At 39.3% G+C, this 144,179-nt stretch overlaps 2 protein-coding genes across 3 annotated transcripts; both read right to left on the minus strand.

The window, feature by feature from the left end:
• Positions 1-35,035: 35,035 nt before the first annotated feature.
• VAMP7 (vesicle associated membrane protein 7) lies at positions 35,036-78,329 on the minus strand. Of its 2 annotated transcripts, none has more exons than XM_081041941.1 (8): positions 78,161-78,329; positions 70,454-70,608; positions 64,810-64,867; positions 62,716-62,853; positions 60,406-60,496; positions 47,905-47,972; positions 40,703-40,795; positions 35,036-36,902 (listed from the first exon to the last, which is right to left on the minus strand). In XM_081041941.1, exons 2-8 carry the CDS (start codon positions 70,597-70,599, stop codon positions 36,834-36,836), a joined length of 663 nt encoding a protein of 220 aa, XP_080898067.1. In that variant the 5' UTR covers positions 70,600-70,608; positions 78,161-78,329; the 3' UTR covers positions 35,036-36,833. The 2 variants fall into 2 exon arrangements, with proteins under 2 accessions (XP_080898067.1, XP_080898068.1); XM_081041942.1 differs by having other exon boundaries at positions 70,454-70,570; positions 78,161-78,292.
• A 49,986-nt stretch (positions 78,330-128,315) lies between these two features.
• On the minus strand, positions 128,316-138,141 carry SPRY3 (sprouty RTK signaling antagonist 3). The gene is made up of 2 exons (XM_081043508.1): positions 137,822-138,141; positions 128,316-132,384 (listed from the first exon to the last, which is right to left on the minus strand). Exon 2 carries the CDS (start codon positions 132,279-132,281, stop codon positions 131,415-131,417), a length of 867 nt encoding a protein of 288 aa, XP_080899634.1. The 5' UTR covers positions 132,282-132,384; positions 137,822-138,141; the 3' UTR covers positions 128,316-131,414.
• Positions 138,142-144,179: the final 6,038 nt, after the last annotated feature.

Genomic DNA, 144,179 nt, shown 5'->3' on the forward strand with positions numbered 1-144,179 from the left:
TTGGGGTGACAATTGTTGGTGAAATTACATAGATTTCAGGTGTACAATTCTGTATTACATCATCTATAAATCCCATTGTGTGTTCACCACCCAGAGTCAGTTCTCCTTCCATCACCATATATATGATCCCCCTTACCCTCATCTCCTTCCCCCCACACCTCTTACCCTGTGGTAACCACTAAACTATTGTCTGTGTCTATGAGTTTCTGTTTCTCATTTGTTTGTCGGGTTCTTTTGTTGTTTTTGGTTTATATACCACATATCAGTGAAATCATAGGGTTCTCTGCTTTGTCTGTGTGACTTATTTCACTTAGCATTATACTCTCACGATCCATCCATGTTGTCACAAGTGATCCTATATCATCTTTTCTTACCGCCGAATAGTATTCCATTGTGTATATATACCACAACTTCTTTATCCATTCATCTATCGAAGGACATTTTGGTTGTTTCTATGTGTTGGCCACCGTAAACAAAGCTGCAATGAACATTGGAGCACACTTGTCTTTATGGATAAATGGTTTCAAATTTTTGGGGTATATACCCAGGAGAGCGATTGCTGGGTCATATGGTAATTCTATTCGTAATTTTTTGAGGAACCTCCACACTGCCTTCCATAGCGGCTGCACCAGTCTGCATTCCCACCAACATTGTATGAGGGTTCCTTTTTCGCCACAGCCTCTCCAACACTTGTTGCTATCTGTCTTGTTGATGATAGCCATTCTGACTGGGGTGAGGTGATATCTCATTGTGGTTTTTATTTGCATTTCTCTGATGATTAGTGATGTTGAGCATTTTTTCATATGTCTTATTTGCCATTTGTATGTCCTCTGGAGAAATGACTGTTCAGGTCCTCTGCCCATTTTTCAATTGGGTTGTTTGTTTTTTTGTTGTTGAACTTCATGAGTTCCTTGTATATTTTGGATATTAGCCCCTTATAGGAGGCACTGTTTGCAAAAATCTTCTCCCATTGAGTTGGTTGCCTCTTTATTTTGTCGATGGTTTCTTTTGCCGTGCAGAAGCTTTTAAGGTTCATATAGTTTCATTTGTTTACTTTAGCTTTTACTTCCATTGCCTTTGGAGTCAAATTCATAAAATGCTCTTTGAACCCAAGTTCCATAAGTTTAGTACCTATGCTTTCTTCTATGCAGTCTATTGTGTCAGGTCTTATGCTTAAGTCTGTGATCCATTTTGAATTAATTTTGGTACATGGTGACAGATAGCAGTCCAGATTCATTCTTTTGCAGGTGGCTATCCAATTCTCCCAGCACCGTTTATTGAAGAGGCTGTCTTTCCTCCATTGTATGTTTTTAGCTTCTTTGTCAAAAATTATCTGTCCATAATTATGTGGTTTTATGTCTGGGTCCTCAATTCTATTCCATTGGTCTATGAGTCTGTTTTTCTGCCAATACCATGCTGTTTTGATTATTGTAGCCCTGTAGTACAAGCTAAAGTCAGCGAGTGCGATACCTCCAGTACTGTTCTTTTTTCTTAAGATTGCTTTGGCTGTTCGGAGTCTTTTGTGGTTCCAAACAAATCTGATGATTTTTTTTCTATTTCTTTAAAAAATGCCACTGGGATTTTGATGGGGATTGCATTAAATCTGTATATTGCTTTAGGTAATATGGCCATTTTAACTATGTTGATTCTTCCAATCCATGAGCACTGAATGCCTTTCCATTTCTTTGTGTCTTCTTCAATTTCTTTCAAAAATGTCTTATAGTTTTCAGCATATAAATCCTTCACATCCTTGGTTAAGTTTCTTCCTAGGTATTTTATTCTTTTTGCTGCAATTGCAAAGGGAATTGTTTTTTGTATTTCTTTTTCTGAGATTTCATTGTTAGTATATAGGAATGCAATGGACTTTTGTGCGTTGATTTTGTAGCCAGCAACTTTACTGTATTTGTTGATTGTTTCTAGTAGCTCTTTGGTGGAGTCTTTAGGGTTTTCTATATATAGCATCATGTCATCTGCAAAGAGTGATAATTTAACTGCTTTATTCCCAAATTGGATGCCTTTTATTTCTTTCTCTTTCCTGTCTGCTGTGCAGGGAGTCCTTTGTGGAGCTATTATTGGTCGATTAGTTGTAAATTGTAGGGGAGCTTTACAGAGGCTCACCTCACGCCGCCATTTTTTTGAAAACAAATGTTTAAAGTAAATGTGTATATGGATATTTATAGCAGCAATATTTTACAATAGTTAAAATTGGAAAAAGCCCAAATGTCCATCATCTGATGAGTGAAAAAAATGTGTGATACATCCATACAATGGAATATTTGGGGCAAAAAAAGGAATGAATTGCTGATAGATGTTACAACATGAATAAATCTTGAAGACAATACATACTAAACGATGGAAGCAAAGTACTAACACCCACATACAGTAAGATTTCATATTAATGGAATAGTCAGAATGAACAAGTCCATAGTAACAGAAAGCAGTTTTGATTTCTAGGGGCTTGAGGAATCCAAAAATGGGAAATTACTACTTAATTGTTATGGGGTTCCATTTTAGGATGTTGAAAATATTAAAGAATCAGATCCTGGTACCAGTTGCACATATTTTTGAACACACTAAATTCCCTGAGTTGTACATTTTAAAATGGTTTAAAAGGTGTTTTGTACATTTTACCACAATAAAATATTTTAGTTAACATACCAATTATTAAAGATTTAAAATTAAAGCCTGAATGATGAGTGTGACCTGCACTTCTAGTTTTAAATAGAGAAAGCAACAGAGAAGACATAAAAGGTATCACTATAAGACAAAGAAAGTACTCTCAAATTACTATTACGCATTCATGATTTTAGTTAATGTACATCATGAAGGAACTTATGCAACTGATGGTAACTTTGAGGCTATAATTGGATTCCCACTTTCCAAGGATTCAGTTGGCACTTCTTAAGGACAATCTTACAAATTCTAATTTTAGTAAAAATTTAATAAATTACCAATTAAATGTACTATCTCAGCGTTATTTCAATTTATCACTTTCCTCCCCTCCATTCCTATAGCTATTATAAAATAATCTTACATGTAGATCTAGTGACTTCAGGCTTAAGTCAGCAAATACATTTCCAAGTTGTTTTTGGGTGTGTACCATGTAGAAGAGATGGTGGGAAAGCATCTGAGCCAGTCTTAGAATATTTTCGTACTTTTTCTTGTTATCTTTTAATATATCAATCTGGCAATCAAGTTCAAGGTCGACTGTTCTTGAGCCCTGTCCCAGCTTCTCTGACATAAGTTGTCGAGTGTACTAAAAGTGCAAAAGTACAATTTTTTAGTAAAAACATAAAATACATAACATAGCAACCCACAAGTACAAAAGCTGGAGCATATAACATACATATAACAAGACTAATAGGGGGTTCACTTCATAAATTATACAAAAGTCTAACCACTACGCTGTACATCTGAAACTAACATAAAATAATATTGAATGTCAAAAATAAAAAATAAAAGAAAATGGGGTTAGGGGGCATATGAGAACTCTCTTTTAATTTTATGCTCAATTTTGTTGTGAACCTAAAACTGCCAAAAGAATAAACGATATTTTCAGAAGCAAATTAAAGCAGCACACTGGAAAACAAAATATTTCCAAAACACATATCTGATAAAGGACTTGTACCAAGAATATACAAAGAACTCTTTCACCTCAATGATAAGACAAACAACTGCGCAAACAATATGAATAGATATTTCTGGAAAAAAACAGGTATAGCTAATGAGCACGTGAAAACATGCTCGACATTATTAGACATTAAGGAAACTCAAATTAAACCACAATGAGATATCATTTTAAACCTTCTATAATAGAGATACAAAAGGTACACATCAACAAATATTGGCAAGTATGTGGAGAAACAGAAACTCGTATACATTGCTGGTGGGAATACAAAATGTTACAGCTACTTTGGAATACACTTTGGCTTTTTTTGAAATACTGAAAAATAAATTCATTATTTGGCCTATCAATTCCCACTTAGGTATCTGCCCAAGAGAAATAAAAAAAATACATATCCGTACTAAGTCTTGCACATTAATGTTTTCAGCAGAATTATTAATAATAATTAAAAAAATGAAAGGAGACTTTCCATCCTAGAACCACGGCCCAGTTTGTCCATAACCTCGCAGAGAAGGCCCGGCACTGTTAAACACTGCTGTGAGTTACTGGAAGCCTCGATTGACCACATTTTGGCACAATGCCAAGGTTGGGCTGGTTCCTCCAACCCCTGATGAGATGCCTACAGCTATTCAGAGCTTGAAACAAATAGTCAATAGTGCTGAAACTAGGGGCTTCAAATGGCTGACAGCTAAGGAAGGTCTGCTGAATGGTTTGGTCACCACTGATGCTGGTGAGGTCATAGGCAAGCGGGGCATCATTGGCTATAATGTTCGAAGACCAATGGTTAACATGTTTCTTTTGGGTTTTTTATTCGAATGTTCTTGGACCCTGTGTGATCAGACTGGTAGTTGAATAAAATATGTCAAAATCAGTATTTTCGATATATATAAAGAAAAAAAAAACAAAGAAAAGAAGCCAAATGTCTATGAGCTGGTGATTTCTCTCAGTGTTTTTACCTAAAAATCCTAAGCAGTTGAAACAGTTAGCAATTCCTCACCCAGCACTTCCATAGTTTGTTATATCTGAGTTTAAGAGGAAGTAGAAATTATTTATAGAGGTCATGCAATTGAGGAAAAATCTTGTTCTCATGGGACAATAATAGATTTATAATCAGTGATTTACAGAATGGAAAAAAAAAATGAGTTAAAAAGTTAAACTGGAGCCGGCCTGGTGGCTCAGGTGGTTGGAGCTCCCGGCTCCTAACTCCGAAGGCTGCAGGTTGGATTCCCACATGGGCCAGTGGGTTCTCATCCACAAGGTTGCCAGTTCGATTCCTCCACTCCTGCAAGGGATGGTGGGCAGCGCCTCCTGCAACTGAGATTGAACATGGCACCTTGAGCTGAACTGCCACTGAGCCCAGATGGCTCAGTTGGTTGGAGCGTGTCCTCTCAACCAACCACAAGGTTGCCGGTTCGACTCCCGAAAGGGCTGGTGGACTGCGCCCACTGCAACTAGCAATGACAACTGGACCTGGAGCTGAGCTGTGTCCTCCACAACTAAGACTGAAAGGACAATCACTTGAAGCTGAATGGCACCCTCCACATCTAAGATTGAAGGGACAACAACTTGACCTGGAAAAAAAACACTGTTCCCAAATAAAGTCTTGTTCCCAGTCCCCAATAAAATCTTTAAAAAAAATTAAACTGGATCCTTTACAGCAATACGTCTTAGAGCCTTTACTTTCCACTAAATATTTATTGTGAGTGATAAAGAGGAGATGCAAAGTTTGGACTTCCCATATTTATTATGTTTTTATCACCAAAATTCATTTCTAACTAGTAGTTAGAGAAACACCCTTTAGGAAAACCTTGGGTGAAACAAGATAATACAGAAAGAATCTAATTCCTATTAATTGGGTTAGGATAATTGTAGAGCACTAGAAAAAAATATCCTCCTAATCTGACAACTTTGAGTTGTCTTGGAAATGGAGCCAACCACTTCAGCAAGACTTAACAAGGACTTGATCATTGTGGTTTTGTTTTGGCATTTCTATGAGAGTTTGTGTCTTTTATCAACAGATATATATCCTTACAATAAAACACACACGAAAGGATACAATTCGTTATTGGTAATTCAGCACCTCTAATAAGTGCAGAAAGCACCTTACTCCAGGGAACTACTCTACCCTCCATTCCAAGTATATGATTCTTGAAGGTTTGCCAGTCACAGTATCCCATCTAGTTCATAAAAGTAGCTAAGGGGTACCAGGTCTGGCAAAACAGTTTCCTATCTCCTGAGTATAGGGTCTGATCTGTGAGATTGACACGGTGAAAGTCAGAAGAGAGAATAGAAAAATATTATATTACTGAGTCTCTGTGGAATTTTAGTATACAGACGCTTGGAGAAAGGGGTATCTCTTTCTTCTGTTGTCCATGGTGAAGTCTCCATGAAGAATGCCTGACTGCAATAAAAGAGAATAAGGCCAAGTAGAGATGAGAGACAGATAAGGGAAGTCTTTTGGCTAGAGCCCCCAGTTCTTGTCTATGAAGTCATCAGAACTGCTCGGATTCCAGGAATTCTTACTTTGATTTATTAACTACCCTACTATCTTCCCAACAAAACTATGTATTATTATTACTCAAGCTAGTTTGAGTTGAGCTTCTAAAATCTAAAATATGGGGGGAGAGGCAATGTTACTAAAGCTTGCTAAATGAATCTTTTTTTCTGCAGATTAATCAATATAAGAATAACAATGAAATAAAGTAGGAGGTTAAAAATTTCAATGACAACAACCCCGATTCCAAAAAAGTCATTTTTTTTCTTCAAAGGATCACATTTTATAGTAATTATTTTCCTCAAGACTTCTTCAAATTCCAAAGCAATGAAAAAGGATTTTGTAAAAAAATTTTAAATCCCCCACTACATCTGTTTATTTATACTTTCCTAAAACAATAAAGTAATATCCAGGTGTTCAGAGAAATTAACATAAAAAGAGTATGGAATAACCATAAACATATGAACACTTGAGATAGCTTCTTGATATACATTTTTCATTTTTACCTAAGCAGTATGGAAATCAAACTCAGCATTTACTGCACTAAAGTACAGGTGATTTGGGACAGCCAAAATGAAACATAGTAGAGGTGTTTTGAATAGCATGCACTAAAAAAGTGGGAAAAGCTTAATGGCTTAAAAGGGTAAAATAATCCCAGAGAAACAGAGATATTTGGGAAATAAAAATAAAAGCACATTGATTTCCTCATTAAAAATTATTAAATCAGTCCTTTTAGTAGAACAACTCATGCATAATCCTATCCATTAACGGTTTATAAAACAAGGAAGAAGTAGTCCTATGCTAAAGATTTTTTATAGAACAAGATGAAAATATATGTTCTTCAGAAACTAAGCCATGTGAAAAAATAATACATTCAAAATACATTAATGTATAGGGAACATAAAAAATATTTCTCTGTAGTTGAATGTCAGATTAAGTTAATCAAACCTTAATTATAGAACCAAAAAGTTTCCAACATCTGTGAATTCTTTAAAAAACCTGTGTTTTTTCTTTAAAATAAAAAAAAAGAATGGCACTTTTAAGTTCTGATTTTAAGATAAAAAAACCCTATGTCATGAAGAAAGTCAGATAATCAATAAAAGCAAAACTAGTCCACATTGAAAGTCCAACTCTCTCTGCAGGTAGCAGGAAAAAAGAGGAAGAATTTATCCTTTACGGGACCCTTACATATTGTAGCAAGTGAAAAAATTAGCTTTTTTTCCGTTCAATAGTGATTAACACTGTGATTACAATAGTGATTACTTAATAAACATTGAAAAATGAAGTTAAAATCAATTATTATTAATCTTAGAAATACTTTATAAACAAAGGAAAAGCTTGGGAAGCTTCTGTGGAGCTTCTCTGTGAATAGAAGAACACAAGCTCCATGAAGACACAGATCTTTTTTCATTTCATTCACTGCCATATTCTAAACTCTATATCCAGAACAGCATATCATATAACAACTGTTTAATATCTGTTGAGTGAGTGAATAATAAAGATACATAAATTAAGCATGAGGTAAAAAGAGAGAAAAAGTTCTCTTACCTTTTAACAAATGGTAGTAAATGTACAGTTTATTTGCTATCATGAAGACATTAATTTATATCCATGTTTTAAAAGTATTAACCAAAATACTTGTCTTTTTTGTATTTTTTCACAATAAGTCACATGAAAGGGACCTGTCTTTTTAAAAATACAATTCCCTGATGTACAAAACACTAGACTCACAACTAACATATGAATATAAAGAGTTGGTTGCTCTAGCCTGTAGCTTATTCCACCATCTTTCCTCCTCAAAACACAAAAGTACTTAGGTGGATTCAGTGATTGACTAATTATAACTATATAAGCCATATTTGGGATTAAAAAATGTTTTGGGAAAGGCAGAAGAAAAAAATTAATTATCATGAGGCACTATAACAAACAACTTTAAAAACACACCCTGCTTATACACTAGTAATGCCTATAGTGTTAATGTCCAATTATTTAAAGAAGTACTTACATCAGATGACTTTAAATTTGTGGGAGCTAGTATACTTCTCCTCACTTTCCATTTCCATAAAGTACCCAAAGGAGAACAATATATTACCAAACCACCAACTAAATTGAATGTATTCCAAGGCAATGCATTTATTCAATCATCCGTATTATCTCCATTTCAGTAGTTTGAGAAATCTGAAATTCACTGGTTTGTTAATGATTCTCTTTACTAGGATTTTTTGGATATCAACAATAATATGAAATACTTTATGCCTTATTTGTGCTTTTCTGTTTATATGACATCAATTTTCCCTTTATGTACACATAGCTTAACAAAATAATTTGAATAAGAAATGAGTCTCTAGACCCACTTAGAGGGAAGAAAACTTATAATAATTATTTCAAAATCTACAAACCTTGTATTTGTTTAGGCTCCACTTTCTTATTAGTTCGAATTTCTCTATCACTGGGTTTTTCGTTTCATTCTCAATAGTAATTAACCCACGTTTGGGTGGGGTCATCAGGCAATCTGCATCATTGTAAACAAAACAGAAGTAAAAATCAAGTAAATATGAATATAGAAAGGAAATTATGTTTAAACTACTTGAGACTTTTAAAAAGTAGTTTCCATAAATAAAAGGACTAAAGCTTGCTGGAATCTTTGAAGATAATTTTGCAATTACCAAGAAATAATTTCTGTCAGTTAATAGCAAATGACATATGGTTGGCTTTCTTCCTTTCTTTCATTCAAATTTCTGTTCTAATCAGTTTTCTTTATATATTAGCTCCTATTAACGTTAAGTAAATTTTCACATATTATCTCATAACCTAATGACCCTAAAATAAACTTTGTTAATCCGGGTCTAGTATTCCTCATAGTAATTTCTGTTTCACTGCACACTGTAGACCACAGCCAAAATAGGTATTTGATATACTTGAAGAGGATTTGGAAATGGAATTCTAATTTTACAAAGCCATTAAAAATAATTCACAATTAATCTGAAATTTTGGGTTGAAAAAGACTTACATTTTACTTCCTTCTTATTGAGCGACAAAGAAAATGACATTAAGCAAGGGTAATGATAAAATACTAACAGTGAATAATCATGCACAGATCCAAAAATAGTAAGGTATGACAATTTCAGAACTGCAATTAAATGAATCCTATAAAGTATTTCTTATAGCATAAAAATATTTACTAAATATCTGTGACACTCGTCTCTTTACGTAGAAATATTCTAACATTTCAAGAAGTATAGTGAAATAATGAAGAGAGTAAATGTTATAAAAAGGTTAAAATATGGGGTCAGCAGTAAAACTTTCTTTCCCCGAACACTACTATTGCTGGAGCAGTCTTTAGTGCTGCTGCTTTGTATGTGCTACAGTTTATGATCAAAAAGTGTGTAAAGCCAATCACTTTTTGAAATTTACAAAAGACCAATAAAAATAAAATATGAAATATTAACATTTCACATATAAATAAATGCAGAATTTATCTTTTTTAATTCTTTAAACACACACCTACCTTTCTTTGAAATACCCTCAATCAAGAGGTGGGATCTATTTTGCCTGTCCCTGAATCTTGGCAAGTTTGCAACTGCTTTGATCAACAGTGTATAGCAGATGATATGATATGTGCCTTCAAAGGCAGGGTCATAAAAGGCCATTCAGCCTTCACATGGTTCTCTCAAGTTGATCACTTTGGGGAATGTCAGCCGTTAAGTGACAAGTTCAGTGACCCTGAGATCACTGTAGAAAAGTCACTGTGGAAGCATTTTGACCCAGCTAAATGAATATCCAAATTGTGCTATATCCACATAATGGTTACTACTTAGTACTATAAAGGAACAAAATACTAATACATGAAAGAATGTGCATAAATTTAAAATGTGCTATATGAAGTGAAATAAATTATACACCCAGGAGAGCATACTATATGACTTTATTTATATGCCATTCATGAAAAGACAAAATTATAGTCACCAAAAAGAGATCAGTGGTGGCTAAGGGCTTTGGTGGGATGGTGAGGTTAACTACAAAGTTATACCAGGAAACTATTTGGGATTATGAATCTGTTTCCTATGTGGATTGTTACATGATCGAGGTTACATGATAGTATGCATTTTCAGCCCTCATACAATGGTACACATAATGGTACACTTTGTGTAAATTATACCATAATAAACCTGATTTAAAATAATAATCAAGGAAACTCTGTTGCAAATATTGATGCAAAAATACTATTGAAAGAATTCTTTACTTTATTGAAGAGAAAAATAATGACTTTCAAAATTGATTACTAATCATAAACAATGAAGCTCTAACTCTTGTGATTCGTTAACAAAGGTAGTATTTTTGGTAGACCTAACCCCTGTTTACAGTAAATACACTCTTTTTTTCTTTAAAAAAGATTTCTATTTAAAATAGTTAACATACAATATTATATAGGTTTCAGATATACACCAGTTATTCAAGTGATCGCCATGATAAGTACAGTAACCATCTGACACTGTACAAGTTTATTACCATATTATCGACTATCTTCCCTATGCTGTATATTATATCCTCATGACTTATTTATTTTATAACTGGAAATTTTAACCTCTTATTCCCTTTCAACTCTCTCCCCTTAAAAAAAATTCCATTACAGTTGACTCAAGTCAGTAAATACACTTTTACCTTGACAATTTTCTGCTTCATAAACTACATCTTTGGTGGTTTCAAAGGCAGGAAGAAAGGAATTGTTCCACTCCTTAACATTTGAATAAACTGGAAAATCCATGTGAAATTTCAAGTCACATAACACTTAGGGATAACTGACTCCTACAAATCAGTCTTGAAGTGTTATCTCTGTTGCCTAGCAATTCTTTATGCTGTCACAGGATTCTGTTGCTATGTACCAGAACCAAACTTGGCATCGTGTCCTATCAGGTGGTGCCATGTGTTTCAAATACAAAGTATTTTTCTTTAGGAACTAAACAGAAAGAAGACATCAAACATTCAATTTTAAAATTCCCAACCTACTGATTCATCAGGAATATGACTTAAATGTAAAAATTAAGATGGCTGCAAGACCATGTTGTCCATCTAGTGTAAAACAGATGAATTATACAGGATATCATGCTAAGAAACCTTTCTAATGATCAATAAAACAAAGTAAACACTCTCAAAGTTAATTCCCTTTTATTTTGTTGACCTTAAACAAATAGCCAGAATTTTCTTTAGCAAAATGGGTTTATTCTGGAACAAAAAAGAATTGCATTCTGGGACATGTGGTCTAATGGCAAACCATACACACGTCCAGAAAACAAAGGATAAAAATGTTTTTATTTATAGAGGAAAGAGGAAGTTCAGAGAGACTACTGTAAACAGAATCCATTAGAGGAAACGGGGAGGTGGAATTGTAGTGGATTTTCATTGGCTGAGTTGTAACAGTCTTCATTGGCTGAGTGGTTGCTGGGTGATTGTCCTCCTTCTTGCTGGGATGGTAGAGTAGAAAAGCACTTTCCTGTTGTAGATTGAAAGCATGTCTCTTCTTGTTTGGAGTAATTGATGATGAATGGTCAGGCATGAGAGCTCCCCCATTGGCCCTCCCAATTCCAATTTAAATGTGGTTTCTGTTTATTAATGTTCACATTTCTCCCTTTGATCAATGTCTTTCTCCAAAAGCGTTGCTGATTAAGAGTCAGGTTTTTTTTTTGTTTTTTTTAAGAGTCAGGTTTTTTGAGATTCAGTGGCCTTTTGTCCCTTGATGCCAGGAAAGACCTTCCTGGGTATTGTGTCTCATGTTGTAGGAAAATTACTAGACTGGAAACCTATTGTGGTCACATCTGAGTAACAAAGAGGGGTAGGAGAGAGGTCTCTTAGGCATTTCCCATCAAAGTCTGTACCTTAAAATAGTGAATATGACCAATGTACACTCAGAACTGAAAGAATTAAATGAGCACTTTGGGAAGACACAATGCAAGAATAAAACATTAAGCAGTTAAACAGTATTGTTATCTCAAAATAAACTGGTACAAAATGTTTTATCAATAATACCACTGGTCGGTTGCAAATTCAGAGACTTATGAATTGGTAGCAATCCAGAGTCAGTTAATAGTCTAGATGAAAGAGGTTTCTGTGAATTTTAAACAACTGGTCTTGTCTAAACATCTTGGGGAAGCTGTCTCATCAGGAGTCATCTGCCTCAATTTTGGGGAATATTTACTTTCAGGTCACCAGATGATATGCATGTCCAGTCAGCCTTAGGTCTTTATATGTGTCACATAAATTCAGGAGTTTATTCCCTGGTGTTTGGTTGTACAAGGGTTGCTTAGCAGTACCTCAGAGGGGCTTTTCCAGAGAGGTTAAAGAGAGTATTTCTGGAGGTGTATTTTCCAGTAGACAAACTGTCCACACAGCAAAGGATATTTATTAAGGTTTTTGTCTCCATAGAGTGCAATATGAGCTCTACCAGAACATGGTTATTTTTTTATTTTTTTATTTTTATTGGGGAAGGGGAACAGGAACAGGACTTTATTGGTGAACACTATGTACTTCCAGGCCTTTTTTCCAAGTTAAGTTGTTGTCCTTTCAATCTTAATTGTGGACGGTGGCGTTCAGCTTCAAGTTATTGTCTTTTCAGTCTTAGTTGTGGAGGGCACAGCTCAGCTCCAGGTCCAGTTGCCATTTCTAGTTGCAGGGGGCGTAGCCCACCATCCCTTGTGGGAGTCGAACCAGCAACCTTGTGGTTGAGAGGATGCGCTCCAACCAACTAAGCCATCTGGGAGCTCAGTGGCAGCTCAGCTCAAGGTGCCATGTTCAATCTTAGTTGCAGGGGACAGAGCCCACCATCCCTTTCAGTACTCGAGGAATTGAACTGGCAACCTTGTGGTTGAGAACCCACTGGCCCATGTGGGAATCGAACCGGCAACCTTCGGAGTTAGGAGCATGGAGCTCTAAGCGCCTGAGCTACCGGGTTGGCCCAAACACGGTTAATTTTGATAGAAGCAACTGGGTCTTTACGATATTGAAACATATGTCCTTTAATCAGTTATGGATCATACAAAGTAAGGCCAGGTGCTAGGTGCCCTGTGACCATCTAGAAGGGTAAGAGTTTATGAGGTCCAAAGGGGTAGATGTGAGATATAGAAAGACCAACAACAAGGCTTTTAGCCAAGGTATTTGGAGGGTATCCTCGAATTTTGCCAATTGAGTCTTAATAATGCCACTTATGTGCTTGACTACACCTGAGGATTGAGAGTGGTAAATGCAGTGGAAGTGCTGTAACACTGGTCAAACAGTACAGACTTGTTGAAGTATCTGACCGTTAAAATGGGTTCTCTGATCACTATGGAGTACAAGTATGGTTCCTCAGGTGGGAATATTTTTTTTTTCCAAAAAAGACTTTAGTCACAGAGAGGCAATAGCTTGTGTGCAAGGGAAAGCTTCCGTCCACTTATAAAACATACAGACCATGATGAAAACATATTTATATCCATGTGATGCAGCAAGCTATATGGAATCCATTTGCCCAAACTCAAATGTTCCATTAAACAATTTAAGTGTTCAGGAGCAGTGCAAACAAGGTTCCCTGGGTTGCACATTGGACAAGTGGGACAAATTAGATAGAAATTTATTTCAGCCTTATTACTATTTCCCCACCATTACTGATACATGAATGCTATCATTTTATCAGTGGACCAATGGTTTAATGCATGCGCAGTAGTTAGCAGTGGGAATTTTTGAGTCTCCAGTAGGACTGAGTTGTTATCTAGCTTGAATCAGAGTTTTCTCTTTTCATCAAACCAACAAGTTTTTGACTTCCAGTCTTGTTTCTTCTTCCCTGAGGCCAGTCATTGGGCTGCTCTATCCAGTCTAAGTTACCATTTGGGGAAATATCCCTCTGAACCCTGATAGAGGCTTGACTGCTGCTGGTTTCTTTAAGGGTAGCATTTGCGTGGCAGGGTCAGCAAAGTGATTTCCCTTAGCTTCCAGTCAAGTTTAGAACACCATGGCATCTTAATAGTTAAAGTTAAAGCAGCAGGTAAAAGTACAACATCCAATACCTCCTGAACATAAAGGCCATTTGAAAATTTTGTTCTGTTGGAATCAAGGGAGTCACATTACTTCCATAAAATCCCAAAATCATGAGCTACTCCAGAAGCATATCTATTATTCGTATAATTGTTGGCAGTTTTGCCCTTGGCTACGGGGTAGACCCATGTAAGCATGTATAATTTGGCTTTTTGGGGCTGTAGTAGGTGCTTCAGTTACATCAAAGGCTGATAATATGCACTATCCACCACAGTATTTGCCATTGTCACCTTTTAAATAAAAGCAGTGAACCACGGGGAAGTTAGTGTTACAAGACTTTCCCGCAGGTCATTCCTAGGGGTCAGCAGGTGAACCTGTGTTAAAGAGCCATGAGAAGCTTCATTGATAACAGCTGATAACAGTGGGGAGAAGAGTAAAAGGGTTAATATTATTACAATGTAAAAGAGTTATGTGAGAACAGTTAACAAAAGAATTTCATAGGAGATGAGGCAGCTGAGTGAAAAATGTCATGTGATGAGAATTCAGGAGGCCTTTGATTGCATGGGGAATGAAGATCGTTAAAAGGGATCCCACAAAAATTTCCTTGATGGTTTTATGAGGTACATCCACTCTAGAAAAGACTTTGGCAGTTTCTTATAAAAGTAAACATTCAGTTCCCATACGACCCAGAAATTACACTGTTGGATATTTATTCTAGAGACGTGAAAACTCATTTTTAAACAAAAAATCCATAAACAAATGTTCATAGCAGCTTTATTAATAAAACACAAAAACTGAGCAGAATAAAAACTATAGACTCCACAACTTGGATAAATCTCAAGGAATTTATGTCAGTGAAGAAGTCAACCTCAAAGGCTATCATAGTGTATGATTCCATTTATATTATATTCCTGAAACGTGAAATGTATAATAATGGAGAACAGATGGAAAACAAATTAGTGGTGACCAGATTTTAATGATGATGTGCAAAGCAGGGGAGAAAGGAGAGGCTGTTTGTAGCAATGCGATATAAGTGAACATTGGTGCTGGGACTATTCTACATCTTGAGTATGGTGGTAGACATATAAACTGTACATATGTGATATAATTGCACAGAACTAAAAATATATGCACAAATATGAGTACATGTAAAACTGGAAGAATCTGTATGATTTGTTGATTATAATTATCAATGGCAATTTCCAGGTTGTGGTAGTATAGTATAGTTATGCAAGATGTTAATTTGCAGGAGACTGACTTAAGGGTATACAGGATGTTTGAACTGTATGCTAATCAACAGTTGTCTCAAAATTTAAAAAAAATAACTAAATACAAAAAAAGAAGCAAAACTCACTTTCAAATGCCCAAGCAATATAAGAACCTCATGTAATTGATATCTATGTTAATTCTTCTCACCACTTTAAATTGTAGATATTTGAAAATGAGTTCTGTTTTATAACTTTTGTTGATATTACCAGAGCCATTGAGTCAGGCATTTATCATAGTATGTATCAGTTTGAAATTGGTAAATAGTTATCTTAATACATTTGGGACCTAACTAGCTGCAAACTTACTAGTTTTTATTTTAATATGATTTTCTGCATAGTTCTGAAAAGGAATGGCTTCTCTAGAACACAGAGAATCACTTTTCACCAAATAAGGTAGGATTATCCACATATAGCAGAAGTCTCAAGCAATTAACACTCAATATTTCATGGAATTCTGCTTTTGTAGATTAAATTAATAATACATCAGAAAAAAATATTTGGCATGATACTCAGATTTCAATTTTAAAGTGTACTTGTAGAACAGAAGAGATTAAGAATACAATATCACCACAGCAAACTAAATTCAGGGCTGAGGGCTGATGTGATGCAACAGAAGAAAAGATAGCCAGAACTACTGTGTTATTTTTCAATGTTACTTTAGAGTCCAAAGATCAAGAGAAACACATTTTCTAAAGGCAAAAGAACTAATTATTTTTTTCATTAAAATAATTGTACATCTGAAATCTATGTAATTTTACTAACAAATGTCACCCCAATAAATTTAAAAAAAAGAAAAGAGAAAATAAAATCTGGCATAACATCAACCTTAAAAGTTAATATTAATAACTTAATCATCCAGAGAGATCCAAGATGCCTGAGTAGATAAACACTGTGCCTGCTTCCTTCCATGAACACATTAAAATTACAATTAAAGTATAAAACAATCAATCTGGAGAACCATCTGAAGTGTAGCTGAACAGAAGTTTCATAAATAAGGATTTAAAGAAGCCATGTTGAGACTGGTAGGAGGGGCAGAGATGCAGAATGGGCCCCAAAACTCTGTGTAGTGGTTGAAAATCAGGAGGGATATCTCGGCCATGGAGGTTTCCCCCAGAGGAGAAAGGAACCCCAACCCTACACCAAGCTGCCCAGCCCAGAGTAGTGGTGCGAGGAAGAGGAGCCCCCACAACATCTGCCTGTGAAAAACAGTGGGGATTACTATGATCCAGGTGGGATGGGAGGCTGCAGGAAACCCAGATGTCCTTTTAAAGGGCCCGCACACAGACTCACTCACTCGCAGGCACACACCCTGGGCTCCAGAGGAAGGTCGGTGACCTGGGAAGTGTAGGAATCATAGGGGTGGTGGTGGCAGACTGAGGTGTATGGCTGCAGGATGGAGGCTGGACAGTCACCATTTTCTCTGTGCGGAGTCCTTCTCTTGTGCAGCCGGCAAGTGGGCACCATCTTTCCTGTGCTGAGCTCTCCCCCACATGGTCAAATCTGAATCTGATTGGTCTGGTGAGCTCCATTGGGATGCCACCCCACTCAACTCCCCCAACACTGGAGGCACTTTCTCCTGGAGTAGCCAGCCCCGCCCATATTGGAAAACTGTCCTTGGAAAACTGTCAGAATCCCTGGACCCCATGCAGATGGTGACTGGCCTTGGTGTACTCTGAGACTTGCTGAGTAGCTACAAGCTCAGCACTGGCACCAAAACAAAATCTACATTAAACTGGTGAGCACAACTCTTCCCACTCTAGTGACTCCATGAGACCGTGCCTCACCCAACTTGCATACCGCATGAGGCTTTATCAGCAGCTGTACCTTAAGGGAGCCAGAAGGTGGCAGCAGGCCTCGGGGTGTTTCGACCTTTTGCAGAGCTGCCCCAGGCCCGGTACTGGTGCCGAACGTCCTCAGTTCACAGCATGGCCTCTCCCAAGCGCCTCCGGATTTAGCACAGGAAGGGAACAAAAACGGATCATTTTGTAGCTCCTATCAGGTAGTCCCAGCCAGTCGTAGGCAATGGATGACCTGGGGCTGCACCGGAATCTCTCCCAAGAGGATCCAGAACCAACATACTTGGAGGTTGGCTCCAAACAACAGCAGAGCACTGCCCAATTAGCCCAATAAGCAGCATACACTAAGGGTGGCCTCAACAGGCACCAGAGCCTGGTGGGGCAAATCTCACTTTGTGGGGTAAGCCCCCCACGCAAGAGCCTGTAAGCTGTGAATGTGGCCAAATGCCACAGCCAATCGGGCTGAGGGTCAATTCCACCCACTGGTGTGCCAATAGCAACTAAGGTTCAACTATAACAGGAGGCCACACACAATCCACACAAGGGACAGTCCTGAAGCACCCAGAGCAGGTGACCAGGGAGATTGTGCCAGGGCCCCACAGGGCACCTACGACAGAAGGCCACCTGGCCAAGACGGGGGGACATAGCAGATCTACCTAATACATAGAAGCAGATACAGAGAGGTAGCCAAAATGAGGAAACAAAGAAATGCATCCTAAATGAAAGAGCAGAAGAAAACTCCAGAGAAAGAACTAAACAAAATGGAGGCAAGCAACCTACCAGATACAGAGTTCAAAACAGTGGTTATAAGGATGTTCAACGACCTCAGGGAGAACTTCAACAAAGAGACAGAAAGCAGTAAAAAGGACATAGAAACTATAAAAAAGAATCAGTCAGAAGTCAACAATACAATAACTGAAATGAAGAATGCACTAGAAGGAATCATCAGCAGACTAAATGAAGCAAAGGATCAAATCAGTGATTTGAAAGACAAGGTAGCAGAAAACACCCAATGAGAACAGCAAAAGGAGAAAAGAATCCAAATAAGTGAGGATAGTTTAAATCGACCTCTGGGACAGCATCAAGTGTATCAACATTCGCATCATAGGGGTTACCACAAGGCAAAGAGAGAAAGCAAGGGATTGAGAATGTATTTGGAGAAATAATGACCCAAAACTCCCCTAACCTGGTAAAGCCCAGGAAGCTCAGAGAGTTCCAAACAAGATGAACCCAATAGGCCCACACCCAGACACATTATAATTAAAATGGCAAAGGTAAAAGACAAAGAGAGAATCCTAAAAGCAGCAAGAGAAAGGCAACTAGTAATTTATAAGGGAGCTCCAATAAAATTGTCAGCTGATTTCTCAACAAAAACTTTGTAGGCCAGAAGGGATTGGCACAAAATATTCAACGTGATGAAAAGCAAGGACCTCCAACCAGGGGTGATCTACCCTATAAGGCTGTCATTTAAAATCAAAGGACAGACAAAGAGCTTCCCAGGCAAGAAAAAACTAAAGGGGTTCATCACCACTAAACCAGTACAAGGAATGTTAGAGGGATTTCTTTAAGATGGAAAAAAAAAAGATCAAAATTATGAATAATAAAATGGCAATAGCTATATATCTATCAACAATTACTTTCAATGGAAATGGATTAAATACTCCAATCAAAAGACACAGGAGGGCTGAATGGATAAGAAAACAAAACCCTTACATAAACTGCCTACAAGAGACTCACTTCAGATTGAAAGACACACACAGATGGAAAGTAAAGGGACAGAAAAATATATTTCACACAAAAAAGCTGGGGTAGAAAAATTTACACCAGACAAAACAGACATTCAAACAAAGGCTATAACAAGAGATAAAGAAGGGCCCAATAATCCCACTTCTGGGTATTTATGTGAAGAAAATTGAAACGCTACTTTAAGGGGATGAATACATCTATATATTAATTGTTTACAATGGGCAAGATGTGGAGGCAGCCTGGGTGCCCATTGATAGAAGAATGGATAAAGAGGAAGTGGTAAATATATACAGTGGAATATTGCTTGGCCATGGAAGGGAATGTCTTCTTGTCATCTGCGGCAGCATAGATGGACCTGGAGGGAATTGTGCTGAGTGGAATGTCAGACAGAGAAAGACAGATGCTATGTGATTTCACTCATATGTGGAATCTAAATAACAAAATAAACAGTCAAACAAATCAGAAACAAACTCATAGATACAGAGAACATTTTGATAGTTGTCAGATGGGAGGGGGTTTGGGGTGGTGGGTGAAAAAGAGGAAGGGATTAAAAGTACAAATTTGTTGTTACACAGTTGGTTGGGGGGCAGGATGAAGGGATTAAGGGACATAAACTCGTAGTTACAAAATAGTCATGGGGATATAAAGTATGGCATAGGGAATATGGTTATTGATATGGTAACAACTATGTACAACGTAGTCGTTAGACGTTTATATAATTTATGAAGTGATCCCCGGTAAGTCTAGTACCCACCTTGCAAAATACGTAGTTATTACAATATTATTGACTACATTCCTTATACTGTACTTCACATCCTGTGACTATTTTGTAAGTAGCAATTTGTATTTCTTAATCTTTTCACCTTTTTTCATTTTGTATTTTTAATGAAGAAAAAAATTAACCTTCAAATATTTTGAAGAGTCCACATGTATATTACTGCTGAAAATCAGCAGTTCCTTAAGAAGTATGCATTATTTGCTAATATAATAATTGAAACATTAAAAACTTTACATAACTAGTGGATTTATCAATGTTTCTGGGTGCTTAAAAGAAGAAAAGATTGGTTCTATCAGGATAAGGAAATGTCTTGTAGTAGAGAAGTTGCTGGGATCAGAATCAGGAGTAAATTTAGAGACTAGGGCAGAAGAGCATTTTAGGAGGAAGAGATATAGCTTGGACAAAGACAATGAAACACCAAGCTCCAACTGCTCACTCCACATAGAGTTTAATTGCGTCACTAACACAAAGCATTCATTTTTTCCCCACTCTCATGATGGTACAGCTTAAGCTCCAGGCATATAGGCTACATGATTTATAATCTGAGGGCTTTAGACTATATAGGGGGCAGTGGAGGTCATGGTGTAGACTTGTGCTCACTTCAGGAGACGCAGGGACAACCATTTGTGTTAAGAGATGGTGAATCTAGGGGCAGCCGGTTAGCTCAGTTGGTTAGAGCGCGGTGCTCTTAACAACAAGGTTGCTGGTTCGATCTCCACAGGGGCCACTGTGAGCTGCGCCCTCCACAACTAGATTGAAACAACGACTTGACTTGGAGCTGATGGGTCCTGGAAAAACACACTAAACAAATAAAAGTTAAAAAAAAGAAGAGATGGCGAACCTCAAACTGGAGACAAAATGAATGTGAAAGAGTGGATAAATTGGTCCAGTGCAAGTATATACCATTTGAGGCAGTAAACTGTGACACTGAGAAGCTAACTATGAAAACTTCCTACTTTGTAGTAGCAACTCTTCATAGCACAACTTTCCAATGCACACCACTGAATCCTGCAATACACTTTACTCCCACAGAGTGAGTCCTTGACTGTGTCACTCGACCTCTTTTCCTTTTCCTTGAAACCATACCAATAGCATTCCTCCATTCCTGATGGTGTTTTCCAAAGAGACCCAGAGAGTCATCTAATTGTAGGCTAGGCTGACACCATTGCTGACACCCTTCTGTCAATTCTCTAGGGGTAGCCCTCACCCATGTATAATACCTAGATTCAGGTGTTAATATATATGGTTCTTGGTACGCCTTTGGCTGTGCCTAAGACTTTGGTATGGGTCAGCAATAATGGATTTAATTCATTTTGACTTTAATTCCTATCAGGAAAGGTCCGTATGTCACATTATTTGAGGCTAATAGTTGCCTTTTAAGCTTGCTTTTGTTAACTGTGAGACTCACAGAGCTATTGTTGTAGGCCTTAAGAGAAATGTGTCGACTGATCCTGTATTCTATCCTCTCTTCAGGTAGAGTCTAAATGAGTTCTCAATCCCAAATTTTAAAAACTTGGAGCTTTTACGAAATGAAGATCCTAAACTTGAAAGAGAACAGCAGGGAAAAGTAGAATTGTACATGGTATCTCAATAATCTCCCCCAAAGGCTGCCTATTTGTTTAATAGATATTAATGCCATATCTTCCTCACGTATCTACTTGTTACATATGAGCAAAGGAGTAATGGCAGCAATAGAAAAATATGATTGGCATAATTCATATTTTTCCAAAACAATTCAGGATCATTGTTTTGCATACACTGCCAAATCCAAAACATGAGAGAAAAACTGTAAATAACCTAGGTCAGATCTTAACCCTCTTGGTCTCTACCTAAGCCTTCAACTGGCACTTATTCAGTTCCCTATAGTTAACCCGTAATTAGGGTTCCATTTCTCATTAGTTGTTTTCTGGATAGATGAACTCTTTCCATGCCAAAAGTTAAACATCAACATCAGGAGATATCAATTAAAAGATGTACTCATTTCCCTAGATTGTAAAGTATATCTCAAAACTTTACAGATTCCATACTGTTAACCCTAACCCTTAATCTCCAGAGAATAGGAATAGTAATAAAAAAAGAAAGATGGAAAAAGAAGACAAATTAGATGTTTGTTAAAACAAACTTTAAGTGGTCAAATAAGGTTGAGGGGCCGGCCCGGTGACTCAGGCGGTTGGAGCTCCATGCTCCTAACTCCGAAGGTTGCCAGTTCGATTCCCACATGGGCCAGTGGGCTCTCAACCACAAGGGTGCCAGTTCAAAACCTCGAGTACTGCAAGGGATGGTGGGCAGCGCCCCCTGCAACTAAGATTAAACACGGCAACTTAGACTGAGCTGCCGCTGAGCTCCGGGATGGCTCAGTTGGTTGGAGTGCGTCCTCTGAACCACAAGGTTGCGGGTTCGACTCCCACAAGAGATGGGGGGCTGCGCCCCCTGAAACTACCAACGGGCAACTGGCCCTGAGCTGAGCTGCACCCTCCACAACTAAGACGGCAAGGACAACAACTTGAAGCTGAACAGCACCCTCCACAACTAAGATTGAAAGGACAACAACTTCACTTGGAAAAAAGTCCAGGAAGTACACACTGTTCCCCAATAAAGTCCCGTTTCCCTTCCCCAATAAAATCTTTTTTAAAAAATACAGTTGGCTACAGACCTTAGAACTAATAAATAAAACACTTGAGAGTACAATGTTGATGGTTCATCAAATGATTTATTTGGACACAGTCCAGTGAGTGGACCATTTGAATATAGTGTCGAACCCATAATAGACTTGTGTGTTAAATCATCCTTTTGGGGCTACTCTGAAGCAATCTTTGTGTAGGTGAAAAGAGAATCAGGTCATCTCTCAGGCCATTTCCCCGGTAACATTGCAAAGCATCTGGGGCCAACCCAGGTCTTGGGGAAAAAAAAAATAGAAGCGAAAACATTCAGATTTGTCCGTGAAATAACCGCAAGTAGAGCTTCAGAGGGAATTTATTAATGATCAGATCTTGTAATTTACCCTCAAAATGTGCTGGGGGGAGGTAAAGTCAGAGTGTTCATTGGGTTCAGACTATGAGTAAATATGCTCTATGGCTCCTACAGGGCTCCCATGTCCGTTGAGGGCATCCATCCACCCGGGGTACGGTTTCTGCAGCCCCAGGCTGAGTACCCTGGAGGGAGCCGGGCTGTTACTGGGCGAGAGCGGTTGTGGGGTCGTCATTGCTGGTGCTGGGCTTTTCCCTGGGACGAGCATCGGTGTCTGCAGGCCCCGTTTCCTTCTCGCCCTCCCTCCGCTGGGGGTTGTGGACCTGGGCTTCGGGGGGCGGCGCCTGTGGGCGGCAGTGCAGTTCCTTGGGGGCAGTCACTAGGTAGCGCTGCAGGGGCCTATTGTGTGCGGTGCCAGCATCACAGAGGCCCTCCACGTCCTGAGCTCCAGGCTTCTCAGAGGAGCTGTGTGAGAATCTTGCTCTTGAAACGGTGCTGCGGGCCCTTGGGCGACTCAGCAGGTCGTAGCAGGGGCCTGGCTCCCTGCGCGGCGCGCTTTCCGGGCCTATGGTCAGGGTGCAGCCAGGCAGGTGAGCCGCACGCGGGCCGCTGCTGGGCAAAGGGCGGCAGGCTATGGCTGGGGCCCTTTGCAAGGGCGGGAGGCGCCGCAGTTGTGGCTCTCTGCGGTTGTAAGGCAGCCGGCGACAAGGGCCCTGGGCTGTGGCGAAGCCGTCCTCCTGCTCCTCGTGCGTTTCTTTCTTCTGAGCCTGGGCGAGCGTGGGCCCGTGGGGGGGCATGGGGTGGCGGATGGAGGATCCCCGATGGAAGTAGGGGCGCTCAGCGGCGGCATCTTTGGCCCGTTTCTGGTCCTCGGAGCACCGGAGGCCAGGCGCGGGGGCGCGGAGGCGCACGGACGTGTTGCTGCGGAATTCGGAGCGGGCAGAGCCCAGGGCGCCGTCCCTCCCCGGCTCGTGACCCTGGGGACTCTCGGGATGGCGCAAGGGCAAAAGGTACCTGAAGCAGAAGCCCCGGCGGTGGTCAGTGGTGTCCTGGTCCTCAGAGCTGCGAGGGCCATACGCGGGTGCTCGGCGCCGAATGGACAAGCCACGGGCGGTGCTGGGACGGTCAGCGGTGGTGGCGGGGCCGCCGTCCACCCCTCGCTCCCCCACTGCCCAGCGGCCGGGAGACTGTGTGCCTGGGGACATGAAGAGCCTGCTCTGGTGGCGTTGGTGGCCATCGGTGCTGTCCCTGTCCCCCTCTTCCTGGTGGGAGCCCCGGTGGCCTCGTGAGGGCACCTGACAGCACAGGTACAAGCTCCTGCGGACCCCGTGGCGTTTGGTGGCATGACAGCTGCCCTGGACTGGGGTGCCCCCCGGCCCGGTCACGTCGGCTGCCTCGGTACCCTGAAGGCTCTGCACCACGTCGAGTTCGACCATCTCACCGTCCCCCGCGCTTTGCTCGTACTCATACGGGTTGTTCTGGGTGATGGCCGATTGATAAAAGAACACGTGTTCCTGTGTGTCCTGTCTCCTGATGAGACCATAGCCGTTCTTCACGTTAAACCACGTAACGCTGCTTATCATCTGCTGCGCGATGGCCTTCTTGCCCTCCTTTCCCTTGGTGCCTTTGGCCCCAGTGGCCTCGCGGGTCACTTCCTGGTTGACCTCGCCCTGGACTAGAGCCTGGGGGGAGTCTCCACTTGTCAAGGAGTCCTCCTCGGGCGTTGGCGTGTCTTCCGAGGAGGGTGAGTCAGAAACCTCCGAGGGGGCGTCCTCTTCCCTTTCACTCATTAGGCTGACTTTTGTCAACCACTAGGGACAAAGTGAACGAAATTTGGCCTCTGAGAGTGAGGGCTGCGGCTGGGGGGGGGTGGTGCAGAGGGAGAGCGTCGGAAAGAGGTCTGGAGGCAGGGGCCTCGCATGGGGAGGGTTAGAGCTGGGGAACCGAGGACTCTGGACACTGGCAGAAGGCTTATGTGGTCACCCGGGGCAACAGGACAGAGAACAGGTGGATGCGTCAGTGACGTCTCAGTGATGTCCTCGCTCTGGCTGGGGGGTGGGGAAGGGTGAGTTCCCTGAGCTCGTGGCTCTGCCTCACAACAGATCTTTGTGCCGCGTGGACAATGGGCACACTTGAAGCTACGGGGAGTGGTCAGTGTGAAGACCCTCGGTTTGGGTTGATGAGAAGACGAGACTCACCCCCCATCCCCCTCCCTAGGTGGAGGGGTGCTCATCGTCCTCACAGGTCACACTGTCAAAATCCCCTCTTGCAAAGCCCTCCTGGTCTGGTAAGCCCGCCTGGAGCTTCCGTGTGGGTGAAGTACTCTCTGTAGAGTTGACACAGACTGACCTCCACATGGAACTAAGACTCCAACAGGGCAGCCCACTCTTTCTCAGAGGGACAGAGGCGAGCTGCCAGAGCAAGAATGCCACGAAGAAGACACTAAACTCAAACAGGCTTATCCAGACTGTGGTTAATCTCCTAATGGAGTACAGCTTAGTAGGAGTACTTTTGTGACTCAGATGTTCTGAACACTGTCTTCTTGCACACAGAAAGCGTTATGCAGGCACAGTAAGATTGAACTGAGGGAATTGGCCCTTACGGTTAATGGCAGATCAAAACATTGGTTCAAATAGCTTGTGACTCTGTGGTCCTCATCCCAAATTGGGCTTCCACGTTAATTATATACGCACCCTAAGAATGTACAAGTTGTTATTAGTGTGCTTACGCACAGCTGCTGATGTTAATATAAACTTTCTGAGGTGATAGATGACGTTACTAGACATGTTAGAGATATAAATTAATAGGCATTCGTTGGTCAGAGCATTTAGTTTCCCTTGTCGATGAGAAAAAGAAAGACACGCTGTGTTGTCCTAGCACTTGAGACTTTCAACAACCTTTCACATTTCATGTGCTTGGTCCTTGCAATAACCCTGTACCGTAGGACACTGGGCAGATGCTCTTTCAGCTTCCGTTTAGCAGATGGGGGCACTGGTGTCCAGAGCGAGGAACTGGCTAGCCTGACTTCACCTGTTAATGATGACCCAGATAGATTTCCCCCGAGATCCAGGTCTCTTCCCGTCACCCTGCTCTAGCCTTCAGGAGCAGAGTCCTGTCTTGTGTTTCATCTGATGTCAGAAGCCAAAAACTTCTCAGAGATGTCACTGTTTGGCACATCACAGCACGGAACCCAAGAAACACTTCTGTCTCCCTGTCTCCCTTGCTCAAACTCCCCACGGGGGTAAAAGTGGTCTTCTCATTCCCTAATCACGTACCACACCCCCTCCATGGCGGTAATCTTCCTCCTGCAGCACACAAGAAGTCAAACCGCGCTGTGGACCTTGGAGCACTTTCCTCGGCATGCTGATGCAGTACAAGGTTGAAGAAGGGGGTCTTGATTTTGAATTTATTGTTGAACATACATCTCTTCACGCATCAGCTTTCCTAGTTGTATAAGAAACATGAAAGAACAGCAGGCTCTTATCAGCATCCTCCTGTGAAAGTGACTAAAGCCAGGACTCTAAGTGACTGAATGACTTCATGAAGGCACTCACCTAGTAAGGGCAGAACCTGAATAATTCCTGAATACTTCTGGTCCTCCTAGTTGCAGTCCACTGTGCTCTCCATGAACCTACAAGGCAGCTCCTATGATGTCTCCCACAGACTTTTCTTTCCCTGTCTAGGTAGCTCTCTTTGCTGTTTCCCACATATGCCATGCTCATTCCCATCCCTACGTCTTTGTTCACATTTCCCTCATTTTCCTTTTATCCTCTCCTCTGTCTGTGTCAAACCTGCCTGCCTTTCTAGGCGTGTTACAACCCCTTCCTACCACCTTTCCAAACGCTGCAGTCCATGTTGACCTCTTTCCTCTCAGAAAACCGGTTTATGATTTCTGGTCAAGAACGAGGAGTAGGTAAACACTGTGCTCACCTGTTCCCCTGACCACACGCAAACTACTAAACTACACTACAAACAACCATCATTGAGAATTGCCTCAAGCCTACCTGAACCGAAGCCCTACAATTAAGGACATGCAGAGAAAGTTACCTAGAGACTGGTAGGAGGAGCAGAGTAGCAGAACGGGCTGGTCCCACACCCATGCATGACCTTTAAACATGGGGAGAGATATTTCAGCTGGGGACGTTCCCTGCCCTCCCAGGAGTGAGGGTCCCGGCCCCACACCAACCTTCCTAGCACAGAGTTCCAGTCCTGGGAGAGAGGTCCCCAAAACCTCTGGCTGTCAAAAGCAGCAGAGATGTGGTTGAATGAGACTGAGTCGGCTGCAGTCTCAGATGCTCTACTTGAAGGGTCGGCACACGGACTTACCCACTGAGGGACTCACTCACCCTGAGCTCCGACCCTGGGGCAAGGGCTCAAAAAGCACCAGAGACATATGGGGAGGAACTGAGTTCTCTAGCTGCAGGGCGAGGGCTGGAGGGGCAGCTTTCTCAGGATCGGGGGAGGTGGCGAAAGCCATTGTTCGTTTGCTGAGCCCTGCGCCTTTCTGGTATGCAGACCCAGGTCGCCCTGATATCTGAGTCTCCATCAACCTGGCTAACAACAATCATTGGTCCCGCCCTGGTGATTCTGAGACTCCGCCCTACCCTATTTTGAGGCACACCCAAGCTGTTTCCATTGGCTTTTCAGTACAAACGGCCTGCCTTGACTCATGTTGCATGCAGACTCTCCTAAAATCTCTCAAAGGTTCACAAAATGCAAACAAGAGCATCTGTCTTCGGTGGGTCCTATACCACTGGCAGAGCAGCCCTAACCCGGCACTAGCAACCAGTGACCTGTGTTTGCGGCATGGCTTCGTGAATTACCTGTAAGCCCAGCCCAGCTGGCGACCATTTACAGAATGCTTTGTGGCTCATGCCTGGTGGCCTCTGGCAGGACACAGGCTGCTGCTGAACTTGGCCTGTGGCTGGTCCCCTACCAGGTGGCCCTTGGTCTGGCACAGCCGGTGGCAACTTCAGACCGAGCCAGGGCAACACCTGGCCGACTATAAGGATGAGCCGCCCAAAGGGCAGACTGGGCAGGCATCAGATCCCCACTAAAGCAAATGCTGCTCTGTAGTGTTAGCCCCTGCATAGCAGCTTCTCCACTGTAGTCCCAACCAGTCCTCACAACCAAGTAGCCTCAGGGTCAATCCCTCCCATTGATATGCAAACAGCAACCTAGGCTCAACTATGATAGGAGGACACACACATCCCACAGGAGGGGCACAAGTGGAGCATCTGGCTCAGGTAACCAGGGAGACTGGAGCACTGTACCCCACAGGACACCTACTACATAACGCTACTCTCATAAAAAAGGGAGCCATAGTAGCCCTTCCTAATACACAGAAACAAACAGGGAGGCAGCCAAAATAGGGAGAGAAAAACATGCCCCAAGTAAAAGATCAGAAGAAAGCTTCAGAAAAAGCAATAAACAGAATGGAGACAAGCAATCTACCAGAAGCAAAATTCAAAACACAGGTTATAAAAAATGCTTCATGATCAGGGAGAACTTCAACAAAGAGATGGGAAATACAAAAATGAAATAGTAAACATGAAAAAAGATCCTGTCAGAAATAAAGAATACAATAACTGAAATGAAGAATATATTAGAGGGAATCAACAGTAGATTAGATGAAGCAGAGGGTCTAATCAGCCTTTTAGAAGATAATAATCAGAACAGAAAAAAAAAGATGGTTAAACAATGAGGGGAATTTAAAGGGCCTCTGTGACAACATCAAGCACACCAACATTGACCCTCATAAGGGTACTGGACGGAGAAGAGAGGGAGCAAGGAATTGAAAACCTATTTGAAGAAATAATGATGGAACACCTCCGTAATCTGGTGAAAGAAATAGACATACAAGCCAGGAAATGGAGAGTGTCCCAAAGAAGATGAACCCAAACAGGCCCACACCAAGACACATCATCATTTAAATGCCAAAGGTTAAAGACAAGGAGAGAATCAACAGCAGCAAGAGAAAAGCTGTTAGTTACTTACAAAGGAGCTCCCATAAGACTGTCAAGTGATTTCTCATCAGAAACTTTGCAGGCACAAAGGGATTGGTATGAAATAGTCGAAGTGATGAAAAGTAAGGACCTACAACCAAGATTACACTACCCAGCAAGGCTATTATTTAGTATCGAAGGACAGATAAAGAGTTTCCCAGACAAGAAAAAGGTAAAGGAGTTCATCACCGCCAAACCAGTATTAAAAGGAATCTTAAAGGGTCTGCTTTAAGAGAAAAAAAAGATAAAAAAAAAAGAATAATAAAATGGCATTAACTGCATAATCTCTCTTCTGGGTATTTATCTGAAGAAACCCAAAACCCTATTTTCAGTGGATATCTACATCCATATGTTCATTGCAGCATTGTACATGGTTGATGGGTGTACATTGATGGATGAATGGATAAAGAGTAGGTGGTACATATGTACAGTGGAATGTTGCTCGGCCCTGGAAGGGAATGGGTTCTCGCCATCAGTGGTGGCATGGATAGACTGGGAGGGTGTTGTGCTGAATGGAATGTCAGACAGAGAAAGGCAGATGCTATGTGATTTCACTCATGTGGAATCTAAACAAAATAAACAGTCAAACAAATCAGAAACAAACTCATAGATAGAGAGAACATTGTGATGGTTATGGGAGGGGAGTTGAAAGGCTGGATGAAAAACATGAAGGGATTAAGTACAAATTGGTTGTTTCACAGTTGTCATGGGGATGTAAAGTGCAGCATAGGGAATACACTCAATAATATTATAAATATGTGTGGTGCCAGGTGGGTACCAGACTTATTGGGGTGATCACTTTGTAGGTTATATAAATATCTAATCACTATGTTGTACACCTGAAACGAATATAATATTGTATGTTAATTGTAATTGAAAAATAAAAAATATTTTTTAAAATAAAAATTTTCTCATTCTAAATGCAACAAAAAAATGTTGCCTGTGTTTCTTAGTATGCATAAATTTATAGTGCAGGAATACACAGTGCTGACTGGCCCCAAAGCACTACCTGGTTTAGCCTGAGCCCTTTCGAGTTGCCACTTGGAGGCTGGCTCATGGTAATGGATTCCCCTGCAGCTCAAACCCATTCTCTCCAGTTACTAGAGGCCACCTCTCCAGGTACTTGGCTCCACCTCCAAAGGAGCTCAGGCCCCCCCGGAAGACCCTAGTGGCCAGAAAGAAGAGCAGAGGGTGAGGAGAACCAACTAAGAGTGGAAACTACATCACAGTGACAGGGGAGCTTCCAGGGCAGTGGTAGAAATGACAGAAAGAGCAGGGCAAGGCCAAAGGGCCGGTGATCACAGACACCGAGGAGCTGGGTCAGCTGATGGGTGGTGGCAATGGACCACAGTGGCAAGAGCTTAAGAAATCGTCAGAGGTTGACACAGAGGAAGGTGACCAGTGAGATGAAGAGCCCAGTCTAATCAGAGACTGATGGAGAGACAGAGATTAAGGAAGGGTAAAGAGGGGCAACAAAAAGTGCCTGAAGCTGGTGATGGAGAAGAGGGGGGCTAAAACAGGTATCTGTATACTGGCCTGGAAGGAGAATGTCATAATGAAGAAGTGATAGGGAGGGAGAAGAGTAAGGGAGGGGGCATTGACCAGGATCAGGAGTTCAGCCTTTGCAGAGTGAGGATGAGGGGTGAAAAGAGTGAAACTTGAACCTAGTCAGATGAAGATGGACATTAACAGAGAATACAGGAGTTGGCTGGACGATGATGAAAGGAGACAGCAAATGTACGGTGTGGATGCTGAGCTGCTGTTAGCCCACGGTTGCTGATTGTGAGTAGCGTATGGGTTTGGGATCTCTTTGGGGAGTCTTGACTGACTCTTCACTGTTTTCCAGGTCTTCCATATATGCCTTTCATTCTTCCAGAACTTGAAGTTCCCACACCAGCCCAGCCCTCTGGACCTGAGAGTGGCCCCACATTTGGACAAGATACCTTATGCCAGAGCAAAGCTGACAGACTCTATCTGAACCCTCCAGATAGGTCCAGCTACCCGAGCTGTGCAGGGGGAGGCTGTTCCAGCAAGGCTGCCTGAGGAGCCTGGTGTTCAGCTCCCCCTGCAAATACTGTACCTGGACTTGAATCCCCAAGGACCCCTCAGCCCCAGGCCACAGGGCAGAGCCCAGAATCCCTCACAGCCTGCCTACCCAGCTCTCCCTGGGGGCTGCAGTCTGGCTCCTGTAGGCCTCCCTGTGGTCTTTTCATATCTAAGCTTTCTGCTCTCAGACCTGGGTTTCTTTTGATCAGGTCCTCCTGGGTTGCCTCTTTTACATGTAAAGTAAATCTTTGGCTTGCACCCCACTGCCCTTGGGCGTGATGACTTACAGAGCCTCTCTAAGCACACTGTTAGTTCATAAACGGCTCCAGGAAATGTAGGGAGCCAAGAGGAAAGGGGGGCATAAGGCATACATACGTAAGAGGCAGGTGAGAAGGCAGTTGACTCAGGGTGTGCCAAGTTTCACCTTGAGGACTCCATATTAACTGTGTTCAGCTTCCAAGGCACAGGTGACCATATCTGGTGCACAGCACATTCTTCGTTGGCTTAAAAGTCTGTGAAGAGAGAAAAAAATCTTTTCCTGGTGATCTCCCCTCAGGCGTTATTCCCAAGATGCACACTAGATGGCAGCAGAAAAGAGCTTTTCCTGGTGACCTCCATTCATTTGTTATTCCCAAGATGCACACTAGATGGCAGCAGAGAACAACATTTCCCTTTCTTAGGGTCTCTGCCCACTTGGCATTAAAATGAGAATGCAGATCCCTGGTATTGAGCTCACTTTGAGATGAATCCTGTTTTAGGCCCTGCAACGTCCTATCTTATCTACTACTCCCATTCCCCAGATGAGACAGGGACAATATCTTCTCCATTTTACAGGTATTTAATCTGAAGACTGATTCTAACACAATTCTGAGTTCAAAATCCAGGCCTAAATGGGTCAAGATGGGCCAGAAGAGCGTACACACACACAGAAGCCTGGACAGAGTAATCCAAATAGTCCTTGAAGCTTTGGGATGAATCTTGGTCATTGTACTTGAAGAAAATCTACACAAAGCTTAATGGCCCAGTTTGCCATGCACTCACCCAGGCTAGTTTTGGGGTGGGACTTGGGCAGGCAGCTGGGGATGGGGACAGGTGTGGAGGGAGGAGGTGCCCTGTTCCTTCACATGCTACAATCAGCACCAGATCCCTGACAACGACTCCCCCACTTCTATGCCCTGACTGTGCTCAGGCCTTTTAAAATGTTCTTCTTCTGTCCAGAGCACAGGTCTGCTTCTGTCCATGTTCCTTTCCTCTGTCTCAACTTACAAGAGCTTCCTGGCTACTCAGAATGGAGTCTGGGGTGACAGTGTCTTCATGGGGAAGTGCCTGAGCCCCAGACAGGTGCAGACCTGACTTGTGGCCAACCACCTACTACTTGTGTGACTTCAGGCAAAGAAATGGAAACAGTCTCCTCACCTATCAGATGGGGATAACCACGCCCTCTCACGGTGGCTGTGAAGGGTCAGTGAGGTGGTGTGTCAGCTCCTGCCCAACATGTGATCGGCATTCTCCCTCCCTCTTTTCTTTTTTAATTTTTATTATTTATTTCTTTCAGTTACAGTTAACATTCAACATTATTTTCATTTCAAGAGTACCGTAGACTGGATTCACATGTATGAGTTAGGCACTGATCCCCCCATTAGTCCAGTACTCACCTGGCACTATGCATAGCTGCGGCAACATCACTGACTCTTCTTGTTCTGGGGTTCCAGGACCTCTTCCCTCTGCTGCTCCCTCACTCTTTGTTCTGGGGTTCCTTCTCTTGGGACACGGAATGATCAGGGACAGAGCTGTTCAGCAGGTGCCTTAAGATCTGACCCCACACAGTGTCCTCATGTCCCCCAGCTATGCCATGCCCGGTGATGACACTGTGCTGGAGAGAGTCTCAGGGATTATTGATTCTGATGTGTCAGCCAGGACTAAATGATAGAAATAAATTAATACTTGCAAGAGGCAAGTTTAAGAGTGGGTTTGGACCTATCCGGTCCCGGTTCTCATACTCGTGCAATGTGACTTGTTTTCTGTCCAACCCTCCATCCTGCTAAGTGCCTTTGGGCAGCCCCATTCACAGGCACAATCTCCCTGCATCCAGGGCATCCAACAACCCCAGGTTGACACCCACTCACCGTCCACTCTACAGGGGGAGGGGGTTCTCCTTCCCTTGGGTCCCATGCAAGGTCACGACTTAAAAAACCTTTGGCTTGGCTTGGGTTACAATCTCATGCTCAAACCCATCACAGTACCCAGAGGATGGATCGGGGACTGGCCAGATGTGAGGTCAGCCCCTTGGAACTGTTTGGACCGGAAGCAGGTGAGATGAATTCTCAAAGGAAGCTGAGGTGCTGGACTTGGGCCTGGAAAGCAGCACTTTCCACGTCACTGATGCCCCAATTGCGGGACCTGAAGCCCACGGAAGGAGGGCTTCACAATGACAGTGGCTGCAGTCACCTGTCCAGTGCTCTTGCTGTCCCCCACAATGGCAAGAAACAATTCCACTTGCTGAAAAAGCAACACTGCTAGTGGTAAACTCAGGGCTTCTGCCTTGGGCATCGGGTCCTCGCATCTCCCTCTTTGGAAAAGAGACGCAGAAAATCACAATGTATTTCAGATTTAGATAATGTTTTTGTTTTATAAACAGCATGAATCCAACATGATTTTGTACAATGTACCTTGACCAAAAGAATGCTTTAACTTACCCCAATGGCTTTTCTCCATAAGATAAAGCAGTTGAACTGATCTCATGACTACCGTGTTTCCCCGAAAATAAGACCTAGCTGGACAATCAGCTCCAATGTATCTTTTGGAGCAAAAATTAATGTAAGACCCGATCTTATTTTACTATAAGACCCGGTATAATATAATACAGGATCTTATATTAATTTTTGCTCCAAAAGACGCATTAGAGCTGATTGTCTGGCTAGACCTTATTTTCTGGGAAACAGGGTAAACCTGGGAACAACCACAGCACTTGCCAGAAGCTGGGAATTTCATCAAGTCTTTCCCTATGTTTGGACAGCGAAGTGAACTCGTTGAGACTTGGAAAGCAGAGGGGAAGTGCATGGCAATACTCTCTGAAGGTCAGGGCAGTGAGACACGAAGACGCTCAGGTGCCTGGTGTCATACCCCTCCACTCTACACCCAGCTCTTCCTCCTATTGGCCCTGCCTGCCAATTTGGGCACAAGTTATATACTTGGTATCACGTCTACTGGGGCTGTGGCTTCCACAAACCTTTCCACACCGTCACTCTTCACACACCCACTTTGGCAAACAGATACGTAGGCATTCTCAGGTTTTTCAGCAAGGTCCAGCCTGTGCTTCAAGTGCAAATACTTAGGACTGTTCTTCTGATCCCCTGGGGCCTCCCTTCCAGGCCTTCCCTTCCTTGTCGGTCACACGCCCGCGTAAGCTTGACTCCTGTATTAAACCCCTTGTTTCCATAACACTTGTTTTGGCTCTGTTTTCCTCACTGAATTCAAACTGAATCATATGTCAACTACCACCACTCCACAACATTTATTATTCTTGAAAAAAAATGGAGCGGTCAGAAAGAGACCTGCTTCTAACGTGGACCGTTGATGCGGGGGCAGAGGGGTGTCTAGGGCTGCTATTATTATTGTTACATCCATTTCCATCAAGATACCCTGGAAAGCAACCCAATTTCTTCGTCTAAAGAGATGCCAGCTGAACTAAGCAAGGAGAAACCATTATCTGATGCAAGCCGTATCCATCCATTCAGAAGGAAAACTTATAGATTGTTGCACTATTTGATCTTGTGGCCAAGGGTTTGAGGTGAAGAGAAATAGAATCCCTGGAGGTTTTTGCTGTTGTTGTTCTGTCTCAGCTTGTTATCAGGATGATAATTGTGGAGGCTGTGTGGTCATTTCAGGATCTTTCATTGGTTTCAGTATAACCTACAAGTATTTTTAAGTCCTTTTGTGTCTTTTGGATTTCAAGACATTTTATAAACCTGAGCCAATGCTCTTGCTGAAAGGCTACAAGTCACACTTCTTTTTTTTCTAGCATTGTTTCTAGCATTGTCCAGCTTCTGTATTCTTATGTTTTTGGTCTGCCTGTTCTATCATTTTTTTCTTTTTTTAAAAAAAAGTAATTGTTTTGCTTGTCAATTGCAGTTGACATCCAATATTATATTAGTTTCAGGTATACAACATAGTGATTTAAAATGTCTTGTATACAAGTCACACTTCTTAATGTATTTCCAGCATAAGTAAAATACATTTGATCTGTAAACTATGGCAAAATGTCATCAGAAGTTAGAGTCCAGAAATAAATTCTAAAACAAGCAACTCATTGTATTACTCTTAAATTTTATTAATGCCTTCAGTTTGTGCATCATTTAAAACAATATATGTGCTTTAAAAAGCATTCTTATACATAAACAGATCAAGGGACAGTTAAGTAATTTACCCCTAAAACATGCACATCATTTTTACTCAGTTGTGTATAAGAAAGGGGAATAAACTTTAAGTCTTTTTCTTTGGATTAAAGACATTTGGAACTTATGATTCAGGAATGCCATGTTTTCCTGGAACAAATGCGTTTTCCAATAGGAAATGCTCATGTAATAAAAAGGCATTAGTGTTGATAAAAAGAACTGGAAAAACTTTGGAGCGCTGCACGATCACCAGGAAAAGAGTTCCAGTGGGGCCTAAAATACATGTCAAATAAATGCATCGGAAGGTGTAGAAGGAAGAACAGGTAGCATGAGCCAGATTCTGTCACACATATGTATTCAAGGCACATGACTAGGCTACACAGGTGGCTAGGCTTATAGACTAATTTGTTCTTTCATTGGGAAAATGTCAAATGTAATGTGACTTCCATTTACTGGCACTTATTGATAAATGAATGCAATTAGGTCTAGAGCAGCAGATGTCCTTTTAGATACACACCAAAAGTACATAGCGGCTCGCAGACGCCAGAGTAGACGAAGCAGTGTGATGGCATTCCAGTTTTCTTACAGTGCACTTAAATGAATGTTACACTGTCTTGGATTGTTTCTATACATCATACTGCCTACTCTCGTTTCTCAAGAGTTCTTCAGGACTAGGCAGATTAAAGGACTTACTAAACCACACGGGATGCGCCGAGTACTGAACAGCAGTCAAAGCCAAACCCTGCAGTTGACCGTGGACTATATTATATTGTTTGGGCTTTTCCCAGACTGGAAAAAATTGCCCGCACTATCTGCCTTCACACAGCGAAAATGCTAGCACATCCACTGTGGTTCTCTTCTTTTTCTTTGGTGAGCCGGAGGAATTTGCCTCCCCACTCCCTCCACTATGTGGTCTATTAACTATAAAATTGCCCTAAAATCAAGTAAAGAAAAAGAAACATACAAGACCATAACCTTCAACAATATTTAAACTATCATCTTCTCAAATCAACTGCAATGGCAAAACAGGATATCAAGCTCTGCAAGGTTTGCGAACGGTCAACCTTTTTCCTAAAAGTGAATACTAGGCGGTCAAAGATAATTAATCCCATGTGCTTCTAACAGGCTAGCAAAATGATCTCCCTCTGACTGAGATGCAATGTCTAATACTTTACCTGCTTGGGCTCCTAGAAGCAAGCAGCACGAACAATTCAATTACAGTTCCCCAAATAACAATGAATCTCCATTTATATTGTTCTCAAGTACCTAAAACTCTTCAATTACAAAAGACATAAAGATGAGACGTGAGCAATGCTCTGTCCCTTGAACACCTCTGTGCACACACACAACGTTCATCTGCAGTGTTCACAGACAGGCCATCAGACTGGTGCGTTGCACCCTGGTCATAAGCTGTGTGCACTCACAAACAAAAACGTTTCTCTACGGAGGCAACACTAGTTAACAAACCAAAGAAACAAAGGGCCTTTTTAAGGCGACTGCTGCGATAAATGGCTCAATTTGAAGTGGTCTGGAATAAACTGGTTAACAGGACAAAGAAAAATCTGGATGCATAAAACAAGATTAAAAACAGAAAAAGAAACAAGAGGGTTGAAGAGACTGGCAGACACCATCTGTCGCTATTAAAAGGCTTCAATCACAGGGAGCCTTTGACTCCTTGTTCTCTCGTACCCTTTGGTTGATGGTAACTTTTCCTTATTTCTTCACACAGCTTGGCCATGTAAATCCACCACAGAGAGGTGACACGATGATATAGATGAAGACCTGGATGGAGGAGGGAGATAATTTTATTTTCTTGAATCCATTACAGGCTTCTAACCTGTTAACAAATACTGTTCCCATCAGAGTGTGGCTGTGTAATAATACACTACACTAATCAAGTATTTTCAAAGATGGAAGCTCAATTAAATTACCCTTTCTGAAGAAGTCTCATCCACTTGAATTCTGTTGTGCTTTCTTCAGCAGGACAGAGAGCAGGGTGTGTTTGTCTTTATGGTAATTGAGAAGAATGGAGGTACGCGAGTCTCTCCTACAGAGACGCCATTGTCATAAGGATCCCAAATTGCTGTAGTTCCCTTGAAGTATGATTTTATTAAGTACAATCTTAGGCTTTATACATGGATTACGATCATAAAAAATTAAAAAGTGCGAGTAGAGACTCTACCTCTCTACCACTTGTGAGCAAGAATGTCATTACTAACCTTTCGGTGAGTAAGGACACAATAATTAGAATCACCAAATCAAAGGAAAACTGATGATAAAAGAAACACAGCAAAAACCCCAGTCCTATTAGAGATGTGTTAGCTTCTTAATTAGAGTATTGTCATTTTAAATTATGGTATTTTAATAGTATATGCTTGCTCACATCACTTCATTCCAAAAGTAGATTTATTTTAAACATCAGGTTCACTGCTATAAATTAGTCATTCTGGTGTGCTTTAAATTACAACTTTTTGAGATCTTTAAGTGACTGATGTCATTATTCACATGCTTGGGGAAAAAAAATTACGAATTCCATGCCCCCTCCCAAAAGTCATCAAACTGTTTTACCTTACTTGTCTACAAATGTTGGGAGGTGGTTTACAGCAAATTCTGCTTATTAATGAATAGGTTAATTACACTCACACACATACACATTCACACACATATACAATCACACACATACACATTCACACACATATACAGTCACACACACTCACACATGCACACACACATATTCCAATTTGATATAAAGTTGACCATTTGCCATAAGTGAAATAGAAGCATTTTTAAAGCTGAAGTACAATGTTAGGTGACAAGACCATTTGGCAAAGATTGGTATTGCACTTAGAGCCGTACTCTGCATGTGCTAAGTAATCAATAAATATAATTTGAATGCAACAACAACCCAGCTTCATAAATCAATCAAAATTCCCAGACCAAAGAAGAGGGGGAAAAAAAAGCCGAGGAGCCTAGAATGTGCCACCTGGGGACTGTGAGCAAGGAGACATTTAAGGTCATGACACAATGGCCAGTGAAACACCAACAGGTCTGTGCCTGCCCTTCTGCCAAACCTGAGGACCTCCAACAGGGATCGAGGCAAAGTGGACTGAGGCAGGGTATCTGCTCGGAGGGAACTTCGGGCTTCTGAAAATGCCAAGGGGACAGGGAGGAAAGGATGCTTGCCCAGTCACCAAGCACCCCCAAAGTCACGCATCCCTCCTCCGTCTTAGAGCAGCAGCTCTCAAATGTTTGCTCCAGGAACACTTGACACTTAAAAATTAGTGAAGACTCCAAGAGACTCTTGCTGAAGGGCGTCAAAATGATCAACACTTACCATATTAGAAATGAAAAATTTAAAAAAAGACCTAGAATGTATTTCAAAATAAAAATAATGAACCTATTACATATAGAAACTATATTTCTGTGAGGTCGGCTTTATGTGTCGACTCAGCTTGGCTTCAGTGTACTGTTTTATTCTACAGCTGTGATTAGAACTCCTAACAGTTGACTTTAAGTAAGACAGTTTATCCTATATAATCTGAATGAGCCTGACTCAACCAGTTAAAAGGCCTTAAGAGCCAAGCTGAGGTTTCCTTGAAGAAGGAATCTGCCCTTCTTGACAGCCTGCTCTACAGATTTGGGGCTTGCTTAGCCAGCTCCCAGCATTGTGTAAGTTATGTAATTCCCTGTGATATAGCTCTCATTATGTATCCAGAGAAATTCAAGGATACAGTACATCTGTTAACAAGTACAAGTTCCATAAAAACAAGGTTAAAGTTAAGAAGAAGGAAACTTCTTAGAAATCGAAAACATGGCTATACAACTAAATAAACAGAAGAGCTAGATAGCAGAATGAACAGAGCTGAAAATAAATTTAGTTTGTTGGAAGAGTTAGCTGAGTGATTCTCCCAGAATGCAATGCAAAAAGGAGTTTAAACATGCTAAAAAGGTTACTAGAGATGCAGAATACTTCAAAGAAGTCCAATAATCTGTTTACATAAGAGTTCCAAAAGAATAGCATATAGACTAATTTATACTTATAGACAAGAGGACTACTAAATAAATATTAGGAAGGTGAACTCATCATGCATTAAAAGACTACATAATAGCTTCTTAGTATTTATTCCAGAAATGAAAGAACAGTTATCCATAAACATATTTATTAATGTAATGCAATACATTAATATTAAATATAGTCACATTATCAATTCATTGGGTAAAGAAACATCATTTCCTAAACTTAAAAGCCTATTCCTGATAAAAGTTTTAGCAATCTAGAAATAAAAGTTCCTTAACTTGACAAGAAAAATCTAGTGAGAATTCATAGTAAGTATCACTCTTCTGAATGAAATATTAGAAGCATTTCAGTTAAAACTGGGAACTAAATAAAGATGCCCACTGACACCATAATTATTGAACATTGCTACTAGTAAATTCAAGAAAAAAATATAAGTTTATACAATTATATGTAGTGTATGTGTATGTGTATATATATATATATACACACATACACATACATACATACGTATATGAATTTGATGAAGTGAAAATTATTAACAGATGGTACTATAAATTTAGTTATATAGCAGGGGTCAGTAAACTACAGCCCATGGCTTGTGAGCTAAGAATGGTTTGTATAATTTTAAAGGGTTGCTTAAAAATAAGAATATGTAACAGACTGTATGTGGCCCACAAAGCTTAAAATATTTATTATCTGGCACTTTACAGAACATGTTTGCTGACTCCTGTCCTATAGCACAGTGAAGAATCAGCTAACAAACTATGGTGATTAATAAGTGGTATGCGGGGTGGACAGGTGGCTCAGTTGGTTAGAGAGCGAGCTCTGGGCAATGGGGCTGCAGGTTCGATTCCCACATGGGCCAGTGAGCTGTGCCCTCCGCGACTAGAATGAAGTCAATGAGCAGCTGCTCAGCTCCTGGGTGGCTAGATGGCTCAGCTAGTTGCAGTGCAGGCTGTCAACCACAAGGCTGCCAGTTCAACTCCTCAACTCCCACAAGGGATGGTGGGCTGCGCCCCCTGCAACTAACAACAGCAACTGGACCTGGAGCTGAGCTGCACCCCCCACAACCAAGACTGAAAGGACAACAACTTGACTTAGAAAAAGTCCCGGAAGTACACACTGTTCCCCAATAAAGTTCTGTTCTGCTTCCCCAATAAAATCTTTAAAAAAGAGGTATACAAAGTCGCCAGACACACAATACAGCAATTAGAAAAGAGAAAACAGAAATAAAGAAATAGTAAATAGAATCAACTACTAAACAGAAATATAATTAGAAAATATGGAATTAATAAGAAAATGCAATTTTAAAAGAATCCCATTTCAGTAGTGGCAAAAACATTAAATATCCAAGAATATTTGGAATGCCTTGCACAATTCCTTATAGTAAGAATTCTCAACAGGGAGATGGGGTTTAAATCAAGATAATATTCCAATGTGACTTCATAGGCAAGCCCCTGCCTTTGTAGCTCATGTTAGACTGCTCATTATTAGAAAGAATTGCACCACCCAATTTCTTAGAGATTAAAAAATAAGATCAAGCACAAAAAGGACAAAAACTTACAATTGATACAATGATGATGATGATGGTGAGCTTGAGATTCTTCATACACATGGCTCGGGCAAGATTTCTGCTGGTTGTTTTGAAGGTGACAGACTAGAAAAAAAAGCATGAATTGTTTGGTTCCTGGAACTGAGTATATGATTGATTTGCAGAAAGACCTCCAAAACTTTTACTTTCATTTACTCTGTTAAGTCCCAGTGTTTTTACCCCTCCTTCTCTTCACATGTGAGACTGGCCATTCATGATCACTAGTTCCCCCAAAGCAGTTGGAGCCCAGGGGAAAGGCTTCTCTCCTTTTCCTTCACCGTAGCCATACCCATAGTGTCAACCATCAGAAGTGGTTCCTCTTGTTGGTGGGAAAGTCTTATCCTCTATGCTTCCAATGAGAAAGGCTTCTAGGCCAGCTGGCTGCAAACACATTTGCCTGTTCTGCCCAGTATAATGCTGGGATTCTGCGCCATTAAGCCTGTTCAATTTCCACAGGAAGATAAGTTCTTACTTGTATGAGGCCAAAACCCAAAAAACTTCACTCCTTCAGTTATTCATTTTCTTTTGAAACATCAATTTCTCAGTATCAACTGAACCACTCCCACCAGGACACAAGCAGTTTAAATCAAACAAACAATAAAATTCCCTAATAGCCCAGCAATTCCACTCCTAGGTATACACCCAAGAGAGATGTATGCACAAGTTCACCAAAAGACACATACAGAAATATTTCCAACTGTGCTATTTGTCTTATCTCAAAACTGGAAACGACCCAAATGCCCATCAGCTGTACTGTGTAGTGAAGAACCTAAACTTGCCCCAAAAGGGGTCTGACGTTTGCCCTCAGCTCCTGGAAAGTAATCTTTGCTTGCCTGAGGGCCACTGGCTAGCCGAAGAGTAACAATGTCATTGAGGATGGGGACTACTCACTACAGAAAAACCAACTGTACACCTAGAGAAGTTGGACACTGGAGAGAAATCAAGCAAGTGGGCCGACAGTCAGTTGTGCTTACATAATGAGATCTCAAAAACTGATCACGAAGGCCTGGACAAACTTCCCTGCTTGACTATATTTTATACATGTTTTCACACATCTATGCTGGGACAGTAAAGCGTCCTGACTCCATGAGGGCAGGACAACAGGTACCTGTGAGTGTAACAGCTTTCATGGGGTTCTGTGAGTCCTTCTAGCCAATGATCAAACTGAGGATGGTTTGGGGAACAAATACACTTGCAGCTGGAGTCAGAACAGGCAGGTCTGGGGGACTGTGTCCTCTAAACTGTACAGTTTGTGAACGTCTCAGTTAACTGAACTCTGCAATTACTCACAAACTAAATCACAATAAAGAATCCAAGAAAGGACGATAATGTGGATCAGAAAAAGTAGTGAGCAACGAAACGAATAAACCTAAATGTAGTCGTGTGATTCAACACATCAGAGTGGAGATTCCTCTACAATCCTCAAGTCAATATATGAACACTTACAAATCACCTATTTTAAAACCAGTTCAGTTATAAGGAACAATTGTTTCACCTTACCAAAGCTTCCCTTGGGGAGTCAATTAGGGGGTAGAAGAGAACAAGAAGATATAAAAATCCCTATGAGAATGACAGGGGCAAGCTGACCAGCCTGATGATCTCTTTGCTCCATATAGATGGTTTCATTAGAAGCTGATGACTCCCTTTTAAAAAATGGGCAAAGGGCTTGAATAATTTCTCCAAAGAAGATATACAAATGGCCGATAAGCACACGAAAAGATGCTCAATGTCATTAGTCATTAGGAAAGAGCAAATCAAAACCACAATGAGATACCACTTCATAACCACCAGGATGGCTAGAATAAAAAGATGGAAAAGTGACAAGTGTTGTTGAGGATGTGGAAAAACTGATACCCTTGTATATTGCTGGCGGGAATGTAAAATGGTGCAGCAACTATGGAAAAGTTTGGCAGTCCTTCAAAAAGCTAAATATAGAACTACTGCATGACCCAGCAATTCTACTCCTAGGTACAGACCCAAAGGAACTGAACACACGGACTTGAACAGATACTTCTACATCAACATTCACAGTAGCCTTACTCACAATAGCCCAAAGATGGAGACAACCCAAAGGGTCCATCCATATTAATGGATACAAAAAATGTGGTGTGCGCATACAATGGAATATTATTCAGTCACAAAAAGAAAGGAAATTCTGACACACGCTACAACATGGATGAATCTTGAAAATATTATGCTAAGTGAAATAAGCCAGATGCAAAAGGGCAAATATTGTGGAATTCCACTTATACGAATGTACCTGGAATAGGAAAATTCATAGAGACAGTAAGTACGATTAGAACTGGGGTCTGAAGGTAAGGGGAGTGAGGAGTTACTGATTAATGGCTACAGAATTTCTGCTTGGGATGATGACTAAGTTTTGGAATTAGTGATGGTTGCACCACATTGTGAATATAATTAATGTCACTGAATTATACAGTTAAAATGGCAAATTTTATGTTATACGGGTATATATCTTAACCACAATTGAAAGAATTGTAATATTCCAGAAAACCACTGAAGTGTATACGTTAAATGATGGATCAATCATATGTCTGTGGATTATTTATCAATAAAAAATAGTTCAATAAAGCTGTTAAAAAATAAGATGTGATAAAATGAAACAATTTTTAAAATACCTGAGTAAACAAATTAAGAAAGATAAAAAGGAACAAAGACACGGGCAAATACAAACCAAAGGCCAACATATCTTACTTAAACCCAACTCTATCAATATTTACATGACATGCAGGTAGAATAAACATTTCAATTATAAACATACTCCATATATTCAAGAAGGTAGAGGAAGGCATGCACATGTTAAAGAGACACATGGGCGATATGAAACGATGTAAATCAAACTTGTGGAGATGAAAAATACATGACATGAGAGTATTAGCACATTACGAACTGCAGAAGATACGTCAACTCGAAGACATACCAATAGAAACTATCCTAAGTGAAAACAGAAAGAAAAGAGACCGACAAAAATGAGCACGGCATCAGTGAGCTCGGGACAACTTCAAGTGGCTTAAAGTACATGTAACTGGAGTCCTAGAAGGAGAGAAGAGGGATAAAAATACATTTGCAGAAATAACGGCTGTATATTCTCATGATTTGTCAAAAATTACAAACCCACAGCTCAACACACCCAAAGCTGAAGAAACATGAAAAAACCACACCAAAGCACATTACAATCAAATTTCTTAAAACCAATGATAAAAAGTAAACCTTTAAAGCACCAGGGGGATCACTTCATAGACTGTGTAGATGCCTGACCACCACGCTATACATCTGAAGCTGAAGCTGAATAATATTGAATGTCAACTATAATCATATATATATACATATATACACACACACATACATAGTCTGTAGATATATATATATATACATATACATATATATATATATAGTCATGGGATGTAGAGTATAGGGAATATAGTCAATGGTATTGTAACAGCTATACATGACATCAGAGGGGTAGTAGATTGGAGGGGCTTATCACTTTGTGAGGGGTGTAAATGTCTAATCATGTTGTTTTGTACACCTGAAATTAATAAAAAAGGAAACACCTAGAGGAGAAAAATATACATTATGTAAGAATGACAGAATTTTTGTCAGAAAGAATGTGTAAGACAGTGATGGAACACCTTTAAAATATTGAAAGAAAATACCTTTAAAATAAGGAAGTGAAATAAATAAAGGCTTTTTTGGACATACAAATGCTGAAAAGAATTCATTATTAGCAGAACTGCATTACAAAAAATGTTAAAAGACGTCCTATGGGTAGAAATAAAATGACACCAGATGAAAATTTGGATCCAGAAAAGAATGAAGTTACAAGAAATGGGTAAACAGAAAGATGTTTTTTCTTATTATTTAAATCTCTTTAAAAGATAATCAACTGTTTAAACAAAAATAATAACAATGTATTGTGAGGTTTCTAATATATGTGTAAATAAAAGTATTATAAAACAGCATCATGGCCAGGAAGGTCAGATGGAGGTATGCTATTGGAAGGTTCTTATACTATTTTGTGAAGTGAAATAATACCACGTGAAGATGGACTATGATAAGGTAATGACTTATACTGTAAACCCTAAGGCAAACATCAAATGACAAAGAGGTATAGCTAATAAGCTGATAGAGGAGGTAAAAATGGAATTTAGACAACACTCAACGAGTTGATCAGAAGGCAGATAAAGGAGGAGAAGGGAACAACGGACAGATGGTACAAATAGGAAACAAGTATCAAAATGGTAGATTTAAAACCTTCCCACAAACAAAACTCCAGGCTAAGACAGCTTCACTGGTGAATTCTTCCAAACAGCCAAGGAACAGATAATACCAACAGTACCTAAACTCTGTTGGAGGATAGAGAGAGGTCTTCCCAGCTCCTCTGATGAGGCCAGCATATCCTTGATACCAAAGCCTAAAAAGAGTAATATATTACAGACCAATATCCCTGATAAATGCAGATGCAAAATTCCTGAACAAAACAATAGCAAATCCAATAAGACGTTAAAAATAAATGTTGACTGAATAAGTTATAGTCAGTCATAGTAACTGAATAAAGGAGAAAAACCATACAATCCTTTTAATGGATGGAGAAAAACATTTGATAAAATTCATGAATAAAACTCTCAAATGAAGAACTGAAGTGAATTTCTTCCACCTGATGAAAGGACACTCATGAAACAAAAAATCTATGGTTAACAACATAATTAGTGAAAATACTGAATTTTCCCCCATAAGATGTGCTACACACAAAAATTTCCACTGTCACTGCTTGCATTCACCATTGTGTAGAAAATTCTACCCAGTGCAGTAAGGTAAGGCAAAGAAATAAAAGGCAAGAATCCACAAAAAAGCTCCAAGAAGTAATAAGTGAATTTTGCAAAGTTGCAGGATAAAAACCAGGTAAATATACAAAAATCAAGTTTATTTCTATATATTAGCAATAAATATTGAAAATGAAATTTAAAAATTTATAGACTACATAAGCATGACATTCTTAAGGGTAAATTTCACAAAATATGTGCAAGACCTGTACACCAAAAACTACCAAACATTGTTGGAAAAAAACCAAAAGATGTCCTATGCAGAAGCAGAGACATGCCATATTTATGGAAAGGAAGACGCAATGCTGGCAAGATACCAATGCTCCCTAAATTGACCTATGGATTAAATGCAATCACAATCAAAGATACAAGATTTTGTTAAAGGCAAAAAGTAAAAAGCTTATTCTGAAATATAACTGGAAATGCAAAAGACCGAAAATAGTGAAGACAGTCCTGAAGAAGAACATAGTTGGAGGACTTAGGAAATTCTATAAAGCTCTAGTTATCAATACAGTGTGGTATTGGCATAAAGGCAGACAAACAGATCAGTGAAATAAAATAGAGAATCCAGAATTCAAGCCCCACAGAGGAGAATGTATAAACAAACTGTGGTAGGCAGGTTTGTAAAATGAACAGTGAAAAATGATAAAAAAGAATAAACTATTACTACATTCAACGATGTTGATGGATCTCACAGCTATGGTGAGTAAAAGAGGCCAGACATAAAAGCGTACATAACATATGATTCCATTTCTGTACATTTTAAGAACAGGCAAAATATCGTCTAGGGTAATGTAAGTCAGAAACATGGTTACCTCTGTTGGGCATGATTACCTGGAAGGGGCATAAGTCAGCCTTCGGAGGAGCTGGAAATGTGTTCTACCTGGATCCAGGTGATGGTCATATGGGTACAGACAGATGTGAAAACTAATGAACTGTACACTTCCTAACAGTAGTACCCTTGCTGCGCCTTATCATATGTACGTTATTCCTCCAGAAAGAGAGACATCTGTTAGTTAATTAGCACCTTTTGTTATCCTGGGATGTGTAGTCAACAAAATTAAGAAGACTTTCATTTGGAAAGTACAGACTATACTAGTGCTGGTCAAATACAGACTGTTCCAGCTAAACGGGGTAACCCTCTGGGATTAGGAGTAGCGAAGAGGTGGACTGGGAACAGCAAAGACACCGGTCTGCAGATCTGGCATCGCATACTGCTTTGCCCTCTTCAGCCCCCAGCAATGGGTTCTAAAGGGAGCCACTATAGCATCCTGGGGTTTTGACTTCCTGTATGGTGCCATCCTTCCTGCAACTACCATGGGCTTTGATAAAAAACAAAACAAAACAAACAAACACAAACAAAAAACTGTTATCCTTCTAAGACATACTGTTAATGAATGTCCCAGTAAAACCAACAATAACAATAAACATTTAAATAGCTCTCACTATGTACCAGACACTGTGTTGGGCATTTTGCATGCATCCTCTGACTTAACTCTCCAAACACTATGGACTAGGTATCTCCACTTTACAGATAATCACTGAAGCACAGAGAGGTTAAGTAACTTGCCTAAGGTCACACAACCAGTAAGTGGCAGAGATGGAGTCAATCCCAGGTAGCCGGCCTCTAGAACTTGTGCGTTTAACCTCTACAATCTAGCTGCCAGTAAGAATGAACCTGATCACCCATGGGTCTGTTCCAAGGTGTAAACTTCCACTTTGCATTTCAATTTGTAATTGTAGAGACGCAAACGGTAACTGATATTTGCCCTCTTTCTATTCACCGTGTATCTATCATCTTTCCTCAAAACCTTCATCCACTAACCGGATGGAGAGTGCAAAGACACGTGGAACTGTAGCGTAAGTAGGTCACAGGGACACTGACTCCTTTAAGGCTCAGTGGCCCTTCCGGATCCTGCCTCTCGCTTGACACACGGAAGGCTAAAGCTGTCACAGTGAGCAAGAAAATGAATGAACTATCCAGTTTTCAGGATTCATAGTAGGTCGCAAGGGGCCTGAAAATTTGTTTCGTGTTTTACAAAATGTGCTTAGGAGGTGCTGAATTATGTACACATCAGTCCAAAGCATTAAACAAATTGTTTCTCTAAATTGAGTATGTTTTCCAAACCAAAGCTTAATGGGTATTAATGGGTCCTGGCTTTTTTTCTATGCCTCACTGTTATCCTTGTAATCACAATGTAATCAGATAGTGGAGGTTAGAAAAGAAAAAGAACACACTACAGTATTAAATTTAAGACATTTCCCTACTATGTTAGCTATCAACCGCACATTCTCTACATCCTGAAAAATATTATCATAGCCCATACTTACCGAATCCACGAGATTTTCTGTTTTATCTATCAATAATTCCAATCTTTCTCCTCGCTGAGCTACCAGATCTAAAAATGTTGGAAAAAGAGAAAATATCATGTTTATATTAAAAATCTGCTATTTTTGTCTTTGTTTTAAGACAAATCTTATTTTTAATTATACTTGGTATTCTTGACAATTCACACTTACTAGAGAAGCATTTATATCTTTAAGTAATAAAATACTTTAGTACAGCTTATCAATTAAAGTAGGGGTTGGCAGTTTTTTTTCTGTAAAGGGCCAGATACTAAATATCTGGCTTTATGGGCCAAACTGTCTCGGTAGCAATTACTCAACTCTGTCAGGCAGAGAAAATATGTAAACACATGGGCATGACTGTTTTCCAAGGAAACTTTATGTAGAAAAATAGGCCAGATTCTATCCAAGGAATATAGTTTACAAACCTCTAAATTAAGAGGATAATCTGAAAGTGAAAAAAAGGAACCTTCAAAATAAGTTGAGAGTTGGAGACTTCAAGAATTGTGGTGTAAGGAACTGCACAGATGCTCTGTCCAACAAAACAACCAAAACCAGAAGAAATAAAAATAAAAACAAACAACAAACCATTTCAAGTCTCTGAAAACTGGGACTGTCCTAAGGACATACAGCAAATGAAGGAACATTTATGGAAGAAAATCAACTAATTCTCAGTAAGAACAGTGAGTCTATGGCATTTAAACCAGGACCTGCTCTAACCCAAAGCTCAGAGATGGAAGCTCTGTTCCTGGCAAGTAAAGCCGGGGGGTTCTCTTTCTCCTGAGGTCCCAGGCAAAAGCTATGTTTCCTACCCAGGAGGGCACCTCATCAGCATCTGTCCTCCTATCCTACCCCAACCACCCCAAGCCACAAGATGCAGAAGTTCTCCTCCAGCAAGGCACAGGTGATAGATAGGTCTAGGGCTCCCTTCCTCCACTTAGCCCCAACACACAGGGCAGAAGCTCAAGTGGCAGGCCGAGAATACTGGGCCCCGAGTGCCCTTGCCCTGACTTACTCATACAGCAGAGGTTCCATGCTGGCACAGGCAAGCCAAAAAGACCACAAGTTACCTAGCACTCCACAGGTAGAGCAAGGGTGTCACTCCAAGAGAAGTAGTCCACTGCCCCTACCCACAGCTCTAGAGCAGTGGCTTGGGGATTGTTCCCAGGCGGACTGGCAGGCCTTAGGAACAGAGAGCTTTCCTAAGAGAACAGACTTTATCTGGAACAGAGCATGGGGAAGGTCAAGCCTAAGGATGCTGTCAAAACAATGGAGATAAGCAATTAAGATGCAGCTTCATGAGAACCACAAGTAAAGCCACAGGCCAGCCGGAAGTTTAACGGAGAGTATCAGGGGAAGAGACAGCTAAGAACCCTCCTGAGGTCAGAACAAATGTCTAAGACTGGCCACAAAGACAAGGCAGCCCAAATCTAATTAGATCAGACTGGAGCAATTTATGTCTGGGGAACTGCTGGAAAAAAATAGAGCAATTAGCCTGCAATTAGTAGAGGCTAATAGCTGGGCGAGACACCAACAGGAGCAGACTAGCTAGAAGCACAACAGGGAGATCAGGAAAAGAGACACTCAATGAGAGCCATGTCATTCCAGGGTGACTGTGTGCATGCTCAAGGTTGTTCCCTCTGAGAAGTGCCATGAGAGGCTGCACACTGTGGGAGAAACACACTTAAAAAAAAAAAGTCCAGCCCAATCACTAAATAAATAATCAAGCAAACAACAAACCCTGGGGATTGAGAATCAGTGCCCAGAGTTGCTATATTATCTAAAATGTCCATCTTTCAACAACACAAAAATTATGAGATAAAAAACAAACAGGAAAGTGTGACCCATGCACAGGACAAAAAGCAGAGATTAGAAACTTACTTAGAGGGGGCTCAGCCGTTGGATTTTAAAGTAACAGAAGGAAAGCACATGGGATGGACTGAAAGTAGTCGCACAAAAGGAAATTTATAGCAGTAAACACCTACATTAAAGAGAAGATGTTATATCCACTGAATTGTGTCCCCCCAGATTCATATACTGAAATCTTAGCACCCAATGTGATGACAGTTGGAGATGGGCCTTTGGGAGGTGATTTAGTTTAGATGAGGTCATGAGGGCTTATGACGGGATAAGTGCCCTTATAAGAAGAGACACCAGAGGGCGTTCTCGTGTTCTCGCTCGCTCGCTCTCTCTCCCTCCCTCCCTCCCTCCCTCTCTCTCTCCCTCTCCCTCTCCTTCTCCCTCTCCCTCTCTCTCTCTCTCTGTCTCTCTCTGAATACAGACATAAAATAGTCTCCAATAAAATACTAGCAGAATAAATCCAGCAATATATAAAAAGGATTATAGGGGTGGCTGGTTAGCTCAGTTGGTTAGAGTGGGGTGCTCTTAACACCAAGGTTGCCAGTTCGATCCCCACATGGGCCACTGTGAGCTGTGCCCTCCACAACTACATTGAAACAACTACTTGACTTGGAGCTGATGGGTTCTGGAAAAACATATTTAAAATAAAGTTTAAAAAATAAAAATAAATAAAAAAGGATTATAGACCATTATGAAGTGGCATTTATTTTAGAAATGCAAGGTTGATTTAATATCCAAAAATCACTTATTGTAATATAGTGTATTAATAGAATAAAGGACAAAAACCAGATGATCATTTCAATAGATACAAAAAAGCAGTTGACAAAATCCAACACCTTTTCATTATAAAACCACTCTACAAACAGGAAATAGAAGGGCACTTCCTAAATCTGATAAACGGCATCTATGAAAGAACCACAACTAATATCATCCTTAATTGTGAAAGACTCCTTAAGACCAGGAATAAGACAAGGATGTCCAATCTTGCCACTTTTATTTGACATACTGGAGGTTCTAGAAACAGCAACTGGGAAGGAGAAAGAAATGAAAGGCATCCATATTGTAAAGGAAGAATTAAACCCTATGTCTATTTTCAGATGATATGATCCTGTATATAGAAAATCATAAGGAATCCACTGAAAAGCTTTTAGAACTAATAAAGAAGTTGTCCAAGGTTGCACAATACAAGATCAGTATAGAAAAATCACCTGTATTTCTATACATGAGCAATGTGTGCTCCTGAGTGCAATGGCAAGAGCGAGTGCCAGTAAAAGGCTCTCAGAATATCAGACCAGGGGCTGTGGACAAAGGTGAAACCATAAAATTGAGCTGTAGTGCCATCTTCTGGAAAACAAAAGAGAGGTTTCCAGGAGTCAGCCTGGTGAGTTTAAGACCAGAAAAGATATAAAAGTTTAAGAATTCTGCCACAAGAGGGAGCAAGAAGCATAGAGGTGTATCCGTACAAGGTTGACAAAACTCCAGATATGAGAGGACCGATGAACAGTATTTCCCACCTGAAGGCAACTAGTAAAGATATGAGGGGGTGTCTGATACTTCAAATGAGAAAGCAGCAATACAAAACTCCACGGAACATTAAGAACCAAGGAACTCTTAGACACAGACAATAGTTTAGTGGTTACCAGAGGGTAAGGGGGGAGAGGGGTGGAAGATGAGGGTAAGAGGGATCCAATATGTGGTGATGGAAGGAGAACTGACTCTGGGTGGTGAACACACAATGGGATTTATACATGATGTAATACAGAATTGTACACCTGAAATCTATGTAATTTTACTAACAATTATTACCCCAATAAACTTTAGAAAAAAAAGAATCAAGGAAGCATGTCATCACCAAAAGGTAACAATCATCCTCTGATAACTGAAATCAGACACAAAATTTTGTGATCGAGCTCATAAAGAATTCAAAATAGCTGTTTTGTGGAAATTCAAGGTACAAGAAAACACAGAAAGGCAATTCAATGAAATCAGGAAAGCAGTACATGAACAAAATCTGAAATTTAACAAAGAGATAGAAATCATAAAGGAGAACCAAACAGAAATTCTGGAGCTGAAGAATTCAATGAATGAAATGAAAAAAAATGCAATAAAGAGCATCCACCAGAGAGTAGATCCAATGGAAAACAGGGTAGGTGAGCTAGAGGATAGGAAGCTTGAAATAACCCAATCAGAAGATAATAACAACAAAGAACACAAAAGAGCAAAGAATGCCTATGTGATCTACATAAGACTCCATCAAAGGTACACATATTAGAATAAGCGGTGTTCCTGAAGGAGAAGGGTGGTAAAATTCGGTAGATTGTGACATTAAAAATCTAACAGAGTAGGAGCAAATGGGGAGCTTTTGTGTGTGATTGAAGTTAAGCTGCTATCAGCTTAAAATGGACTATTAGGTTGGTGCAAAAGTAATTGTGGTATTTGCAATTATTTTTAACCTTTTAAATCGCAATTACTTTTGCACCAACATTTATCAATCATTTGTTTTAGGTAAGCCGCATGGTAACCACAAAACAAAAACCTAGAGTCGATTCACAAAAGATAAAGAAATGGAAAATAGAGTATACTACCACAGAAAATCACCAATTTCAAAATGAAGGCAGAAATACAGGGAAAAAGGAACAATGAAACTACAAAGCAACCAAAAAGCAATGGATACGATGGAATTAGTAAATCCTTACATATAAATAATTACTCTAATTATAAATGCATTTAATTCTGCAATCAAAAGGCACAGAGTAACTGGGTGGATAAAAAAAGCCCAAATATATGCTGCCTACAAGAGACTCACTTCAGATTTAAGTACACTCATAGTGGTGGAATGGAAAAAGATAATCCACACAAGCAGAAACCAAAAGAAGGTGAGGATAGGTACACTTATATCAAAAAAATAAGACTGTATGCCAAGAACAGTAATAAGAGACAAATAAGGTCATTACATAACAAGAAAGTGGCCAATACATCAAGAAGATATGACAATCATAAATATATACACACACAACATCGGAGAAGTATCTTAAGCAAACACTACCAAATCTGAAGACAGCAACAGACAACAATATAATAATAGGTGGGGAACTCAATACCCCACTTTCAGCAATGGATAGATCATCCAGACAGAAAATCAACAATGAAATATTGCACTTGAACCATACATTACACTACACAGACCGAAACAGACATGTACAGAACATTTCGTGCAACAGCAGCAGAATGCAGGTTCTTCTGAATTGCACAAACAACATTCTCCACGATAGATCAGATGATAGAACACAAAACAAGTCTTCACAAATCTAAGAAGACTGAAATCATACTACCTATCTTTTACAACCACAATGGTTTGAAACTAGAAATCAACGATAGGAAGGCTGGAAAATCTACAAATATGTGCAAACTAAACAACACACTCCCGAACAGCCAGTAGGTAAAAGAAGAATTCAAAAGGGAAATAAAAAATACCTCAAAACAAATGAAAATGGGAACACAACACACCAAAACCTATGGGCTGCTGAAAAAGCAGTTCTTGACTCTGGGTGGTGAACACACAATGTGATATATAGATGATGTATTACAGAATTGTACACTTGAAACCTATGTAATTTTACTATCCATTGTCAACCCAATAAATTTTAATTAGAAAAAAACAAAGAAGACAATAATCAGATAATATTTGAATTAAAAACATCAACCAATATAAAAAAAGAAAACACCAGTTCTGACAGAAAAGTTTATAGTTATAAATGCATATATTAAGACTACAGAAAGATCTCAAATAAATAACATAACTTTACATCTCAAGGAACTAGAAAAAGAACTAAGCCCAACCTTAGATGGAAGAAAATAACAATAAGAGAGGAAAGAAATGAAATAGAGACCAGAAAAACAACAGAAAAGATCAACGAAGCTAAGAGCTGTGTTTTTTTTGAAAAGATAAACAAAATCGACAAACCTTTAGTTAGACTAAGAAAAAAAAAGAAGACTCAAATAAATAAAATCAGAAATGTGGACAAAAAATATGTACATATGCACAGTGGAATACTACTCAGCCATAAAAAAGATGAAACATTGCCATTTGTGACAGCATGGTGGATACTGACAGTATTCTGCTAAGTGAAGGACGTCAGACTGAGAGGACAAAAATCGTATGATTTCACTCAGATGTGGCATATAAAACGAAAATTAACAAACTAACAAAACAAAACTAACTCGCAGATACAGGTCACAGAATGGTGGTTACCAGAGGGGAACAGGGTGGGGGAAGGGTGAGGCAGGTAAAGGGGGTCAAATATATGCTAACTGAAGGAAACTACTCTTCGGGTGGGGATCATGCAATAGAGTACACACAGATATCCAATTATAGTCTTGTACACTTGAAAATTAAATAATGTTGTTAACCAATGTTACCCCCAATAAATTCAATAAATAAATTAACAAAATCAGAAGTAAAAAAAGAGACATTACAGCTGATATTACAGAAATACACAGGATCATAAGACATTACTATGAACAATTATATGCCAACAAATTGGATAACCTAGAAGAAATGGACATACAGTTTACCCTTGAACAGCATGGGTGTTAGGGGCACTGACCCTCCCCCCCACATGCAGTCAAAATTCCATGTATAACTTAAATCAGCCCTCCGCATCCACAGATTCCCAACTGCAGATCAAATACTGTTTTCAATCCACGGCTGGCTGAATCTGTGGATGCAAAACTGGGGGGTATGGAGGGCTGACTGTGTATTTTTTTGGGGGGGAAAATCCACATCTAGGTTGGACCCGTGCAGTTGAAACCCATGCTGCTCAGGGGTCAACTGAATTCCAAGAAACATATAATCTCCCAAGACTGAATCAGGAAGAAATAGAAACTGAACACTCAAAGACCTCAAAATAGCCAAAGCAATCCTGAGAAAGCAAAGCCAGAGGCATCACACTTCTTGATTTCAAACTATAACAAAGCTATAGTAATTAAAAACAGCATGGTATTGGCATATAGACACATGGACCAATGGAAAAAAACATTCAGCCCCAAAATAAAGCCCCACATATACGGTCAACTAAGATTTGACAAGGGAGCCAAGAATGCTAACAGGGGGATAGTCTCTTTAACAAATGATGTGGGAAAATTGGATAATCACTCGCAGAAAACTGAAACTGGTCTCCTATACACAGGAGGTCCTCAAATTACATCATTTCATTATAACATTGATGAGAAGGAAAAAACTGATGCCTGGCCAGGGCCCCCATCTGTGTAGAGTTTGCACGTTCTCCCCATGTGTGTGGGTTTTCTCCAGGTACTCTGGTTTCCTCCCATAGCCCAAAGATGTACATGTTAGGTTAATTGGTAAGTGTAAACTGTGTGTGTGTGTGTGTGTGTGTGTGTGTGTGTGTGTGTCTGTGATGGGATAGCATCTTTTCCAGGGAGGGTGCCCGCCTTGCACCCTGAGCTACCAGGAGAGGCTCTGGCCATCCGCAACCCTGAACTGGAATAAGCCAGTTGGAAAATAATTCTACTTCTTCTTATTAATCTTTCTTAAATGTAGGTATATCTCACACTCATTTCAATGTTTAACATTAGAAGTGTTTTGGATCTTTCTTTAGAAGTTTGGTGCTATTTTTGAGACCAGAAATATGCTGTAGGAACTTAACTCTTGTTTATATCAATTAGCCTATGGTCAAACTGGTTTCACTGTATGTCTTTTCACTTAAAGTTACAGTTTCCAAGAACCCATGGATGATGGTAAGTGAGGGCTTACAGTACACCACTCAACAAAAAATTAACTCAAAATAGATTAAAGACTTAAATGTAAGAACTGAAACCATAAAACGCCTAGAAGAAAACATGGGAAGAAACTCCTTGACATTGTTCTTGGCAATGGTTTTTTAGGATATGACACCAAAGCACAAGCAACAAAAACAAAAATCAGCAAGTGGGATTATATCAAACTAAAAAGCTCTATTCAGCCAAAGAAACCATCAATAAAATGAAAAGGCAGCATACAGGATGGGAGAAAATATTTACAAACCATATATTGGATAAGGGGTTAATATCCAAAATATACAAAGAATTCATACAACTCAGTTACAAAAACCCAACAAGCCAATGAAAAACGGGCAGAATTTTTTCATTGGCTGAATAGACATTTCTCCAAAGAGGACCCACAGATGGCCAATAGACATATGAAAAGACAATCAAAGTCATCAGGGAAATGCAAGTCCAAAGCACAATGAGATTCCACCTCACACCTGTCATGATGGCTGTCACCAAGAAGAGAAGAGCTAACCAGTGCTGGCAAGCACATGGAGAAAGGGAACGCCTTTGCTCTTTTGGTGGAAATGTAAACTGGTTCAACCAGGTTTCTCAAAAAATTAAAAATACAACTACTATATGATCTAGCAATTCCACTTCTGGGTATATAGCCAAAGGAAATATAAACAGGATTTTGTAAAGATAACTGCACTCCCATGTTTTTTTAGCATTATTCATAATAGCCAAGACATGGAAACAACCTAAGTACTCATTAATGGACGAATGGATAAAGAAAATGGGGTGTGTGTGTGTGTGAGTGTGTGTGTGTGTGTGTGTGTGTGTGTGTGAGACTGACATAACTACACACACACAAATATTGAGCCATGAGAAAGAAGGAAATCTGTGCAACAGCACAGGTGGACCCTGAAAGCACTATGCCTTGTGAGATAAACTAGACAGAGAAAGACAAATATTGTCTATTACTTATGTATGGACTCTAAAATTGCTGAACTCATAGAAACAGAATGGAATGGTGGTACCAAGGGAGAAACTGGGGAGGTATTGTTAAAGGGCACAACCTTGCAACAAGACGAGGAATGTGTTCTGGAGATCTAATGCCAGCACAGTGATGACAGCCAAGAGTACAGTATTATAAACTTCAAAACTGCTAAGAGACTGGATCTTAAATGTTCTCACCACAGAAGAATAATTTATGTGATGTGATAAATGTCAGCTAAAGCAAAGGTGGTAATCATCTCGCAGTATTATAAATGTATTAAATCAACACATTATACATCTTCAACTCACAGGATATTGTATATATCTCAATAATTTTAAAAAAAGGACAAGTGGGGATTTTTAGGCAATGAGCAGAGTGAGGGGGTAGCCACTGGATGGAAAATTACTAAGAGAAGAAAACAAGTATAGGGCACTCTTGCTAAACCAGCCTAAATGGATCTCCGTAAAGGCAGGACAAAGATTTCTACATAAAAGGTAGGTGATTAGGAACTGGATCAGCTATGAAGGGTGATAAGATATCAAGGGTAGGGGATTGACTTAGGATTCTTTGCTAAGACTGGCTTAGGCAGGCAGAGGACAGAGTCCAAGGATGAGGCCTGGTCAAACAGAAGGCTCAGAGCAGCCTGTCCAATGTTTGGTCAAGCAGAGTCCTTGTCATGTAAGACTTGTACACTGAAAATTATAAAATATTGTTGAAAAAAAACTTAAAGAAGATCTAAATAAATGAAAAAGCATCTCGTGTGCATGGATCAGATGTTTAATATGGTTAAACGGGCAATACTCCCCAAATTGATCTACAGATTCAGAACGATCCCTATCAAAATCCCAGCTCCTTTGCCTGCAGAAACTGACAGGCTCACTTTAAAATTCTTACGGAAATGATAGGTACTCAGAACAGCCAAAGCAATCCTAAAAAAGAAGAGCAAAGTTGGAAGACACATACTTCCTGACTTTAAAACTTACTACACATGTACAATAATCATGACAGTGTAGTACTGGCATAAAGACAGACATACAGATTAAATGGCATGGAACTGAGAGTCCAGATAAACCCATACATCTATGAATAACTGATTTTTGATAAGAGTGCTAAGACCATTCAATGGGAAAAGAAATATCTCTTCAACAAATGGTGTTGGGTACAACTGGATGTACACAATTGAGAGAATTAATTTGGACCCCTTCCTTACTTTATACATAACCATTAACTCAGAATAGATCATAGACCAAATGTTCAGAGCTAAAACTACAAAATTCTGAGAAGAAAACAAGAGAGTAAATCTTTGTGACCTGGCTTAAGCAATGGTCTCTTAAATATGGCATCCAAAGGACAAGCAACAGAAGAAAAAAATAAATTGAACTTCATCAAAATTAACAAAAAGTAGTAACCAAACGTCCCCAAAATGTCCATCAACTAATAGATGGTAAATAAAACTTATCAATACAATGGAATATTATTCAGCCATTACAAGGAATGGAGTACTGATATATGCTACAACATGGACCTCAAAATCATTATGCTGAGTGAAAGAAGCCAAGATACAAAAGGCCACATATTATATGATTCCATTTACATGAAATTTCCAGAATAGGCAAATCTATAGACAGAAAAGAGGTTAATTGTTGCTTAAGTCTGGAGGTGAGGGGAAAAAAAGGAGTGAGTGTAAGTGGGTACAGGATTGCTTTTGGGGGTGATGAAAATGTTCTAAAATTGACTGTGGTGATGGTTTCACAATTCTGTGGTTACAGTAAAAACCACTGGCTTGTATACTTTAAATGGGTGAATTGTATAAGTGAGTTGTATCTCAATGAAACTGGTAAAAAAATCAAATCAAAGGGAGATGGTTAGAAACATTTTTGATTACAGTTTTAATCTGCTGTTTATATTATTCTAAAACTAAGTAAGTCTAAAAGCTGATGAAAGAGGTTCATTTTCTGGAAACATTATGCATCTGCAATGAATAATATTGTAGTAGTTGGCTGCTTCCGCTTTCAGGCAAAATAAAGATGTTTAGAGACCAACAAAAGGGGAAAATAAATATTAGTAGTTTTTTCAATAGGTTCTCTTGTCTGCATCTAAATATAGAATTAAAACTAAAATCAGTAAAAGGAAATCACTTCAAATAGCCAAGAGACATACCTATCAAGAACCACAAAAATGTCTCTGCCTTTTGAGTATTAATCTCGTTCCTGGAAATGAATCTTAAGAAAATAATAAAAAAAAAACATAATGGGTATAACATTTCTATCAGAACTGTTATTAGAACACGATCCTCTAAATCAGGAGGACTGCTGCCAAAGAGGGCTTGCTACTGCTTTACCTAAGTCTCTAAGCACACTGTTCAGCCCAACGGGCATTTTCAAGGTCAGACGTTCATGAAGGAAGCACAGTGCTTACACTCGGAAGCGAGCTCCTTGTGTGGGTGTAAAACAGCACCCTGGGTACCACAGCTCTAAAGAGTCAGTGTCCCAAATAAGGACACAATTGGTAACCTATGACATAACTCAATGAAACACTACATGAGCATAACGTAGACTAACAATTGCTAACAGTCACTCAGCTCTTACTGTGTGCCAGGCACGGTACAAAGTGCTTTTACATACATTACCTCCTTTACTCTGGTACCCTCAGGTTCCATTACCTCCCTTTTGTACATTAGGAAATAAAGCTCTCAGAGGTTAGAGAATTGGTCAAGGGCTAACAGCAAGCAGGAGTGAAATCAGGACTCAATTTCAGGCATGTCTGCCTCCACAAAACTGAATCTAAACTATGACCACAACTATGTATACATGTGGATAAAAATGGAAAGGAAAGAAAATGGAAATGAGTCTTTAGGATGGTGAGACCAAAAGTACATTTCTAAAAATGTCCTTTCGTAATGTGTAACTGTTCTAATAATATAAAAATAACTCAAATGCTAAATCCAAAATTTTAAGTAAATGGACATTTATAAAATTTGATAATGTCTCAATTAAATATCTTATAAAACAATTACATAATCACTTCTGTTTAATTTTATAAAAGTTATTGTCTGTGAGATATTCATTCCCCTTAGAAGATGTATTTGAAGGAGTGGTTCTCAAACTTGAGTATGTGCTGGAATTCTCCAAAAGGCTTGTGAAAACAAAGATTGCTGAGCTTCACTCCCAGAGTTTCTGATTCAGTAGGTCTGGGTCGGGGCCTGAAAATCTGCATTTCTAACAGGATGCCAGGAGATGCTGCTGCTGCTGCTGGCCCTAGGACTACACTTTGAGAACCAGTGCTTTTTAAAAAATTAGCATCGTCCTAAATCGAAATACCACTGAATAATTAAAAATAAACTTGATGCATTTCTCTGGATTATTTTAATGTGCTAAACAGGTTCTTGACAAAACACAGGCTGATGAAATTTATATCACAGTTCATACTTTGGAAGGCTATAACAGTTTTTTGGTCCAATTCTGTTTTTCTCTTAATCAAGAGCCATAAACTTTCTAAGGATGTCAAATAGTTATACTTGAAGTATCTAGTAGTGATAACATCAGCCATCTGAGTATCTCTACCCAAAACTGACTAAACGATGGTAAGCTGCTGGACTGTTGTCAGGGTGTCAGAAATTAGTTTTGCTAAGTAAATTAACAAATTTAGAGTGAAGAACAGTTGTAAGTACTGAAAAGAAACTATTCATAGACTGGACCGCCTCACAGATAATTCATCTCTACATCTCACCTGACAATTAGCTTCCAACAGTAAGAATAAGGAAGTTCTGTTTCAGCCTCTCTAGAATAATTTGACCCCAATCACGTGTACTATTACCTTTTTTTTGCCCACGTGCGTATGGACTATGCCATGAAACATACCTATGTTTCTGACCATGATTCCTTTCAGTTCATCCACTTGGGCTTGAGTCTCCATCACTTTGTCTAGGCCCTTATTCTCAGAGTGATGCTTCTATAAGAAAATAATATTTAACTTATGGTATCCACACATTATTTACAATAGGAAAACAAAAAGAAGAGGAATGATGTTGAGAAATGCTACAATATTATGTCTCTATTAATACAAAAGATACATGTCACTTCATTCAAAAACTGTTACCAGACCTAGCGAAAAATACAGGCAGCACACACAAAAAATGCTGCCACATGAAATGTGTTCCAGTACAAAACTACCACCTTATTTTAAATTAAATAAAGCTAAGTGTATTACAACATATCAAATATAAATCTGAGACTCTTGGAGCAGAAGCAGGGGGTGATATGGTCTGTGCTCAGACAAGGAAGAAAGAAGAAAAGATGACTAGAGTTGGGGCAAGAAGAACAGGACAGAGAAAGGGCACCCTCAATTGTTCCCCACTTCTTGGGTATCGTGAGGTAGGGGATGGCCCAGCTTCTGAGCATCTGTTCTTGTCTTATCTGATCCGGGATCAGATATGCTTCCTATTTTCATTGCCTTCTTATAGGACCTATAAATGTAAAACACTGATGATAGTATGTATTTTAAAATTATCATCCACTGCTAACAATTATGGAGTAATTAATAAAGGATATTCCAGTCACTTCACGGTGCCAAATGCTTCAAGTAGGGGATATTATTTAATCTACCCAAAACCTCTATCATGAAGATGCTATTATTATCTCCATTTATAGATGAGGAAATGGGTACAGATTTATTCAGAGGGTCACACACAGAACTGGAGCTAATGACAAACTGGCTAAGTTGAAAGCCTAGCTGCCAGCTGACCCTATTTACTTTATGTGCTGGTACATTTTTGTTGGTGACATTTTACATAGTTTCCTGTATATGAATGTTTCCTAGTGAGAAGTATAAAACAAACCAACTGACTGAATAATAAAGATTTATAACTAGGTAAAGAAACTTCGTCTCCAGAGGAATGCATATTTCAAAGTATAATACTCAAAAATCTAGAGTAAAAAAGAACACTCACAGAAGAAGTGAAAAGGAAAGTATACAATTAAAATAAGCCCTTTTTCTCATTCACAACACAGTCAAAGATAGAACTTTTGTCTTTGCAACTCAAATAGTTTCGTGGATAAAAGGTAAGCATTTCTAAAGGTCTCAACATCATTAGTCATCCGGGAAATGCAAATTAAAACCACAATGAGATTAGCACTGCACACCCACTAGGATGACTAAAATTAAAAGGCAGACCATAACAAGTATTGGCAAGGATGCAGAAACACGGACTTGCTGGTAGGAATGTAAGTGGTACAACTACTTTGGAAAAAGTTTGATGATTTATTATAAAATTAAATAATACTCACCATCTGACCCAGCAATTCCATTTCCAGGTATTTACCCAAGAGAAATGAAAACATCCGAAAACATCCGCATAAAGACTTGTATATGGATGTTCATAACAGTTTTATTCACGATAGGGGAAACTGGAAGCAACTCAAATATCCAGCAACAAGTGAATGGATAAAGAAATTGTGCTATATGCATACAATACTGCTAGGCAAGAAAAGGTACTACTGATTTACAGAACATGGATGGATATCAAAAGCCTTACACTAAGTGAAACAAACAAGGCACAAAAGAGTGTATAATGTATGATTCCATTTACAGGAAATTCTAGAAAAGACAAAACTAATTTATAGTGACAGCAAACAGAAATAAAACAGTGATTGCCTGAGGCAGAGCATTGGGGAAGGAACTTTTATTAGAGTCATGAAGATGTTTTCCGTCTTGGAAAGGGTGGTGTTTCACCCGTAGGTGTATACATATGTCAAACTTCACTGAACTGACAATTAGGTATTCATACAGATTAAGAGATTTTCAAATGACTCCTTTGAGCAGCTCAAAAATGAAACTTGCCTCATGGGATGGTAGAAGATCAATGACTAGGTTAAGAGGCCATGTGGCACATTAAGTGGATTCTTGCATTAGATGGGTTGCTTAACTAGATGATCCTTAGTGTCCTTCCCAGTCCTGAGATACTCTGACCACTACTAATAGAGAATGTCACCAGTTATCAGCTCTGCCCTAAAATGGCCCCTTTCCATTTTTTTATGAGGGAAACTTTACTATGTTGGCATATAATAACACAATAGGAAAACTACTGCAGGTCAGGGTCCCCTACATTCGTGGTGCTTTGAGGTAATAAAGAAGATGTGATTGAAAACACTATATACTGAGAAAGATCTTACCAGCTGTGCAGCCAAGACACTTGAGAACTCGCTATTCATGGCATATGGAAGTGCTGTCTGTGCTCTTGAACCATATGTAGTCTGGAACCTCTTCTTTATCTCATTCAGAAAATTAAATGCTCGGGAACGTTCAAAATCCTAAGAGATCAACACAGAGTGTACATTATAAAGTAAACAAAGGATGAGATGGATGATTAACAACAACCGTAAGAACAGCTAACATTTACTGAGCAATGATTCCATGAGCAGGAACTAGCACTGACCTCACTTTACAGATAAGGAAACAAAGGTTCTGCAAAGAGAACTAACTTGCCAAAGGTCAGACAACTAGTAAATAAAAGAGCTGAGAGTCCAATCCAAATATGTTTGATTACTGCTCACTGAAGATAACAGAACCAAGGTTAGCTTCTTGAGAGCAGGCTTTGGGTTTTACCTCCTCTGTATCTTTCACAGGATCTATTAGATGGCCTAGCACAAGATGTTTAATAAATCCTTAATAATAGCAGTCTTTCATACAAAGATAACACAACTGACATAAACTCTGAATTAATTTTTTTTCAACAGTGGTGATAAATTTGAAAAGATCGAGTCTGGGCCCAGTTTGCCAAAAAGTGTTTACACACACACACACACACACACACACACACACCACACCACACACACACACAAACACACACACCTGTAGCTCGAGAAATACAAGACTCATCTCTGACTGTTCCAAATTTAGTGATATTTCTCATCTACTCCAAGCCCATTCACATTAGTTATTTCAGATGTAGCTGGATTTTTTGAAAGTAATTTTAGAAAAATGCTGTGAAACCAAGAATAAAAATCTCTGTGGTGATCACTGTGGTTGACATTCATCTCCACGTCACCCAAGGTGTTCAGTCTCAGCCAGGGCTTCTTACATTGGGGTCAATGGTCCAAAATCAAGGGGCCCATGTACTTGGATAGAAAAAAAAAAACTACATTGTTATTTTCACCAATCCTTAAGTAAAATTTCTATTGTGAACATAAGAAACCATAACAGTATTAGAAAGTAGCTGTGACTCTGTCACCAATAGAAATCTTATTTCATCTTGAAATTTCGTTTATACTCATCACCACTTAAAATTATTATTAGTTATTAAACCTATGACTAAATCTTGTTATTTAATGAATTCATAAAGCAGTATATATATATCACTATATCAATTTTTAAAATACTTTAAATGCTGCCTTTCAATATACTTGGTTTTGTTTAGTCATGTACTTTACTTTATATTTTAAAACACTGTGGGAGGGGCCTGTGAGTGTCAAAGGGGTCTGTGACACAGTAAAGGTTAAGAACCCTGACCTATGGCAGTCATGCCAATAGCATGCCTCTTGTCAGTGATCAATTTAGAAATAAGTATATAACCTAGCCCTAGTCAATAACACATAAAAGGAAGTCCACTTTGAAAACAGGGGGAGGGGAGGGTGTGCTTCTGGGAAAAGTTTCCTCATTCCTACAGCAAGACATAGTTCCTCTTCTCTGCACAGGAGTAAATAAGCATGTGGCTCCATGCAACCAGGAGGGTAATGTGTCTAGGAAGAGGCTGACACTAAGGACAGCAGAGGAGAGAAAGTACCTTGATGACACGGTTAAGTTATTGAGCATCTTGAGTCTAGAACCTACCAATGGGGACTACGGGTTTATGAAGCTGATCATAGCGTATTGTGATTTTGTTTGCACAAAGTTCATATACATTAAAAAATTAACTATTGACTGGAGGAATGAAATACTTTAATATTTCAGATAAATAAATTTTGAGAGGATTTGATATCAAAGGGTCATAATTCTGAACACCAATTCTCATTACTCAATAGGATAAATGTGTAAGTTACAAGGGGTTAAGCGAAAATGCTACCAAAACTGAGCTGATTTGCATATGCCCAGGTATCAACTTTTCTTGTCACCTGCTGCTCTATATGATAAATGCAAAGTACAGAAAAAATTTCCAGCTGCGGGCAGTTACACCTATGTCACCTTTACCTACCACAGATATAGCTGATTAAAAACTGACTCCGTTAACAGTACACAGTTAAAGAGCAACATGTCTTCAAGTTACTTACATCATCAGTGATACAAAGGTATACAATCCTGTCTTGGCAGATGTAATGAAACAAATAACTGCAGAATAAAAGATATAAAAATTACTGTGATTCTGAGCCGTCTCTCTTTCACTTTTATCTTCCGTATATAAGCAACTTCAGGACCACTAATTACAGATACTGTCTGCCTGTTCTCCCTCTCCCCCTCCCCTATGCATACCTGTTTCTCTCAAGCCAAACCGAAAAGAACAAATGAGAAATTAAAAGCAGCTCTCTACCCTAGCTACACAGTGCAGCAACATGCACAGTACCCATTAAAATGATAGTGACAAAAGCATAATTGGACTCTTAAGGCCTGAACACGAGAGAACACCTTAGGAGGGAGGCAATTAGACTAACCTCTATGAGCCATACGTTTTTCCTTGCCCTCTCCTAAGATCTCAAAGCAAACGCTTTTTTTTCTACCAAATACTCAACAGCAATATTTATTCGGTGTCTGCTTTGTGTCAGTAGCTGCCTGGGTGCTGAGGATACAAATAAGCCAAATCATCAGTCCCTCTCTTCAGAGATCAGTTGACAGAATTCCAGGGCAGCATGGTAGGGTGAGGGGCTGAGGGTAGCACATGGCACTCCGGGGACACAGGAGGTACCTAACAGAGTTTGGTGAAGGGTAACAGGAGAGCGATGTCTAAAGTGAGACCTGAAGGCTAAGTAAGAGATGGCAAGGGGAGGAGTGGTGAAGTGTTCCGGAGTGAGACCAAGCAGCACCAGGGCCTGCAGCACGTAATGGGTTCACGACAGTAAAATTAGGTCACATGACCAGGGGACGGAATGTAAGAACAATAAAGCGACTGCATGCATGAAGCTGGAGAAGTGAGCCAACACCAGGTTATACAGGACTTTCAACCTTCCCTGTGCAGTGAACAGGAACAGTGAACAGGCATCAGAGGCCTTCAGCTCTGGGTGAGCGTGATCAGATTTCCAACAGGAAAGGATGCTTCGGTTAGAGTGTGGGGAACTGACTGAAAGGAGGGCCAGGCAGGAGACTCCCCTGCAGCAGAGCAGGTAAGAAACAATAAGGGAAATAAACTCAAGTCCCATGGGCAGTGAAGAAGAGGGCACACAGAAGAAATAGGAGGACAGAACTTCATGACTGGCTGTTGGGAGTGAGGCATGGGGATAATTCAACTCTGCCTCCCATATTTCTACCTGGGGCGAGTGGATAGACAGGAGTACCTGCTGAATTATATTATTAATGTTCACATGCAGGCTTGACAGGAAGTACGAGGAGGTATGGACACTCAGGCAAACTGTCTTCACTCCTCTAAAAGTTCATATCAATTTCACCAAGGATTTCCACGTGGCCATAGCCAGTGGCTCCCTGTGAAACACCTGGTAGTGTTGACCACTTTCTTCTTCTAGACAGTGTTTTCCCTCCACTATAGTACTTGACACCAGGCTCCCCTGCTTTATGCTTCTCTGTTGATGTTTTCCAGCTTCCTCAGGCCCCAGCTTTTCTCACACACACTCCCTGGAGGGTGGCATCCACTTTCATGTTTTGTGGTTGATGTCCGTTTTAGCTACCACACAATTACGATGACAATTTCTAAATCTATATCTGACCTATCTCCTGAGCTCCAGGCCCACATATGCTGTCTACTAGACATATCCGACCGGATGTACCACAGACAACTTAAACACAACATGTCAAAATGGAAACCATCCTGTTCACTACAAAATTTATTTCTCCTACTCCTAAACCACACTTGGGAATAACTTGGTGCAACGACAAAAAAGGTTAACAGGGACAGTCCCTGCCATCGAGGAGCCTACAGTCAGGAAAAAGAGACAAAAAATAAAGATTGCAATTATAATACAGTCTGGTAAGTGCTACAATATGAACAAACCCAGGATTCTAGGCAGACACACAAAAAGAGGGCATCTGGCCCAGTTTTGGACTCAGGGGTTTCTAGGAGAGGAAACATCTAAGCTTAAGAAGACAGAGTCAGATTTTTTAAAAGACAAACATATTCCAGTAAAAGGTAATAGCCATTGCAAAGGGTAGGAAGAAACAAAGAAGCCAGCATTGAGATGCAAATAGCTAAGTATGATTGAGAATAAAACTGAGGGCTGAAGTAGTGACAGATGAGGCCAGAGAAGGGAGCAGGGCCAGAATCTTCCAACTCCTGTTTAAGAAACTTTAGCCCGACGGCAAGGAGTGCCTGCTGAAGGAGGGGACAGGAACAGAAGTGCCCTTTTAGAAGAATTAAAGAATTAAGAAAGTACTTCATTTGAGACCTGTAAAATGAGCAACAATTTACCAGGGGGCCTTGGAGGGGAAGGAAATTCCAAGATGCAAAAGCCTAAAAAAAATATACTAAAGCTTGAAATAACACTCATAGGTCAGGGGACGGCAAGGAGTCCTACAAAGATAAGATAGAAAGGTCAGGAATGGACCAAACTTCAAAGGTCAAGTGTGGGCTTTATTCTAAAAGCACTGGGCTTTAAGCAAGAACGTGTAATCACAGAAATGTGGAAAACAGATTTAAGGAGGGAGCAGAAAAAAACAGTCACGAGGAGGCTATTAGAAATGAGAAATAATAAAGGCCTGAACTAACACTGTGACAAGTGGGGACAGAAGAGAGGGGATGGATTGAAGTACCCCCTGTGGGAAAAGCAAGGGTTTGGTGACAAGTCAGAAATGATTCCAAAGTTCCAGGCTCAGCCAACTGAATGGCTGGTGATGCCACCAAAGAAGAAAGGAACAGCAAGCAGAAGAGCAGATTCCAGGGTGGAAATGATTGTCTTACTGTAAAATGGACAGTTTTCTTTTGGTATATAGCAATAACAGATATTTTTGACAGGGGTGATAGAATATGATTATAGGGGAGACCAAGGCAGAAGGTTAAAAGGAAAGAAAAACAACTCGGTGATGGAGCTTCATTTCAGAAGATAATAGGCTGAACTGGATCAGGACGCAGGTGGAGAGGCACGGCAGTCAGAGAGCGCAGCCTTCTTACACTACTAATAAAACCACATTTTCATTGGATTCCATATTCTGGCTTCTCTTGGAGCTAGCTATGGCTATGTGACTACGTTGTGGCTGATAAAATGTAAGTGGAAGGTACATGCCCTACTTCCCGGTCTTGCCTCAAAAGAATTGCACGTGCTTTCTCTGGGCATTTTCCTGGGAACTGACTAGAAACACAGATAGCAAGCCTGATAAGTTTCTTAAGAAACCATAAAGCCATACTGACAAGAAGCTGGCAGTATTTAACCCCGAAGGGCAACCTGTAGGCCAGTAAACCATCCCAGCAAGCAGCAGGCAACAAGACCGTGCAGTTCCCACACATGACAACTCTCTAACACCCAGTCAATGTGGCCAGAGAGGATAACGAAGCAGGAAGAGCCTCCTGGAGAACCAGGCCAGGAGTCACGGAAGAAAGACAAGGGATCCTCTCATAAAGCAGGGCCCTAACCACTCCCGGGGCACAACACGAAGTCTGTGCAATGGTGGTAAAGCACAAATTTTAACGTTGCTAGGCCGCAGAGGCCTCTACATGTTTCTCGTTCCTCCCTTCGTAAGTTGGAGTTTGTAGCTTCCACTGCAGTGCTGCTGTTCTTATTTCACCGTTGTCCACTGGGTGGGGCTGGGGGAGCAGGGGAACACATGGCTTGTCGTTCAGGTTAAGGTAAGTGGGCTACAGGAGCCATCCCTGTGTGTCACCCACTCTCGGGACTTGGAGCTGGGCACAGTGATCAGATGAGTCTTTGGGGCCACCTCCTGCAGGGAGGAGGAGCATTCTATATTGGGGAAGAAGAGTGCACCCAGATATTTGGGGGGCTGGGAAAAGTAGACTGAGATGGTAAGTTGTCTCCTGATATCCCGTAACTTCTTCCAGAGTAACAGACTTTGAGCTGAGCATATGGCTGCACAGCTAGAAATAACAAATCCTAGCCTCCCTTCCTAGATTAGCTACATAACTGCACAGCAAACAGTCAAATGTAAGCAGAAGCTTCTGAAGAGCAACATGTCAGGTCACCAAGCTACCACAGGGAGGCACCACGAACTGAAGGGGCTGCCATGACCAGAGATGGAAAGCACTAGTTAAACATGGCTGAGCTGCCTCACCGGCCCCAAGTACTCGCCTGTGGGCTCTCTCATTTCAGTCAACAATGTACTTTGGGGCGTCTCTCTTACAGTGGCTTTGGCTACATCCGAGGCTATAGAAGGACGTAGCCCTGGAAAGCAGTAAGGACCTCCTTCTGAGGTAAGAACTAAGAAAATCAGGATGCCTTAAGTAACCAAAGTTTCTTCAATACTGATGAGGCAGGCTGACGTACTTGTTATCTGATTACTAAGATTTCCCATCTACACCCTCTCCAATCCATTCTCCAAGCAGCTACCAGCATGGTCTTTCTAAAGCAAAAGCTGACCACGTCAACCCCAGCTCAAAACCTTCAGTGCCGTCCCACTGCCCACAGGGTCAAGTCCAATCTGTTACATGACCTGTAAGGCCCTACGTGGCTTTTCTTCTACCCATCTGTCTAGCTCTATTTTCACCACACTGGACACAAGTCACAGAAAGCCACCTGCAACTCCGTAAACGTGCCCTTGATCTCCTTCCTGTCTCCATACTGCTCTACTACCATGTTTCCCCAAAAATAAGACCTCGTTGGACCATCAGCTCTAATGCGTCTTTTGGAGCAAAAAATAATATAAGACCTGGCATTATATTATATTGTATTATATTATATTATATTATATTATATTATATTATATTATATTATATTACATTATATTATATTATACCAGGTCTTATATTAAAGTAAGACCAGGTCTTACATTAATTTTTGCTCCAAAAGACACATTAGAGCTGATGGTCCAGCGAGGTCTTATTTTCGGGGAAACACGGTAGCTCTTCCCTCTACCTGGAATGTCACCTCCCTCACCACTACCATACCCTCTACTACAATTGTCCATGAATTTGACTGTCTCCTTCATTCAACTATAACCTCTAGGAGGGCAACTACTGCAGAAAGTCTTGTAGCCCCAACACCAGGCAAAGTACTTGGCAATAGTCAACTGCTCAGTAAATATTTACTAAAAGAATGGAGAGGGCAGCCGGATGGCTCAGTTGGTTAGAGCGCGAGCTCTTAACAAGGTTGCCGGTTCAATTCCTGCATGGGATGGTGGGCTGCGCCCCCTGCAACTAAGATTGAAAACAGCGACTGGACTTGGAGCTGAGCTGTGCCCTCTACAACTAGATTGAAGGACAACGACTTGTAGCTGATGGGCCCTGGAAAAACACATTGTTCTCCAATATTCACCAATAAAAATTAAAAAAAAAAGAATGGAGAAAAGAATACTATGTATCTTATCTATATCAACATTCACATATCCTAGAGGGCAAGTCATTTTTACATCTAGCATTTCCATTATCTGTCTTTAAAATATTAACATCATTTCAGTGATATAATAAAATAATTACAAGTTAAATTTCTAATTAATACAATTAGACACTTTCTAAGATGGTAGAGGTTACTGTTGTGTCAGCTTATTCAAATTATCCACCAAGAATTTTGTTTAGTAGTTTTCCACTGTTCTGATTATAATACTAGAATTGACTTCTTTCACCCTCTCCCCATGCAGAGCAGAACTCACTTGCCGTGTGAATACGTTAGTTTGTTGTTTTCAGAAGGTATCTTAGCCAGAATCTGCTCTGTCACTTCCAGGAAGTTTCCTCCACACCAAGCATGTTTGGCAAGGATAGTGGTTCCCCTGGCAACAACAGCAAAAAGAATGGCCATGGCTTCAATCTATCAAAAGGAAAAAAAGACATACAACACTTAGAATATTTCTTTAATGATCTTTCAGAAGTAACTTACTATCTGTCAACATCTACCTGGAGACAGTATTGAAGAGGCACTAACTGTAATATCAAATGTAACAAATTTAACAATATCACAGTCTTGTACAAGCTTTCAACCTAAATCATGCTGATATGCTTACATATATAGAGACATACCAAATATGCACCTGTGTATTTATGTGAGTGTATGTAATTATGTGACACACACACACACACACACACATTACATTGATAAACAGGTTCATTTATAAATTAGCACAAACTCATTTCACCCTTTGAAAAGCAATGACCACAGAGAGCAAAGGGACATAACGATGTCTTCATCCTTTAATGCAGTAATCCCATCATGAAAATTTATCCTAGGTAAATAGTTACAGGAGTTATCCTCTAGATTCATAAAGATACCTATTAACAGTAATAATAGCCCATAATTATTAAGTGCTTACTTACCATGTGTCAGGTACCATTTTAAGCATTTTACAATTATCAGCTCGTTTAATCCACACATCAGTGAAAGCATACACTATCATGATACTTATATTAAAATGAAGAAACTGAAGTACAGATGACTTACATAATCTGTCCCAAATTACAGAGCTAGTAAGCGGTAAGAGTTGGGATTCAAACCCACAATCTCATCCCTGTGTGTATACTGCCTCTACTAGAAAGGCATTTTTCATATTATAGAAACAAAGTGAAAATGACCCAAATCTTCCACAAGAGAGAAATGCTTCTATAGATTATGGTAAGATCCTTCATAAGCAAAACATTTCTAAAACAATGGAACACGAGGGTAAGGTTCTTTTTCTCTTGTTTATGGATCTGTACTATTTTTTACCCAACAGAACAGCCCAGGTTGTCTTATCTAATAGTATAAACATAAAAAGAGATGAGAAAATGCCTTCCTATTCTTCAACTAACTCTTCAACCTAATGTTATTTGTTAGTATGTTCAGTTTGATCCAATACGCCAGTGGTTCTCTAACTGTAGTGTGAATAAGTATCTTAGGTGGCAGAGTTGAGAGTCACTTGTTAAAAATTCATATTGTTGGCATCATGCCCTGAAATTCTGACTCGGTAGACCTGAGGCAGGGCCCCAAGCTATGACAAGCCTGCTGGCTGCAGGTGACCCGCACAGCCATATTTTGTGAAACTCAGCAACAGATGATAAAGTGCTTGAGGTCAGGGAACCCACCAATCCTTTCGGGGAATCCCAACATGGAAGGATAGCACACAGCGTAAGTGCCCATCTATCTCAGGGTCTCTTCTTCGTACCATTCTCTAAATGACGGTGTTCCCCAGAGTTATGTCCTCAGCCATCTTCTTTCTGGATTTCTCCTTACACATATGTAGCAAGTTATAATTTCCAAATCACTTTCCATACATTATGTCTCTTGATCCTAAAAGTCTCAACTGACCCTGCAACGTGCTCCCAGTATGGCTCCATTTCTTAAAATCATAATCTATACTCTCTCTGCTTCTCTACCTCCTTTTAACACCTCAACTTACTATAATCTGGCTTTTGTCCTCAACAGTCCATGGAACCATGCTTGCCAAGATCACCAACAGCCTCTATGTTGCAAAATTCAGTGGTAACTTCTCCATTCTCACTCTACTAGACCTCCCAGAACAGTCAGCATCGCTGACTAACCCTCCTTCTTGAAACACTCCTACATATCTGGCTTCTCCTTCTGTCTTCTTGCTGAGTCCGCCTCCTCCATTTTGCCTCTCAATGTTGAATTTCCACAGGAACTGGTTCTGCACTCTTATCTCTAGATGAGCTCATCTAGATTTGCCATTTTAAACAGATTTATTTGCTGAAGACACACTGCATGCAAAAGAAAAATAAAACAAGAGCAGCGGACACCAAAATTGAGGGAAAACCAAAGACAAAACCCAAGGTTCAACAAACAGTTGAGGGAAAGATGGAGGAACAGGGACCCGCAAACTGGGAACAGGAGAGGAAAGCCAGAAGAGTGTGGTGGCCTGGAAGCCAAAGGGAGAGAATGCTTCGAGAAGGCACAAGTGTCAGCTCCTAACTGTGTTCACTGATGCACAGTAAGATGACTGTAAAACAGTCACTGAAATTTTATAAGGAAGTAGGTCATTGCTTAGGGTCAAAGAGACATGCAGTGGAGTGGAACAAAAACAGAGAAACAGAAAGGCAAAATCATATGGTTCCTGACACAGAGAGATGAAAAAGCAGCAGCCTCAGTCCCTCAGCAGCTTCAAGAAGAAAACTGAGTTTGGCCACAATACAAAAACATCTAGTGTCTTAGTGGACCATAAGTTCATTATGAACTGACATGAGGTAATTGCTTAAAATGTTTATGTAATCTTAAATTACATTAAGAAACAGGGTATCTTGATCTCTTTAAGTACTATTGCCATTTTACTCTGTGGGGTTAGAACAGAAGCGGAATACTGAGTTCATTTGTGGCTATAGCATTTCAAGATTGCATAAAAGGGCAACAGTATGGGTGAGAGACCTGGAGAGTGTGTCGTTTGAAGAATGGCTAGAGGAACTAGAAATATTTAACATGAAAAAGAGAAGGCTTAGGGGGAATGTAATGGCAGTGTTCAAGTTTGTATAAAGTACAGTTACCTGGAACAGGGAGTGCATTATTCAGAATATAACTAGTAACAATGGATGTAAGTTATAGGGAAGCAGTGTTTTGTTCAATAAAAGCAGGCCCCAATTTTAAAATGTCTGACTGTTAAACACTGGGCACATAACAGAAACTTTCCTTTCAGATGTCACTAATAGGAATTTCTTACTGTCTCCTATACTGCTAAAAGCCCCACCTATAACGTCTCACGTGCCCCCATTGTAACTCTTACAATAAAATCTGTAATATCTTGAGTATCGGGATAATAGAAACAACTGTGGTAGAAATATTTAAGTTGGTGCAAAAGTAAATGCGGTTTAAAAGGTTAAAGATAATTGCAAAAACCGCAATTACTTTTGTACCAACCTAATACCGTGTTTCCCTGAAAATAAGACCTAGCAGGACCATCAGCTCTCATGCGTCTTTTGGAGCAAAAAGTAATAGAAGACCCGGTGTTATTTTACTGTAAGACTGGGTATAGTATAATATAATATAATATAATATAATATAATATAATATAATATAATATAATATAACATAACATAACATAACAATATAAATAATATAATACCGGGTCTTATATAATTTAATATAATAAAATATAATGTAAGACCGGGTCTTATATTAATTTTTGCTTCAAAAGACACATTAGAACTGACGGTCCAGCTAGGTCTTATTTTCGGGGAAACATGGTAATACTGCATTTGAAGTCAGAAAACCTGGCTCTGCTAATTATTACCAGGATGTGAATGTCCAGTAAACCATAGAGTGCTATATAAATATTATATTCAAGAAGGAAAAAAAAAGCCAGAGAAAAGAGGGGGGAAAAGCTAATGGAATGTAAAGGAAAGCCCTTCTCGACACTGCCCTTCCCTGTTCTCTTATCACTCCTTGCTGTCCCAGAGCCATCATCCCCATTCTACTTCATTCTGCTAAGAATCCTGTATGAGTTTTCTGTAGCTGCCATAAAAAAGTGCCGAAAGCTGCAAGGTTTAAAACAACAGAAATTTATTGTCTCATAGTTCTGAAGGCCAGAAGCCTGAAATCCAGATGTTGGCAGGGCCATGTTCCCTCTGAAATCTGTTGGGGAGAATCCTTCCTTGTCTCTTCCTAGCTTCTGCTGGTTTGCTGGCCACCCATGGTGGTTCTCGGCCTGCAGCTGAAGCACTTCCGTCTCTGCCCCTATAGTCACGTGGTGTTCTCCGTGTGTGTCCAGGTCTTCACATGGTACTTTCTGTCTCTTTTCTTCTTACAGGGACACCTATTCCAGTATGACTTTATTTTAATTTACATCTTAATTACTACATCTGCAAAGACCCTATTTCCAAATGTGGTCACATTCACAGGTACCAGGAGTCAGGATGTAACATATCTTTTTTGAGGAAACAATAAACTCCCATCTTAGAAACTAACTGTTCTTCCCAAATCACTCCTACCCTTCCTCTCCACATACCCACATCACCCCAACCTGCCTCCTTCTCCTCTCCAAAACCTCTACCCCATCTCTTTCCTTACTCATTTTAAGAGTCCTTACAGCAGTGGGCCAGACAGTAATTCCAACAGCTTGGTATTAGAAAGGCGTTTCTATTGCCTAAAAGGTTCCAAAGAAAGGACATTTTTGTTCCAGTTGCTGGGATTCCAGAAAAAGATATACTGTGGGGGAATACAAATGTGAATTCTGGATGTAGTTTCGTTTCTTTTCTTTTCTTTCTTTCTTTTTTGTAAGTATTATAGAAGATTTTTATTTTTTTTAATTAAAATTCATTGGGGTGACTTTTTTTCTTATAGAGGAATTATTATAGGTTGTGGTGAAGCTCTTTAAGTCCATTAAATTAAGGTAAAGTAAGATGCTACTGGTTGGCATAACAACCGAAATGTCATAAATAGCATTATATACAGAGGAAATTGCATCCAGAGTGTCAAACAATAATCTTACAAAGAAACCTTTGGAATATATCCATTTGTGAGTAAGGGACTGCCTGTTTTTAAAAAATTGCTAACCAAATAGCACAACAATGATGCAAATTCCTCCTGGGTGGAGGCATCTTCCAGTGGAGGTTGGAGAGTTTCAGGCAACTGATTGGGGGGAAAAGGCCAAGTCAGTGTTTCTCACACTCAAGTCTATGTGTTCTGAGAAATGTTTAAATTCTATAGTTTTATTTTGGGAAAATTTTAAAAATGTATATGAATATTCTAGATCATCCACACGTATATCTTATAAATGAGAGATGGCACACAATTCAGTGTTCATTTGCATTAGGAAGGCATAGGCAGCAAGAAATTCCCTAAAATGACAATGCTTAATTTTTAATGTCTTAGAAGCATGTCTGGCTGCCCTTACGTTGGCACATCCTAAAATCATAATGACAGTCATGAGTCAAGCACTCTTGTATTCCTGTTGTGTTTTTAAATCGGTTATAAAAGATAATATTTATCTTTTGCACTAATAATTTACAATTGAAATATATCTGCGTGAAACAAAACTTTTAAAAACTGAGAATTTTATCTGCTATTCTGTAAATGACAGTGAGGCAAAATAACATGAACCATACATTATCTCAGGCTAAGGAGAAAATGATACTCAAAGATGTGTTTGTACCAAGAGGAAACCTAATGACACCATAATGTGCTATATGAATAAAGGTTGTGCAACTCTTCAAACAGAAAAAAAGTGGAAGAATCAACTCATTGCATAGCACATGGCAATAGTCAATGCAAAATAAAAAGCAAGCATCCTGTATCATCACTTATATTATTGCAAGGGGATGTATTAGGCTAATCCTTGCAAGAGTTGATTAGCAGAATGTTTCATAGGAACACAATGAATACTAAATTTTTCCCACCCTTATTATCATGAGACATACTATTAAATTGGCCCACTGAATGAAATGGGGGCCTGGCACGCAAGGTGCTCAGGAAAGAGATGGGAACTCATTTCAGGAGGAATCTGAGGAACAAGAGAAGACACAGACATGAGAACAAGCTAGGGAAGGTAAATAAACTAGCCTGAGGAAATGGAATGGTCCACCATTTGGTGAATGAGAAGGTTTAGGGATAAATCTAATAGCCTTACATAAAGAAGGCCTCGTACAAATTAAGTGATTTGGATTGGATCAAGTAGTTTTTCTCTTTCAGTTCAACACACATGTTTTGAGGGTTTACTATGTGGCAGTCATTATAGTAGACACTGAAGACATGAAGAGCAGTGAAAAAAGACCTCTACATTCAACAGAGTCATATACAATGGGGAAGACAGACACAAACAAATAAATGTAATAAAGCATAATGAGTGAATAATCTAACAATGTACACAATTGTTCGGGAGAGTTCTTAAAGTTCTGTGATAATCTCACCTTGAATGAAGAAAAAAGAATGCAGGTGAGAGCCTATGTATCAGGAATTTTCTCAATATACTGTTACAACTATTTCTCCTTGAAAGAGAGGTCAAAGTGTCTATTTTATCCTCACTAGGTTCCCAGTGCCCAGCAGTGCGTGGCATATACTATTCCCTCAAGTATTTGTTGAATAAATGAATGAACACTGAGTATGTTTTGGTTTTATATATACTATAAATGACAGATAACTTTATATTCAGTAGGACCTGGCAAGAAAAATATTTTGATTACCAACTATCTCCCTAAGTAAGATAAAACAGTTGAGCTGAGAATAATCCAACCCCCAACTCTTCTGTCTGGGTCTTAGGAGGAACTAAGCCAACGACAGATAAACCACCAATTCTGATGTAATAACGTTGGGGGAGACAGAAGAATGAAGAACAAACACTAATATGACAGAAGAACAGAGGGGTATTTATGAAAAGCCTTAAGTCTGGTCACAGATCAAGACTATTCTTGTTGGTATTAGAAATATTCTTTTTGGGTGATGCTCTGAGCTCCAACCCAATTCCTCTGACTTTTTCAGGATAGGAGCCTATTCTGTCAAGTCAACGACCTGTGTTATTTTACATTCACCACCACCACCACCACATTACATGATCTTGATCACTCCTGTTTGCTCCCACACATAAACATGTAAGCTACTGCGAGTAGTGATCTCCTATGTCTTGTTTCCAGCTATATCCCTTGCGCTTAGAAGAATGTCTAGCACATATTACCTCTTCAGTAAATATCTGTTAAACATATAAGTGGGTATGCTCTCAACCACAGCCATTCAAAGGGAGAGAATGTCCCAAACATGACAGTATCCTCTGGGATCAAGGGTGGGACAATGGAGGTACAGATAGTTGAGAGCAATGAATAAGACAGAAAAGGATTTGATAACTGATTGTTTGTGGGGATTATGGGAGAGGGAGATGTAAGGCATGTCCCAAAGAATCTATTACATGGTCAGAGTTGGCCAATAATAACAATGACGCCATACAGGTCTAACGCTGAGAAAACAGATCTGGGTGGAGATAAAAGTTCCTATCACAACTGAGGTAGAAGAATGTCAACACTGGGTGGTGGAGAAAGGGCACGCAAAGGACGAGAAACCCACGTGGGATCTCAGAAAGAGGAGATGAAGTAGAAAGTGACGTCATCGAAACAAGGGCGTAGCGAGGAGTTTTCAGAAGGCTGAAGAGATGTCAAGAGATTCAAATGCTATAGAGAGGTCTTGTAGAACGCGAGCTGGGGGAAAGTTAACATTTTTTCCCTTCTGTAACAACTTAAGTGACGCATTCTGACACTCTTTAAGTCGAGGCCATTTCAGTGGCATAAAACGCACTTCGCCAAAACTGGACCTGCCTGACATTTCGAACTGTCGACACCAGAGAAGTACGTCACCCTTGCGCTGCCTCCTCCTCCCACCCCAGTACGTTCCGGTGGACACCTCTGCTCTCCCACCGCCGTCATTTCCCTGCCTTCCGCTGAGCGCGCCCCGCTTCATTTACCTGTCCGGGCACCCTCTCAGAGCGCGCGGGCTCGAGACTGAGGGGCGCGGGTCAGCGCGGCGTCGCCGACCGCCCGCTCCCAGAGACGGTAAGGACCGGACGCCGCCAGCTTCCGGGTATAGAGCCCCGCCTGCGCGCGGCCTCCTGGGAATGTGCGCACTCCTCCAATGGCTGCGGGCGGAGGGGCGCGGCCTGAGCGTTCTCAGCCACCGTACTTCCCAGGAGACGCACTGCATTGTGGGAGTGGTAGTTCCGACTGTCATACGCCGAGTCTGTCACACGTTCGTTCAACTCTTGTAAACAACGGCAAGCACTGTTCCTCCGGGAAAACAAGAGGATACAGGGCCACAAAGAATTGGCCAGCACTGAGTCGGCGGAATAAATGAAGAGTCGATCTTGTCCCACCATCTCCCCGCTTATCTCAGCAGGTTACGTCGCCTACTTCACAGACAAAATAGAATTCATCTGACAGGAACTCCCTGTACTTCCGCCACGAAAATTTCTAACCTCCTTGGACCCCTCACAGTCTTTTCTCTCAATCTTTTGCAGCAGCAGTAGCAACAACAACAACTACTACTACTTTGATCTAAGTTCTTCTATCTGCTTTGCATCACTGTTCCCTCTTACCAACTCTGAGGCTAGCTCCACTGATGAACGCTTCTGTCTCCCGACACGTCAATGGTGCCCTGCTTATTCGCTCTTTATTGTCAGCGTCTAAAGATTGTCAGAGTTTCTCTCATCTAAAACATCCCAGAGTCACCTTTCTCAACCCTACACGCACCCCGCCCCAAACACTCACCACAACAGACTTAATCTTGTGGTCTTCCTCCCACCTCTCCTTTCCAGTCAAAATTCTCAACATAGTTGCTAAAATAAATACGCACTTTTAAACTATTACCATACTTCAATTATGCCGATTTTACATTGATTGTTCCCTCCTCCTTGAAACCTTCTGTCTTAGTTTGAGCTGCTTTAACAAAATACCATAGTCTGGATGGCTTAAACAACAGAAATTTATTTTTCACAGTTCTGGATGTTGGGAAGTTTCAGACCAGGGTGCCAGTATGGTCAGGTTCTGGTGAGGACCTGTTTCCTGGCTAACAGACTGCTGCATTCTTGCTGAATTCTCATAAGATGGAGAGACGTCATCTCTTTCACATCTTTTTTAAGGGCACTCATCCCATTCATGAAGGCTCCACCCTCATGACCTAATCACCTCCCAAAGGACCCACCTCCTAACACCATCACTTGAGGATCAGGGCTCAGATACATTTGGGCGGGGAGCACAAGCATCCACTTCATAGGGGCCTCCAGTCTCTTAGCTCTTTCTAAGATGTTCCACTCTTCCTGGTTCCCCTCTCACTTATGTGACATATCCTCATTTTCCTTTGAAATATTCATGTTTCATAGGACTCTGCCCTAGACTCTCTTATTTTCTTACTCTTCACACTTTTCTTGGGTGATCTTAACCATTATCATTGCTTTGGTTGTCATCAGTATGCTGATTAATCCCTCAGATTGCAAGCCCAGACAGGACTCCTATAACCCAGACTGAAATTTGGCCTAACACATTTCTACTCTCTTCTCTCCCATAACCTGCTCCTCCTTCTGTAATACCATCTTGGTGACTGGCACAACCATACAATCAGTTGCCCACACTAGAAAGCTGGATATCAGTTTGAATGCTTTCACTCTCTCAATGCTCACATCCAAACATTCACCAAGCCATTTTAATTCTATCTTCTAACTAGTATTTCATTTGTCAAGTTTCAGTTTTCTCATCTTTAAAATGAAGATAATAGTACTACCAGTATGCAAGGATTGTTGCAATGATTAATAAGCAATAGTACCAGACAGAGTAAGCACTCAGGATACCTAAATATTTATTGAACAAGCATTCTATTTATCATTAGTTCTCCTTCATTAGGTCTTCCACGATAGCTAGCATTTACTTTTATTTAGTTTATATTTAGAGAGAAAGGGAAAAAAACAAGACATGATGAGATATTTTGTGCAAGTTCCCCAAACCCTATCTTCAGTATTTTTTCAAGTATGACAAAAATATAGTACTGGTTATGAGGCACTATACACAGGGTTCTACTCTAATGCACACGGGATATACTATCCTTTAGTTATTGTTATCAGCTCTGGATGGGCTATACCATGTTTCACTGAAAATAAGATCTAACCGGAAAATAAGCCCTAGCATGATTTTTCAGGATGGCATACCCTGAATATAAGCCCTAATGCGTCTTTTGGAGCAAAAATTAATGTAAGATGCGGTCTTGTTTTCGGGGAAACATGGTAGAGAAACAAGTACATTCAGGGAATCGTGAACAAAATTATCTGGGCACTACCAATCAGAATTAATCTCTCTGTACCTATTGTATCTCCATCATCCTCCCTTTGTCTCTTGATATTGTGTCTAAAACAAAACCTGATCACTTCAAAATCCTACTTAAAATCTTCATTGGCTCCCCATTATGTAGAGGATACATTGTAAGATTCAAGGCTCTCCGTGAACTGATCTTTCTCTACCTTCCCTGCTTCATATTCTGCTTCTCTCACCAACACACCCTGTGTTCAAGCCTGCTCCTCTATGGTAGTATTCACTCATCCATGCACTCATTCCTTCAGGAAATGTGTACTAAGTGCCTACTGTGAGCCAGCCTGTTCTGAATACTGGAGGTATAATAGTAAACAAGACAGACAATGTCCTTGCATACATGGTGTTAGTACTTCAATAATATGCTCTTTCACACCTCAGTGCCTTTGCACATGCTGTCCATTGTCTAAATCTTATTTATTCTTCAAGACCTGTCTCAAATAGCATCTCTTCATTTTTGAACAAAGTATATGCTTATTTTTAAAAAAATTTATCCACCCTCTGCAAAGGTTTGCTTTACATATTAATTTATTTTTATTCAATACCTATACTTTGAGAGGCAGCATAGTCTCTTAGAAAGAGAAATGAGTTTGGGAGCCTAAATCACTCCATATTCTCTCCTAAAGTAATATCTGTGCTCCAAAATTTGTGTCTCTAGCCTAAGTCGTTATATTGGGAAGTCAAAGAAGGTCTTTCTGAGGCAGTAACACTTAAGCTGAAACCTGAATGTCAAGGAGGAGTCAGCCACAAGAAGATGAGAGGAAACAGAAATAAAGCCAGAGCGACTGATGGTAGCAAAAAGGGGAGAGTGGTAGGAGAGAAGATCACATTGGCCTTCTTTCTGTTCCTCAGCTATGTCAAGCTCCTCCATATTTTATGATCTTTGCACCAGCTTTCTCTGCTTGAAGTTCTGGTCCCTCTTATCTTCTTGTGGCCAGAGGATCTTGCAAGGCTAGGAGAAGGTGTTTGGATTTTGTTCTAAGTATAATGGGAAATAATTAGAGAGGTTCAAGCAGAGGTGCGATATGATCTGATGTATGAGTTTTAAAAAATTTATCTGGCTTCATTTAGCATGCCAATGCATTGTCTATCCTAGCAATAAATTAATATGTACAGTTTTCAAAATATGTTGGGTAGTTTCCAAGAAAAAAATGCTTCTGGATGTGTACACTAAAGTACACGCAGAACCATTGAAAAGGTGGTTTTATAATTTTATAATATTCAAATTCAGAAGTTCCGGTACCATTTCATCAAGTTACTGAAGAATAGAATCTTTCTTTTCATTTTTACAATCCATATTTTAGATAATTTGAGTTTATGGAGTGAAGGTTCCAATTACCATTTCAGTTCCTATATCTACCAAGCCTGGAATTATAGAACTGATGGCTTAGATAGCCTATTATAATCTAGTCCCCTAGTTGTACACATGAGAATTTTTCCGGTCTTGACAAAGATTACAAAGCTAAAATGAGATGGAACCTGGATTACAAATCAGCTCGCATGTGCTAGATGCTCCAGAAATGTCTGTTGGACTAAAATACCACACACACACACACACACACACACACACACACACACCGGGGGTGCCAAAAATGTATACAAGTGGACATTTTGGTCAACGTTGCTTAAGCAGTAGTTCTCTGTAATCAGAAGTGTCTGGACGCTGATGGGAACCACTTTGAGCACCTCTTGTATTTGCAGTCGTCAAACACGACTTGTATTCACCTTTTGTTATTGGCGTATATTGAGTATTATGATTTTAACACAGCATTTTTCCTTTCTTAAAATGTGTATACATTTTTTGGCATATATATACATACATACATACATACATACATGTATCTGACTGTCTCTTTGGCACCAAAATCATTCACATTATTGCAGCTTTTCACTGATCATGAGTGCTGTTTATGTCCTTTATCCTGGATATTAGGATGTGGGCACATTTTCTTCCTGTTATTCAATGCTCAAAACAGACCTACCTCAAGGATGTCTGTTCTTTGAAATTCCCAATCAGCAGAGGGAAGTAACATGTTGTTAATACCTACAAAACCTTTGAGCTTTTTTTTTTAAATTAAAGTTTATTGGGGTGACAATTCTTAGTAAAGTCACATAGATTTCAGGTGTACAATTCTGTATTACATCATCTATAATTCCCATTGTGTATTCACCACCCAGAGTCAGTTCTCCTTCCATCACCATATATTTGATCCCACTTACCCTCATCTCCCACCCCACATCCCCCTTACCCTCTGGTAACCACTAAACTATTGTCTGTGTCTATGAGTTTTTGTTTCTCATTTGTTTGTCTTGTTCTTCTGCTGTTTTTGGTTTATATCCCACATATCAGTGAAATCATAGGGTTCTCTGCTTTTTCTGTCTGACTTATTTCGCTTAGCATTATACTCTCAAGATCCATCCATGTTGTCAAAAATGTTCCTATATCATCTTTTCTTATCGCCGAATAGTATTCCATTGTGTATATATACCACAACTTCTTTATCCATTCATCTATCGAAGGAAATTTTGGTTGTTTCCATGTCTTGGGCACCATAAACAAAGCCGCAATGAACATTGGAGCACACGTGTCTTTATGGATAAATGTTTTCAGATTTTTTGGGTAGATACCCAGGAGAGGGATTGCTGGGTCATATGGTAATTCTATTCTTAATTTTTTGAGGACCCTCCACACTGCCTTCCATAATGGCTGCACCAGTCTGCATTCCCACCAACAGTGTATCAGGGTTCCTTTTTCTCCACAGCCTCTCCAACACTTGTTACTATTTGTCTTGTTGTGATAGCCATTCTGACTGGGGTGAGGTGGTATCTCATTGTGGTTTTTATTTGCATTTCTCTGATGACTAGTGATGTTGAGCATTTTTTCATATGTCTATTTGCCATTTGTATGTCCTCTTTGGAGAAATGTCGCTTCAGATCCTCTGCCCATTTTCCAATTGGATTGTTTGTTTTTTTGTTGTTGAGTTGTGTGAGTTCCTTATATATTTTGGATATTAGCACCTTATCAGAGGCGTTGTTTGCAAATATCTCCTCCCATTCGGTTGTCCGCCTCTTTATTTTGTCAATGGTTTCTTTTGCTGTGCAGAAGCTTTTTAGTTTGATACAGTCCCATTCCTTTGTTTTAGCTTTTACTTCCCTTGCCTTTGAAGTCAAATTCATAAAAGGCTCTTTGAACCCAAGGTCTATAAGTTTAGTACCTATGTTTTCTTCTATGCAGTTTATTGTTTCAGGTCTTTGATCCATTTTGAGTTAATTTTGGTACATGGTGATAGATAGCAGTCTAGTTTCATTCTTTTCACGTGGTTTTCCAATTCTCTCAGCACCATTTATTGAAGAGGCTGTCTTTTCTCCATTGTATGTTTTGGCTTATTTCTCAAAAATTATCTGTCCATATTTATGTGGTTTTATTTCTGGGTTCTCAATTCTATTCCATTGGTTTGTGTCTATTTTTCTGATACTTCATTTTTTTAGGCAAAGTGACATGATACTGTGATAATGCTGTAAGTGTTGTTGCCAGCCATAAAGACTTGACATCAAATCCCATCTGGAATTTCATTAGTGTTTTCTAAAAACCAATGAACATCCAGATATAGAAATATCTGCTTCTGGGTGGTGAACACACAATGTGATATATAGATGATGTATTACAGAATTGTACACCTGAACCTATGTAACTTTACTAACAATTGTCACCCCAATAAACTTTAATTAAAAAAAAACCACGCATGGAAGTATAAGAATCATTGTGTCCTGGACTGTTTTGCCCATTTTTAAATTGGATTGTTTGTTTTTGTTTTTTTGCCATTGAGTTTTATGCATTCCTCATATATTTTGGAAATTAACATCTTCAGATGTGTGGTTTGCAAATATTTTCTGCCATTCTGTAGGCTGTGTTTTCATTTTGTTCATCATTTCTTTCATTGTGCAGTAGCTTTTTACTTTAATGCAGTCCCACTTGTTCATTTTTTGCATGTTTTTTAGGTGCCATATTTTAAAAATCATTACCAAGATCAATATCAAAGAGCTTTTTCCCTTTGTTTTCTTCTAGGAGTTTTATGGTCATGTCTTACATTTAAGCCTTTAATCCATTTTGAGTTAATTTTTGTGAGTGGTGTAAGGTAGGATTCTAGTTTCATTATTTTGCGTGTAAATGTCCAATTTTCCCAGCACCATTTATTGAAGAGACTGTCTTTTCTTCTTTAAGTTTTCTTGGCTCCCTTGTCAAATATTAGTTGACTGTATGTATGGTTTTATTTCTGGTCTTTTGATTCTGTTCCATTGGTCTATGTGTTTGTTTTTACACCAGTACCGTACTGTTTTCATTATGATAGTTTTGTAATATTGTTTAAAATCAGGAAGTGTGATGCCCCCAGCTTTGTTCTCTCTCTCTCTCTTTTTTTTTTTTTTTAGAATTTCTTTGGTTACTTGTTTTTTTTTGTGTGGTTCCAAATAAATTTTAGGATTTTTTCCTATTTCTGTGAAAAATGCCATTGGAATCCTGATTTAGATTGCATTAAATCTATAGATAGCTTTGCATATTGTGGTCATTTTAATAAGATTAATTATTCCAATCCAGGATATCTTTCTTTTTGACAAAAATATTATTTATTTGTGTCTTCTTTAATTTCATTCATCAGTGTCTTGTAGTTTTCAGTGTAGAGATCTGTCACTTCCTTGATTAAATTTATTCCCAAGTATTATTTTCCCTAGGGCAGTGTTCTCATGTGTTTGAGGTTATTTTCCTTCTCCCAACCCAGCAGATTTGAGCCAGGTGTATGCATGTGTTTGTACATGATCTGCAGATGCTTGTGTGTGCCTTTTGGGGGTGCATCAGCTCCAAGGCAGTGAAGAATGTGTGGAGTTCTGGGGGTACTTGTGGACTAATTGGGAGAGAACACAGGTGATATATCCTGTAAAGTGTGTGTGTTGTCCTCTTGACATATTTCACAAGGTGAGTAGCAGAATCCATTACCCTTTCTTGAGTTCCACACCCCAGTTGCCCTGAGACTCCATCCCTTTTCCCTGCTTTTCATTGCCTCCTGACTTCTTAGCTGTGCCAATCTCCTAAGTGTTATGGGTGGGGTAAAAATGAAGTGAAATCTCTGTAGCAGCCAGGGAAGCCAGCTGCTCACTTTCTCCCATGGGACAAATCACAGGCCAAGGGCATCTCTCTCTGCACTGAGCTATGCTGCCTTTGGGGAAGGGTTACATACTCATAGGTAAAGTGAAGCCATTCTTCTTCTTCAATAAGTCTATTCTCAGCTTTTTTTTCCAACAAGGTGCTGGAATCTCTTCATGGACTTCTGTACTCCCACAAAGTTATTTATTTTTGTTCATGGGTAGTTGTCAAAATCTGTGTTTCTATGGGGGGCAGGAGATGAGGGCTAAAATCCTTTCCTGAGCTAGGATTTAAAATCAGGTTTGTATCAATTAAAGATCGTGTTCTTTGCTCTCTACAACACCACCTTCTTTTCTAATTATATCCATTTAGAATGTGTGTATGAAAATTAAACATGCCTTTTCATTTAACCAGATCTATCATTAGCTTTTAACACAATTGACCCATCCCTCCTTAAGGTTTCTTTCCTACCTTGGCTTCCAGTAAGCCACATTTTCCTGGTTTTCCCCCTATTTATGTGGTTACTTCCCAGTTCCTTTCTCTAGGTCTTTCCCCTCTACTTGGCCCTTCAATGTTGGAGTACTCAGGGCTCTTTCTGGGCCTTTGCTTCTCAATTCTACATACTTTTCCTAAGAAATGCCATCCACTCATGACTTCAACTACCATCGGTATGACTCTCATAGTTGTATTTCCAGCATACACCATTTTTTCTAAGAAGACTATATCCAACTTCATACTCTACATATGCATATATCATAGATACCTTGAGTTCACTAAGTTCAAAATTAACTGATTATCCTTTCCCCCCACAAATCTGTTCATTTTCTGGGGTTCTCAAACTCATTAAATGGTAATACTATTCACTCAACTTCTCAAGCCATAAGCTTATGAATCAATCTTATCTTCTCCTTCTCCTTCATCCCGTATATACAGTGAATCAAAAAGTCCTGTCAATTCTACTTTCTTAAAAATCTCTCCAATTGATGACATCTCCACAATCATGACTTACTAACCCCAAAGCTATTAACAATGCATATAGTACTGCTCCAATAACTTCTTAACTAGTTTCATCATAAAACCTTTTGTGTCCATTCCAATATTTCCTTCACATAGGAAAGAGCAAATTCAATTATTTCATTGTCTTGATTTCATTTCTCTTTGCAGCTCCCTAATTAGTTAATCAAACTTCTTAGCATTGTCAAGTCCCTGCCTACTTCTCTCCTATCTCATATCCAACATTCCCCTCAACTTTATTCCAGATATACTGGCCTTCTCTTATTTCCTTAAACATACCAAGTTTTATCCTGCCTCAGGCATTTGATAGGCCAACCAACCCCCTTCACATAGCTTACTCCTGCTCATTCTTTAGATATCTTAACTATCATCTTTGATTCTGTCCCCTTGAAGACTAGATTATGTTCTTCATTATACAATTTTATAGCACCCAGTGCTCTCATCACTAGTAATTATTTAATTACATGTTTCTTTCTTCTACTGCTAAAATATAAACTTTATGGGGGCAGAAATACTGATTGTGTTAATTGTTGTGTTTTTACTACTTGGCATATTGTAAAACTATTGGAAAAAATAACACATATCAATGTACTACCATCTATTTCACAGATAAATAAAAATAAGTTTAAGATTATTGCTCATTATAGATCATAAATGCCATTACTCCAAAAATACTAAGGTGTAAAATTGAGAGATATGTGTATTTCACTCATGTCTATGACTTAGACCTATACTTCATTCTCTATTGCAATCCTATTATAAAATGTGTCTGAGCTGTTGACTCGAAAATTTTAATTTGTATTACATACTGCTTGAAAGTCATGCATTATTCATTCAATGTCAAAATGCCCAGAAGTACTTTTAATTTTTTCTTATTTCCTACTGTGATTTTTCAAATCCTGCTGGGTCAGGCGGTGTTGACTCATCTTGGAAAATACGCTCATTTGACTTCATTATTTGACTTTCAAATAGGAGTTCCTTATGTTGCAAAACAAAGAAAGAAACATTTTCTCTTCTTCTCTCTTAGATACAAAACCAAGACCCAACTATATGTTGTCTACAAGAGACTCACTTTTTTATAAAGATGCTGATAGGTTAAAAGGAAATATGTGGCAAGTAGTAACAACAACGAAATAATCCAAAGAAAGCTGAAGTGGCTATATTAATATCACACAAAATAGATTTCAGAATAAGAAATATTATCAAGAATAAAGACAGACATTCCATAATTATAAACAGGTCAATTCTTCAAGAAAACATAGCAATCCTAAATGTGCGTGCAGCTAACAACAGGGGTTGAATATGTATGAAGCAAAAACTGACAGAAACAAAAGGCAAAATAGACAAACCATGATTATGGTTGGGTATTTCAACACACTTTTCTCAGTAATTGATAGAATAAGTAGACAGAACATCAGTAAGGATATAAAAGATCTGAATAACTCAACCAACCAATATGACAACTGGCATTTATAGAAAACTCCACCCAACAACAGCAAAATACATATTCTTTTCAGCTGTATGTGGAACATCCTTCAAAATAGCCAGATTGGGGCCACAAAACAAGTCTCAGTAAATTTAAAAGGAGCGAAATCATTCAAAGTATGTTCTCTGACCACAGTGGAATTAAATTAAGAATCTATAAGATATCTAAAAATCCCTAAATAGTTGGAATTAAAATATATACATTTCTATATAACACATATGTCAAAGAAGAAATCATAAGTTAAATCAGAAAATATTTTTCATTGAATGAAAATGAAAACATGGCATACTAAAATTTGTGGATTGTAGCTAATGGAGTGCTTATGGGAAATGTATGGTATTAAGTGCTTACTATATTAGAAAAGAAGGAAGTATTCAAATCAACAATCTAAACTTCTACCTTAATAACCAGAAAATAGAAGAGCAAATTCAATCCAAAGTGTGGAAGGAAGAAAATAATAAAGAAAGGGAATCAATGAAATTGAAAACACACAAAAAAATAGAGAAAATCAGTGAAACCAAGAGCTAATTATTTGAAAAAATTAATAAGCCTTAATTGACATCAAGAAAAAAAGGGAAAAGAAACAAATTATAAATATCAGGAATGAAAGAGGGAATGTCACAACAGATTCTGTATGTATTAAAAGGATAATAAGGAAATATTATGAACCACTTTATGCCAAGAGATTTCACAACTTAGATGAAATTGAAAAATTCCTTGAAAAATCAAATTTTCAAAATTGACTATAAAAAGGAAAATCTGAGTGAGTTTATATTTTATGAGTATAAAGACATTGAATTTATAATTTAAGATACTACAGGACCAGATGGCTTCACTGATGAATTCTATGAAACATTTAAAAAAGAAATAATATCAATCTTACACAAACTCTTTCAGAAATTAGAAGAAAGAACACTTCCTCAAGTAATCTTTAGGCCATCATTACCCTAATATTAAAACCAGACAAAGATATTACAAGAAGAGAAAGCTGCAGAGCAACATCCCTATGAACAAAGATATAAAAGTACTTAAAATATTAGCAAATTGGGTCCAGCAATATGTATGAAGGATAATGCACCACAACCAAGTGGGTTCTATTCTGGGAATGCAAGGTTGTAATAATATTTGAAAATAAATTGATATAATTCACCATATCAACAGGATAAAGGCAAAAAAAACATATGAGCATCTTAATAGATGCTGGAAAAGCATCTGAAAAAAATCAAGACTAATTCATGAAAAAAAAACTCTTAGCAAAGAGAAATTGTAGGATACTTTGTTAAGCTGATAAAGGGCATCTACAAACAAACAAACAAACAAACAAACAAACAAACCCTACTGTTTTACTCTTAAGATTGAGAACAAGGCAAGGATGTCCATTCTTGCCATTTCATTTCTACATTATACTGTGGGTCCTAGCCATTGAAATAAGGTCAGTATAGGAAATAAAAGACAAAGATTGGAAAGGAAAAAATAGCACTATTTTTATTCACAAATGACATTGTATACATGGAAAATCCTACTGAATCTCTCAAAAAAAGTTATTAAATACACAAGTAAGTGACATCACAAGATATAAGATCAACATACAAAAGTCAATTATATTTCTATAAACTAGAAAATAAAATTTGATATTGACATAGAAAGTAATTACATTTAAAATAGCATCCCAAAACATGAATTACTTAAAGTTACATTTAAAAAAATATGTGTAGATCTGTACATTTAAAACTTCAATTAAAAAAAAAACTTCAAATTTTATTGAAAGAAATTGAAGAAAACGTAAATAAATGGAGAGATACACCATCTCATAGGTTGGAAGACTCAGTTCTGACAAAATCTCATTTCTCCTCATATTAATTCATAGATTCAACTCAATCTGATTAATATCCCAACAGGTTTTTAAAAGATAAACTGATACTAAAATTTGTATGGAAATGCAAAGGATATAAATGCCAAAAAGAATTTTCTAAAATAAAAAAGTGGGAGTACTCACACCATCTCATTTCAAGACTTAACGAAAAAGATGCAGAAATCAAAATAATTTGGTGCTGGCAAAAAGATAGTCATATAGGTCAATGAAACAGAATAGAGCATCCAGAAATAGACCCACACTGTTATGGTCAAAGGATCTTTGACAAACGTGCCAAGATAATTAAATGGAGAAAAGATAATCTTTATAAGCAGTTGGTGCTAGAACAACTGGATATCCATATGCAAAAGAAAAAAAGAAAAAAGAAAGAAATAAATAAAAAGAAAAGGTAAGAAACTTGATACCCCATGCCACACAAAAATTCACTTGGAATGGACAATAGGGGAAAAAAAGAGAATCTCTTTTCAATCTTGGAGTCTTGGGGAAAGTAAACATTTCTTAGGACACAATTGTGAAGCATGAGCCATAAAAGTAAAAACACTGATAAACTGGACTTCATCAAAATTTAAAACCCTTTTTCCTTAAAATATACTGTTAATGTGTGAATTACTGGAAATTTGCTAAGATAGTAGATTTCAGGTACTCTCACCACCCCTCAAAAATCATGGCAACTATGTGAAGAGATGGATATGTTAATTAGCTTGACTGTAGCAATTATTTCACTATGTATATACAATTTTTATTAAAGTTTTAAAAAGAAATATTAAACATATAATTGCTGCATTAACAATAAAAAATTTGTACAATTAATATAAAAAGGCAAGTCACAGATTGTGTGAAGAGTCTGCAAAACAGGTATGTGATAAAGGACTTGTATCAAGAGTATACAAAGAATTCTCAAAACTTAATGATGATGATCATGATAATAATAATAATAATAATAATAATAATAATAATAATAATAATAAAAGGAAAACAACCTGCAGGAAAAGTAGCCAAAAAATATGAACAGGCATTTTATAAAAGAAGATATACAAATGGTCAATAAGCACATGAAATTATCCTCTACAAAACTAGTCATCAGGGAAATACAAATGAAATCACAATATGATACTACTATATACCCACCAGAATGGCCAAAGACAAAGGATATAACAACGCGATATTGGATGTGGAGAAACTGAAACTCACATCTTATTGGCAAGATCATTAAATGGTACAACTACTATGGAAAACAGTTCGGCACTTTCTTGTAAAGCTAAACATATGCTTTCCATTCAATCCTGTAATACCACTCATAGGTATTTATCCAATATATACAAACATATTTCCATAAGAAGACTTGTACTTGAATAATCAGATCAGTTTTATCCATAGTGGCCCTAACTTGGGAACCCAAGTTTACCTCAACAGATGAATAGATAAACAAATTGTGCTATGTCCACAGAAAGGAACACTATCCAGTAATAAAAAACGAATAAACTACTGATACATGAAACAACATGACTGAATCTCAAAACAGTCTGCTAAGTGAAAGAGGCCAGACACAAATGGGTACATTCTGCATTATTCCATTTTTATGGAACTCACATGAAAACTACAGTGACAGAAAGCAAATGGGCCTGAGGGTTGAGGGGAGGGGCTTGAGAATACTTTTGTAGGTGATGGAAATGTTCAATATCTTGATATTGATCGTAGTTACAGGATTATATACATTTTTCAAAACTCACCAAACTATAATGGGTAGATTTACTGTATATAAATTCTATATCAGTGATTAAAGGTGATTTAAAACATTTCAAAAAAGAACAAAGGAATATTTTGTGTAAAAAAGAGTTCAATATCTGGGATAAAGAAAAAAAGAGTACAATGTCTGGGATTAAAAGGATGATGGATACAGGTAATAAGTAGATTAACAAATTATAAAACCAGATTGAAGAAATGTTTCAACCAAAAAGAAAATGTAAAAGAAAACCTTGGAGATATGTGTGACAGAAGTAGATGTACTAACATCTGGGTAATGGGAGTTCCAGAAAGGGAGAAAAAATTAAAATAAAGAAGAGAGAACTTTAAAGAAATAATGTAGATAAAATTTCCAGAATTAAAGATAAACAACTTCTTATTGACAGTGCTCTTAAGGAGAAATAAGTAAACACGCATACCTAGAGATAGTGAAATTTTAGAATCTTTCAAGGAGAAAACTCTAATAACTTATAAAGAGAATGAGCAAATTGCCTAACAGTGGCATACCTAGTGTATTTGTCACCTGGAGCAGATCATTTCTTAATGCTTCTTTCCTTCATATGACAAAATTATTTTCAATGATAGTCATGCGATGATGTGCAAAAATCATTACCTTCTTGGTTTCTTCTTTAGTTTTAAAACAATGATTAATTATAAAAAGGGGGGTGGTAGATGAGGGTAAGTGCGATCAAATATATGGTGATGGAAGGAGAACTGATTCTGGGTAGTGAGCACACAATGTGATCATAGATGACGTAATACAGAATTGTACACCTGAAATCTATGTAATTTGACTAACCATCGTCACCCCAATAAACTTTAATTAAAAAATTATTTTAAGCACATTATCCAAACTCAGTAAAATATTTTATTTGCGTGGACTAAAACTTTCATGTATGAAACAAAAATATTCTATCTCACAGTGCATACTCTGTTACACTGCTTTGAAATTAAAAACAAATTAAAACTCCAAGTAATCAAACAAAATATGGAATTGAAGTAACTCAAGTGTTTTTTGAAATTAATCTTTACAATCACTGTACTATCATTATTTCAAATCCATCATTTAAATGCAGGAATATGTAGTAACAGAGAGTTTGGTGACATGAACTGTACCTGCAGCAAGCTTGAATGATTAGAAATCATTGTGAACTTAACACCCTAAATAAATATGTATAGTTGAGTCTGCATATGACATAGGCCAACTGCATAATTGGAATTTCTCTGAATTAACTTTCATGTGGAATTAAAGGGCAAATGATCAAAAATGTACTAATTTAAAGGCTACACATAAATTGTTAAAAGTAAGTCTTACAAGTCAACAATAATATCAAATGTTTAGAACTTAGCCCAATAAAAGATTTTTTATTAGTAAAAGGATGGAAAAAGAGGAATATCAGGCAAAAATTAAGAAAAAGAAATGGTGTGCCTATATTAATTTCAGATAAAATAGACTTTTATACAAAATAATATTAAACATTCAGAGGACCATTACTAAATGGTAAATATTTAATTCAAAATTTAAATATACTTGTAGCCTCAAAATGTGAAGCACAAATTGATAAAATTACAAGAAGCGTACAAATCTACCACATAGAGGGAGGTTTCAATACATTTCTCACAGTTTGTGTTAGGTCAAAGGGACAAAAATAATTCTGAAGAATATAGAAGATATCAACATTCCAATTAAGAAGTTTGACCTGAACTTACCAGTACTGACCCAAGAAAATATAAACGTTTTGAATAGTCCTAGAATCATGAAATAAATTAAAGCATTATTTTAAAATATTCCTCCAGGGAAAACACTTGGTTCAAATGGCTTTACATACAAGTTAGACTACATTTCAAGACCATCATAATTTTAATCAAACTCTCCAAGGAACAGAGAAAAAGGAATACTTCTTAACTTATTCTTTGAAGATATTATGATACTAAAACCAGACAAAGAAATTATGTGAAAGGAAAATGATATGTCCCTTGCATTTATGAATATAAAGGTTAAATCTTACATAAAATATTAATTGAATCCAATGATTGGCTTTATGCTACAGATGTAAAAGTGGTTTAATATTAGAAAATGTGTAAAAGCAATTCACCATACTAACAGATCAAAAGAGAAAACTACATGCTAAGAGAAATTTCTTATAGAAAAAGCCTTTGATAAAATTTTGACTGTGGGAAGCAATGGAGTCTATTTTTCACTAGATAGGAACAAGGAATAATGTAGTCCTGATGTGTGCCAACAGCCATCCTATGACTTTAAAGGAAGCCAGCCTTAGGATGAATCTAACACCGTGGATGGCAGAGTTCAAGGGAAAGATTTGAACAGGAGATATACATGGTACTCTCAGCATGTATATGGTATTTAACACTACAAGACTCTTGAGTGAGGGGAGTAAGTGTAGATAGACAAGAAATCCAAGGATGGAGCCCCCATGTTTGGAATTTACTTGGTCATGGAAATCAGCTGAGATTTACCTTAAAGGGACAGAGGAACAAAATAACTCTGAATTCAGTGACCCTAATAAAAGAGCAAATTCTGGGTTCTTTAAAAGTCAGAACTTGATAACAGAAGGGTCTATAAGGGCTTAAAGATCCAGGCTCAGGTATGCTGGTGTGTCCTCTCTTGGATTTCTCCTATTTCTGAGAGAGAGTAGGTTAAGATTTCCCCCAGTTAAGGAAAATATCTGTCACCTGGCTTCAGAGGGGATATTTGGGTAGGTCTGAGGATGGGGTTAACCGAGGCCATGTCATTTTAAGGTTTAATTTTTAGCACTGCCTACATAGGGTTAGGGGTGGAAGAATAAATAGGTATAAGAAAATTATCACCAAGTATAACCAGAAGGATTGATTGAAAGTACATTAAGGGAAAAAACTGAACTACAAGTTTCTATCATATGTGTTTCCAAAATTAACTGCCCTATGGTTATCTTATGTAAAATAGTAGCCAGAGGACAAAGATGAATTAGAACAGTTCCACAGGGAAACATAGGGGCCCTAATATATGTTTATTTTTAATTAGACACCACAAGGGTTAATTATATGAGGTCATTAGAGGAACAACTGCTCCAGATTATCTCTCTGATATGTGCAAAAGTGGCAAGTTTCTATAGCGGATGTAATTTCCCAGCAACAAAAATACAAAGCCTTAGGCTTTAAGTAGAACACCACTGAACTGGAATTGATCCAGAGGATAAGGAGGGTGATAGGAAATCAAATAAGTGCAGAAATTTTTAGCCTGAAGAAGCAATGATTCTAGGGTGACAGTATCACTGTCTACAAATATTCAAAAGTTGCCATGCAGAAGGTGAAAGAGAATTGATTTGTGTAGCTCTAGTCAGAAAAAGGAGTCAGTTCTTAAAGTTGTAGAGTTGCTGATTTAGCATCAACATAAGGTACAGTTCTAGCTGTTCAACAATTGAACAGTTTGCTTCATGAAATAATGAGTCCTCTGTTCAAACATTTAAGAGCTAGAACGATTCTTATTTGGGATACTGGTGAGAGTATTACAGCACTGAGTGGCTGTTGGATGAGAGAAACTTTAAGATCTCATTTAAGATTATTTTACTCATAGACACAGACAATAAATAGTTTAGTGGTTACCAAAGGGTAAGCGGGGAGGAAGGTGGTTGATGAGGGTAAAAGGGATCAAATGTTTGGTGATGGAAGGAGAACTGACTCTGGGTGGTGAACACACAATGTGATATATACATGATGTATTACAGAATTGTACACCTGAAACCTATGTAACTTTACTAACAATTGTCACCCCAATAAACTTTAATTTTAAAAAAAGATATTTTACTTTATGAAAAGAATACTTTTGTCTTATTGGATTCAACCCTGCATGTTTATCAATGGAATTGGGATTCCTTTGAAGATTTATGTCGTCTGCATTTTTCTTTTTTCTTTCTTCTTCAAGTCTTTGACAAAACCATTGAATAGTACCAGACTTTGGCTTGTCAAGCAGACAGCAATCTATGAATGGAAACACTTTTGACACAATTGCACATAATAAGTATGCAAAATATTTAATGAATAAATCTGCTAAGAATACCTTAACAATATCATTCAGCCCACATTTCATCATCTTATTCTCAAAACTAGTATCCAGGCGCCCTTAATATTCCAAACCAGAAGCCCATTGAGTATGGAAATAACAATGATAATAAAAGCAGTTAAAATTTATTGATCACTTACTATGTGCTAGGCAGTCTTTTAAGCCTCTTGTACATATTATTCTAACCCTTTGAGGTAAGTACTACTGTTATCTCAATTTTAAAAATGAAGAAATAGAAGCATAGAGAATTTATGTATTTTGCTTAAATGCTCAAACACAGTTACTAAATCGCACAACCAGGATTCAAACCCAGGAAGTCCTACTCCAAAGTCTCTGTTCCTTACCACTTCACTATGTAATTTGGTATGACTTGATTCTAGACAGTTACATTTAATGATTCCATTCTTTTAAATCAGATAAATGATAATTTTGCAAGTTATACGTAAATATATTTTCCTTATAAAGTTGAAACATTACTTATACAGCTAGAAGTTCTCTTGTCCAGCCCCCAAACCCAGTATCCTACCCAAATATAGCCAATGTCATGTTTTTTGCATAGTATTTGAAATATTTAAAATTTTGAATTCTTATATACAAATATATGTATACGTACATGCACACACACAAGCAGTTTTTAAAAAAGTTATCAACATAGAATAGAAATATTTTTCTGCAACTTGCTTTTTTATTCAGCAATATATCTTAGAGATCTTTTAATTACACTATATAGAAATAGCCTTCATTCTTTTTAACTGTTGCATAATATCCCACAGTTTGGAAATATTTTAAATTTAGCCATTCCCCTGTTGGTGGACATTTAGGTTGTTTGTAATTTCTTGCTATTACAAATAAGGTTGTGGGAGTACCCTTGTCATGTCTGCTTTTGCTCATGTGAAAATGTTACTCTAGGGTAGATACAGAGAAGTGGATTTGCTTGGTCATCTAGGATGTACGTTTTAATTTTAATACATGCTGCTACCTTGTTATCTAAAATGGCTGAACAAACTGACACTACTTGTGGTAGTAGTAAGAACTGTAGAGGACAGAATAACTTCTACCTAATCTAGAAAGTATCAAAGACAAGTGGATAGATGAGATCACATAGGGGGAGTGTAAACTAAAGAATCTTGTGACACCCGAAGTTACATCTCCAGTGTGACCTCTCAGCTGAGCACCTGACTGTCTTATCCATTATCTGCTGGATATCTCCACTTCTACACCTAATAGGCATTTCAAATCTAACGTATTCATATTTAAATCAGAACTCCTGATCTGCCATTGCCCTTGTCCTGATCAAAACCTGTATCCCTCTCTGGCTTCCCTATCTCACTAACTACCACCATGCACTGAATTTCTCCAGCCAAAAACCTAGGTTCTTAGCCAAACTGGTTTTATCTATAACCCCCATGCACAACCCTCTATTTTGAAACAAGACCAAGATGTATCATTTCGTCCATAAATATCTCAGTATGTGTCTCTAAAAGATAAGAACTGATTTTTAAAATAATTGCAATAGCACATCTAAAGGTAACAACTCTTCTGTAGTTGCATCTAAAGCTATTATTGCATCTAAAGATAACAAATATTCCTTGATATAATCAAATATGCATTCAGTGTCCAAATTTCCCTGATTGATTCCTACATTTTTTTACTGTTGGCTTGTTTGAATCAGGATCCATACAATGCACATATGTTGGAGTTGATTGATACAATCTCTTGTAATCTATAGGTTCTACTTCTCTTCTTCCTTTCAGTGTATTTATGGAAGATATCAGTTTTGTCCTGTAAAATTTCCCACATTCTGGATTTTGCTAAATGCTCCTCCCCCATGGTGTCATTTAACCTCTTCCAGGCTTCCCTAATGCATTAACTGGTACCACCACTTACCAGTTCCTCTGACCCCTATATTTCCTGTAGTTAGGTATGGAGGTTTATCAGATTTAGATCTAAATTTTAGCAAGAATAAGTTATAAGTGTTTTTTTTGTATTTCCTATTGCATCACACCAGAAGACACATAATATGTAGTTGTCTCTCTTTTTTGTGATGTTAACACTGATTAGTCTGTTCATATATTGTGAGTGTTCCATATATTGTCAACCTGATCTATCCATCAAAATTTTGACAGTTTTTGATCATTTTTGCCTAGAACTGTCATTTCATTATAGGTTTCAAATGGTGATATCTTTTTTAAAAAATTTATTGGGGTGACAGTTGTTAGTAAAGTTACATAGATTTCAGGTGTACAATTCTGTATTACATCATCTATAAATCCCATTGTGTGTTCACCACCCAGTATCAGTTCTCCTTCCATCAATATGTATTCAGTGCATCACCATATATTTGATCCCCCTTACCCTCATCTTCCACCCCCCACCCCCCATTACGGTGATATCTTATTCTTCTTGCATTTATAAGTTGGGATTCTTCTATAAAGAAGAACTTTTCCACATCAACTATTTGGTTATCCTGAAGTACTTTTATCAAGAGAGGCAGAAAAACATGTTTGGTTCTTTCCATTTATTTACCATTTATAATAAATGGCTATTGCCTGAAATAATGCCATGTAACCAACAACTCTAAAATCTCCGTGGCTTAAAACAACAACTATTTATTTCTTGTTCATAGATTTGCTAGTTTTTTGCCATTCTGCTGGGCTCTCCTGGGCTTGGCTAGGCTTGACTCCAGACTAAGAGTTGGATTCAAGTGCGCTAAATATATCTTATAATTGCAGGACCATACCAGAGGTTACTCAGGGCAGCTTCTTCTCATGGCAGATGACAAAATTGCAATAACAAGTCAACAAACAAGCACATTCAAAGCCTCCACTTGTGTCATGTCAAGTCACATTCCAATAGCCAAAGTTACACAGCTAACCCAAATATACCAAATGTTCTATTGTCAACTTAGTTGAGCTAGAAACTACATTTCCCAGAATCCTTTTATTTGAATGGTTCCATGTTAGAGGAACCTGTGTGAGATTTGGGAGGTGGAAGTGAAGCAATGGCTATTATACTTGGAGGGTCTTCATGATCAGATACTGTTCTGATTATCTGTTGCTATATAACAAGTCATAACAAGACTTAGTGGCTTGAAAAAAATATCATTCTCTCTATGGTTTGGTGGGTTGACTGGGTTCAGCTGAGTGGTTCTCAGTTGAGGTTTCCAAGCTTTGGTTAGTTAGTATCTGAGGCCAGATTTATCTAAAAAAATTACCTGGACTGGATACCCAAGATGTTTCATGCAAGTGGTTGGCTGTTGAATGGGAGCTCAGCTGGAGCTGTGGAATAGAGCACTTATATATGGCCTTACCACATGGTTTGGGCTTCTACAGCATGGAAGCTGGGTTCCACAATGGCGTGTACCAATAGTGAGTGTTCCAAGAGGCAGGACACAGATGTTTTTATGCCAGGTAAGTGTTGTGCCCAGAACTGGCATAGTTTCACTTGCACTATATTCTGTTAGTCAAAATAGTCACAGGTAGTGCCCAGATTCAATGGGGTTAGAGAAATAGACTACACCTTTGATGGGGAAATGACAGGCTCATATTGCAGAAGAGCATATAAGATGGAAGATATTGTTGCAGCCACCTTTGAAAACTACAAATCTACCATAGATATGGTGATAGATGCAGAGGTGCCTGATAGATTCCAGTTGCTTTCCTTTGTTCAGCATCTAGCTCTTCTTTCCTACTGCTAACACTGCTGACCAACAGCAGCCCCAAATCTGCCAGCAGATGCTAGGTTCCAAAGATGTGAGAGCTCACACAAAGGCAAAAGCTTCCCATAGATCTCTATGTGAGCTTACACTTTATAGTACTGCTTTAGTGGCTGGATGTTATTGGATCCTCAGATTACCTTGAAAAGCCCCAACCTACCTGTTTGCTCTGGTGCTACAGAGGAAGAGTCATTGACTCTTGCTCTGATCTTCAGTCCTACAACTCAAGGAACTCAATTCTCCAGTAACCAGTGAGCTTGGAAGGGGACTCTGAGCCTCAGATGAGATCACAGCCCTGGCCAATATCTTGATTTCAGTCAGCCTGGTGAACAGAGGATCCAACTAACTTGTGCCTTGACTCCTGATTCACATAAGTTATGAAATAATAAATTTGTGTTGTTTTAAGTCACTAAATTTGTGGTAATTTCTTATACAATAGAAAACTAACAGTAACTGAAAAATATTGAGCCTTCCAATACACGACCATGATGTGGCTCTCCATTTACTTACATCTTCTGTTTATTTATCTCAACAATGTTTTGTATATTTAGATGTACAGCTCTTATACATATTTTATTTAATTTATTCATCTATAGTTAATGTTTTTGTATGCTTCTGTAAATGGCATTTAAAAACTGTGTTTCCCTGAAAATAAGACCTAGTCAGACGATCAGCTCTAATGCATCTTTTGGAGCAAAAATTAATATAAGACCCAGTCTTATTTTGCTATAAGACCAGGTCTTATGTGGTATGATATGATATGATATTATATGATATGATATGATATGATATGATACCCGGTCTTATATAAGACTGGGTCTATAATATAATATAATATAATATAATATAATATAATATAATATAATAATATAATACTGCATCTTATATTAATTTTTGCTCCAAAAGATGCATTAGAGCTGATTGTCCAGCTAGGTCTTATTTTTGGGGAAACACGGAATTTCAATTTCCTATTTTTTTGTTCCTTAGAACATAGAAATACAATTGATTTTTGTATATTGACATTATGTCTTGTGATCTTACTAGTTTAAATAGCATTTTATGTAGATTCCTTAAGATCTTAGATGATCATGTCATTTGTGAATAAAGAGCTTTACTCCTACCTTTGTAATTAGTATACCTATTATTTTTCTTCCCTTACACACTGACTAGGTTTTCTAATATTATGTTGAACAAGAATTGTGAGAGTTGGCAAATTTGCCTTATTAGTGGCCTTAGGGGAAAAGTATTCTAATACCAACCCCCCCAAAAAAAATTACAAGAAATTACATGAAACAACAGACCAATATCCCTTAGGAATATAAATGCAAAAACTACACAAAGTATATGAAATTGAATTCAGTGATATATAAACATAATCTACAAAAAAAAAAACACCATAGAAATAAGTGAGTTTAGCAGGATCTAAAAGGATATAAGGTCAAAACACAAAAATCAGTCATATTTCTTTATCAATGTGCAATTGGAAATCAAATTTAAAAATAATATCATTAATGATAACATCTGAAAAGTGAAATAATTAAATGTAAATCTAACAAAAGATGTATAGGGTCTGTATGCTGAAAACTACAAAATGCTCATGAAAGAAAGACTTAAATAAATGGAAAGACATACCATGTTAATGGATTGGAAGGTTCAACACAGTAAAGATATCAATTCTACTCAAATTTATTTATATAAATTTAGTGCAGTTCTTATCAAAATCCCAGAAAGATTTTTCTATAGATATAGGCAAGCTGGTTCTAAAGTTTACAAGGGAAACAAATGAACTAGAGTAGTTAAAAAATTTTGGAAAAGAATAACAAAGTTGAATCAATTACACTACTTCATTTTAAAAATTACTGTAAAGGTAAGTAATCAAAAGAGCATGACCTTGGCAAAGGGTTAGACATATAGATCAATGGAACAAAATAAAAAGCCCAGAAATATATCCACATAAATACAGCCAATTGATTTTTAGCCAAAGTGCAAAAGCAATTCAATGGGGTAAGGATGGTTTCTTCAACAAATAGTGTTGCAACAATTGGACATCAATATGCAAACAAAATAAAACACACACACACAAAAAACCCTCAACCATAACCCTGTACCTTATACAGAAATTAACTTAAAATGGATCATAGATGTAAATGTACAATGTACATTTATGTACAGAACCATATTCTCTTATAGTACCATATAATTTAAAAAGTACACTGAAAAAAAAGTAAAGAAAAAGGATAGTTGTTTATGTCCATATATACTCATGAATAAGTTAAATATTTCTGAAAGGATACGCTTGAAATCATTAACAGTTTTCTCATGGTTAGGGGGAGGAGCAATGCAGAATTTTATCTTACATGTTTTTTCTTTTCTTGTTTTTTTCTTTTCTTTTTCCTTTCTGGTATATTTTTAAAAAATGCATCCTTTACTTTTATGACAAGAAATATACATATATTTTAAATTGACAATACCAAGTGCTGACAAGGATGTGGGCAGATGGTACTCTCATACACTACTCAATAGAAGGAATGAAAAATGTTACAGCCACTCTGGAAAATGCTTTGGCAGTTCTTGTAAAGTTAAACATAGACTTATCATATGACCCAGCAATCTCATTCCTGAGTTTCTACCCCAGAGAAACAAGAACTTGTGTCTGAACACCAATGTTTATATCAGCTCTATTCATAATTGACCCAAACTGGAAAGATTCAAATGTCCTTCAATTAGCGAATGCATGAACAAACTGTAGTACAGTCATACGAAGAAATACCAGTCAGAATAAACATAACTATTGATTTACAGAACAACTTGGATTCTCAAGGACGTGATGATGCATCAAATAAGACAATCTCAAACGGCTACATGTTGCATTATTTCACTTATATTACATTCTCAAAAAGGCAAGACTATTAGGATGGACGATAGATTGTTAGGGTTTATAGGTGGACGGAGGGATGACTATAAAGTGGTAGAATGAGGGGAGTTTTGGGGGATGTTGAAACTGTTCTGTGTCCATATTGTGGTAGTGATTACATGCATCTATTCATATGTTAAAATTCATGGAACTGTACATCAAAATAGAAAAATGTCCTTTTTTCTGTATGATAATTTTAAAGTAACATTTAAAATATTTTGCTAGGTTAAATTTTGTTTTAAATGTTAAATGTGAGGAAGCCCACTGCTTTTCTTGCTACACCAGAAATTGAAAACTCAAATGTTTTCAGAGAGCAAACAGGTAAAATAAATTTATGAAGTTGAAGTTGTTCAGGCATAAGAAAATAGGGAATGGTAAGGAGTGTGTTTGAATTATAGAGTATGTACCCAAACCAAAGACATTCAGATCCAATTATAAACAAAACACTGCATATGTAACACACCCTCTATCCCTCTGGGGCCTCCTGTTCTACAGGTTGTTTTTAGGTGATTTCACGTAATCCTATAAGTTCAAGCATCATCTGAACAAAATTTCTTTTAATGCCTGCTACTGAGATCTTACTCTGAGCTCCAAATCTCTATCTTCACATTCCATCTGGACATCTTCAACCAGGTTTCCACTGATATTTTAAAACTTAACATGTTCAAAAAAATAAAGTCATCATTTTGTTTTTCATTCAAAACCTTGTTATCCTCTTGTATTCAGTATCATGTCTCCCTGGCAAAGTTTGACATGGCCCTCTGTACTTTTCTTTCTTAATATTTATCACATTTTAGAACTACCATTTTTGTTTATTTTGTTTGTATCTCATTTCCTCCAGGAGATTGTAACATATGTGTAGAACAGAACTATGGCTATTTAGCTCACCACTCTATTTCCAGAACCTGGTACATAATAAACATCAATAAATTTTTGTTGAATGAATAAATGGTGCCATTACCTCTCTAATCACCTAAGCCAAAAACATGCGAATCACCCTCCTTCGCTTGCCATGTTTTCACTCGCCAATGAACAATCAACTCAGAGATTTTACTTCCTCAACAACTTTCATATATGTCTCCAATGCTATTGCCTTAATCTCACATAATTTCTTAAAACATACAACAGTTTTAAAGGCCTATTATCACTATATAAAATTTCTGAAAAGAGGTATTCTCAGTTATTTCTGTTATCATGGCAATTTTGTTCACAGTATATTTTGACATGGAAGTTTGAATTACCTTTATAGGTTATACCATACAGTTTCCTACTTAACTATATTAATTTTGTGTATGAGTAATAAAGGCTACCATTCCCAAATACCTGCCATGTGACAAGAAACAATATTATGAAGTAAGCATTATTGTTATCATTATTAGGAAAATTATACAAATGGGTAAGTGAGGTTCATAGAGGCTAAGTAACTCTCCGAAAGCCACATAGCTAGCTAGTAAATGACAAAGGATTAGGACCCAGGTATGTTTGACTATCAAAGTGTCTGCTCTTTTTACTACACCACTATTACATCCAGTCATTAGCAACTGTATTGTTATTGACTGCATGTGATTAGCTCTTCATAATTTCTGAAGCACTCTCACATACTATCTCATTGAGTCCTACTTCAATAGTTTGGGAATCTGAATCTCAGAGAGGACTCCCTTGACCAAAGTTACAGAGTCAGCTGGTGGAATGCAAAGCTTCTGACTCAGTCCATAACTCTTTCCATTATATCATGCTTCCTTTGTAAGTACTCTCAGGCAGGAATCTCATTTCTTTCTTGTGTTCTCCACAGCACAGAGTTGAGCACCAAGTAGCTGCTTAATGTGTTCTTGGTTTTATAACCTGACAACAAAATTCTTGGGTTTTTACAAATACAGCTCTCTGACAATTTGAGTGATAATAATTACTCTTTCAGTTTCTCAGAAAACAGAAATTTCCCTGAATTAATCTACCCACTAGGTACGTGGCCAACCCTAATTACTTCTTGATTTCAAATCTTCAATAACTTAATAATACTCTCTACAGTCTTCTAAATAGGACCAATTTATCTTACTTTATGATCCCTTTTTCTAAGTAACTTCTCTTTACTTTTCATCTAGTCTTCAACATAAAGACCAGTTCAGTGAAATAACAAAGGACTTTTCTACATACCTAAGAACTATCACTATTGTCTTCCTTCACAATATTCTTATGTTCAGATACACAGTAAATTGAAGTTGATTCTTGTCTGAACTATTCACATTTCATGTGGGGATTTTCTTTTAGTCTGTGGACACTAACATAAGCATTGTTGCTACAGATGAAGCAATACTGTTTTTGGGGGAAGGATTTAGTATTGGGTGAAAAGGTATAGTGACAATGAGTCAGGAGCTTGAAAATGACCCACCCTGCTGCCAGCATTGCTACAGAATCTCTTGGTGGATAGCCCAGATCCCTTCCAGTAAGCTGCTCAAAATGTTTGATTCCATTTTTTATTTGGTTGCCAATTTATTAAGTGGTTAACCTTGGATTGCATCTATCCAGCATTTAATTAATTAAGGCCAGTTTGAAATACCTTTAGAAACCTTAATAATTTCAATACACCAAGCTGGCACATTTATAAGCATCCAGCAATTGCTGAAATACTAAATCATCTTCACTAAGATGCAGTAGTTGCCAGCAGAGCATTAATCAACTCAAGAGCTAATTGTTAAGCTAAAAGAATAAAAGCAATCCAACACTTCTCCCTCTCCCCACAGTTTGGGTGAAGGAGAAAAGTGGTGAGAATTACAGGTTCATGGACTTTCAGAGCTGCAAAGGCCCTCAGAGACTATTTAATTTATCGCCCTTGTTGTAAAATGGGGAAAGTGAGACAGAACAGTGAGTTAGTAGCCAAGTCAGGATTAGATCCCATGGCTCTAATTAGATCCTTCATTTCCAGAATACATTTTATTATGGAAAATGATTCTAGTTCCCTACTCACTGTTCTAATTCACTCTATACTTCTATAGGGAACACTGGGAGGAGCCCGTAATGATGCTGAACAGCACTTGTGCAGCTCAGAAAATTGCTGGCCTATGTTGTTGTTTTACTGTGTGTTCTATTAGTGCAGAAACCCAGGGAATAGTTTTGAAAGTCTAATTCGGAAGTCACTGCTTTCTTCTAAAATAAGAAGTAATAATTTTCCTCATTGCCTTTACTTACCTACTAAAGGTATATCCCTGCCATTTGGAGTATCAGGGCCACAGTGGTACCTATAGCCACTGAATTACAAACAGTGGTTCAGACAAAAAAACATTTTTATTTGGCTTTGAACTTTAGGACATGAGTTTGTGGGAGCACTAAACCTCATTAATATTATGCCAAGCCAAACAGAATGACAATTTCCATTCTCTGAGTCCGTACCAGCTGAACGTGTGGCTCTGCTTGTGGTAACATCAGCAGAAAACTAAAAGTCAGCTATCTGTGGATGCCAGGAAACCAATTGCCCCACAACACATCAACAGTCTATGAGAGAAAAAGAGACAGGGGAACAAGTGCAAAGCAACCCTGAGCCAGGCAACAATAATAAACATGTCAGTGATGCTCAAAAGTAGTGTGTACAAAAACCACCTGAGAAAAATTGCTGAAAATGTGTAGACAGACGTAGCAGTGGTTCCCAAACCAGGCTGCATGTGTGGTGGTTACACAACTGTATACAATTACCAAAATTCATCTGACTGTATATTTAAAATGGATACATTTTATTATATATAAATAATAATTTTATAAAAAATGTTAATGCTGTTAGGTCATTTTGTAGAGGGGAAAAGTTCTTGCCCCCAAATCTATGTAGCCATAGAAGTAAACTTAACGAAATCTTATAACAAAAAGCAAAGAGTAGAGATGTTAATATTGACCTGAAAAAATACAAGGGACAAATATATTTAGGAGAGAAGAACGCACACCTCTCAAAATGAGATCACCTATTTGAAAATAAATCAACTGCAACAATCATTGATTATAATTTTATTTCTATAGCTATTAGAAATGAGGCTAAAACTTAATAAATTCATCAATGACTACACAGACTACATTGGAAAGGATTGGTAGCAGAAGCCTAGATAATCCATTAACATAAGGCAAGTACCAAAGAGAAGATTCAAGGTACATGATACAAAAACGTTCAGTCAGATATTAGGCAAAGCCTGGTATCTAGAGAGTGTCAAGCTATAGAAATTGGTATATAGTCAATTTTGCGGGGGGAATTGCAGCAGAGGTAGGAATGTGACAACCATAGGATTGAAGTTTAAGGTTATTGCTCTATTACTATAGAGGAGAGGTATATGAATATTGGGAAGGTTTTCGATACGAGTACAGGCACACGTTTGGAACAAGACAGGGACTGTCAAGGATGTGTAATTGAAGTTGGTAGCTTGGTCATGTAAGGAGCTGAAATAGGGAGCTGTTAAAATGACATTTTGGGGCCAGCCTGGTGGCTCTGGCGATTGGAGCTTCATGCTCCTAACTCAGAAGGCTGCGGGTTCGAGTCCCACATGGGCCAGTGGGCAACCACAAGGTTGCCGGTTCGACTCCTCGAGTCCTGCAAGGGATGGTGGGCTGTGCCCTCTGCAACTAGCAACGGCAACTGGACCTGGAGCTGAGCTGCACCCTCCACAACTAAGACTGAAAGGACAACTTGACTTGGAAAAGTCCTGGAAGTGCACTGTTCTCCAATAAAGTCCTGTGCCCCTTCTCCAATAAAATCTTTTTAAAAAAAAGATGATATTTTGATAGGAAGTCCCAGAAATACATGAATCCTGACTTACCCCAACTATCCCTCTTTTCTATGAGGTCCCTGAGGTAGATATAGTTACAAAGAAGACAAAACAAAACCAAAAAAAAGCTTTATTGTTAGCTAAGAATTTGGACCCTAATCTTAAACAAAAACTCTAGTCAGTTGGTCTGAGTCACATAGAAAAAAATTTATGTATTTATTTAAGCCTAAAGGCTTAAGTGGCTTCCTTCTAAGCCTGAATGTGAATCTCTGATGTTACCATCCAGTAACATGAAAGGCCACATCCTCCACTGCCAGAGAAATGGGTCAAAGAAGAAAAACACTGCTCAGTGTGTAGAACTAAGATGATCCAGACTGCTTTCCCTATGCCCAGGCAGCATGTATGAAAAGGGGACAGGAGAGAAAGAAAGAGCTGGGTTTCTCCTAAGGGTTGCAGGCTCCCAGTTATCCTATCATTAAACCACTTATATACCTGTCTCCTACCTTCAACCATATGCAATCTAAAGCAGCTCCCACTAAAGAGTTCTTCATAGCTAAATTCAATGAACACTGTTCAATCTTCATCTCCTTTGACCTCTCCATGCATCATTTACTTAGTAAAACACACTCTCCTCTTCCGCTTTCTATGACACCACACTTTTCTTTTGGCTTACCTCCTACCTCTCTGGATTTCCCATTTTCAATATTATTTTGAAATTTCTCCCCCTCTACCCACTCTAAATGTTGAGAGCTCCTCTGAGGTTGGGCTTAAACTCTCTGATTTTCTCATGCTACATTTGAATCCCAGCTGATCTCATTTGGTTCTTTGCCAGCAATTACCAACTAGTATATGCTGAGGACTCCCAATTTATATCTTTAGATCAGACTTTTCCTGTGAGCTTCATATCTTACACATACAATTTTTGTAAGACATCACTTGATATTTCCTCATAGACATTTCAAACTTTACACATGCAAAACTGAACTACTGGTGTCCTCCCCCTTTCCAAATGGTTCTTCTTCCAGTCTTCCTCTATATCAGTAAATGACACTTATCATGCTGCTTTGGTCATACACCTGAGAATTATCTCTGACTTCTTTCTCCTTTACCCCCTAAATACACTTTCACTATATATTGTCGATTACACCATGAAAACATCTCTGAAATCCATGTAGTTCTGTCTCCTAGTTTAGGAACATTGCTTGCCTAGAAGTTGTTAGTGGAGGGAAAGTGAGCAGCAGGTTTCCTTACTTCCACTCTTTCCCCTATGGGAAAACTTGGGAAAAAGAAAATCGGGAAAAACAATATAAAATAAATAATAATAATGTTTATTAAATAACATACTAAATAATATATAAAAAGTTAAATCAAGTGTATAAAACATTATACAAAGTATGGATAATTGCAATTGTCTCTTTAAAAGATAGAGGCTATAAAATTGGTTTAAAATGCTCTAGCTGTATGATGTTTGCAAGAAATAAATAAAATGAAAATAAGTAGACAATAAAAGACTGTGCAAATCTTAAGGAAATCACTAAAAATACCTATTGTACTAATAAACAAATTCAGAAAGTTTGCAGGATTCAATATCAATATACAAAATAATTGTATGTCTATATATTTGCAATAAACATTCCAAAAATGAAAAAAAAAAGACTGTGCATATTCAACCATTCAAAAAATAATTTACGGAACGCTTACTATGGGCCAGGCACTGCTCTAATTTCTGGAGACACAGCACAAAGTAAACAAAAGTTCTGTTCTCACTGAGCTTGCATTCTTATAGTAAATTTAGGCCATAAACAAATACATATATAACATACTGTGTTTCCCCGAAAATGAGACCTAGCCAGACAATCAGCTTAAATGTGTCTTTTGGAGCAAAAATTAATGTAAGTCTCGGTCTTATTTTACTATAAAACCGGGTGTTTAATGAATATAATATAATATAATATAATATAGTGTAATATAATGTAATATAATGTAATATACAATACCGGGTCTTACACTAATTTTCACTCCAAATGACGTATTAGAGCTGATTGTCCAGCTAGGTCTTATTTTCAGAGAAACACGGTATTAGGTGGTGGTAAGTGCTGAGAAGAAAACTAGAGCAGGGTAAAGGGACAGAACGACAGACTGAGAGTATGAGGGAAAGCCTCATTGATAATGTGACATTTATATAGATACCTGAATGAAGAGCATAAGCAAAACATGCAGGTACCAGGGGCGGGGAGAGGATTGAAAGCAGTGAATACATCAAATGCAAAGGGCCCAAGGCTTAGGTATTCTTGGCAATTATGAAGAATAGTAAGGAGGTAAATGTGGCTACAGTGCAGGGCCAGGACAAGAGTTAGGCACTCACACAACCCTGAGAGTGAGTGCCTCCTTAAATTGCCCTGGATGATTCTCTCGCCTCACTTTAGTTCTCGCCCTGCTAAGGTGGAAAGAACAAGGAAAGAAAATGGTCTCAGGAGGCATGGCAAATTTTAAGAAGAGATATGACATTACCTGACTGATAGTTGAACAGAATCACTGGCCATTCTGAGGAGATAGAATGTAGGGAGTACAGTAATAGAAGCAAGAAGACCTGTTAGGAGGCTGTTACGATAATATAGGTAAGAGAATGTGATCTTGGACTGGATAGTAGTAGTGAAGGTGGTAAAAGAGGGTTGGATTCTGTATATAATTTGAGTGGTATTGCCAAAAGAATTTCCTGATAGATTAGATGTGACGTGTTAGAGAAAGAAAAGAGTCAAGGATGGACCAAACAACTAACAGAATGGAGTTATCACTTACCTAAATGGAGAACGGTGGGCTATGAAAAGGTTTGGAAGTAAGGGATGGAGAATGAAGACTAGTTTTAAATATACGAAGTTTCAGATGTCTATTAAAAATTCAAGTGAATACGGTAGTTGATTTACACAACTGGAGGTGAGAAGTCCAGGCTGGAGAAATAAATTTTAGAGATGTCAAGACATAGATACTATTTAAATCAATGGGACTGGATAAAATCACCTAGGGTGTGAGTACAGAAAAAATAAAATATCTGAGGTCCAAACTGTAACCTTAATATTTTAAGTTTCTTCCCACCATAAACAACAAGAGGTCGACAAAATATATACAATGACAGTTTTCAGACATTGGAAAACAAGAGTAAAGGATTGTGACCCCTGAGAGAAGGAAAACAAATGAGATGGGCCTTATGCCTGTTTTGTGCTTGGAGACACTTTCTAGACCATGATGCTGGGAGAAGAATCCCAAGCAGTGCACATCAGTCTCTCTGTGTTGAGAAGACAGAGAATTGAGTGTGGGGATGCTTAGGATGTTAGAATGTGGGGGTTGGAGAGCTGAAGAGGGGAGAACTAGTCGGAAAAAAATATCTCCAGAAATATGCATAGGGGTCCTCTTGAGTCTTTGGCTCAATATTAATCCACACGTATATAGGATGAAACCCCACTAGGCAAATTCAATAACAATGACCCAGGGCTCACACAGAGCTGAGAGCTATTTGAATGGTAGTTATATGACTTTCTGCATTTGCCCAAACTCAAAGAATTATACATCAAAAAGTGTAAATTTTATTTGTGTTTATCAAAAATAAATTTTAAAAGGTAATCTACTGTTTGAAACAATAACAATTAATTTTGGAATTAATCTATGAAAACAATAACACAAAGGGTGGGAGAAGGAAAATGGAAGTATACTGTTGTAAGATTCTTACCCTGAACATGAAAATTTAATGTATTTGAAGGCAGAGTCTGGTAAGTCAAAGATGTATATTGTCAACCCTAGGTAAAATGGTAAAAAAATAATAATAACTTAAGAGGCAAAGCTAATAAGCCAACAAAGGAGATAAATTGCAATACAAATAAACCCCAAACAAAGCAAAAACAAAAAAGCAAAGAAACAAAAATCTCAGCACAAAAGAAGGCAAAAAGGAGAGAAAAAGGAACAAATAATTGATGGAAGAAATTGAAAACAAAACAGCAAGAAAATAGAATTACATCAACCACGTTAATTATTATGTTACATGTAAATGGTCTAAAAATTACAATTAAAAGAAATTGTCAGGTAGAATGAAAAACTATTACATATGTCTGTATAAGAAACTATGTTTGCCTACACAAAAACAACCATAAGTCTCAATAAATTAAAAGAGACTGAAAGCATATAGAGATTGTTCTCTGTCCAAAACACTAAATTACAAAAAAATTAGTTGAAAAAACCCAAAACCTAGAAAACCTGCAATTACTTGGATATGAATCAATACACTTATAAATGACCCATGAATCAAAGAAAAAAATAGAAAATATTTAGAACTGATTGACAATCCAAGTGCAATACATGAAAATTTGTAGGTCTCCATCTACAGGAGTAGAAACTTGTAGCTTCCCATGATTATATTTAAAAAGAACAAAGGTAAAAAAATCAACGATCTTGGGCAGGACTTCCAGAAATTCTGAGTGAAGACCTCAGCAAGTCCTTATACAAAAAAACTGGACAAAATTTTAGCCAAAGGCATAAAACAAGTTAAGAAAAGAGTCTATTTAAGAAAACCTGCTAACCCTCAGTAAGAATGATGAGAATCTGGCATTTTCTTCTGGGGCTGCTACCATACCCACCTTTAGCTCCATGCCACGGTGATTCTCCAGAGATGATTCTCCATGAGGAGCAGCAGCTTCACTGCTGGAGAAAGTGATCCTGATTTAGAGTTGAGAATGGAAAATACCAGGACTGGTACTGTTGCTGAAAACAAGAGCAACCTCAATGGCAAACTATCAGGGAAGACCAACATAACAACTAACTTGAGAGCTTGATACTGATTGTGGCAAGCAACAGACAAGCAAACCACTCTGAAATTTAATATGATTTTTTTGGTGTATGACATCAAAAGCACAGGCAACAAAAGCAAAAATAGACTAAAAAGCATCAAACTAAAAAGCTTCTGCACAGCAAAGGAAACAATTAGTGGAGTGAAGAGACAACCCACAGAATGGAAAAAGATATTTGCAAACCATACATCTAATAAGGGATTAAATCCCCAAATATACAAGGAACTCACTACTCAATGACAAAAATAAAACAACAAAAATAAAACAAATAACCCAATTAAAAAATGGACAGAGGACCTGAATAGACATTTCTCCAAAGAAGACATACAAATGGCAAAAAGGTATATAAAAGTGTATTAACATCACTAATCATCAGGGAAATGCAAATCAGAACTACAATGAGGTATCACCTCACATCTGCTAGAAATTATTGTCAAACAATCTATTATTAAATAATGTATTATCAAAAATCTATTATCAAAATCACAAAAGATAAGTGTTAGCGAGGATGTGGAGAAAAGGGAACCCTTGAAGTTGCTGATGGAAATGTAAATTGGTGCAGCTACTCTGGAAAATAGTATGGAATTTCCTCAAAATAGAACTACCATGTAATCTAGCAATCCCTCTTCTGGGTACATGGCGAAAGGAAATGAAATCAGTATCTTGATGTGATGTATGCACTCCCATGTTCATTGTAGCATGATTCATAATAGCCAAGATATGGAAACAATCTAAGTGTCTATTGAAAGATTAATGGATAAAGAAACTTTATATATATATATATATATATATATATATATATATATATATACATATATATATACATATATATATATATACACACACACATATATACATATATACACATAACACATATATATGTATATATGTGTATATATATGTGTGTGTGTATATATATATATATATATATATATATATATATCACCTTTAAAAGGAAGGAAATCCTGCAACATTGATGAATCTGGAGGTCCTTATGCTAAGTGAAATAAGGCAGATGCAGAAAGACAAATACTGTCTGATCTCACTTATATGTGAAATTAGAAAAAGTCAAACTCATATAAGCAGGAAATAGAACAGTGGTTGCCAGGGGCTGGTAGGTGGGAGAAATGGGAATAAGTTGTTCAAAGGGTACAGAGCTTCAGTTATGCAGTATGAATTAAATTATACAATTTTCATTTATCAATTATACCTTAATAAAGTTGGAAAAAATTCTCACTCTTCCACTGGTTAATTTTATTGCTTTATAGAAATCACTTAACTTTCCAAAGCCTCTGTTTCCACATCTGCTGTCAATAGTGATTAAAACAGTCTATATCATAAAGTTGTCATGAGGATTAAATTTTATACCTGGAACATAATAGGAACTCAGTAATTGGTATGTATTATTTTTATACTGTAGTTATTCCCAAACATACTCCTTTAGAAGTACTTTTACAGTAAAGAGGCCTGGGGAACCTGCCCTTGTCAATGATTGGAACTCTTGCCAGCGCAAGTCTCTTGGTTTTCCCAAATGATGATAGGCATCACTTTAAGGGAGTCTCCTAGTGTTCTGTATTTCCCCAATTTATACTTTTGGCCAAAGTGATCACATACTTCCAATTTCAACCAATACATTTTAACAGTATAAAACTCAAATCTTCATCTCCCTGGAGTTTAGGCTGCATTGGGAATGAAGTGAAATCATACACAGAAGAATGAACAACCTCCATTAGAAAGTGCTGAAGGGGAAGCAGTGTAATTTCAAGGTTTTAGTTAATTTCAGAAGTGGGGATATGAAATAAATAGAGTTTCCAGGAGGAAGGAAAGAGTCTTGGGAGGGAACAGAGTAGAGCAGTATATATAGCAATGGCTGGCACACAAGGGACATCCAATCAATATTTGTTGACTTTGATAAAAATTGTTCCAATTTAAACTCCCACAATATCCACTTATTTATTCCTTCACAGTAAAATATAACCAAGTAGGAAGAAGTCCTCTGGGGTTAAAAATGAAGCAGAGCAAGAGGGTAGAATAGTGAGCAATGCTGATTAATGGTGGTCAGGGAAGGCCACCTTGAGGAAGAGATATTTGAGTGGACTCCTGAATTAAGTGAGAGAGTAGGCCATGTAAGATATCAGAAGAGCATGTAGAAGAGCATTTTTCATGTCTTACAGACATGAAAAAATTATGAATCTGATTCTAAGTGAATTGGAAGCTCATTGGAGGATTTTTTTAAATTGAAGTTTATTGGGATGACAATTGTTAGTAAAGTTACATAGATTTCAGGTGTACAATTCTATATTACATCATCTATAAATCCCATTGTGTGTTCCAAAAACAACAAAAGAACAAGACAAACAAATGAGAAAAAAAATCTCATTGGAGGATTTTATGTAGAAGAATGACAAGATCTTGCCTTCGTTTTTAAAACAATCACTCTGGTTTTCGGTTGGAATTAGACTTTGGGGAAGGGGTCAAGAATTGTACCAAGGAGCTACCAAAGTTATCAAAGGAGGAGATAATGGTGGTTCAGACCAGGTAGTAGCAGTGACAATAAAGAGAAGTGGTCAAATTCTGGATTTAGTTTTAGAATAGAGCCAACAGGATTTGCTGTCCTATTGATGAGAAAAAGATAGAAGTCAAAGATACCTCCAAATAGTTGCCTTGAGTCATTGGAAGAATGGAGTCATCATTTACTGAGTTGGGGGAGAACTGAGGGAAGAGCAGGTTTCCAGGATATAGAAATAAAGATTTTTCTTTTAAATGAGTTTCTTTTAAAAAAGTAATTGCAGTTTTTGCAATTATTTTTAACGTTTTAATCTGCAATTACTTTTTTTTTTTTTTTTAAGGAGGGCGCAGCTCACAGTGGCCCATGCGGGGATTGAACCGTCAACCATGGTGTTATCAGCACCACACTCCAACCAACTGAGCTAACTGGCCACCCCTTAAATATGTTTTTATATTATTATTAAACTTTTTAGTGGAGATTTTAAGTCAGCATTCTGGAATTCAGGGGAGAAGTTAGGGCTAGACATATAAATTTAGGAGTTGTGAGTATATAAATAAATTTATATAGTATATAAATATATAAATTATATAAATTTATATATTTGTATAATGTATTTATATAAATTTATAAAGTATATACATAAATTTAAATTCAGAAGACTAGATGAGAGCACCAAGAGAGTGAGTGCAAAAAAAATAAGAAGACTAAGAACTGAAACCTCTAATATTTAGAGTTCAGGGCAATGAGGAAGCACCATTAAAGGATTTGGAGAGAGAAATGAGGTAAGAAGAGAACTAGGAGAGTATGGTGTGCTGTGTGCCAAGTAAAGAACATATTTCAAGAAGGAGAGTGTGTCAAATATCTTTTATGCCCCATTTCACATGCTCCTGGAGCACCTTTATGTTCAGAATATTGCTGCAGCAGCTGTATACAGGTGTCTCTTGATGCTACCCCATTCAGCTGTATCTCATATCCTTGGTTCCTGCCCTGGGGCTTCTCTCCTACCACCAGGTGGGACACCTGCAAGAGCCTGCTCACTGATACTAGATCATAAACAAACCTGCAAGTGCCAGTGACTTAACACCCGCTAGGATTACCCTGGGTTAAGGGGAGGTGAAATCTGGTGGAATCAAAGTCTTCTCTTCTATGTCTGGTGGAAAATTCTAAGGCATGTTCTAAACAGCTCCAAAGAGAGTCATCAGTGGGAATAATACACGATTGCCTATAGCAGTAAACAGATTAGTAACATACTCTTGAATTGACGGTCCGTCCTTTCCTGGTTCCTTCATCTCAATTCCCTTCTCTCCTGTTTCCTGAATCACCTCCCCAAATAAACTAACTCCATGTAGGTCCTTGTCTCAGGCTCTTCCAGGCTTTGAGAGGAAGCTACTAAATTAAGATAGAGGGCATGACCAACTGGGACAAATGCTGCCAATTTGAGTAAGATGAAGAGTGAGAATTGACCACTGGATTCAGCAAGGTAGAAACACTGGTGACATTGACAAGAGCTATTTAAGTGGAGGATTGGTTCAAATGCCTGCCTGGAGTGGGTTCAAGAAAGAATGCTTCTATTTTTTCAAGGTCATAGGCTGAGAGAGGAGATATAGAGAAAGTAGGGGCATTGGAGGTGTGTTGAGAGAGAGAGGAGTGAAATAGCCTTTTTAAATAATTGGAAAATAAACTGAACAGAGAAAGTTGAAATGCCTGGTTGAAATTTGTGGTTGTGTGTTTTTCTTCAACCACATTCATCTGTTTAGATGAAAACGTAGAACCAGTGGTTATATTTAACTAAGGTTCATATTTTGTTAGGCATGTGTGCTAGAGGGAGAGAGGGTCAAGGGTGTTTTGATGGTCCAGGGAATGTAAGTTGGGTTAAGAAGGGCCTGAGGTGGTGATTACAAATAAAACATATTTGAGGGGGGTCAATTTAGGGTGGTGTTTGAGGATAATAGGAATAAAGGGCTGAATACTGAAATTATCCAGACCTCTTTTCCTGCAATAATTGTATCAAAGTTAGCCAATTAATGTTCCTCTTAAAGGACCCTTGCATAGACTTAAATGCTGAGCTCCACTCTGAGCTCCAGCACTGAGGCAGCATCTCGAAAGGCACCAGGAACATATGGGGAGAAACTGAATTGTCCAGCTTTAGGGTGAGCTTTCTCCTTGGCAGAAGCTGTTGTTCCTTTGTTGAGCCCTCCCCCCACCTAGTCTGCATGCGCAGGTGGGCACCATATTTGACTCACTATCAACCTGGCTAACACCATTCACTCGCTCAGCCCTGGTGATTCTCTGATTCCTCGCCCCACCCAACTTGCGGGTCCACCCAAGCCTCTTCCAATGGCTTTTCCGTACAAATGACCTTCCTTGGCTCATGCTACAGACTTTCCTAAAATTTCTCAAAAGTTCACAAAACCAAAACAAGCAGCATTTGGCTTTTGGCTTGTCTCATACCTCTTGTTGAACATCCTCAAGCCCAGCACTAGGAGCAGTTGGCTTCGGTCCCAGCTTATCCTCTTCCAGGCACCTCCAAGCCCAGCCCAAGTGGCAATCATCTGCAATCAGTTTGTAGCTCATACCAAGTGGCCCCAGGCAGGGCACAGGCAATAGCTGATCTTGGCCTGCACCAGAGCCCCTCCTAAGAGGCCTCAGAACCCACACACCCAGTGGCCAGCTTCAGACCACACCATACCACCACCCGACCACCTCCACAAAGGACACACCCAAAGGGTAGACTGGGCAGGCACCAGAGCCCTGCTAAAGCAAATGCTGCTCTATAGGGTCAACCCCTGCACGACAGCTCCTCCACTGTAATCACAGCTGTCCTCACAACCAATCAGTCTGAGGGCCAATCCCTCCCATTGATGTGAAAACAGCAACCAAGGCTCAACTACAACAGGAGGACACACTGTCACGCGGGGAACCCTGCTCGCTGCGCCATTTGTCGTGCAGGGTCTCAGCTCCTACTCCCCGCCCAAGAGCGCAGGACACGGTAAGGCCAAAAAGGAACACCCACGGAGCCATAGATAGGGGAATCAAACCAATATATTCTCGCTGGTGGCTGGGCTGGAGACACAGGAAGCAGGATCTACATAATCTGCCTAACAGCAGTCCGCGCTTGCCAGCCACCATCTTCTTGCTAGCCCCCATTCCTCCTGCTAGCGTAGCCACAGCTGTTATATTAGTGGCCAATGGCTTACGGGTTACAGCTGACGGCCAACTAGCCACAGCTGCTGGCATCTGATCACAGTTGATGGCCATTTACTACCCGAGCCAGCACCTTTCTATGTGAGGCCGAGAGCCTGGAAACTGTTTTTTGGGGTTTTGTCCCCACACTCCACCCCTACAGGGTCTCGCCTCACAATCTACGCGACAAGCGTCTTCTGCGAGGGGCCCTGTGCAAGGAGCCTGGAGGTGAATGCACTATCCTGAACACAGCCAGGCTCTCTGGGCACAGCCAGGGTTTCTCAGGGCACCACCACAGTACTTCTGGGCACAGCCAGACATCCTGGGCTTCTTAGGGTACCACCTGTTTCCCCGGGCACAGCCAGAGTTTCTCAGGGCACTGCCACTCTCTCTGGACACAGCCAGACTTCCTGGACTCAGCCAGGGCCTCTCAGGGCACTGCCACTCTCTCTGGACACAGCCAGACTTCCTGGACACAGCCAGGGCCTCTCAGGGCACTGCCACTCTCTCTGGACACAGCCAGACTTCCTGGACACAGCCAGGGCCTCTCAGGGCACTGCCACTCTCTCTGGACACAGCCAGACTTCCTGGACACAGCCAGGGCTCTCAGGGCACTGCCACTCTCTCTGGACACAGCCAGACTTCCTGGACACAGCCAGGGCCTCTCTGGGCACTGCCACTCTCTCTGGACACAGCCAGACTTCCTGGGCACAGCCAGGGCCTCAGGGCACTGCCACTCTCTCTCTGGGCCTCTCGGGGTACTGTGCTGGAACAACAGCAGCTCACATCAAGGTGCTTACATATTATCAATGGCGGCCAGTCAAGACACAAAAGCAAACATCAAACCAGTCCCACTACATGGTGGTATGTTCCCAAACAGTCAAGCGTCCATTAAATTAGGGATGGAAGGCAATTCCCCATAGTCCATAGTCATTTGCCAGGGCTGTCCTGGGGGTGAGGGATGACTTTGACCTCACCCTCATCTCCCACGGAGGACTCAGCAAGCGTTTCCTCCTGGGACTAAAAGTCCTGCATCCAGGCTGCCTCAGCAAGCAGTTCCCAGCCCACAGGGCGGCAACAACCTTCGCTTTCTCCGCTTTCTCCGGCCTCTGCTGGTTGGGGAACCATCCACATCTTCCCACCCCTCCACGGGGATCGAGCTCTCCGGCAGCTGCTCCTCCTGGTCTTCCTCAGACTGAGCTTTCATACGCACAAACTGCTCCACTGCCCTTCGGAAAGCTTTGGCCAGCACCGTATCCTGCCGACTACGCCATGTGTCACGCAGGGAACCCTGCTCGCTGCGCCATTTGTCGTGCAGGGTCTCAGCTCCTACTCCCCGCCCAAGAGCGCAGGACACGGTAAGGCCAAAAAGGAACACCCACGGAGCCATAGATAGGGGAATCAAACCAATATATTCTCGCTGGTGGCTGGGCTGGAGACACAGGAAGCAGGATCTACATAATCTGCCTAACAGCAGTCCGCGCTTGCCAGCCACCATCTTCTTGCTAGCCCCCATTCCTCCTGCTAGCGTAGCCACAGCTGTTATATTAGTGGCCAATGGCTTACGGGTTACAGCTGACGGCCAACTAGCCACAGCTGCTGGCATCTGATCACAGTTGATGGCCATTTACTACCCGAGCCAGCACCTTTCTATGTGAGGCCGAGAGCCTGGAAACTGTTTTTTGGGGTTTTGTCCCCACACACACACAACCCACACAAGGGGCACCTATGAAGCACCCAGTTCAGGTGACCAGGGGAAATATGCCACTGGGCCCCACAAGACACCTACTGTATAAGGCCACTCTACTAAGACCAGGAGACATAGCAGCCCTACTTAATACATAGTAGCAAATGCAGAGGGCAACCAAAATGAAGTGACAAAAAAAAAGTGTCCCAAATGAAAGAACAGAACAAAGTCCCAGGGAAATAACTAAACAAAATAGAGGCAAGCAATCTACTAGATGCAGAGTTCAAAACACTGGTTGTAAGGATGCTCAATAATCTCAGTGAGAACTTCAACAAAAAAATAAGAAACATAAAAACGGAGATAGAAAAAAATAAAAAAGAACCAGGCAAAAATGAAGACTACAATAACTGAAATGAAGAGTACATTAAAGGGAATCAGCAGTACATTAGATTAAGCAGAGGATGGAATCAATGATTTGGAAGATAAGGTAGCAGAAAACACCCAATCAGAACAGCAAAAAAAAAAAAAATAGTCCAAATAATGAAGAGAGTTTAAGGGGCCTCTGGGAAATCAAGGGTACCAACATTTGCATCATAGTGGTACCAGAAGGAGAAGAGAGAGAGCAAGGAATTGAGAACTTATTTGAAGAAATAAAGACTGAAAACTTTCCTAACCTGGCAAAGGAAATAGACATAACAAGCCCGGGAAGCACAGAGAGTCCCAAACAAGATGAATTCAAAGAGGCCCACATCAAGACACAGCATAATTAAAATGCCAAAAGTTAAAGACAAAGAGAGAATCTTAAAAGCAGCAAGAGAAAAGCAATTACCTATGAGGGAACTCCCATAAGACTGTCAGCTGATTTCTCAACAGAAACTTGGCAGGCTAGAAGGAATTTGCATGAAATATTCAAAGTGATGAAAAGCAAGAACCTACAACCAAGACTATTCTACCTAGCAAGGCTATCATTTAAAATTGAAGGAGAGATAAAGAGCTTTGCAGACAAGAAAAGGCTAAAGGACTTCTTCACCACCAAACCAGTATTACAAGAAATTGTAAAGGGACTTCTTTAAGAAGAAGAAAAAAAGATAAAAAATATGAATGATAAAATGGCAAGAACTACATATCTATCAATAATTACTTTATATGTGAATGGATTAAATGATCCAATCAAAAGATAGGTTGACTGATTGCATAAGAAAAGAAGACCCTCACCTATGCCGCCTACAACAGACTCATTTCAGATCAAAAGACACACACAGACTGAAAGTAAAGGAATGAAAGAACATATTTCATGAAAATGGAAATTTAAAAAAAAGCTTGGGTAGCGATACTTATACCAGATAAAATAGACTTTAAAACAAAGGCTATAACAAGAGATAAATAAGGTTCCAGTATTCCCAATTCTGGGTATTTAACTGAAGAAATCCAAAATACTACTTTGAAGGGACACATACATCCATATGTTCATTGCAGTATTGTTTACAATAACCAAGATATGGAGGCAATGTGGGTGTCCATCAATGGCTGAATGGAGAAAGAAGAGATGGTACACATATACAATAGAACGTTACTTACCCATAAAAAATAATGAAATCTTGCCATCAGCAACTACATGGATGGACCTAGAGGGTATTGTGCTGAGTGGAGCAAGTCATACTGAGAAAGACAAATACCAAAAAATTCACTTATACGTGGAATCTAAAGAACAAGACAAACAAACAAACAAAATAAACAAACTCATAGATACAAAGAACATTTTGATGGTTGCAAGATGGGAGGGGTCTTGGAAGGATGGGTGAAAAAGGGGAAGGGATTAAGAAGTACAAATTGGTAGTTGCAAATAGTCATAGGAATGTAAAATATAGCATAGGAGATATAGTCAATAATATTGGAATAACTATGTATGGTTTCAGATGGGTGCTGGCTTTGTTGAGGTGATCACTTCACTTTGCAAGTTATGTAAATGTCTAACCACTATGTTGTACACCTGAAACTAATATAGTGTTGTATGTCCATTGTAATTGAAAAATATTATTAAAAAGGAAAAAAAACACAAAGTTAGCTAATCAAACATACTATTAAATATTATATACAAGTCATGTCAGGATAAATTCTCAGAATGTAAGAGGGCACTATTAAATATTCTGGGATTAATATGGTTTTTACTGAGACTGTCCCAGGCAAATGGGGATGTATTATGACTCTACTCATATAGCCATTTTTATACTGAAAAGAAGCAGATTGTAGTAAAGAGCACAAAACTTTTAGAGTTGTGGTTCCTGGGTTCAAAACCAGACACAGAAAGCCTAAGTAACATACCAAAGGTGCTTAGCACATGGTAGAGCCAACTATAATCTGTTGGATGAAACTCATCAAGGCTGGCTCCTCCTATTTCATACTGTCTTGTGTGTTATTACATTTGTTTTCTGATTGTAAGTTCAATATTGCTTCTGGACTTTAGGTTATGATCTAGCCTTTTATGCAATAGTTGTCCTATATTCTTTTGCTCAGGTCCGACCTCCATTCCGTTTATTTGAAATTCTCTTGAAATAGATTTCAATGTCCCTACTATTAATTAATGCCTATGCTGAGATCACAACCAAATTTGACCCTTCTTTTAGAACTACAGATAGTCTGATTTCTCATTACATGTACATGCTATTTTATACAGGCTTTTGGGTTAATTGTTGTTGGGAAAAGTACATGTACTTCATTGGCAGTGTAGCTATTAGCAAGGAGCTTTTTGGGTTATATTTTCTAGGAAATCATAGACCCCTGAAACAGGGCATCTAACAACCCAATTCTTCCTGAGCATAGGTCATCGCCTCTTAATTGTTACCTGAAAGGTAACCCCTACCTAAGGCAGGTCTGGATTGTAAATGCCCACCACTATACTTTCAGGCCTCTTGAGTGCCACAAATTCCTTGTCTCTGTACCTCCCCCTTACAAAGGAGGCATTTCAAGATGAAATGAGGATATATTTACTAAATAGATTTTTAAAAACTAGCTTGTAATGTGACATATAGAAATACCTAGCTTAATCATGGCTTGCCCTTAATTTATTAACATGGCTCAGATAAGAGGATAAAGGAGTGCTTTGTTAAATAAATATATTTTTGTATTTAAAAATAACTTTCAAATAAATACTTAAAAATCGTTGGCAAAAATGAATGATGAATTAGGAATGTGTATTATACTTTCAAAATAAGGAAGACACAAGAGGTCCATTTTATAAATGGTACAGAATTCCATTTTTACCAAATAAACAAGTAGCCAGATGTATGACTCTTAGGGGAATAGAAGTGGCCCCCTCTGGAAATTCCTAATATCTGGTATGGATAGGACAGGAATGGGTCTGGCTACTCTGTTCTGGGGCCTTAGAGATCAGGAAATGTGTTCCTTGTGGTTACAGATCATTCTGGGGTACCAGATCCCCAAATAACCTACTTCCTCAGATTATCCCAGTCAGAAAGCTCTTTGCCTCCTTTCTGGCTTCTATAGCAGTAGCTGCTCCTAAAGGGCAGCCATCCCCCTGGCTTCCTGTGCATGCTGCCTTTCAGAAGAGATATCCCTTTTTGACTCCCTCCCTCAAACGCCTGACAGGCCTCAGGAATGGGATGTACAAGTCCTATAGAAACCCTGGACTAGTTCTGTCCCAAGGCCATGTTGTAATTGACTGAGTATAAGAAGTCCAGATATTCCATTGCTTTTATATATCTTTTAGCCCTATTCCAGTGAGGGAAAGAGAAAGAAAAGAATGACCTCTGTCCCCAACTCCTAATTTATTTGATTGTCACTAAAGCTAAGTTCAGTTTAAAGGTACATACAATCCACACAAGTGTTAGCACAGAGAATTTTGTAGTCTTAGGAGTAGGTTTGATTCCCATGATTCTAGAAATAAATCTTATATATGTTATCACATAGACACAACACCCAAGTCATTGGCTTATTAAAATAAAAACAACTTTTATTATGCTCTTTTAGAGACTCAGCCTCACATGTGTTGTACATTAATTTCCTCAAGTATAACAACATTGCTTCTCATTTGTGCAGAACCTTGTACGTGGAAAATGCCTCCACTTTAATGCCTCTCACAAGATCTCTAGACTTTGTCATCTTCATTTTACACATGAGGAAAGCAAAGGTCCAGGGGACAGCACAGGGTAGAGAGAGAAGCAGCATTGTATGAAGTCAAGAACTCTGGCCTAGGAGTGAGCAGACCTGGATTCTCATTCTCCTAACTTTGTCCCTAACTCACTGTGCGGTTATGAATAAGTCACTTCCCCTCTCTGAGCCTCAGTATCCACATTTACAGAATGAAGTGATTGGGCTTTCTCAGCCCTGTTTGAGTATTACAATCACCTGGGAGCTTTAAAGAAATCCATTCCTCAGCTCCACCTCCAAAGATTCTGATTTAATTGGTCTTAGGGTACTGTGATTTCCACAACATTACATTGACTCAGAAGCCAATCCAGAGAAAGCCACAAATCCAGTCTGGTATTTCTCTCTGAAGGAGAGAAACCTTGTCATTTAGTATAAGATCCAAGTACTATGGGGCATGTCCTAGAAGGGAGTTTGAAAGCCTGAGAGTGTTAGCAGGCATACTCAAACTTGGAACCTCTGAGGGGGAGCTCAAGGGCCCCATCCACCTCTCTCTCTCTCTCAACACACACACACACACACACACACACACACACACACACACACACACAAAGATAAACACAGAATCATTCCAGCGGAAGTGCTGTAGGAGTTTGAAAAAAAAGACGGGTGATATAAGTCAAGGACAAAATGGAGTTCAAAGATACAACTAAGCCAAGAGGTCAGTGCAGTAGAGATTTAGGTGAGAGAAACAAACTGATTATGGAACTTTTTTTCTTTCACATGGCTCATTTTCTTAACCTTTCTTTTTCCTTCTGGACCCACATTTAGTATTACTTCCTGCTACTTTTTTTCTCTCTGTCCTTCAACATAGCTTATATATTAAGACGGGCCTAGAGCTTTCTCCTTCTTGGGCAGCCCTCACCCCAATTGGAAGGGGACCTATTAGGAAAAAAAACTCAATAAAATTGTTTAAGCCAACTGATCTCTGGTATTATAAAAATGAGTGTTTTTTCCTTGTGTTTCCTTTTTAGTGTTTCTTTTTGTCATCAGAGTGGTAAAAGTTTGATTAAAGTGTGGGCCTAGGACAAAGGGGCCAAGGGAGCCCTATATTAAAGTCTCCCTTTAATTTAGGCTTTAGGACATAGACTTCAAAATGAGCCTTCCGGAAGCACGTATGGTTCACCTCACCTTATCAAAATAGGAGAACGTACAGGTGACTTTAGGTTAAAACCCTGTATTAATAAAACTAGGGTGTTTGCCTGAGTGAGTGTATCTGGTGTGTTTTTTCTTTAGTAACTTGGAATAGCAGTGTTAGTCAGTTCTTCAAGGACTTGGGGGCTTCAAGATGCTTACATCTGTGTCTCTCACCATCAGAGACATGATCGCTATCTGGTACAGTCAAAAGGATTGCCTGAATAGTTGGAGAATGACAACTTGTGGGTCAGGATTACCTCCTTTTTTTATGAGGGGACTGGCCAGCAAATACATTGGGGAGAAGTATATATACTCTTAATTGTAATGACAGCAAGATCACTAAACAATGAACAGTGTTATTCCCAAGATGTCTTTCCTTGAGGGGCTATGTGTCTTATCCATCCTGGCCTTTGAAAGCCACAATACTGGTCATGTTGTGATGATAAATTTGATGGTCAAGATAAGGATATAGGCCTAGATTACGATAAAGGGATCAAAGATTTCAGTCTCATCAAACCTTAGGCCAGGCCTAAATTACCAGAGTGGAAGACTAATTTAGGATTTGGAGGTTGAGAATTTTGGCTATATTCACAACTAATAAAAAGTCCACTGGATTTACTGCAAAGCTTTGATCTGAGCAACTAGAAGCTCGTAATTGGCATTAAAGGAGATAGCAAAGTCTGCAAAGGTCAGGTATGAGGAGAGAAAGATCAAGAGCTTGGTTTGAACATGTTATGTTTGAAATCCTTACTTGATTATCAGAGTAAGGATGTGAAATAGGCAGTTGACTGTATGAGTGGGAAGTCTAAGGGTGCAGTCCAGGATAGAGATATAATTTTGAGAGTCATTGTGTAAATGGCACCCAAAGAACAGATTCCAAGGACCAATCCCTGGGATCCTTGAATATGAAGAGGTGACAGAGATGAGGAGATTCAACAAAAATATAGAGAAGGAGCAGACAGCGAAGTAGGAGGAAAACCAGCAAAGTGTGTTATCCTGGAAGCCAAGTGGTAAATGTTTTTAGGAAGACAGAATGAGCAACTGTGTCAAATGCTGCTTATACGTCAGGTACCATGAGAACTGAGAAGTAATCAACAAACTCACTAAAATGGATGTCTCTGGAGAACAGTTTCAGTAGATTGTTTGGAGTGATAGCATGATTTCATTATTCACTTTGAAAATTTTTCAGAATTATCTTATGCTCATCTTTTCTTACGTGAAAAAACAGGAATTAAATCAGTGGATTGCATTCAGTGCTTTTATGTCCTTGCCCATAGGTATGAAACCATATCAATGGGATGTTTTTATCAACTAGATACTTTGACTTCATGTAAAAATTGTCTATAGTTCATGGGGAATTACTGTGTATGAGAACAGAAGATAGTATAATATAACTCATGGAATGTGTCTATGTGATGTCATCACAATTAGTGGCTGAAATAGAAAAAAACCCAGTCAACCAACAGAATATTTTATTTTCATGTTTCAAAATAACTTGTTTAGCCAATTTGTCCTGAATTTATTAACTTGACCAGTTTTCCTGCTATTATGCTGATGGAGGCTAAAGGAACATACGTACATTCATGTACATGCGTTAGCTTAGACATGCTTTTTGAAGTCCTCAGTAATATTTATACTAAGAAGAAGGATATTTTGAGACTTTGTTACTCCTCTATTTGAACTAGGATTTCATTTCCATGTAGAAAGAGGTCCTTCAAAGCATGTCGGAGAATACATAGGTCCAAGAAGGCAAATTTAGTAGATTTCTGAGTACCACAACAAAGCCTTGTGTACTTTAAAGATGGTAGGTTATCTCTAACTCGGTTTGAATAAATGTGATTAAAGATGTAAGGGAACAGCCCCATCCTAGTGTGCCACTTTAAGTTCCTACGTTTTCCTATACCCACACACTTGCCCTGCTGTCTATAGTGGAGCCACAATGCTACCCCACTGCTGCTGAGGCAGGAGATGTCAAGGTACACGCTTGGGCACCCACACATGCACTACCCAGAAGTACAGGGGAAATAATATCCCTCGAGGAAGGTATTAGACTAATGAGATAGGAGAGAGGAAGTACGTTCTTCTTCCTTCCTCCCCTGAGATGGGCTGTATGGAGATACAGAAAGGCTTGTCCTTGAGAAATTAGCTTGTGACGAAACAGACTACGGCCAACACAGTGATACACTCCTTTATGTCTGCTCTCATGCCTTCCCTACCTCACTCTTCTTTTTCCTTACTCCTACTTCTCTGGGATTACACAGAAGCTTTAGCTTCAAGCTCTGTTTTCTTAGAAACTCAGACTACGACATCTGGAAACTGGGAAGCCTGGAATTAAGTCATAATTCCACCCATATTCAGAACTGTGTGGTTTTGGACAGGCGATTTTCTCGTTCTGTTCATCTTTTCTCCAACTATAACATTTTGACGTTGTAGTAGATGTTCTTTAAGGGTCTTTCTGGCTCTGAAATAATGCCAGGGTAAAAGGCTGTCAGTATGAAGGAGGTGATGGGGAAAGGTATTATACTGACCAATGATCATTGGTGCATTGCTTACATCTGAATCAGAAGAATGCACTTGATATAATCAGTAAACTTGAATGTTAACAGCTCCAACCAATCTCAAGTTCCAAAAATAGCTTTAGTTCTACTTTCTGCAGAAAGATAGATTTAGGTTTCCTGGGTCTATAAAGAGAAGGCCAAATAAATCTTACCCTCTCTGGTACAAGTGAAAATACTTCTCTACTAGCTCTACAACATAAACTGTCTGAGAAATGGCAACTGGCTGCAAGCATATTTTCAAAGGGGGTAGTAAAGAGGTTTGTATTGTCACCATCTTGGGAAGCAGGACAGCTAACCCACGATGTCTCTAACTGTTGCTTCCCTCCCAACATAGGAGCACATTTGTTTCAGCTCTTAGGCTGCGGGTGGACAGGAGTTAGGGACAGGACTATTCACCATCTGAGGCTTGTTATACCAGGCTTGTTACATTATGCTCCAGACATGTATATCTGACTCTGGAGCATGGACTCGGGAGTCAGACCGCACAGGTTCAAATCTTAGCTCTGCCATTTACAAGCTTCATTGCCTTGGGCAAGTTACTTAACCTCCCTGTGCTCCAGTTTTCTCATCTATAAAATGGCAATTCTAATAGTACCTACACCATAGAATTATTGTGAGGATTAAATTAGCTAACATAGGTAATGTGCTTAAAATCATGCTTAGCACATAGTAAGCACTATACTAAGTGTTCACTATATTTATTATAGCTATCGTAGTGAGGGAAGATGGGCTGGAACCAAAGGAAAACTCTTGGCCAAAGCCATATGAAATGTATCAAGGGACCAATATGTAGAAAGCAGTAGAGTGAGGGGGTAACAGATGACTTAACTGCAAAAAAATGCTAAGCAGGAAACACCCTCTAAATATTCTTGTTTATACAGTACATGACACAAAGTAGAAAAATAATGAAAACAGAGCCTCTCTGCAGGATTTAGAGTTCTTTCGTATATATTTTAAATATACATGTGCAATACATTAAAATATATAGAGATGTGTGAATATATATTTACAAATATATATATATATATATATCACATATATCATGTGATATATATATATATATATATCTCACAGAAGGGATACATATGCACACTCACTCCCACGTCCATGCGCATACCCCAACAGGACCCATCTATACGTAAACCAGATGCAGTCCATATCAGGCCAACTTGGACACAAGTGAAAGCCCTGACTCAGCAGCAGATTGCACATTGCAACTACATTTGAGTAACCCTTCAGTTTCTTCTACCAAGTGTAAGGCCATTTAGAAATCCACTGAGAAGAGCTCATCTGGGTATATGGCAGAGCCCAGAGCCCTTCTGGCAGTGCACAATTTGCCTGAGTAAGGACTGCGGGATTGGGTTATCAAGGAGCTATCAAGAAGGGGGGACTTGTGTTATTTGGGGCCCTGAAACTAATAAGCAAACATCCATAGAATAACTTTAGCTCCAGGAACAATGCACTAGTGTCATAGAATCCGTATATATCTTGGCTCTAAGCAAATTTCAGGCAGAAGCAGGGAGAAGTGTGTGTTGCTACTCATCACCATCCAGCTTGACCCAGAGAACTGGGCACAGCTTTTAGGGGTCAATAAATTCAAAGTTCAATCAGGCAGACTTGTAAGATTAAAAAAAAATTACTTAAAATAGAAGGATCTGAAAGCAACTTAAGAGGTTACAGGTATTGGTTTAGGTTTATAAATGTTCCAAAAAGCCAAACTTTATATATGGCACCATTTGCAGCAATATCATTAACATTATTAATAATCACCATAACATATTTATATATACAAAAATAGAGCAAAGCAATTCTAGAAGAGGAGGTTAAAGTGAAGGTGTGGGGCTGTGTGCCCAAATGTCAGTACACTTCAGGAAGATTCAGAGCCAACAAAGACCGAGTGGCACATATCTCTATAGTCTATATATCCAACCAAGGGACATCAATGTTCCCTTCTTTTTCTTCCCCCTGTGTATGACTATACATTTCTCCCCACGTCTCCACCCTGCAATACACATCCATGCACACTTTCAAAGAGATGATATATAAAGTTAGAGTCTGGAAGTCTTAAACTAAGTTGGAGCACCTTGATTTCAAGCAAGTGCCCTCAATCTCTGAATTCTGTAGTGAATTTTGGATTCACTTACAGAGGTTAACTGTATCTAATTCCTGTGTCTTTTAGTAGCAGTCTTTAGGGGCCTGCCATCACCACTGTAGCCTTTTCCCAATGAAGGGTATTCACAGCACAGGCTCTTGATATTTTTAAAAAGATAAGTCAGTTCTCTGCATTATACATCTTTCATCTCAGTTTTCCACTGTTGCTGAAATTTAGGTTCTCAGGCAATTGCCATTGCAGACAAAGCCAGGAATGAGCACAATGTGTGCAGCAAAAGGTAGGTGCAATGGCGAAGATACAGCTTGGTTAGGGTGTTCTTAAGCTTTTCTTTTCCACACGAGCTTCTCTACAAGGTGACAGAGCCAAAGGTGATGTCCACTGGGGGCAGCCTTGACACCTGATAGTTAATTAGCTCCCCACCATGCACTGCATAAAGACCACCACACTAACTCGGCATGGTTCCTGAACATTGAATAGGAATGGCTTTCTGTCATTGTTAATAGAGTCCTAGGAGAAAAGTCCCATGACTTAATGTGATGCAGGGTAGAGTATTGAACTGAGTCAGAAGGCCTGTATTCCAATCCCAACTCTGCTATAAACTCCGTGTGCGGGCTTGAGCAAATCCGTTCCTATCTCCAGGTCTCAGTTTTCCCATCTATAAAATAAGGGCATTGAACTAGATTAGCAGTTAAGATTCCTTCCAGCTCTAAAGTTTTATGACTTTTTATGTCCATTATTAAGGCCTGAGCCATGCAGTCTCAGGGCAGTTAGCTTCTAAGAGAGAACGGACCTCTGTAATATCCTTTGCTTTGTTCATTTAGCTATAAAGCACGTCTGCCTTTGGCACTTGGGTCAGACATACAAAGTTATGAGCATCCTGATTTACTACCCTATTCAGCATGCTAGTGGAATCTGTCAGTATTATAAGTTGGTTATTGGGAAAGGGAGTAAAACTCCAACTAATGAAACCTGGAAATGTGACATAACTTTGTCTCATATGCTCACCAACAGCTAAGTGTGGTTATGAGTGCACACACACGTCAGGATATAGGCTATTGCTAGTGATCAGTTCATTACAGGAATCCATTTCCCTTAATAAACATTAGTAAATAGTATAGCATAGCAAAGTTGGGCATCAAAGGAAACACCTACAGAGAAACAGCACTTTTGGACGTGTTTGAGAGAGTAAGAGGGGCAGGGAGAGAGAGAGAGGGAGAGAGAGAGGGAGAGGGAGAGGGAGAGGGGGGGAGAGAGGTGGGGGGAGAGGGGGAGAGAGAGAGAGAGAGAGAGAGAGAGAGAGAGAGAGAGAGAGAGAGAGAGAGAGAGATCAAACAAGACAGAAACATGGGCAGATAAAGGATTAATCTGGGAGAGAGGGAGAGAGGACGGGCAAGAGTAAAAAGGAAGGGAGAGAGGACGAAAAGAGGAAAAGTAAAAGTAGAGAGGGTGAGAATGGAGGGGGCAGGAGTACTGAAGGGAGTAATGAAAGAAGAGGAGGGGAAAGAGGGAAGACTAAAGAAGAGAAGGGCAGTAAACAGGGAGAAGGGACAGATTCCCTGGAATAGTGACTGTTTTTCCACATGGACCTGTGAAAACCATCTTAGAAGAAAGCTTCCAAAGGCACTGTGGAAAGCAGAGTGACACTCAGAGCCTGCAGCGAGAGGCATGACATTGGGGAGCCCCTAAACCTCCACGTTGCTGGCTCTGTTAGCCCTCAGTGTTCAAATCTCATGCCTATATATCACCTGAATTTGCCATGACAGCCATAAGGGCTGAGAAGGCGGGGTGTAAAAAGGCTAAAGAGGAGCGGGATAGATAGTGTGAGAAAGAACAAGGCATCCTGCGCCAGGATGTCCTTGGCCATCCCCCTGACACTGCAGGAACAAAATTGGTGAAGCCCTAACTTTGGCTACTTTACTCCTCCTTCCCCTCTTCCAAGATGAGGCCTACACTTTACTGATGGGGACTAGAAGGAGAAAGCTCTGGATCCATTTTGTGGGAAGGTCATACAGACTTCTCCTGGGCCTTGGGGAAGGGCGCACTACCAGAAGAGATCTTTCTGCATACAGTGTTGGTGTGCCTCTTACAGCGGCAGCCTGGTCGCTTGAGGCTATCATAGCCCTGCTGGCACAGATGGAGGCATCCACGGGTGGGCAGGTAGCAGCACAGGCAGGGTAAGAAGAGGGAGATGAGGCTCATGGCTGCCCAGCGGACAAAGCAAGAGCTAGGCCCACAGGAGCAGGGCTCATCAGCGCAGTTGTCTTCGTCATCCGTGGAGCAGTGGTAGAAGAGGCCCTTAACGCAGCAGAGACAAGTGCCATAATCGAGGAGGCTCTCAGCAGAGCAAAGGCAACGCTGGTTGCACAGCCAGCAGGAGGGGAGAGGGCGAGCTGCTGTGCAGAGGACACATTTGCAGCGCCCACACTCCTCACAGATGAAGAGGTGCTCACTGGGGTGCACTGCAGCTTGTTCAGCTTCTCCCTTCAGAGCACCATCAGCCTTTGGGTGGGCTCCTGCTCCAGGCTGGGTTCGGATGATGGATTGGCCTGAAGGTGAGGGCGTAATGCTGGCCAGGAGCCTTTGATCAGAGGCAGTGGTGCTATGGGACATTGAGCTGGCAATGCTAGATTGGCTCAGATGCTGAGGCAAGGGCTGCAATTGATGGCACTGGCTGAGACTGCGGGGGAGAGCAGTAGGCATGGTAGCCAGGGACCAATCAGATTTGTGGGTTTGCACGATAAGGGAAGGGCTGGAGAGGGCCTGTTTACAGGGTGCTGGAGGCCGTTCCACATAATCATTGCTAGCGTGAGTAGAGCGCAGCTGTTCAATAGGCAGAATTTGTTGGAAATCATCTGTCACTGCAGCATCCATTTTGCCTTGATTCTTGAGTTCTGAGTGGCTTTGCGTCAGGGTGGCACTTACGGTGATAAAGAGCCCTTGTAGTTACATGGACCTTAGGGCACATCAGAAAATCCTAGGAAAGAAGGAATTGAAATAATGAATGAGAACACAAAGGCATGAGCACTTTGCAGGCAACCAGCAAAGCTCAGGGCCTATCACTACCCCTACCTTAAATCACTGTACAGTAGTCTTCATGTTACACCTTTGTTCTGTAATTGACCTCACCTACCTCCTTACAGGCAAGTCTGGTCATCGCATCCAGACCATGAACCACTGCAGGAGCAAAGATCAGATAGTTCATTGCTTTCGAATTCCATCATATGACTAGGGTCATAGGAGCAGCTAGCTCATTCAGGTGTTTGCTAACAGAGAAATCTAGGCCTTGCGCATCCAAACTCTAATAAAAATGGACCCGAACATCAAATGTAAAGGCCACTTCTTGAAGCAATGCTAATGTGAAAGAGAAAGCCTCAAAAGTCTTCCGTGAGAAATTGCTCATGTAAATATCAGAATTCTCCCTTCAGTGAAAATTGTGATAAACATAAATAAACAGGTGAGAAAGGACGTTGCTTGATTCAATAAATATAGGCAAGCGAACAAGACGCAGTTGGCAGAGATGTGGCAGAGATACAGAGAGCAGAAATTCGGCTGCCTGTAGAATAGTATGAAAAGAGTCTTCCCAACACTGTGAGGAAGCCACGGTAAGCATCATGCAGTTCTCTTCATCTTTAGTCCAATTTAACCTATTGAGGAGGTGACTCTTTCTAGATGGCAGTGTGGCTCCACAGTCAAACTTTTGTATATGTGGGAGTAACAATGGGGATGGGGGAACCATACAAGATGAGCCTTGACTGATTTCAAATATCACCTATAATTATACCTATCACCATCCAAAGTAGAGTTTTTAATTGATGGGATTTACTAGGCAGCAACTGTTTGGAGTGCTTTTCCCTATCTTTACATTACACAATACAATAACCTTGCTCTCTTAAAGGACACCAACATTCTTACACCAGATTTAAGCTATGATGAATATCTAGAAAGCATGTGCTTATGTCTCCATTGTACCACAAGCAAGAGGAGTTGGTGGGTATTTCCCAAAGGATTTGATTGAGCCTCGTACTGATAATGGTGACCATGAGGAAAGTATTGTACACATAGATTGCTGTATTGCACCATCCGGAAGACTAAACAGCCAAAAAGTTGTACACAAAGAAACCTAAACACAAATCCAAGAGTCATCCTGGAGGCATTAGGACCTAGGAAACACCAGCATGAATAAAGTACATATTTGAAATCCATCAGATTTCAGGCCATCTCAAAATAGATTGATTACTCACAGTACTGTATGGGATGGAAATCTTGAATGAGTAATAGAAATGAACAAGGGAGAGAGGATAGTGCTTGATTAGCAAGCAAACATGATACTGAAATGTGCTCAAAGTTCAATGACGGAAAAACGAGGATGCAGCTCATAAAGGACTCAGTGGCTAATAATATGACCAGACTCACTGCCTTTCGAGGCTATATCCCCATGCAAACCTGTTTAGTCGAATTTACATCTGTTCATTTTTTAAAAAGAAGATTTAATTTGGTTAAAAATAACTTTTCTGGCACATCACATCAAAAAAGCAGTCTGACTATAATTTCACTCTCTAGCTAGTTGTTTTGCTGTTATTTAACACAGCACAGAGGACGCAGACAAACTTGATGGAGGGTCTAAGACTCAAATATCTATATAACCTCTGTCAAATCACTTGCTTTGTTTGGGCCACAGTTTTACTAGCTATATAATTATAGGGGTGGACAAGGTGATTTTGAAGGATTGTGCCCCATGATGGTCTATAACTCTGTAACTACATATTTGACAAAAGAATTCTCTTCATCTACACCCTCTACATCTTCAATCCTTGAGGGTAAGCTGGGCAACGTGCCCTTGTTTATCTATTGGGGCATTCAAAAGAAAAATGTCTCTTTTATTTCCTCGGACACACAGCCTCCTGAAGCCTCCCAACTCTACCTCTGCTGTATTTTTATTAAGATTCATAGTCTCAGTGTTGGGAAAGAACAGGTAGTTGTCATTCGAGCGCCAAAATAAACAAGGACACCTTGTTCAGCTGACTTGCAGGGTATGTAGATGTAGGAGCTTCGGATTGGGAAGAGTTTTTTGACAAATTTATAATAAATGGATTTATTACCCATCGATAAGATAAAGAATGTGTGGGGCCCTTCAAGTCCTTTACACTGTTAGAGAAACATACATGCTGGATACATTAGACTCATTGATTTCCCAGAGGAATTCAAAACATATTGGAAATTCCAAGAATCAGAGACTCAAAAGAAGGCACACAAGGTCTCAAAGCTACAGGAGATAATCATATGGGATTCCAGGGATGTCACCAGGTACCTCAGGGACATGCACAGAAGGTTGAAAGCTAAGCTTGGAGGAATCTAGGTCATAACAAAAATGACTCAGAATCATGTTCAAAGGGGATCTTGTCTTAGCAGAAGGGCACATGGAGTTTAGGGTGAGAACGCATATCTGGATGTCGATTAGATTGCTGCAAGACTGAGGAGCTGAGATGCTTGGTTGATTAAAGCAAGCTTTGGGCGTCAGTCTGGGATGAAGAGGTACTGCTGTCTTGATTACAGGTAAGGGGATTGACAGGATGAACTCAGAGTTTTCTTCCTGCCCTGTAAAATCTTCTTTAGAATGGACTGTGGAAGATCTGCAATACAGTGGGCAGTAGGACCTGGGTAAAATCAGGGTGTTGAGTAGGATAAAACAGGATTGGATGACAATAAATTGTTTGCCATTCTGGACGTGCTGAATCCGATCTGGCTAACAGGATGAACTGAAACAGATACTGTAGGGGAAGGTAAGAGGGGGGAAAAGTGGAGAAACAAATAGGCAAAAGACTGCTGCAGTGCATAGATTAGGGGGAAAAGTACTACGGCATGCGTGTTTATGATTTAGAAATCCACCCATTAAAGGGCCATTCATTGTGAGCAGCAACAGTTAAGAAACTGACTGTGCTGTTGGTCAATTCCATATTCTATTAAATGAGAGACAGAATATACATATCCATATTATTAAATAGGAGCCAAGGTGATTACAAGTCTTGGCTGCACATTGATGGGATCTAGTGATTTCTGTCACGTAGTGCCTCTGCAGTAATGAATGATGCATTGTAAACCCACTCCCATCTCAGTCCCCTGGCCAGGTGCTCATAGCTTTCTCAACAGTTTTTCTGCAGCCCTGAAATTTGCTATGTTCAACCTAAACAGAAATTTCTTTTCTTATGCCAATTTAGGGAGTAGAAAGCTAAATCCATTCAAGAAATGCTGCTTGTTAATGAAAGAAAAATGTATTTTCTCTCTGGAACCGAAAATCTGCCACGTTGAAACTAAAGTTGAAAACTTTCCTATCTAAAGCCCTTCTATGCAAACACCTCAAGACAGTTCTGATTTCTATGATAAATCCTTTCTGATACAATATGACTCAATCTCGATTTCAAAGAAGAGGGGGGAAGAGAAGAAGGAGAGCCTGGCTCCTGTTTTCTCCTACTCCCATGGGTTCAATGCTGTTTTGTACCTTTCCTGTGTAACGGCTCTGGGGTGTGTTGCTTTTTTCTGTGCTCTGCTGTTATATACAATCCTTCTCAGAATAACTGAAAGCAAACATAGGGGGAATTTCTGCTATGGCTTTATATGTTTTCTTAGTTCTACTGTTCCAAAGTCTGCTCTCTAAAAATCCCTCTCTGTGCAAAAGCATTTGCATGTCTATCACAGCACTCCCCCCTTACAAATACCAAGTTGTATATAGTTTACATTACTAACCTCTCAGCCACTGACTGGGCCTCCCTCCTACCGCATACATCTTGCTAAAGCTGCCAGGTTCTCACCACATTTAACTCTTAACTTGTCACTTTGCTACCCTGGTCCTATTCATTCCTTTAATAGATCTAGGTGTTTTAGTGATGAGCAATACAGGGAAAAATTGTAATATCAAATGAATTCACACACTTCGGATCCTGAAGAAAATGATAATTGTTCATTTAAGAAGCAGGAACCTTTCTTTGCACCCCAAACCCTTTTATAGGAGACAAGAAACTTAAGTTCTAGTCCTCACTCTAGCTCTATTTTGCCGTGTGACTGTAGGCAAGTGACTTCTGTTCCAGGCCTCAGTTTCTTCATCTGCAAAAGGAGGGGGTATGCGAGAAGAGTTTTAAAAGCCCTTTCTTGTCCTGATGCTCTACATTTTTAATGCGGGTTTTGTTGGTCGCATTTCTCTGTCTCAAAAGTCTTCCACGAAGAATTAGTCTCCTTTCCTTTAGGCTCTTTACTTTCTCACTACTCAGCTCCTCAACTCTGAATAAAATACCTCCAAATCCAAGTCACTCAGATCACTATCTAGATTGTTTCACAGCTAGAGAGACCTAAAAACAGAACACACACACAAAAGACAAAATGTATAGAATGTTAACAATAAAGTCTTAGTCAATGTTTATTGAGAGCTACAGGGAAAAAGACTAATACTTCCTTATGGATGAACTCCTAGCCTGTGCCTTATTTGTACGTATGTATGCTACTGACTTGTTGGGAACATGATTTAACACCTGGTCTATCCAAATTCATGTGATAGCCCATTATGTTACAGTGAAGTTTTAATGTACCCAGAAAAGCAACAATAATTTGCATTTCAAAATAGCTTTTCTGTTTAAGAGTTCAAGGTCTGTTTTCTGTTCATCCAACTTGGTTTGCAGCATCAGAGGTGAGTGATAATTACAATTAGACAAATGGAAAGGAGTGTAAACCACTGCCCTAGGTCCTATCAAATGCCTATTGGCTAACTAGACATGCTCACAGGTTCTCACTTTTGACAAAATTTCCATATGCCACATAGAGACATGTGCACACACACCCAGGCATGGATCCAGAGATTTCTAAATCATTGCTCTGACTCAATGTAAGTAGGGGGTTATGCCGTGTCAGCTTGCGCCATTTCTACCCAGGGCAAGGTGATGTGATGAAATCTGAACGATGCACAGCTCAGACTTGTGAGCCAATAGCCGACTAGCCCCACGCTGACAGGATGCCCGCTGGGCAGCCAGACTGGCCTCAGCACGGGCTCTCCCTACGTCCTCAGTTTGCGTGGTTAGGCTGCGCTATAAGGGGCTTTTAGGCAAGCACCAAAACGCATTGAAAGGTCAACGGGCTAGAAATTAAATTGACATCTGGGCACAAAAGGGTGATTTTGCAGTTCCGCTTTGATTTATAAATATCCAATAAGGATAGTTTTCTGCCAGAGCTGATTCATTTAAATCTCATTTAAATGATTTTCATTTTATTTTACCCATGCGCTTGCGTTTGTGCGCGCGCACAGACGCGCGCGCACGCGTGTGCACACACACATACACACACACACACACAGACGATGGCTGGAATGAATGGCAATCTGTGCATAGAAAGAATTCTGGGGTCCTTAAGAGCTAATCTGTATGGCTTACCTTGAGGAAAGGATTTATTCGTGCTGAGAAAAGCAGACGAACTAATGCCCCATCTGGCTCAAAGGACCTCGTCTCCCGAGTCTTTAGGCTTCTCCACCTCTCCTCGGCAAGTCTTGAATGAAAACTCCTTCACCGGCAGTGGAGCCAGAAACAGAGATAGTTCTGTCTTAAGTCTTTCTGACACAGCACAGAAAACGGAAAGGGAAAAAAAAACGGTGGTGGGGGGAGGAGAGTCAGTCCTGTAGTGGCAGATACTTTGTATAGATTTTCCATGCAGATCTCAGTCTTGATGCCCGTATTCCCCAAAGAAAGCTCAGCAGGGTAAGTTGTTCACCTCCTCCTCCTCCTCCTCCTCCTCTTCTTTCTCCTCCTCCTTCTCCTATTTCTCCTCCTCCTCCTCCTCCGCCTCTTTCTCCTCCCCCTTCTCCTCCTCCTTGTCTTTCTTTTTCCCCTCCTCCTCCAGCATTTTCCTTCCCCCTCCTCTTCCCCTCCCCCTTCCCTCCGCCCCTTCCTCCTCCTTTACCTCCTCCCCCTCCTCTTCTGCCTCCGCCTCCACCTCCGAACTCTGTCTCCTCCAATCTGACAGATGAAGCGAAGAAGCAGAAACTGCAGTTGTAGACACAGGGTATCTCAGCAGAGCAATAGATACTGATAGCGTGTGATTATTTACATAGCTCAGGGTGTGTCGGTATATAATCCGCAGAGAGCGGGGGAGGGGCTGACATTGCAGTGTATTCAGCTCAGCTAGCTGGCTATTTTGTGAATGTACATGATTTCGGGAGGTCTTGTGAATGGGTTACAGGGGAGGATGGGAGGGAAGGGATTTATTGCTCCCTGTTATAATTTCTTTCTCTCCCTCTCTCTGTGTCGTTTGTTTTCCCGGAGCTGTAGCTCTTAATGCTTGGCTAAGTGGCGTCATCCAGTTGAAATTGAATCGACCCATTAGAACTCCCCATAGGAATCTCTGTATCCGGTCCCAGGGTAATGACTGAAACAGAATTTAAAGGGGAATGGGGGTGGGGTGGAGAGTAACAATTTTAAGGAGGCCTCATTTAAATATCTCTGCCAATCACAGTCCTACCAAGCCACTCAGCCCTTGCTGAGTGATTGCCGCTTCAATCAGATGGAGACAGAGCTTCTCCTTTGTTTAAGGGTTTCTCCCACCTCCTTTCTACATTCATTCCCACTTTTTCAGCACTAATAATGATTATCCATCCATCATCCATTGGGAAACCATTAACCAACCTACTTTCCCTTTCTGTCTTTAATATGTCATATATTCAACAAATATTTTTGAGTGCCTTCCTTTGTGCTAGGTGTTGTGGATTCAATAAGAAAGACAGACAGAATCTCTGCCTCCAGGGAGCCTCCTTGGGACTGCCAGCCTTCTGAAAATAAAGCAGCTTTGGACATTTTCTCTTAAAGCAAAGGCCAAAGCTTCCTGTAAATTATCCTCAGTCCACTATTTAATTCAATACAAAGGGGTCTTCCTTCTGGGCATCCAGACAAAAGCACTTGGATGAAAACAAGCCTCATATTTAAAATAAGAGATATGATTTCAAGTCCTGCTTCAATGGAAAAGTAGCAGGAGCTTGACCATCAACATTCTTAGGATGCTTTGGTTACCCCATCGATAAAATTGAGATGGTAAATGGTGACAGTTCAGAGTAAAACAAACCTGTGAGTCAGGAAACTCAGATTCTTAATCTTACTCTAACTCCTTGTGTGACCTTTGCAATTTACTTTTCCTCTAGTGCCTCAATTTCTACGTTTACATGAGGGGATGTGATTAGGTAATTGCTAAGGTTTCTTCTAGCTCTGACATTCTATTTACACCCTCTCAGGGGGGTTAAGAAAACAAAGGAAAACATGAGATTAAAAACAAGTATGCTTGTGTGGGTCTGCATGCACTTGTGTATGTGTGTCAAATTGTTATGTTGATGTGTATGTATATGTATTATATATATAAAATTTCTGAACAAATTCACACCTCTTCCCAATCAGAATTTCCAGTCAAAAGATTTTCCTATGTAAATTATCCTTTGTGGCTCAAACCTCTTCCTTACTCTTAGCATTGACTTGAGCTTATCAAGATCATGGAAACCATTAAAGATAATCTGTAAATTCATCCACAGAAGAGGACAGATTTACTGATATATTCATGCACCCATTTATTCAACAGGTATTTATTGCACATCAACCATGTACCATGTAAGCACTGTACTTACTAGATTCAGGTCAAAGAGATCAGACTTAAAATTTTTATTTCTCATTTTATGAGCTATCTGACTCTGGGCAACTCAATGCATCTCTCTGAGCCCGTTTCTTCATCTTTAAAATGGAGATACCTACATGATAGGTAACTGTAGATTGAATAAGGTCTTTTAAAAGGTATATCATACGTCTGGAATAGGGTGAGTGTTCAATGAACAGTAGATAATGAATGTTAAGAAATTTGTCTCATCCTAATGTAGCCTCTAGGAGAGGTAAGAGATAATTTCAATTTGAAATCCTTTTATTGTTTTTTTTAAAGTCCCACTTTAAATTTGAACAGATATATACCAAATATATTTTCCTTAAATGTGGCTTATTTTCACACTTTATTCCTTTGTTCAAAAACTTATTTCTAATTTCTAGAGCATTAAGTCTAAATTACTCTGTCTGTCCATCAAGTTCTTCTTCAACTCTATACTACTTCCACTTCTCTTAACATAAGACAGGTTGAATGTTTCAATAAACGCCTGTACTGTTTTTGATCCATGGTTGGGCATCTGCAGATGTGGAGGGCTGACTGTACACAATGTTCTATGCCATTTTACACAGGGGACTTGAACATCTGTGGATTTTGGTATCCACGGGGGTTCCTGAAACCAAGCTCCTGTAGAGACTGAGGGCAACTCAAGTTTTTGGGGAGTCAAAAGTTATAATGTAGATTTTCAACTGTGCAGGGAGTCTGTGCCCCTAAGCCCTGCATCATTCATGGGTCAACTGTATAATAATTATATTATTAATTAACACATAATTAATAAATGAATCCTTACTCTCAAGAGGCTCATAATTTAGTGGGGAATATAGCAAATAGACAAATATAATGTAGAATAAGTGCTATGGAAGGGAGCAGAGAAGAAATGCACCTAATCCAGTATTGAGGGAGTTATGGGATGCCTCCTAGAAAAGGTAATATGGAAATACACATTTGAAGGGTGAGGATGGCACCACAGCCAGAAGGAATAGCATGTACAAAAGCCAAGAGGTAACAGAAATGATGACAGGATGAACTGCAAAAGGAACCATCACTGAATCTCCCAAACTCAGTATAATGCTCAGAAAATATTTGATAAATAGAATAATGAATAAAAACCATTGCATGCAGAGATAACAGAATGAGCAAAGATACAAAGATGTGAAAACAACATGTTTTATATACCATTCTAAGAGGGTTTCCTACACTTACAGCCTAAACAAGTTAGGAGCAGAAATTTTCTCTAGAAGGCACCACCCATATATTTTATTCACATTCCTAGAATGTACTAAGCTCATTTAGGTTTCCCTAAATTGTAGCAAGTGGAAATAGACTATACATGAAAAACCAACTTTGTATGACAGTCCAATACCGTGTTTAAAATAATCATTATCAGAATCTTCATCACAAACGGAGTCAAATATCAAATTCGCTCAGTTTATAATTATAACCCATACTCTCGTCTGCATAGAACACATATTCTGTACAAATGTTGACAATATTTCCTCATTCTCTTTTTCCCAGAATACAGCCCAAATCTGTTTGCGAGCCTGTAAGTTCCTATATGAGACCAGCTCTAGCCATACTCCACGGAAGTCAAGAGGAGCTCTTTAGAAGTGCCAGATGAAAAGCTGACCTATGGTCATCCTGATTCAGCAGTGATGATGCCAGAAGAAGGACGCAATGCCAAGGAAATATAGATTCTTAACCAAGAAGCCTACAGGGATGGCGATAATTATTGTCTATTCCACAGGAGCTGGCAAACAAATATAGGAGTAATATCACCAATAATGAGAGAATGGTACAGAAAAGTCAGAGAAAAAAAATAACCTTGGATAGTATAGAGGGGTACAAGGGAGGGACAAGGTGTTCCTGTGGAAAGAAAGCTGGACTAAGAGTAAGGAAATGTAAATTCCAGTATCCTAGCCTGCTGTGTAGGTTTGGTAGGTCATTTCTCATCTGTAACATAGCAAATTTCAATATAATTCAATAAAACAAACATATTGTGTACCTACTTAATATCGGGCAATATACTTGATGTGAAAGACACAGAGATGAATGTGACACAATATGCCACATAGTAGGCCCTCAGTACATACTACCGTGTTTCCCCGAAAATAAGACCTAGCTGGACCATCAGCTCTAATGTGTCTTTTGGAGCAAAAATTAATATAAGGCCCAGTCTTATTTTACTATAATATAAGACCCAGTCTTATATAATACAACAATATTATATAACATAACATAACATAATATAATGTAATAATACTGGGTCTTATATTAAGTTTTGCTCCAAAAGACACATTAGAGCTGACGGCCCAGCTAGGTCTTATTTTTGGGGAAACACGGTAGCGGAATGAATAAATGAGTGGTCCTATGCTCTCATTATTCACAGTCTAGTAGAATAAATATACATGTAAATGCATAAAGTGCAATAAAATCTGCCACTAAATCAGATGAGAAGTATTTGTGGCCTGAACCAAAATAGGGACAGTGTGGATGAAGAAAAGTGATGGTTGGTGGAATGTAGAATACATAAGACTTAATGACTTATTAGATGTGGGGTGTTAATTGTGTCATTTTCTGAGATATGGAGGCAACACCGAAAAAATAAGCTTTGAGTACATTGGGTTTGAGGTGCCCACGTAATATGTAAATGGTAATCTAGGCAATATTATACATGGGGTTTGAGCCTAGAAAAGGATATGGACCAAGCATAGAAACATGAGCACCAGTAGTGCAGATTTGTCATGTGAATGGATGAGCCTAGACAGAGAGATTGTATGAAATGTTAGAGTGAAAGAAAGGTAGAGGTCAAAACCTTGAAGAGCACAGATATTTAAGGGGTTGGCAGGAAAGATACCCATAAAATAGACTGAGATGGGATGAACAGAAAGGAGGCAGGAGAATTACGACTGTGTGGTGCCTGATAGCCAAGGAAGTATGATATTTGAAGTTGAATGATCAACTATCAATTCCAACAGAGTGGTCCACTGAGATACATGAGGTATATAAAGTATCTATCTACGGGTTTGGCAATTCGGAGATTACTAGTAAATTCAGTGGAGCTGCATGTATCTTTCAAACAGTGCTTGTCAAGCACATCAGCGTCGCATGTTGAACTTCATGAGTCTCCATATTCCTAAGCCTCACCGCCAGGGATTCTTATTCAGGAGATATTGGGTGAGTTCCAGGGAATCTGCATTTACAAAAAGTCCCACATGTTCCATGAATGTATCAGGCTTTCTCTTACCTCTAGACCACTACAAACACTATTTTCCTTGCCTGGAGTCATGGAAAATCGCAAATATACATCTCTGGTCCAGACCTCCTAGCTGAACTCTAGACCCAACTCTCCCACAGCCCATCAGACATTGCCAGCCATCATCTTCATTTAGCCATCAAAGGTGATGTATGGTAAAAGGGACCGCTATTTTATGTTTGGTGGTTATGGAAAGTCTCTCATTAGATGACATTTGAGTTGAGTCTTGAGTAAAGTGAGATAGCAAGCCATTCAGCTATATAGGGACAGCAATTCCCACATGGAGAGAACAGTATGAAAATCCCTGAGGCCAAGATGTGCTTGGGATGTTGAAGGATGAGCACAGAGATCAGCAGCCTAGAGAGAAAGGAGTGAGGAGATACTGGCAGCAAGTGAAAGGAGGCAGGTAGCAGAGAAGTGGATCATGTGGAACCTTGCAGATCGTGTTAAAGAGTTTGCATTTGAAGAAGATATTGTAGGTTTTTGTCCAGAGCACTGATACAATGTGACTTGTAATTTTTAAAAGATCACTCTGGTTGCCCTTTGGAATATATATTTGGGAGAGGCACTTTGGGTGGGAGCAGGGAGAACAATTAGGAGGTTATTGTAACAATTCAGATGAGAGAAGAATAACAGTGGAAGTGATGATAAGAGAATTGGAAGTTATAATTCTGGAACTATGGTAACATTTTCTTCCATTAAAATACCTGTTTTTTTCTTTTCTACTTTTTCCCCATTTCAGTGAAAGGCATCACCTATATTTTCCCAACACAAAGCATGCATGCACGTGTGCATGTGTGTATGTGCATGTGTGTGTGCCTGCCTGCGTATAAATGTACCTTAAGTCTCTGTCT

Source organism: Rhinolophus hipposideros, assembly GCF_964194185.1.
Source record: "Rhinolophus hipposideros genome assembly, chromosome: X".
Classification (NCBI taxonomy): Eukaryota; Metazoa; Chordata; class Mammalia; order Chiroptera; family Rhinolophidae; genus Rhinolophus; species Rhinolophus hipposideros.

Excerpts from the sequence above, each read along its gene's own strand:
- VAMP7 (XM_081041941.1), bottom strand. The coding sequence starts at position 70,599 with ATGGCCATTCTTTTTGCTGTTGTTGCCAGGGGAACCACTATCCTTGCC. Across the intron at positions 60,497-62,715 it reads GTGTCTTGGCTGCACAGCTG|AAGCATCACTCTGAGAATAA; the intron begins GTAAGATCTTTC and ends ATTTTCTTATAG. Across the intron at positions 47,973-60,405 it reads AATCATGGTCAGAAACATAG|ATCTGGTAGCTCAGCGAGGA; the intron begins GTATGTTTCATG and ends CAACATTTTTAG.
- SPRY3 (XM_081043508.1), bottom strand. The coding sequence starts at position 132,281 with ATGGATGCTGCAGTGACAGATGATTTCCAACAAATTCTGCCTATTGAA.